At 58.6% G+C, this 136,360-nt stretch overlaps 5 protein-coding genes and 1 non-coding gene across 18 annotated transcripts; 2 read left to right on the top strand and 4 right to left on the bottom strand.

The window, feature by feature from the left end:
* Positions 1 to 1,760: 1,760 nt before the first annotated feature.
* Positions 1,761 to 41,350, bottom strand: NAP1L4 (nucleosome assembly protein 1 like 4). 5 transcript variants are annotated; one of them, XM_016131162.2, is made up of 17 exons: positions 41,246 to 41,350; positions 34,269 to 34,346; positions 28,180 to 28,210; positions 27,246 to 27,304; positions 25,270 to 25,369; positions 24,141 to 24,282; positions 23,810 to 23,896; positions 22,367 to 22,498; positions 19,357 to 19,428; positions 15,525 to 15,664; positions 14,112 to 14,257; positions 11,201 to 11,223; positions 10,716 to 10,835; positions 8,579 to 8,608; positions 8,127 to 8,183; positions 6,154 to 6,191; positions 1,761 to 2,923 (listed from the first exon to the last, which is right to left on the bottom strand). In XM_016131162.2, exons 2-16 carry the CDS (start codon positions 34,333 to 34,335, stop codon positions 6,186 to 6,188), a joined length of 1,212 nt encoding a protein of 403 aa, XP_015986648.2. In that variant the 5' UTR covers positions 34,336 to 34,346; positions 41,246 to 41,350; the 3' UTR covers positions 1,761 to 2,923; positions 6,154 to 6,185. The 5 variants fall into 5 exon arrangements, with proteins under 5 accessions (XP_015986648.2, XP_015986644.2, XP_036076489.1 ...); XM_016131158.2 differs by lacking the exon at positions 6,154 to 6,191; XM_036220596.1 differs by lacking the exon at positions 6,154 to 6,191 and having other exon boundaries at positions 34,203 to 34,346; positions 41,246 to 41,316.
* Positions 18,567 to 18,693, bottom strand: LOC118603311. Its single transcript, XR_004951185.1, has one exon. It is a non-coding gene; the product is annotated as a small nucleolar RNA SNORA54 (small nucleolar RNA).
* Positions 41,351 to 45,888: 4,538 nt separating the features above from the next.
* CARS1 (cysteinyl-tRNA synthetase 1) lies at positions 45,889 to 83,685 on the bottom strand. 2 transcript variants are annotated; one of them, XM_016131175.2, is made up of 23 exons: positions 83,597 to 83,685; positions 76,953 to 77,201; positions 73,947 to 74,038; positions 72,862 to 72,950; positions 72,286 to 72,382; positions 71,780 to 71,878; positions 70,693 to 70,842; positions 61,772 to 61,912; positions 61,553 to 61,641; positions 60,066 to 60,187; positions 55,704 to 55,816; positions 55,024 to 55,152; positions 54,610 to 54,739; positions 54,395 to 54,498; positions 53,993 to 54,090; positions 53,647 to 53,836; positions 52,582 to 52,650; positions 50,526 to 50,607; positions 50,027 to 50,107; positions 49,467 to 49,534; positions 48,977 to 49,036; positions 48,544 to 48,627; positions 45,889 to 47,961 (listed from the first exon to the last, which is right to left on the bottom strand). In XM_016131175.2, the coding sequence occupies exons 1-23, from the start codon at positions 83,619 to 83,621 to the stop codon at positions 47,827 to 47,829; spliced, it is 2,496 nt and encodes an 831-aa protein (XP_015986661.2). In that variant the 5' UTR covers positions 83,622 to 83,685; the 3' UTR covers positions 45,889 to 47,826. The 2 variants fall into 2 exon arrangements, with proteins under 2 accessions (XP_015986661.2, XP_036076881.1); XM_036220988.1 differs by lacking the exon at positions 76,953 to 77,201 and having other exon boundaries at positions 83,597 to 83,680.
* Positions 83,686 to 84,838: 1,153 nt separating this feature from the next.
* Positions 84,839 to 117,328, bottom strand: LOC107503231. Of its 3 annotated transcripts, none has more exons than XM_036220262.1 (11): positions 117,170 to 117,328; positions 97,155 to 97,239; positions 95,268 to 95,393; positions 94,546 to 94,663; positions 93,056 to 93,135; positions 91,256 to 91,336; positions 90,916 to 90,972; positions 90,347 to 90,372; positions 89,067 to 89,498; positions 86,691 to 86,739; positions 84,839 to 85,799 (listed from the first exon to the last, which is right to left on the bottom strand). In XM_036220262.1, exons 3-11 carry the CDS (start codon positions 95,320 to 95,322, stop codon positions 85,498 to 85,500), a joined length of 1,200 nt encoding a protein of 399 aa, XP_036076155.1. In that variant the 5' UTR covers positions 95,323 to 95,393; positions 97,155 to 97,239; positions 117,170 to 117,328; the 3' UTR covers positions 84,839 to 85,497. The 3 variants fall into 3 exon arrangements, with proteins under 3 accessions (XP_036076155.1, XP_015986697.2, XP_015986705.2); XM_016131211.2 differs by lacking the exon at positions 117,170 to 117,328 and adding an exon at positions 102,166 to 102,315; XM_016131219.2 differs by lacking the exon at positions 117,170 to 117,328 and adding an exon at positions 102,166 to 102,315 and having other exon boundaries at positions 94,546 to 94,660.
* A 211-nt stretch (positions 117,329 to 117,539) lies between these two features.
* LOC107503252 (patr class I histocompatibility antigen, A-108 alpha chain) lies at positions 117,540 to 120,948 on the top strand. Of its 5 annotated transcripts, XR_004950758.1 has the most exons (9): positions 117,540 to 117,697; positions 117,905 to 118,183; positions 118,384 to 118,659; positions 119,274 to 119,549; positions 119,672 to 119,782; positions 120,221 to 120,253; positions 120,397 to 120,498; positions 120,601 to 120,693; positions 120,786 to 120,948. XR_004950758.1 is itself a non-coding variant. In XM_036220263.1 (8 exons), the coding sequence occupies exons 1-7, from the start codon at positions 117,634 to 117,636 to the stop codon at positions 120,462 to 120,464; spliced, it is 1,107 nt and encodes a 368-aa protein (XP_036076156.1). In that variant the 5' UTR covers positions 117,540 to 117,633; the 3' UTR covers positions 120,465 to 120,498; positions 120,601 to 120,948. The 5 variants fall into 5 exon arrangements, 3 of the variants coding, with proteins under 3 accessions (XP_036076156.1, XP_036076158.1, XP_036076157.1); XM_036220263.1 differs by having other exon boundaries at positions 120,601 to 120,948; XM_036220265.1 differs by having other exon boundaries at positions 120,349 to 120,498; positions 120,601 to 120,948.
* Positions 120,949 to 130,441: 9,493 nt separating this feature from the next.
* Positions 130,442 to 133,924, top strand: LOC107509876 (HLA class I histocompatibility antigen, B alpha chain-like). Of its 2 annotated transcripts, XM_036220266.1 has the most exons (8): positions 130,443 to 130,663; positions 130,872 to 131,150; positions 131,351 to 131,626; positions 132,238 to 132,513; positions 132,638 to 132,748; positions 133,192 to 133,224; positions 133,375 to 133,422; positions 133,585 to 133,924. In XM_036220266.1, exons 1-8 carry the CDS (start codon positions 130,600 to 130,602, stop codon positions 133,587 to 133,589), a joined length of 1,092 nt encoding a protein of 363 aa, XP_036076159.1. In that variant the 5' UTR covers positions 130,443 to 130,599; the 3' UTR covers positions 133,590 to 133,924. The 2 variants fall into 2 exon arrangements, with proteins under 2 accessions (XP_036076160.1, XP_036076159.1); XM_036220267.1 differs by lacking the exon at positions 132,638 to 132,748 and having other exon boundaries at positions 130,442 to 130,663.
* The last annotated feature ends 2,436 nt before the right edge of the window (positions 133,925 to 136,360 follow it).

Raw genomic sequence — 136,360 nt, 5'->3', positions numbered from 1 at the left:
AGCATCTGAGCCACCTGGGGAGCCCCTGCCCGGGGAGGTGGGGCTCAGAAATGACAGCTGGGTCAGAGCCCGTCATCTGGCTTAGAGTGAGTCTGTGGGCTCAGTCCCGAGACAGGTGAGACCCGGGCCCTCAGGAGAGGCACCAGCACTGGCCCCACGGCTCGTCACGGAACAACGGGGGCCTGGGGAGTCACTCTAAGGATGGAGTGGAAGAGGGCGGCAGCCTGTAGGGACGCCGCCACGTGGAGTCCTGGGAACAGTGGCGTCTGGGCCTGGAGGGGACCCGAATCCAGGCTGGGGCTGGGCTGGTGAGGCCTGGCCCTTGACCCTGGCTTATGACAGGGAATCAGTGGGGGCAGAGGCAAAGGGACAGCCAGACCGGCACTGAGGGCGTCCTGTGGTGGCTGCAGTCTGGGCTCCATACACAGCCGGCTGGGGCTGGGCCAGGCCAGTGACCAGCCAGATCTGCTCCAAGTACCACCTTCCCTGCTGCCTCCTGGCTGGTCCCTCTGGGGAAACCTGGGCGCTGCGACTTTCCAGAGCAGTGGGAAGGACAGAGGAGCTCCTGTCCATCACATGGCCCGGGGTACGTCCCCAACAGCACACGGGTAACCTGGTTCTGGCGGCTACAAAGTCCACTGAGGGCAGGAAGTGACTCAGCATGTCCCCTGGCCCTGTCCGACTGCTGCGGGGCACTGTACACACACGGGGTGTGGACTCCTGTCACAGGGACGCACACCCGCTTTTCTGAAGCCCGACACTGCTGGGGGAGGGGACCTCATGACACGGAGCTGTGGACCTCGTCGCTGCCAAGGGCCGCAGAGCCTCTCGCTGACTCAGCGAGGCCCAGCAGCCTGCACGCACCTCAGCGGTGCTGGTGCTGTGTAGGTGGACACACGTCTGCCACCCACGGGCGACACGGCTGGGGCAGGATGGGCGGCCAGCCGGCAACGGGCTTCTCCTGAAGACTGTTCTCCAAGGGACCCTCGCACTGGCTGCTCCTAAGAGGTCATTTTGTGTACTCGTTCCTGACCTCTCGCCTATTCTGCGGAGGCTCACCCTGCACGCCAAGAGTGTCGAGGTCAACGGGGATGACCAGCACCCACCCGCCATGGTCCAGGCCCAGGGGCGCTGTGTGGGCGGGCCCCTCTCTGCAGCCTGTCTCTTCTTGGCCTCAGTGGCCCGGTGGGCGGGGCTGGAGGGACGCACAGCTTGCCTGCGCCCTCTGGGAACGGAGGACATCAAGGAGGCTCTGCCATGGTCTGGGGTGTGCCTCGCCCTTCCCAGGAGCCTGCTCCCACTTGGGGGCGGCCCTGGGGGGCAGGTCGCATGACGCCCCGAGCAAGCGCTTGTGCCGCGGGTACTTCCAGGAGCCAGCGGCAGAGAAGCACCTGCGAGAAGCCAGGAGAAGCGTGCCTTTCCCTCTGGGAACCCTCTGGGTTAACAAGGCCCACAAACCGAGGACTGGCCCTCTGGAGCAGGAGCACGCTCCTTCCTGAGGTGGCCGAGGGCTTGCCCGGGGTCCCCAAGCTCACCCTGACACAGTAATGTGGGCCCAGTGGGCAGGCTGTGTGCCGCCTCCTCCTAAAGGCTGGCTTAAAAACCTCAGGAACAAAGCAGAACACCGGAAGACAGAAATGCCGCCGTGTCCAGCCTAGGGCTCCCCAGAGACAGGCCGGGAGGGACAGGGGCGGACGGTGTGCCCACCCGCTCCTCCCACCGCGCTCTCCCACAATGAAAGACCACGCACAGCCCTGGACGCATGTTTCACAACTTTAATAGAATATTCTAACTATTCTGTACAAATTGAAAACACCGTATTCAGTTACAAATGTGTCATAAGTAAGGCTGAGCACTCTCCAGGCCCGGTCACAGTGTGGACCCGGCACCTACAGCGGCCAGGGACCGTGGTCACACTCGAAAACCCCACGCGCCCGCTAACGACAGGCTGCTCTGAACCCAGGGCTTTTAAGACAAGGCGCACGTGGGGGTGACAAACGGGGGCTGCGGAGCACGACGCGACCCTGACCGCGGAACGGGGGGCGGTGCCCCCTGGCCGGAGCCCTCGCCGCGGACGCGGGCGGACCCGCGCTCTGCCCACAGCCCGCCCGAAGCCGGGGGGGCGGGGGGGGGGGGTCCGCGCGGCCGCCGCGGCAGGAGTGCAGCTCCTCCCGCGCAGGCCTCGCTCCTAGAGGCCGCCACCCCCGTGCGGCCACGTCATCGGGTCTCCAGCCACGAACATGGTTTCAGAAACACCAAGGACAAGGGGCAGCACGCGTCCTAAGCCCTCACGGCACGAAAGAACAAATAAATACGAGGACGAACCAACCACACGAGCTCGCGCCTCGGCTGTGAGCCACGCCCCACCCCCGCCCCGAGGACAGAGAACGAGAGGACGCTGATGGCGGGACCCCGCGGGACCCCGCCGCACAGCTCGCCGAGACGGCGGATGCAGAGGCCCGGCTGGCGGGGGACGAAGCGCGTGGGTTTCTTCACAGGAAAGAAGTCAGTCTGATGGCGGGAGTGAGGTGACCGCTTCTAGATGCCCTGGAGCTGCGTCCCCAGGCCCCCGCCCTGGGCGACGAGTGACCCTCCACCCCACCCTGGGGTGGCCTCTGGGGCGCTCCCAAGAGCAGAGCCTGGGAAGTCCACTGAGCTGCATCCGAGGCCGTAGAGGGTGCTGGAATTAAACCTATTTCTGAAACGCGTTTAAGTTGCCACTGTACAGGTTAAGCAAAATAATAAGGTAAAAGGAAAAGTTAAAGTCAAAACCATGCACTGAAAACGAGTTAGCCGGAAGCGCGGTCAGCGGGCGTGCGACGCTGCTGCGGCCGGGCCGAGTCCGGACACGTCTGCGGCGGCGGCGGCGGCGGGCGCGCGCGTCTCACTGCTGCTTGCACTCGGAGGGCTGGCTGGGCTCCTTCTGTCAACGAGAGAGGGCAGGGCTGGAGGGGAACCGGGCACCTCGGCCGCCGCGGACCACCCCGACTCGCCACGCTCATGCCAACCGGAGAGCGGTCACTGCGAACACGCTTAGAGCAGCACCGAGAGACGCGCCGACGCCCCGGCACCGGCCCCACAGTACGGCTGCCCCTTCTGTCCCGAGACATCGCGGGAGACCCTCCCACGCGGATTCAGCAGGAGGGGCTCGGGGACTAACTGAACCGGCAGGAGACCCTGTGCCAAAGCTGGAAGGCGCCTCTGGGCCCTGGGGAACCCGCGGCGCTGCCCCCGTGAGAAAGCGCCCCATGCCACCCTCAGAGAGCTCAGCACCGGAGACGGGGAGGCTCCTGCCTCTTCCCCAGGGGCCAAAGAGCGCCAGCACAGCCATGGCCCAGAGGCCACCGCTAGGCTCCACGGACAAGCCCCAACCCTCCCAGAAGCCTCCATGTGGGAGTCCTGTCCTTCCAGAAAATGTACCAGGGAGGGCACCGCCGCACCGAGAAGCAGGTACGCTTCGATGTGACCTGACGTGCGTGTCTCACACCACCGTGACCACGCTCAGCACCCGACGCATGCCGTGTGGGGCCGACAGCAGCCTGAGCAAGGATGACAACTTCCCCTTGTGTCTGAACGAATGAACGGACTAGTCAGTAACTAGGACTTTTGGCTGCTAAGGTCACGCATCGTTCTCGCAACATAACCTGGCGCGTCTGTGGCACCAAGAGAAACCCGCGCCCTGCACCACGGGGTTCTGAAGGAGCCTCCGTGATAACAGGCCCGACACCGCCCACGGCACGAGTGGGGGCCGCGGCTCGTCCTTTGGAAGTGGCGTTTAAGAGATGAGAAGCCAAGGGTAAAGGGCTCAAGAAGAGAAAGTAAGAGCCTCGGACCCTTGTCCCAGATTTTTATTTGTTAACTGCGACAGAAAGAGCAGAAGGACAAGCCAAGACCCTCCGGGCTGGCCCTAGGTGTCTGGCCAGCACCGCCCAGAGCCAACAGCAGGCCACTCGGGAGGGGCGCCTGCCCTGGCACCTGTCACAAGCTCCTCTGCCACACTGCCAAAGGACCAACGCACCAACACAAGACACACCTGACCAGAAATCATAGCCAGAAAAGTTCAAAATCAAATGCTGTCCTTTCGAGGGCAGGTGTGGAGGTGGCCGACTCGTGGCCCAGGGAGTCAGATGCCAGTGTGGGACCCGCTGGGGAAGGGGAGCGGCCGCAGCGCCAGCGTCGCGGTGGCGGGCGGTGGGCGGCGCTGCGCTTCCCGCGTTTGCACCCAGAGGGGTCGGAGGACGCGGCTCGGGGGGTGACAGGGGGCGCGTCTGTGGGGCTGAGCGTGGGGGCCGGGGCGGCCGTGGGGCACGGCCGGGAGGGCCTCTCCACGCTGTGTCCTTAACACACGCACGCACAAACTACAGCCACGTAATGCTATGTGACGGCGTGGAGCTCAGGCCGTGCTGCCTGCATCGTGGCGTACGGCGTCAACCAGGAGAACGTCGTTTACTTGTCTGAAAACAAAATCATCACTGGGGGATAAGGACCGCGGAGATACTGGTCCTCTCTAGGAGACCAGGAGAAGGGGTGTCGGGGCGCCAATGGTTTCTGGCCTGTGACGCAGGACCAGACTGTACCCTGAGCATCCTCTGTTTAAGGTCACAAAGTTTAATGACAGCTCAGTCACTCGATGCTACCGATTACCTAGGGGGAGGAGGTGCCATTTCCAAGATACACACTAAGAGCCCAAACTGTGCCTGGCAGGGCCACGGGTTCTAACGACGACCACTGCCCTGAGAAGGGGTGAAGACAAGTCACCAAGCACACACTCAACTGGCACAGCCTCTGAGGGGCGCAGAGCCCCCCCTCCCCCGAGAGGCCCACCTGAGGGATGGCTTCCTCCACGGGAGAAGCCTGAGCCCCTCAGAGAGGCCGATAACCTCAACCCTCCAGGGGCCTAACGCTGCGCAGGCGCAGGCGTGGCGCTGTCCGTGGTCACGCTGAGCCCTCCTCCCCTCCCACGGGCGGAGGCTGGCCTGCTCGCGGCTGCCTCCCATGACAGGGAAGGATGCGGGGGGAGCGGGGCTTCAGTGACACGTCTTTAGACGTGTGGGCAGCAAGAGCTCAAAGATGCAGGGAAATGATCAGCCCGATCCCGGAAAGCACAGACGGTCAAGGGCGTCCGTGCGTTTCACCTGCCTGGGACGCTCCCTTCGGGCCACGTCCGCCCGCCAGTGTGCCAAGCCCGCACGAGGGAGACAGGAAGGCGACGCGGACGCGCTCAGGGCGGCTGCACTGAAGGAGCCCCAGGACCAGCGTGCCCTCCTGCGACGGGAAGGTCAAGTTCTCATGGGCACTTTACACACTGGTCGCCCGTCAGGCAACATGTGCAGCCCCGGCCATTTCCCAGGCGTGGACGTCACTGCCCACGTTTCTCATGGCTTCTCCTGCTCCCACCTTCCTCCCTTCCCCCACCACGCCCCACACGGTGCCACGAGAGAGAGAGAGACAGAGAGAGAGACAGGGCCCTACGACTGGAGCAGACAGAGCTGCGGCGACCCACACAGTAGGGGGCAGGCGGCTCCTGGGGCTTGCCTGTGCCACTGAAATCTACACTGGTTCTCTTCCTACGGGGCTGGAACTTTCCAGCGACGTCAGACAGCACTTCCTGACGCGCACTCCACACGGACACCGGCTGCTGGCACCCGAGCAGTGGGCGCCCTCGATCACCTACTGCCCTGCAGGTCGCCCCAGTTTGACATCGCCAGGCGTGCACCAAGAAAAAGCACAGCAGGCCGACCCCAATGGCCGTGGTGACGGGGTGGCAGTGGCAGCCCGTGCGCCATGGCCTCCGAGTACCGCTGGTTTACGTGTGCCACCCTGCGGGCGGGCGGCCGACCTCCCAGGGCCCTCTCGATCTGTCCTCTTCCTGGAGGGCAGTCCCGATGTCAAGAGAAACGCCACACCAGTTACACCTTCGCTGCTTAGTCAGCGAGAAACGCTGGGCTCGGCCAGCGGAGCCAAACACCGTTCCTGCGGGTCGGCTTTGAAAGTCGCCCAGCGGACACTGGCCGAGACCGCTGTCCAGAGCCCCGCGGCCGGCCGAGCGCACCGCGGCGGCCACTTCCGCTTTACCCACAGCCGCGGCCGGGCACGGTTACAAAGCACAGATCGGAAACCGGGAAGTAAGGAGTGAATGGAGTTCCACCTTACCTAGCAATGCATGAGTGGGTAACTGACAAAAATTACACCTAAACGGGGAAAAAATTGAAAGGAACTGTCAGCATGAAGGAAAACGAAAGGCACAAAATCATACAGGGGGAAGGAGCCCCTTTCTCATGACACGAAAGGGCTGCAAAGTACCGGCCTGGAGACGAGCCACCGGCACCCAGCCCCGCCCCGTACCTGCCCGTGCGTGTGCACTCACGTGACGTGTGCACTCACGTGACAAACCCCTCTAAAGAAGTGCACACAAAGGAGCAGAAGCGTCACATCGTGACCCCAGAGGGCGAGATTCAGGTCCTCACGCTTCACGCCAATAACCTACTCACGTTCAGTCATTTTTCACCTACCCCCAACTAAAGAAGAGACTTGGAAACCCTATGGAGGGTTAGAGCTGCCAACTCCCTACGCTCTGTCACATTATCTGTGACCCCTGGGTGGGAGCACTCCCCTAGAAAACAGACGTGAGACAGAGATGTGGCGAGGGAAGGGCACAGACCACAGAAGGGAACACGACACGGGAACGGGGTGCCTGCAGCCGGCGAGACACGCGGCACGGAGCCAGGGCGCCGGGGCCTGCAGGGGGCGCAGCACCCCGAGTCTCTGCTCAGGAACCCGGACGGTGAAGTGCGTGTCAGCACCCAAGGGCAGGGCGACAGCCAGCTCCACACCGGGGGATCGGGCGCGGCAGTGTAAGGTGGCATACTGCCTGGTTCTAACTAGCGGACACCTGCGACCTCCCCAGCCCTCCGGGTGTGACCACACAAGGCCGGGCCCCAGGTCTCGCGCCCCCCTCTCGGGCCCTGACCGCCATCACGCACAGAGCCAAGTGCGGTTGTGCGTTCCACAGTTACCCTGGGACGGACAGGCCGCCTCGAAAAAGACGAATCTTTCCGTGAGCTTATTCCCAGGGTGCATCTATGTGGCACGTTTAAAAATGTTTTAAACCCCCCTCCCAGCCTCCCCCAGAAGGAACGACTGTGGGCATGCGTTCACGGAAACCTGCGGCACTGATATATGAACTACAGAAGCAGGTCGCCAGGCTCACAGCTTAGTGGACAATCCACTGTAGGCAAAAGCGGGGAACGAACGAACACACACACACAGTCTAGTTAACCAGAGACACACATCATAAAACACCAGGCAATGTTAGTATCCTGACAGCCGGTGATGCACGTAATTCTAAGAGGCAGGTGAGTTACACGCTTCGTGCCAGCGAACAGGAGGAGATCCTCGCCCTGAGCCTCAGGGCTGCAGGAGAGCAGGGCGCGCTCAGAGCGTGTCAGATGGCACAGTCCGCGGTTTAAGCTCACCTGGGACCTTGAGTAAAACTCCAGACTAACAAGTACAATTAATGGGGTTGCCCACTCATTTTTATCAGTTTAAAAGCAAAGGTTCCTATTATTCTATTTATTTATTTTTTAATTTTTATTATTTTTTAAAGCTTATAGCACCTGGTATTCCTAGGTGGTCCTAGTTTATTTTAAATTGTGACATACATAGACATACATTCTGAGTATCCTCAGCCCAAGTATAACTGTAAATTATGTCTGCAATTCCAGTATTCTATTCATTAACACTGACGACACCCCCCACCCAAAGTCCCTTTCTTTGTATCCATTCCGAAAACAAAAACACAAAAGTTTGTGTCATTGGTTACATCAGTACCTTAAAAGAATTAGAAAATCTGGAAAATAAAACTTGCTCATGGAACAAGATCACGCAAACAAGACGGCTTGAGAAAGCGGGAAGAGCACTTCGCTGAACACTCACACTTAATATTCGAATCGTGCACGAAGTGTCTAAACAGTTCCTCGCTCGGGCATTTCTCTGAGGAGCGCCCGGTGTTCTAACTCGAGAATAACAACTGCACATTCACGGCGCCACTGCGTCAAAGTGGGGAGCGTGTGTTAAAAGCTCAGCGGCGTGGCACACACAGGTTGGAGTCGCCCCGAAAAACTAACCTTGGAGTTAACGTCGACGTCGTCCTCCTCTTCTCCCTCCTCGTCGCCTTCCAATTCCTGTAGTAAAGAGTGAGCGGGATTTAAATTCTTGTGGACTCACTGGCCATCAATTAAAACGATACTTCGATTTAGAAGCAAATCATCACTACCCATAACTGATTAAATCACTTTCGCTAAACAAAGTTATTTCTGGGTATCTTTTTGTCCTTTTAGACAAGCCTGAAATAAACGTAGTGCTGAAAGTAGATTGGGTTTGTTATATAAGTATTTTCTAAGATGTGTTTTCTTAAGCCAACTAATCGCGGGGTCAAAATCCAGACACGGCGGCGCTGGCTCTCTCCTGGGCCCGCACTGCAGCCGCAGGCCTCCAGGCGGCAGCGCGCTGCGCAAGCCCCGGCCGCCCGCCTGCCCGCCGCTCAGGGAAACGCTGCGGCCGGCGCGGCCTGTCTTACCTCCTCTTCTCCTTCTTCGCCTTCTTCAAACTGAAAAGAAGGAAAACACGTGCTCAGGTTTCTCGAGCATGATGGCGACCTGACCCAGACACAGTCCCTGTCAAGCAGCCCCACCGGTCAGGCCTCAGGACAGCAGGAACGCGGTGGGGATGCCGAGCAGAGGGCCGCGGCTGCCCCGGGCCAAGCTGTGGGGCGATCTGCTGCCAGACATCTCCGGGCACCACCACTGCGGGGCCACTGCTCATGAGCCTCGCCGTGAACAAGATGCAGGCGCCTGAAAACCCAGCAAAAGAAGGACTACGGACGGGGCGGAGGCAGCCGGGCCAGCCGCGAGGGCGTGCACTGCGAGCGCAGTTCCTTACGGATGGGAATCCGGTACCACCTGTACCACGTGCAAGGGGATCTTCCTAGAAACGTACTAGAACCCGGACGTGTGCACTTTAAGTAAGTCAGCACCGACGGTACAGGGAGACCTCCAACACCAGCTGGTCGTTACCGAACCGCTCCCATGTCCCAAGACGTCACTGGTCGGCTCTCACTCAAGTTCTGAATGTCAGACTGGGTTCAAAATCAGACCCAACGAGACCACCTTTATCACCGTCAGCTGCACAACACGAGGGACGTGACGATTCCTTAGGCTTTCTCTGACAAACGCCAGCCTCAGCGCGCCTCACACCTGCGGGCGGCTGCGGTTCCAGCGTGGAGCGCACGGCCCAGGGCACGAGCAAGACCCGGACAGTTTGAGCCGCGCCAGAACTCGGGTGCCCCGGCACCACGCCCGACCTCATACCACACTTACCGAGCAATCGCTCTGCCGGGCACTGCTCTAGGAGTCGCCCCCAGGACCCCCTTTACAGATGGGGCATAAGCACTAAGGGGGCACCCGGCCGCGGTCCGGCAGGCAGCTTTGAGCCCCGCTTCTCGGCAGCTGCACACGCCAGGAGCTGTGGAGAGCGAACCCCGCATGGGCGGCACGGAGAGCACGTGATTCTCCCAGCCGTGGCCCCCACGCATGTGTGAGGACAGGCGCGCGCGCAGGCGGCGTGTCCAGGTTTCCGGCCGACAGGCGCACGGCCGCAAGCACGTGGCCGGCAGCCTAGGGGCGAGCTCCGGCACACGCGCAGCGGCGCCATCTTCTCTGGCTACCTTTAATGAAACTGAACATTCGGTTCCTTGGTGGCAAGAGCCTCGTTTGAATCTTCACGGGTCACCTGCGGTCAGTCCTACCTCACCGGCCAGAGCAGAGGACAGTTCCAGCCTCACGGAAGGTCCCACCGCACAGCGCTGGTGTGGAACGCGCCGTGTAACCAGCGTTTCCTAAGACTGAAGTCTTAGCAGCTGCTCGTGAGCTCGGGTGCCCGGAGCCCCGCCCCTCCTGGCCCAGGATGGACCAACTGCGTCTCAGATGTCAACCAGTCCCCGGCCACATGGCCAGCACACGCTGTCCCAGTCCAGCCTCAGGCACAAGGAGAAGTGGTAGCAGAAGCCCATTCTTTGGGGTGCGAGGCAGCCCAAACCCACCAGCTCCTGCCGCCCTGCCCCACGCCCCAACGGACTCCCCAAAGGAAAAAACCTAGAAGCATCCAGGGGACCTAAGAGCAAGAGAACAAGTATCATCTCGCACACACTTCCAGGACACGCTACAAAATAAAACTTCGTCTCCACAAATCCAGAAGACCTGTGGCAACCTAAGGCTTGGTTACGAGGCAAACTGCTCAGGTGACAGTCACGGGACAGCCAGTGGCTGTGGCCGGGGCCACGGGCCCAGCTCTGACTGTGGAGCGCGGGCTCTGCTTCTCCGGGGCCGACACGCCCAGGCCTCTGCTGACGAGACTCCCTCGTGTGTAGTGGGTGTCAAGGTCACAGGCCTTGGGCGGAACACAGCGACTCCCGGGGTCTTTAGCGGACCCCCTGACATGAGTCAAAGGGCAGGGCTAACACGGGCCGCCTCAGACTCCCGCTTCTCCCGCTCCCGTGACCTCCCCTCTTCCCAGTCTACTGACCCCAAATGCCACGGCGCTACGCCCCATGTGTCAGGTTGGCGACGGACACAAACGCAGGCCTGGGGTGTTCCCGAGCTGCCGCTCAGGCCCCCCCACCCGCCAGAGGTAGCACCAGGGGCTCCCATGGCACCTACGTTGTCGTCGTCCTCTATGGCCTCCCCCGTGAAGTACAGCACAGCCCGTGGGACTATCCGCTCACGGAAGAAGTGTCCAATCTCGAAGTCGGAGGCTAAAGTGAATTCGGAATCTTCATCCTGAGAGGAAAACCTGCGCGTTAGCTCATTTCACGGGATGAGCAAACACGACGTCTGTGTCCCACGCCCTGCCCGCACTTTGGTGACTTGACGTAAAGCCCCCGATGCCAGCTCTGCTGGGCGAAAGCCGTTTACGAGCTTAAGTGGCTTTACAGGATCCGCGCCCCCCACCCCGTGACCTGGTGGGGGGCAGGAGTGCTGCAAAGCCCGCATGTGCGACGAGCTTCTGTCCCACCCCACAGAGCAGCGACACGAGTGCACCCCGGGTTTTCAAGGAGCAGGAATGAAAGCGAGCAGGTGAGCGCTTAGGACATGCGGGCTGGAACATCAACACGAGGGACTGCTGGCGAGGACGCGAGTCTTACCAGCGATTCTCCATCCCCGGACGCTAGGAAAAAACACAAAACGTCCGTGTTACACTGACAGCCGAAAAAGCTCACAGCCCACACAGACGGCTCCGCGGACAGACAGAACAGGGCGCCCCGCAGCTGGAGGTGCCCCCTGGTGGGCGCCGGCAGCACCGCACTCCCGGCCGAGGGCCGGTGCCCGAGCTTGCTCGCGGGCCGGGCTGGAGAACGCCGAACGCCGGCTTTCAGAAAAGCATTCACACGTTTCAAGTATTAACAGCCATGTCAGGTGGCCCAGACTGTGGCCACCGAGAGTATCTGTGCTAAGCAAAGATTTAACTAGTGTCCTGCCGAACCACCCATGACAAATGGTGGAGAAAGGGGACAATCTTTAGTCTGAGTCCTGAGTGTCACGGAGGCTCTGCGTCTCAGCGAGGGAAAAGCCGCGTCCCGGTCGGTCTGGGAGGGAGGGCAGGGCGCAGTGCCGAGACCCTCTTCCTGCGAAACGAGGAACGTCCTTGTGGGCAGGACGTCGCTCACCGACACGCGCCCACCGAGCGCCTCAGCTCTGCACTGGAAGCCGTGCTGCGGCTGGTCTCAGCACACACGTGAGCACACAGGACGTTGGCAAACTAGAGCCCGCCATGCAACCGGGCATGACAGCCAAGACAAGGCCTCGAATCCACGCTCAGCGAAGCTAATCAAAGGACTCCACTTCCCGTTCACAGCTCCGACTCTCATCAGAAAGGAGATGTCGACCCTGCTGGTCTCACCCCGCCTGTCGTCTTCCCGTGAGTCTCTGGCTTGCTGGCTCTTTCCCTATAGCGGGCGCAGCAAAGTGGCCAAGCTGTTCGCTGCAGAGCGCCAAGTGTTGGGGCGGGAAACACCCTCCACAGGGCGGTCGGTGGTCACCAGGCCCTGGCGCGTAAGCATCCTGCAGGCTGTTTGGGGACCCTGACCTGGGGGTCAGAGGTCAGCACATGGACCAGTCACTCGCTTTTGGGATCTGCTCTGGAGGCTAAGGACAAAGAGGGCGCCGGGCCAGCCTGCGAAGGTGCCTTTACTTCGAAACGCGTCCCACCGGTGTGGGTGTTTCCCTGACTACCCCACCACGGTCCCCACTGTCTATTCATTTTTCGAGCTTACCACTCGAAATCATAGCTGGTTACTTAAAAAAGATCCTCCCGGACAGGAAGCTGAAGGACCAAATGTGTGGCCGCTAGCATCCGACACACCAGCACACACCTGCTGTGTCCACGTTCGAACACAAACCGTAGAAAACAGCCTCTACGGTAAAGACGAGCAGGCTGATGGCGAGGGGCAGCTCGGTGAGTGAGGGCGCCAGGCTCAGAGACCAAGTCGAGAACCAAAGGCTCAGACTTGGGCGCGCGGCGGTCAGGCCAACCGCTCACCACACCTGTAGCGGGGCCAGCAGTCCTTGACCTCAACTTGGCTTTGGTCATGGGAAATAAAGAGCAAATATCCTTCCTCACACCCATGTCCAGACGCTGCCAACTGGTCTGGCCCTCACGCTCTCTCAGGATTACAAAATTAGACTGAGACTCCCAAGCAGCCGACTCTCAAAACAAGCTGCCCAACCTCTCCCGGCTCAAAGGTTCCATCTTTACTTTATGACTTACGGGGAAACAAAACACGACAAAACAAAATCGAAGCTTCCAAGCTACGATTCTACCCTAAGTCTTTCAAAAGTAGAAATCCAACTACTTATTTGTCACAAAGTATTAATTCTCAAACCCCTTGTGCTCCGTCAAACCATGCAGAACAACAAAACCAACCAATGAGAGAGGGAGGGAGGCAGGGCAGGTGGACCCAAGCTGTGCACGTGTAACCAGCCAGTGACAGGGGCCTGAGACGGGGTCTACAGCGCAGCAGACGCCGGAGGGACACGGACAGCGAGGCATGGCACGGACGGGCACAGGCCTTCGCTCCCGCTTTCTTACAGTGGAGCTACTACAGGGCCTGCCTCGGCTTCCCTTCCTGCTACGAGAACCCCACTCCTGACACCCGCATGCCCCCGGGAGCACCTGGCACAGCCCCTGACCCTTCGATGGCTGAGCTGGCCAGAGGCCTAGGACCGGACCTTTTGGGGGGAAGTCACTGACGTAAGTACAGGTTCCCCCGCTACCTGAAGGGAGCACGTCCCTCTAAAACCCTTGGCAACCGAAGGGCGGACTGCAAAGAGGCGACGACCATCGATCCAGATGGAAAAACTGAGTGTTCCCAGAACCAGACGAGAACCTACCAAACCATACCAAGTAACACTTAAAGTGACACTAACGGATGAGAAAAACAGGCACGTGACACACGCCACGCTCTCTGCACACCGCAACGGCATTTCCATGCCACCCGCTGCTGGGTGCTCACCAGGGGCCACTTCGCTGCGGGCAGAACCTACGGCAGCTTCGGCAGCTTTCAGAGTCGTCCTCTCTGCATGTAAACAGCACGAGCAGCGCGCGGTGGTTTTATCTCGTTCACCACGACCGAAACACGTATGGATGCCCAGCCTCACGCTGAGCTGACACGCCACGCTCTCCCTCAGGCCCTCCCGACACTTCGGGGCGCCCTGCTAAGGGACGCGCATGGTCAGATGCCTGCAGGCCCAGTCAGAGCCGCGGGGCGGGACACCGAGGTGTCAGTGTGGTCCCGGGCGGGAGCTCAGCAGGGCCGCTTGGGCGGCCGGGTGCTGCCGCCTCTGGAACAGCTCAGGCAAAACAAGTGCTGAACACTATTTCCACCTTCGCCTTTTTTTTTTTTTTTTTTTTTTTGCAAAATACTGAAAACCTTCAGGTTGCTTTCGGTTAGCCAAAACAGGTACTACGCAGGTCTGTTATAAAAGCGAGGTGGTATAACAGTTTTGGAAAGCGGGGATACCTACACGTGATCAACAGTCACAACCCAACCCACTCACCTTTCAACGGATTGAAAAAGTTGAAAAACGAATCGTTAGGAACTTGTTTGATAATTGTTCTGACGGTGCCGCGCCCCTTATGTTTCTGCTTTTTCTTGATCGTTTTGACAGTGACATTTTTTCCTTTCTTCCAGTCAATAGTGCACCTATAGGGCCAAGACAGCAGTCACGGATACACGCCTCATGAGGAAAACCACAACGAATGCACACAGCAAGCAAACCACAGCTCTAAGCCCAACCTGGACAACTGCATATAAACCCACCTGCAAGCGAGCACCACACACACGGCCGTGAGGCACGCCTGGAGGTCAGTGAAAGGGAAAGGGCCTGGCCTGCCACCACCCTGGGAGGGAGGTGTGGGCTCCAGCGTCAGGCTCCTGCATCCGCGATGGCATTATTTCCCCGAGACGTTCTGCAAGGATTCTGCCATGTTTTCTGGGACTCGCCCCAATCAGGGCTGGGCAAAGGAGCCTCAGGAGCCTGTCGCCTGCTGCCCCTGTACAGACCCCAGAGTACACGTGAAGTCACCCACTCGCGTCCCTGAATGCTCAAGGCAAACTAAGTGAGGGGCACAAGGTGCAACACGGAAACAGGCGACCGCCGCGAATACTGATGACCAGTGCGAAGCCCGCGGGCTCCAGGCGGTCCTCAGCGGGGGCGTCGAGCACGGCGTGCTTTTTAGCTTTTTAACTCTTTGAATCACCCTGGACCCACAGGTAACACCTGGCGGCATCTGAGCAGCAGCTGCTCTAGAACAGGCCTGGAAAGCCAGGTCTACTTCTCACGTGACAGCTGGCCTGGGAGATAGCACTTTCTAGGTTACTCCAGCTGTGTGAGTCCAGCAGGATTTTAATAAAGTTCTGAATTAATCGCATGGGGAGATTCACACGGACAAGTACTTGATGTACTTGTTTCCAGTGAATAAAAATAATCACTTTTAATTCAAGGATAAGACAGTCTCCTAAATCATTTCAAACCAAGAGCAATGAACCCAAACCACATTCGCTCTCGGCCGAAGCGCTCAACCACGAGCCAAAGGACAGCTACGCTGTCCCACCGATTCCCAAGCAGGCGACTGGCCAACACAGCCAGCCCGACTCGGTCCGGCAGCAAACGCCCCCGCTGAGGGCAGTGACCCCAGCTGCACCGGCGGTGTCTAGAGAACCCGACCCCCCACTGAAATGAGCGCGCCGGGCCACTGTCCCAAACCTGGCCCGCGTACCCACACGATCTGTTTCCCAGCACCGGACACCACATCCCCACCCAAACAACAGATTATTTCAATCTCTGTCTCCTGGGCTTTTAAGAAGATTAAAGACTTTCTGCTTTATTCCTAATTTCCATCTTACTCGAAAAGTTCTAAAATCATCTGGTTTCGTTTCAGAAAAAGAAGTTGAAATGGCATTTCCTTACCCGTCACAGTCAACTATTTCAGGACCTTCAAAGGAAAAGGGGTCGGCCTTATCTGGCTCTGACTTCATCTTGTACGTTTTCGTCAGGACTGAATTGGTGAAGTAGTCATTGGGTTCGAAGTGGAACTCTAATACAAAAGACTGAAAACGAAAAGTCAGGGTGAGCACACCTAGACTCCACAAACGCCCGCTGACACCGTGAGCCACACGGCGCCCACGGGGAACCAGCCCCTCCCTGAGCCGGAACGGTTATGGCTGCGTAACAAAGCTCCTCTACTGCAAAGACACTGGCACGAAGTTAGAACACAGATGACAGGCTGGGGGGATCCGCTGCTGTTTGGTTCACGGAACGGGGGGAGGGTCTGCAGGGAGAAGCTGGGCATCGGCAGCCCAGCCGCCCCCCCCTCTCTCTCGGGAAAGTGGCAAGACCCCACGTGGGGGGGGGGGGGGGACGACGGAAGCACTGACAGGGCCTCCCCGAGCCGCACCAAGGACAAGTTGGTCCCTCATTCACAAAGCACCCTACAACCCGAGGAGACACGAACGTAACGGAAGCGTGGACGAAGGGCGCGCGCGAAGCGGCGGTCACAAACACGATCGAATGGCCGACGGGAAAGGCAGTCGTGTTCACGAGTAATGACGATAACCGAAAGATAAGACGAAAAGCCCCCTTTTGGGGCAAAACGTACTAAGAACAAAAACTGCAGTACCGGCGAGTGCTTTGGGAGACCAGGAACGCTCATAGACGGGAAGCAGCTTTGTAAAGGCAAATTTCGGAATGTCAAAAAAATTTAACAAAAGACATTCTCTGACTCAGTAGCACTATTTTGAAAAGTCTGTCCTCCTTGAGGAAGACACCTGGACGGATGCGCTGACGTGTGCAGACAGCACCTCAGCTGAAGCTTCATAAAGGGAAAAAGAGAACCTTGGGGAAGTGAACCGCAGACAGTCTACGAAGGCCAAGGCTGGGTTCAGACCCCGCCTCTGCCTGTGACTCTGCCTGTGAGTGCTGTGTGACCTGCGGAGGGTACTCTCCACCTCTGTGCGTTCATGCCCTCATCTGCTAAATGGAAATGACGACCCCCTCTCCCCGAGCTGACCTGAGTAATCTGACAGCGCTCAGAACACGGCCAGGTTGCGGGCTGCGCTTGCCAAATGCTAGCTGTTTCTTTCCACTTTCATTACAATGGTATAGCCAGCAACTGGGGAAAAAATAAGTTAAAAAGACTAAAAACAAGCCACTTCCATAAAACAGGGGGGGAAAACTCTCCAAAGAAGGGGGGAGGAAGAGGAAGGCCATGAAGGAGGGAGGAAGTAGAGGCTTAGCAGACAGACACGGGTGATCAGAGGGTCAGGGAACCACCCAGGTTCGAGAAGGGACAGCAGTGGGACAGGGCCAGGAGGGACCACCAACCTTTCCAAGAGGAGTGTGGACTAGGACTAGAGAGGAAGGATGTTCAACGGACCCAAGTCACTGGCCTGGCAAGTCCAAGTTCAGCAAGGGAAGGAAGGCAGCCCCTGGGAATGGAATCTCCTCCCTTCATCTTGCCCCAGCCCCGGGGGTATAAAACCCAAACTGAAGACGGAAGGCAAGGGGGCTGCCGTCACCCCAGAACTGTCCGAGGCCAGGGCCGCGAGCGCGGGCGGGCAACCCGGGGTGGGGCTGGACTAGTGGACGGCACTGGCGCACCTGGTCCTTCCTCACGCCTTCTTTTGTTCACACAGAGGTCTGCAGCCTCCTCTTTCGCTCTCCATTTCCTTCCCCTACCATTTCTCCAAACCAAGTATGCTTGTTTCTTTTCTTCACGTTTTCCTATTTTCTTCTCCCCCTGGACCTCTGTCTAGTCAAGAGTATCCCCAACACAGCCGGGGATGAATTAAAGTGTTTGATGGAGCGGTAAGAAAGGGCGCGAGGAGGAGGTCCTCTCATTCGCCCCACCGGGAAGCGAGTGCGAGAGCAGATCTCTCTCCTGCCCAGCAACGCCAAGTCGGGGGCCACTGCCTCGGCCAGCGCTCATGCCGAGAAGGCCAGGAGGTCCCCACGCCATGGGTAACATGTCCGCGCGTAACCCTGGACAGAGGGAAGGAGATGTGATCACTGCCCGTGTTTCTCTCTGAAGCTGGGTGGTTGTTTTCCTTCACAGCTTTAATGCCTCAGACATTTCAGGGTAATTTTTAAAATGAAAAGACTGTGGGGGAGATCATGTTATAGTTATTTCTAGAGCTGGAGACTTCTCTAGTGTTTTTTACACCACCTGGCATTTCCTAATCTCCTACAGTAAGCACGTGACCTTTGCAGTGGGGGAAGCAACAAGGCAGACAGGAGATGGCTCGTGGTCCCCCACAGCGCGGGCTCTAAGCTTCTGTGAGGCCCCGGACGAGGCAGAAGCAAACACCTGACAGACAGGCTGGGAAAGAGAGAACACGGACCCAGAAAGTCACCCGACGGGTGTCCGGTAGGAGCAAAAGAAGAAAAGAGAGAAGTAATCCGAAAAGGAAGAATCAGTACACTGAGTTTAGATGAATCACAGGTGAGAAAGTTGTGTGAGGAAAAAACTCAAGAGTCTTAGAGCATCACATACTCCATCCAGCAAAGAGATTGACACAACTCACAGTCCACGCGGTCCCACTGCCACAGGCTGCCGCCAGGGGGCGCCATGGCAAGACCTCCGCACAAGTGAGGCTTCCTGGGAAGGGGCTAGAGGGAGGCACTGGGGTAACTGGGGTACTGCAGGAAAGATGAGGTTCCCCTCTGCTACCGGAGTGGCCTCTCAGCGTGTGAGTAGGCGTCCCTTTGGCTCGTGCCCTGACCCCGACCTGCAGAGGGACAGCTGAACGTCACCCCCAAGAGTGGAGCAGACGAGTGGAAGGAACAGACGCAGGTGTGCCCCCCCCCAGCCTCCAGCAAGTGTCGCCTGCAGAGTGAGGAAGAGGGAGACGCCATTCACGCTGGCCCTCGCTCGCTATCTGGGACTGGTGCTGAGGGCAAGAAAGAGGCCGATGCTAGGTCCCCGCCGAGACCCTAACCCACAGCCCCCAGGGAATGTGTCTCCAAGACCTGAAACTGAGAGTCACCGGCCAGCCAGTCAGTCATGTGTCATTGGAAGTGCTGTAGCACTGGAATGGAACCAGTTAGCCACGGCCAGACTAACAGGTCACGAACAGTGCTCCTGCAAGGACCCAGCTCAGGCAGGATGGCGTGCGCCACCCCGAGATCCCTTCGGAGAAAGCGGGGACTGGCTGAGGTCTAGTGCCTCTCACTAACTGTCAGGCAGGTCCCCCACCCTGACCCTGACTAGCATTGAATGACACTACGGCCAATATTTTGGAAAACATAAATTTTGTGACAAAGCCAAGATCAGGGAAGCATTTTTCAGTCTCCTCTATCTGTAGTGACTTTTCAGAAGTTTCTTTCATTAGAATCCTGGATTTCTTTAAAGCGCTGGTCATAAGTCCCTATCTGCCAGCCTCTCAGACCTGTTTTACACACATTAGGTCCTTGTAAACCCGGGAAACACTCAGGAAAACGATGGTATCACCCCATCTGACACAGAAAACGCACAAGCTCAGAAACGGGGCCAAGGACTCCAGCCCTGTGTCTAACGCCTGCACCTTCCACCACACGGCTTGTGGCCTGAGTTACCTGGCAGGTGGGCAGGGCCCAGGCGGGCCATGTGAGAGCTCTTCTACTCCTTGGGGTGGGGGTGGGGGGGTCTCGCTCAGGTCGCCCAGCACCCGAGAGTGGCGGGTGTGGATGTCTCGCCTGGACTCCAAGTTCTCTGAACCGCCACCCCCTCCCCACGCCAACAGGAGCTCAAACAAGCAGCACTCACCATCGGCTGTCCGGGCTCGGAAAATCTGACTTTAATATCCTGCAGGTGTTTCAAGATTGGCTCGTCATATTCCTAAACACAAGGAGAAAAAGGGAATTCCGAGTGAGCTACTGAGAAGCAACACACGCTCTGACGGCGGTCGCACGCACTTCCAGGTGCTGGGCGATGCGCCCCGCTGGAGCGCCGTCCTTGTCCAGGGCAGCTCCCCGGGGGTCACCCATCTGTTCACCGACCACCGGTCCTGGGGTGGCAGCAGTGAGGGGCCATCCTTCTGGGCCCTGGAGCACTGGTGACCGTCCATGCTGGCACAGAGGGCAGAGCCTCCGACGCCGGGGCACGAGCCCTGCTGGAGCTCACGGCACCACCCGGCGCCACTGTGCCAGGGATCGGAAATACCGTCACGTGAAGTGTCGGTCCTCGGCTTCTCTGAAGAGTCACGAGGAACACCTAGGTCGACTACCGACCCAGGGGCCAACGTCCCCCCTCACGGCACGTGGCGATAAACACCCCCCGCCCACATCACACAGTGCTCAGTCGCTCCTCGCGGGGAACTCACACGCGCAGGCGTGACTGAGCGCTGCGTGCTTTACGATGCCTGTCACTCCAGCAAGTCCAGGTGAGAAAACGTCAGAAAAGGAATGACACGACTTGAAACCTGGTGACCACAGACTAACGCGAGGCGCTTTTGTGTGTAAAACAGCTACTTCTCTGCCCCTGAAGTCGAGGGATTGAACAGTATTTCTCGATGTTCCACTGAGTTCTAGGAATTGAATCTGATCATCTCCAACTCTCCAATTTTAAATTCTTTTGATGTTACAGAACCCCAAAAATGACAAAGACATGTAGCAAGTTCCTAGAAGACAGTTTCAAAGAGGCCGCGTCAGCCGGAGACGCCAGACACTGAACCCTGGACCACATGTGGCCGAGCCCGTGCTCGGCCGACCCGCACGCGCTGAGCTCGGCACCGCCCGACAGGGCCCGCTGGGATGCTCTCCCAGCCCGCCGCCCTGGGATCTTCGCGCTTAGCCCCTCAGCCTAGCAGCGCCCGCTGGCCTCCCCCACGTTTACCAACACCCACTGCGTTCTCAGTGTCCTCGCTAGCCCTGTGCCGCGGGCCACCTTCCCATGGACCCAGCAGAGCGCAACGCCCGACACCAGAGACCCCTGACACTAGGCCCTGCCACAGGGACCGAGACCCACAGCTGCTAAGCCCCAAATTTTCAAGCCTCTGCTTGTGCATCCATCTTGGCCGCCCCCGAAGAGAGAACTGAGGCACCCAAAACCGAGCCCATCTTCGGGACTCGACATCTGACCAGAATGGAACCCGCCGTACGTCACCGACAGCGCGGCGCGCTACAGAACCGCCGACATGTCTCTGTCCAGCTTGAGACAGAAAGCGACGCGACGTCCTGTAGGTCGAAAACTGAAGCACTGCTGCCAATGAAGAGGCCCTGGGGAGAAGGGAAGGGACACCCGGTAAAGTGTGGCCAACGGCGCGACTGCCCTCAAACCCGAGGACATGCGACGGGAGCAGCCGTGGTGGCGGCCCCGGGTTCCTGACAAGCTGGCCCCGTGCCAGGAGCCTGCTCGTCCAAGCAAGCTGCCTTTTAGCACCCCAAAGGCCCCCCACCAGTCTGCCCTCATACACAGCACGCCCCGACCGACGGCACAGGCATCACCCGGAGCACATCACAACACAGACCCGCCGCTCCGAACCTGCGTGTCCCCAGGGTGGGCACGCTCACCTCGGTTTGAGAAAAACTAACCTACGAGCCTATCTACCTGCTCGCTGGCGTGGGCACCCTCCACCTTGGGGCACGCCAGCACCCGTGAGGAGCTTCTACCAGCACCTCCAACTCTCAGTGCCATGGGGGGGACAGCCGATGTTGCTATTTAGCTTTAAAAGCTGCTCAGGTGATTCTAACATCCAGTCTGGGCGAGAATCTGCCACATGTCAGTCAGTCAACTTTTCCAAAGGAATTTCTGGCTCAAGGCACATGATCCCGTCTTCTTAACCCCACCTGACCGTTCCCACAAAAAGGAAGCTCGGACAGGAAAACAGGCTCCCGTGAGCCGTGGGTTCGTGATGCTGCCCCCGCTGGGAAGGTGAGTGAGCAATGCCTCCCTCCCACCTGCTTACGTTTCAGGAAATGGAGAGGCAGCAGCAAGGCAGGAGCAGGCAGAGGCGGCATGGTGGCAAGATTCTGAGAACCGCTACTCATGTATTTCTAAAACTTGGGGGACAGCCATGCAGCCACAAGCATCCCCTTGAGTGAGCCGAAACGGGAAGCGCTGTGCGGGCTGTCAGAACACGTCTCGACGCATAGGGCCGTCCCTGTGGCCTCGATCCCACGAGAACCCGGACCGCAAGTCAGGCCCTGACTGATGTGTATCCTGGACACTTAACCACGACTCAGTCCAGAGCAAGTCAACTCTGCTTCATTTTCACTGATTCGCCATTTCGTTATAGAAAGTTTGACAGACCGAGAAAAAGAGCGAATGGTCATAACAAATTTTTAAAGTAAACTTCAAGGGAAGCAATTGTAGAATATCGGAAATTTGTTACATATTTATTTACACAACTAACGAGGCTGCACAGAGGCCTACTCACGTTTTAAGAATCAACCAATGGAGAAGTCTAAGTATGCGCAGTATGAGTGTGTGTATACATGCATACACACACACACTCCTCACACTCACCTGCCTGTTCGCAACAGAGTAACACTGAGCAGGCTCTCGAACTTGCGCATAGGCTTTCTGGGGGTGAGGCAACGGCCCTTTTACAGGAGGTAAACCGCCTTCGAGTTCTGACTCGGATTCCAGACCTTCCCGCCAACCGCTACTCAGGGGGCTGCGACAGTCGTAAACCCTCCCGGCGAGGTCGAGACCGCTCACCTGAGTGGCGGGGGCACAGAAAGTGCCTTTCTACCCACATGAAACTCCGCTGAACACCCAGGTCGGCGGCGCGGTTTTCAGACCGGCACCGGTCTACAGGGGGATGTGCGCTGACCTGGACCAACTCGCTCAGCATGTCCACGTTCCTGAAGATGGTGAACCAGAAGCCCGGGATGCCTTTGGGGTTTGGCTCTTCTGCCGGTGCTGCTTCTTTTTCTGCTATGACTACTTTATTTTTCATGTCTCCCTATGAAATAAATTAAAGATACAAAACAGAACACTTATCACAAAGCAAGAAATAAGGAAATGATCCAAAGGCTTAATGCAACATATAACTTCAGAACCTCACACAAACTGCTATTGCAATTTTAAATGTTTCTGAGGGACAAGGCACTCAAGGCATTCCACGCAGATGCAATTCTACGGTCTAATCTCACAAAAGGGGGGAGAGCTAAGGAGGTAGCCCAATGCCACCGAGTGCCGGCTCCATGAGGCGTCCAGCTGGGGACGATTACCTACCACCAGATGCAGCTCCAGTGTCTTCAGCAACAAGGGGCTGCCAACCTGTGTGCCAACTTTAAGGGGACAGCTCTACATGTGGGACAGACGCAATGTGAAGACCTCAGGGCCCCGGGGAGGGAGGTTAAACACAGCACGGCATAAAGCCATGGGAAAGTGTGAGTGCTCCGTCGCATGGGACCCTTAGGAGAAATGACCACGAGGGGCTTTCTAAAGGAGCAAAGGCAGCTTCTCCTTGAGCTGTAAGGACCTGACTCGCGACTCTACTGATCCACAGCCACAGCTCCAACCAGGCCAGGTTCTGTCTATTTTTCAAAGATCAAAAACATTTACCAACACTAAGAGATACTTTAAAAAAGTCCCTAAAGGTTAGTATTACAGGACAGAAGCTGCTTGTTTCCCAAACACAAAATCTGACTGATGAAATTAACCCTGTGGCATGCCGGGAGGTTCCATGGCACTGGAATGGGACCTGTCCCCAGGAAAAGGCTGTGACAGGTAATGAGCAGGGCACATCTCTAAAATGACCTTTAACTACCGCTCTAAAGAGGCAAGATGCACTAAGGCTACTTCTTCGACGCTGCTGGTCCTTGAGCGGCGTGGCATGGGGGCTTCCGATACGTCCTCTCCGCCATGACCCACCCCTTCCACGCTGACCACCGATGGGGGCCCTCCCCTCATGGGGGTGTCTTTTCTTTCTCTTGACTGAGATTGTTACCGATGTCTTAGTCTCTGCTCACCCAACCCCATCTTGCTACACTACCAGGAGCTGAGCGTGGAGCTTGTGTCTGGATCATCACACTGACAGGACCAGGTCAGATGACGAGCTTGCCAAATGCTTGAGAGTCCATCAGAGAAGTCTAAACACCCATCCAAAGGGGGACCTACCACCCACTGCAGCAGCTCTTTACTCTGTCAAGTTACATCAGTGACAAAAAAAATAAAAATAAAAAAGCAAACAAACAAAACACGGAAAGACATTTCCTATTTCCAACAGTTAAAACAGAACACAGATTCGCTCATCAGCAAAACAACTTACAGCCAATTTATCCTCCTCCTCATTCTCACTGTGCCATTCCGATTCTGCATCTGTCGGCTCAACATCACCAGTGACGAATTCCCTCCTCTAAGTAAGAACGAGACTGTTTTAGAGCCACATTAAGTTATTCAGAAAGCCAAGGGTTAATGTAACGAGCTTGCAAATAGCATCTATGAAAAGGCCGTGAAAACTGGATGCTTCTGTAACTTATTCTGAGGTTCTACGTTTTAGGGCTTAAAGAATAACATTCGACGATTCACTGGGTAGCTTTGGACGTGTCGCCTGCAGACAGGCTTGAGCCACGCTGACCAGGCATAGGGCCGAGCCCCACCTTGTCGAAGAGAGGCTGGTACAGCGCTGCGTACTTCCTCTCCAGGCCGTGGACCTCTTCGTAGAACTTGGCTTCTATGTGCGCACACTTCACCTGCAGCTGTTTCAATGCGTTGATTCTTCTTTTCACTGCTTTTGGTAAGCTGGAAGAGAGCGGAAAAAATAGCCACGTGCCTGCCTAATCAAGGTGGCATGCTTTTTGACTTTATTAACATAAATTTAAGTTAACGGAGAACATCCTCACTACGAAGAAGAGCTAACAGTCATTAAGGAAAGGGCAGCTGGCACTTGGCGTGCAGTCTGTCAACGTGGAACTGATCCTATTCCCACAAGGCCCCACCCCCAGCCCACGTTTCCTCAGTGGCTGTGCCCCGTCACCGTTCCTAAAGCCATCGACTCTCCCATTGCCGCCCAGGACCGCCACATGTACCAACTCCCGTCTGCAAAATCCTCATAAAACATGCCCTACGATGCCACCTGCCAGTAAACCCTCTATGTGGGCAAGGCAGACCCGCGTGTCCCATTGCCCACCATAACAGCCACGGAACACATCAAGCCCTTCGTGAGGGAACCATGTAGAAGGTGGACAACTCTTGGTTCTGAGACCAAGCCCTGCACTGACAGATGGAAGCCCAACAACAGCTCGTCCCTTCCAGAAGGAAGACAGCCGGGCCCTGAGGGACAGTCCCAGGGGGCCATTGTCGTCGCTCTTGCCGTGCAATGCAACCAGGACACAGACGTCTTCTGACAAAGCGACGGTTTTGATGTCGTGGGCTCACACACATGAGCCAGAGACAGGCTGCTCTCTCAGGTGACTAGGAGCCGCCAGGAAGAGCAGGCTTTCCGCCTCCGCCTGGCATGTCCTTCCCCCCGGCCCACAGGGTGATCGGCGAGGCCCTCGACAGCAGCACGCGCCGCCATTGGGCACTCCGCATGCTGCGTCCTCTCTGCAACCTGCGTCCCACTACCGGACTCGGAGCCCGAGCTCTCAGGTCTGCAGCCCCGGTGCCGGCTCTCAGCAGGCCGTCTGCGGAGCGGAAAACGCACCTACTCCTATCTGAAGGGGCCGGGAAGTCGGTCTTCTCCTTGGTTGCCCGCGGCGGCATGAGCCTCGCGCGCAGCATACTCACGTCTCGATGTAGCTGGAAGGCGTGTGGGAGACGCTGTCGAGCCGCTCCTGCAGCGCTGCCAGCACCTGGGGATTCTGCATCACCTGATCCGTGAGCTTTTCTGTTACGAGGCCAAAAAACACATTCTTAAAATATTTAGTATTTACTTTAAAGGCGACTGAGGCCAGGGGTGACCTGACGGTTCCTCGTGGGAAGTCAGCACTGACTCATGCCACGGCTCGCCATGGGGAGCTGACCCTCAGCGGTTCCGGGCGGCAAAGCCAGACTTCCATGAGTTCCTTAGCTTCACTGTCAGCTACCACGCCCCCTGCACAAACCCACCTCCCCCAGAGGGTGTGCCCTGACCACGCCCCCGCCCAAGTCACTTGCCACCTTTGCCATGCTGCAGCTCATGCTCATTTGTACTATTTCCCAATGAACGAACAGGACACCAGGAGGGAAGCGGACCTCCCCCCGCCTCCACTGTAAATGCAGTGGCCCGACCCCCACGCACCTGCACAGAAACCCAAGCTTAGCGCCCTGGCCGGACTCAACAGCTGACGTGGGCCAGCAGAATAAGATTTTAACTGCAAACAGCCACTAAGGTGAAGCACTGTGTTTAAATCACATACTACGTGTACACACAAGTGCACATCGCCTCTAACCCTGGCCACTGAACGGCCTAGAAACAATGACACCTGGCATCTACATTCTGGTTTTTAAATCTCTTTCCCCACTAACACAAAACGAAACAGGGTCCCTTGGATGAATGACTGATGCCAGGTCCGGGGCAAAGAAAGTTCAAGGGAAAATGGAACATCGCTGTGCCACAAAGCTGCTCAAAGAAAGCGCTCGAAACTGATTGGATTTGGTAGCAAAAGGACACAGAAGGCAGCTTCTGTGAAGGGACCCTCCCTGGTCAAATCTGCACACCGAAAAGAATGATGGTAACGGATAAAGTGATGCGCAGACTAGGCCAGGTGGCCCCAGTGACGCCAGAAGGGGAGGAGGGCGCGGTCCGCTGACAGGCCGTGCGCGGGGCGGGCAGAGGGAGGAAGCACCTCTGCAGCCAGCACTCGCCGCTGGCCCGGCACGGCCCGTCGCGCGGAAGCCGCCATGTGCACGCATCCTGGAGCACACGACAGCCACAGGGGGCCAGGCAGGGCACGGCCCAACAGGACCCTTCTGTGGAGAGATCTGGCAGACAGACAGTCTCAAGCAAGTCACAGATCTCAGCGCCCTGTCGCGGGTCTGACTGCATTTCCCACTGCACCAGGTCACCTACGTGGCCGTCTTGCCAAAATGCCCCGAATCGGAGGAGGAAAGCGGCAGACGACGCAGAGCGCGGGCACGCATGCACGGCTGGGCGGAGCCCGCGGGCGCGTCACTGCGGAAAGGGGGAGAAGGGGGAGAGGACTCCATGACACAGGGGACAGAACTGCACGCGACGCCGGACCGCCGGCCAGTCCTGGACCTGGGTGCGGGGCGAAGCTGTAGGAGAACGGCTGAGAAACGCGGGGAACGCGAGCACGACCGCACGTCAGCCAGCGGCGTCGCAGCAACGTTAAATTACTGGCTGCGGCGCTGGCGCCATGGTCATGAGAACTCAGCCTGGGCTTTAGGAAATTCACGCTAAACTGTTTTAGGGGCTTTTAGCCAGTACATCCACCACTTGCTTTCAAAGAGTTCAGGGGGGAGAAAAAGTATAGATTTAAAAAGGGAGGAAAAAACGGCATCTATGAATTTATGGACAAAAGACGACATCGGGGCTCTGCTTCAGAACGACTGGGAAGGACTGTGCTGTCCCCCCACTTCTGCAGTCCGAACTTCTATAATGAAAAATTGTAAAACGAAGCACTAATTTTCACTTTCAATTACTCTGACTTTTCCTAAAATCTGTGAGTAATCCTTTGCTTGTATTATAAAAGGTTCGAGAGCGGGAGCCCCACGCTCCGCACGCGCACGCCCCAGTCACCTCCCACGCCCACTGCACTGACCTGAAGTACTGGTGTTTTTAGCAGCTTCCAAGGAATCCGAAGGAACCCCATCTGAAAAACTAGAACAACGAGTTTAATAAAGTATTATTGTAAAGAAAGTGCCGAGGAGAAACACCACAAAGACATTCTTATTTATGGTATTAAGAGGTCTCCCAACAGTGACTTTGGATTTGGTCAGTAGCGCACTATGGACACACGTGTTACATATGAGATACTTGTTATTTAAAAAACTCTACCACTTAACACTTCCTACCCCACACACCACCCCACATAGCTCTTAATTTCCAACTCTAGCCAAAGCTGCTTAATTTTCATTTCTACAACTTCTTTCCTCAAAAAATCTGTTCTCCCTGTTCTCACACCAAACCCATTAACTACTCAACCAAAAAGCATGCCATGGTTTGGACAGCTGCTAAGGTGATCAACAAAAAGCCACCTTCCCAAGTTGTGACGGCGCAGTGCCCACAGTGACTCTAAGCTAGCTATACAACATCTCTAAAAGCAACTAAACTTGACAAAAATAGGTCTAACATTTTTTCAGAATGCTTGGACACACCTCCCTCACTCAAAATGAACCACATAAAACTCTATACATAACCAAATGTGACCTTCGGAATAATCCACAAAACAAGATCTTTCACTTGACCACAGGAGGCTACAGGCTGTTAGGACGGTGTTAAGTCAATCACGTGACTTCACTAGGGCGTGTTAAAGCCAGAAGAACAAAATGATAACTTCCCACAAAAGGTTTTAAGTATCAATATTCTGAGATACATTTCACATCAGAAGCAATTTCTTCATGGGCTCAAATACACAGGACCAAAAAAAAAAAAAAAAAGCCATCAGCTGGAGTTTCTACTGATGTTGATTAAAATGGCTTGGCACTTGCTCATCAACTAAAATTTAAACTCCAACAAAGTCCATTTTAGCTTACCTGTTATCTGCCATCTGAATGTTTTTATCTCCTACAAATTAAAGAAGAGTTGTAACAATTAACATTACTAACATTCACAAACAAAAAAATGCATCAAATGTACTCTTTTTACCAGTGATGTCTACAGGAATGAGGCTCTCCTAAGAGGGGCAAGAGGGGACTTCCTGGGGTGATGGGAACGTCCTGGATCTTGAACAGGGTATCGGTTACCTGGACGTAAATACTTGTCAAAACTCATCGAATTACAGTTAGGATCTGTACGTTTCAGTGTGTGCACAGGTTACTCATAAATATTTCAATTGTTGCTACTAAAATGACCAGATTTCAGAATAAGATTGATTCTAATTTGCTTTATCTCTGTAATAAGTTTTAGCAACAGGAATATATATTTATGCTAGACCAATTAATTTTAGAGCAATCCAAGGTATTTACTGGTGTTTATACTGTCTTTCAAACTCTAACTCGGAGGATGATTTTAAAATTCTATTATTTATTCTGTATGTTCTCTAACTTCTACACTGAAGATGTGGTGCATATGTAAAAACACGTAATACACTCCATACGATCCCACTTTTACAAGACACAGATTTAAAAAAGTTCATCTCTAGATCAGGTGACTGATGCCTGTAAATATTAACGGTGGGTTCTAACGCATTTGCTTCTTAAGAAGAACTGATATCTAAACGCGTAGAGTCCTTAAATGAAAACGAGGGCAGAGGTTTGACGATGAAGTTCCTTGACCTTAGATGCTGTAAATACACTTCACAGTCTCTCTGAAGGATTGTCCCAACCGGTCAATGTTTCACTTGGCGGTATCTGAGCAAAGTCCAAACCCCTCGATCACGATGCTTTAGGGTAAAACAAACAAAAAACCCCTCCGTATTTAAGAAAAACAGCTCCAAAGGGACCTGATCTGCAACTGTCTTGAATTTAACTCAATAGCATTTTTCTTAAGTTATTTGTTATTAAGTTAAAATTTAAAATACTATGTAAATGTTACACTAACTTTTTCAAAGAGCTAAATGACTTAAGGAAGCAGATGAGAACCATAAAGAAAACAAATGCGACAAATACTACAACGGCAGCCATACCTAAACCACCTTGCCAGTTTGTAATGCACAGTTAAGTCGGCGAAGAGTCTGAAAGCCCTTCAAGGATCCCCATCACCTTCTGCTGAGTCCGAAGTCACGCCACACAACACTCTGAGTTCCTACACTTTCCAGTTCTGTCTGCCTCGTCTCCTGTTCCCAGCTCACGCGCCTGTGCAGTTTGCAACATGCATACGGCTGCAGCCACGGCGCTCTCAAGCTTCTATTCCGCTTTGCCACGTTCCAAATGCAACACGTGAGACAGGTTGGTCTTCAAAATAACATCTGGTGACAACATTCTTAGACCTAATACACTTACCATTTGCCACTGGTTCGACACCGAGGGTTCCCCTCCTGTGTCTCTGATAACGTCCATGTTTATACGGATGTGAGTTTATATGACTCTCCGTTTATATGCCTTCCCATCCCCAAGTTATCCTTTGCTTATGACAGGAGAACTGCGAGAGCATGCTACCTACTGTCACGCTGGTTACCCCCTAACCCCAACTACAACGTGGCTACGTGATTAAAGCTCACTGTCTAACCAATGCATCCAGGAGCACCTCCCCGGACCAGCCATACGCACCCCAACTGCTGGGAGGAACCTGCTCTCTCCTGAGGCAGCTGTCACTCCTGGGCGAAAGGACAGACTCCGGATTTCATCCATCGGTTAACAACCAAGCCACACACCTAATCCCAGCACCTCCTAACTGGCAAAGCACCTATGTGACAAGCACTTGATTACATTTCACGCCCACGCCAACCCTACCAGGGAGGGAGCATCAACAGGGTATTAGGAGGGGACACTGAGGCTGGAAAAGGTGAAAGGCCTAAGCCAAGGCCACGTGTCTAGTAAGATGTGGACTTGGGTTTCTGTCAACCTACGGGTGGTAAACTGAGGAGGCCCAGTGCCCGGAGCTCGAGTTTACTTGGCAGCAGCAGGAGTGCATTTCAGGACCCGCAAACTGCAGCAACTGGCACATCCTCTAAGGTTAAGGACAGATCACCCTTGCAGGCAGAGTGCCAAAGGGGTCGATCCAATTAGGGGCCAAGCGGCAAGCTCACTGGTGGATGGGGGAGACCCTTGGTGGACATTCATTAGTCAGAGGATGTTTCAATCTCCTGTAAATCAAGCATTTCCAAGACACCAATCTCACAGTCTTTAAGTTTCAACTTTAAGGGCACACATGTGAGATTCTCTCACATCCTCCGTCCCGTTTTAAACAAAACCCTCTCACGTGCCCCCTCTAATCACGATCTCCTGCAGAAAGCATCGCTGATCGCACTTGCTGTAATGGGGAGCTTGCTCAGAGGCCTCATCAGAACAGAAGGATCGAGAAATGAGGCCTCTTAGCTGGTCCCTCTGCCATGGTAAGTTCTGTTTCCATGGTCAATGGAGCTTTAGGAAAACACCTCGAAAGGAAAAGAACTGCATTTTGAACGTGCGTCTGGGAGGAAGGCACTGGCCTGCGGGTCCGCAACAGAAATTTAACAGGGAGGATGACACCCAGGGACGGGTGTCCAATACAGCTACGGATACTTTTCAACCAGCTCCAGCTGCCTATACTTATAAGGTCACTAATGTCCCAGGTCCCTGGGCCTTGGCCTACTTCCGGTAATAGTTTGATATTATTTTTTCATCGTTTTGGTTCTCGTGTTAAGTCTCCCAATTTGTTAACATAAAAACAGCGTCCGGCCCCCAAGCAGGGAGTAAGTTCCTCCGTGCACGCAGCGAGGAGGTTCAGGGCGCAGTGCGTGTCCAGGAGCACTCCTGCCGGGCTGGCTGGCTGCGCCTGCTCACGTCCCAAAGCTGTGACAAAAGCACCGAAGGCAGGAGCCACAGACTTGGGAGATTCTGAACTGCTGGTTCAGGTTCTGCTGCTCTCACCCAAGGGACAAGGCTCAGGTGGGGGCATATCCCAATGACTGTCGATCTACTAGGGGGTATTTGTGGATGTCCACCCTAAACGGCATCCATCCCAACCTTTCTAAGCTGGCAGCAGAACCACCCAGACTAGGTGCACGGGGTTTGTCTGGTACCACCCTTCTGAGGACAGTGGCAAGGTCCCCAGCTCACATTTATTACAAGTGTTACTAACTCTGGAACAAATCCAATAAGTAAGGTTGGCAGAATCAGAAAAGCTTTGTCAGGTGGGAACCAAGGGGTACATCACAGCCAGAACTGAGGACAGCGAGGGGCCAGAGAAAGGACAGCTCCACTTGTAAGCAGCATGACCTGGTCAAGCGACACGGAATCGGGTAAAGCAGGAGGTATGCGGGCCTGAGATGGGCATCTTGGGAAAGCAGTCCACTACCGACGTCCTCTGCTTTAGTCCTTGGAAATTTTTAGCTCTAAGTCACTAGATGGGGTCAACGTCCACTCGGGTTTCGAGGTCTTTTTTATACGGCACACGTGAATCCAGGAATGTGTGTCCTGGAGCTTGATGGCACAGGGCTTAGTCAGGGATGCTTCCAAAGAGGTGTCTGGCAGAGAGGGTCTCCAGGCTGCAGTGAGATGTGATGCCACCCTCAGGGACATGCTGTGCAAAGGCTGCGCCACAGCAACGTGGCTGTTCTCAGTGGAACTAATTAGATCCCTGCAAAACTGGAACAAGCAGGTGCCCTTTATCAGCTACAGGTCAAACGAAGCCAGGGCAAAATGCATGATTTCAAAGGTGAGTGTTTACGAATCACGAATGGAGCACATCTAAGGTGGTGAAGAACCAGCGGCAGTACTTTTGGACAAAATATTTGGAGTTTCAACTAATTTGGCCATTGGATCTTTGTAATTCCACTTGAATTCTGGACCAGTCCTGAAGACGGGATGGTACAAGTGGGAATGGCCACAAGGCACAGACCTCTCCAAGTGCTTGGCCAGGGAAGTGGGTCTCCCAGTCACTATGGAGCTCCTGGGTGGCCCCACTATGTGGGAATCTTTCCTAAAAGGGTGTTAGCTACAAAAGAGCTAGTCATCTTTCCACACAGAAATGCTTCAGTCTGATGCAAAAACAGAAAAAGCATCATTAGAACATATTTACATTCATGAGGTAGGGCGATTACATGAAATCTGTATGCCAGACCCTGAATGGGCCATCGGGTAAATTAAAATGTCCCAGGTGGTACAAACAGGCTTCCCTGGGTTGAATTTCAGACAGTCTGGAGAAGGCAAGATAAGCACTTTTTGTGGCCTTGCTAATGTTTTCCCACTGGTACTGATGCATAAATGCTACCATTTTCTCAGTGGGCCAAAGGTTTAATTCATGTCCAGTGGTCAATAAAGGAAGTTTTAGATTGAATGGAAGGGCTGGCTGATTACTGGATCCAAGCCAGAGCCCTTTTCTTTGCGGTACCAAGCAAGAGCCTCTAGATTTCCGGTTCTGGGTTCTTCCTGGGGCCAGCTGTTGCTCGTCCCTGGTTAGTTCTCCCGGGTCCTCGCGAGGGGAGTAGCCTTTTGGACCATGACAGTTCTGGTCCATGGACCTCCTAAGAGTGGCGTTTCTTGCAGCGGTATCGGCAAGGTGCCTTCTTTTGGCTTTCAGAATTTCTGCAATAACAACATGGTCCTGTAAGGTGGATTTGCTTTTTGTCATCTCCATCTGTTGGAGTTGGAGAGTCAAAATCTTGGTTGTCTTTCTGATGGTGTCATCTTCTGGAATGCGAGCCGACTAATTGGCCAGGGTGGACACAGTTTCTTATTTTATACAAGTTCTTTTGACTAACAAGGTACAAGTCCTTGTTTAAGCCATTCATAAATTAAAGGCCACCTGGGCAGATTCCACATCTACAGAAACCTGGAATTTCCTTAACAACCACCTGGAGTCTGCTGCGATATCACGGAGAGACGCAGCAGGCTTCAGTGCAACTCTCATCCCAGCCCCGGGTTTGGGGTGCGACTCTCATCCTACCCTGGGCTTGGGGAGGCTCTAGGGTGGCTACGTGGAGCCTTGTGGCTATGTTGTGAGCTTGATCATATGAAAGGGCTGGTGGCTGGTTTAGTTTAAATCCTAGAGGTTATTGGGAGTTTTCCCAACTGGCAGCTCTAATCCAGTGTTGGGCTTAATCTCTCCAAGCATGTAGATTAACTGATAAGAGATGGGAGAGACCAGGCCAGTAAATCAGGGTTACTGTTTAATTTCTCAGCAAATCTATGGGATTCCCAGTTACCTCGGGAAAGTCCTTCCGTACAGCTCTAAGCTTGGCTTTTGTCCATGGGTGTAGGAAATCTGGGGTGGTTTGGCAGGATCCTCACAAGGACTAATTTTGAAAGAGACAGTTCTAATGAGCTTGGTTGGTGGTTTCAGTAAAAGGCAAAAAAGGAAGTTCAGATGGAGGGAGGAGTAGGTGGTGGCAGAGAGGAGGTGGCGCAGGAGAGATGTCGGCTTGCACCAAGAGCCCTCTGCTGGGTGTTTTTAAATCCATCTTTAGTTATTTGCTTTAGTCAATTTGGAAACAGAACTTTGTAAGGAAACAATTTTAGAATCCTGAACCTGTTTAGAAGGTTCCAGATATGAATGAAAATATCTATCTCATTTGAATTGTTTAATCTTGAGGAGATCTAAAGTTCTCCATAATGGCCACTGAAGTTCTATGTTATGCTTCGCAAGACTGGTTCATTTTCCTTACAAATGTGCGTGAGGAAAGACTGCAATTTTTTAACACATAACTGGCTGGGGTTTCTTAAGTGGGGGCACCCTCAGAACATTTAGATGACTGGGATCCCATTATTGAATTCAGAAGAGTACAGGTGACCCTTAAACAACACAGGATTTGAGGGCGCTGACCACCCACAAAATCGAAAACCCACATATAACTTAAGTTGGCACTCCATATACATGGAGTCTCAACTGTGGATAGAACAGATAGCTGGCCCTTGAACAGCCCAGGTGTGAATGGCGCTGTTCAAATCTGTGTTGTTCAGGGGTCACCTGTACTCACCAGAAGGACAAGCTGTCTCTTCCTAGATCTGGAATGAAGTTGGAGAGCTCGAGATCCAAGGGGCACCTCGCTCAATCCCAGGGGTCGTCGTTCTTTGGTGGTGGTTGCCTTCGGATCCCACTTCTGACACCATGTAATGTCAACCTAAAAAAGAGGAGGTAAACTGAGGGAGGCCTGAGTGCCCAGAACTCGAGTTTATTCAGGAGCAGCAGAACTACATTTCAGGACACACAAACTACAGCACCGGCACATCTGCTAAAGGTCAAGGACAGGTCGCCCTTATGGACAGAGTGCCAAAGGAGCCAATCCAATCAGGGGCCATGCGTCAAGTTCACTGGCTCATGGATGGGGAGAGATTCCTGGCAAACACTCGTTAGTCAGAGGATAAGTTTCAATCTCTTGTAAATCAAGCACTTCCAAGACATCAGTCTCACGGTCTTTAAGTTTCAATTTCTGAGGGCACACATGAGATCTTCCATCTTATATCCTTCGTTCCATTTTAGATTAAAATCCTCTCACGTTCCAAATCTAGATGCTTCTGACCTTTCCTTACCACCACCACCTGCTCAATTAAGGATTTCTATTGCTGCTGCTGGAACAGAAGACAATCAACAGCTCGGCCAGGGTAAGGAGGCTACAGCTTAGCAGCATTTCCAAGAAACTCACTGTTTAGAAATACTGTGAAAATACTCCTCCTATCCTGTTCATTATGTCATCCCAAGGCCTGAAACAGTGTCTGACACAATAAATATCTGTTGAATGAATAAAGAGCCTATTACAAGACACAGGCCAAAGAAGTTTGCCTTCCCATGCAATGACACCGCTCCAACTTAATAAATCCCACTGACACAATGATCCACTTAATTTCCATCTATGTGAAGGCATGTACTATTTAATTCTACTTTTGGTGACATGCCGGTAAAGCAGTTATGTTAAACTTGACACAAAGTTCTCTAAAAAAAAAAAAAAAAAGAAAAGAAAAAAGCTCAATCAAGGATACAAAGAAAAAAATGAAACAATGAGTTTAAGCAATGAGAATACAACAACAAATGCAGAACTCAAAGTTTAGGACAAAGGAGACACACAATAAATAACCTGTTTTTGATCTGGGTTTGAATCCTATCCCTATCATTTCCTAGGTATGTACTCTCAGTTTCAACATCCCTTAACTAGAAAGGTGCTTCCGGAGACGTGTTGTAAAGACAGACTTACACTGTAAAGTATCTAGTACATAACCTACTCTAGGTCTTTTTCCACTTTCCTAACTGCAATTTGCTTACTGATCAATGTAGTATCTATTGTCTGATGTGAACTTAACAAATTAAGTTCCTATAGCTAAGGAGAAAGAGTGATGACATATTATAAATAAGGCAGAGTTCATTTAGTCAGGTTTCATCAAAACAAATTATTTACTTTTGTTTAGCAATCCCTACTACAGCTAAAATAGAAAGTTATAAGGAACTTCCAAATTTGCAGGTTTGAGAACTACAACTCTCCATTTGTTTTAAATATTGATATGCTGAGTTTAATACCAATTTTATGAAAGCACATTCTCAAATCTCATCAGAAGGTTCTCCTACTTCTAAAAGGCAACTGGGTTAAAATATGAAAGGGACACCAGGAAAAAGAATGCCATAGTGCTGGTTCCCTCTCAGGGTCAAAAACTTTGATCCCACAATCCTAAATGTGGATTGGCATGCAAATTTCTATGATTACACAAATGAATGTCTTGTTTTCATTTACATAAGATACCCCCCAGTCCTGATTATGGATTAACTTATTTTTATCCCAAACAATAAAACCATTCTCATGGGAAAACTTAAGAAAATTTTTGTAGCAAATTACCTAACTCAACTTTAAATTCCTAATTTTAAACTGAAAACATTTAGTCTATAGCTAATCATACTGTTTCAAATGGGGCCACTCTTGAGAGAGAAGGTGGTATAAGCTGGGGAGTAGAGTTGCTCTTCACATAACCAAAACACTTGTACATTTATCATCTGTCTACGCAAGTCAAAGGACCTCAATGTCTTCTCAGTAGATAACTGCAGGGCTGATGCGAACTTAAACGTAATCAATGTCTCTGCAAGACTTGTCTATAATCATCACATTAGGGTGGTATTTAAACTCTGTAGGACAACCACTTGATTCACATAAAAGTCTGAAGGACAGAGAGCCCACCTTATTGAACTAAGATGGAGTCTGCTAAGTCCCGGGGTACAGGGCCAAATCCTCCAGGAGTATGGCACATGTTTGGCTTAGGACCACATCAGAAGGAACAAAGGAACCACCTATTGTAAGAAATAATCAGGATACCTCCCCTGGTCGGCAGATTCTTGATCCAGCCTACCACTATATTCCTTAGTATTAGAAGACAGTTGTGTTGGATTCAATACACCAGCAGGTAAGTGAAAACAAATCTGAAGTAACCGACCGAATGGCTTATATGTGTTTCAAAACTATTGGTAAATGTTCTTGCTAATTAATCAATGTAACCTTCACTTATAATGTCTCAGCAATTAAACGACAACAAAAAAAGTTTTCCGGTCCTGAACTCAAAAGGCAGTCTTAAAATTATGTTCAAACTGATTTTGATCATACGATCAATAATCTAACATATATTCCTTCTTTTGGCATTTAATAAAAACAGCTCAAAAATCAAATACAGGTTCACAGATCAACTAAGACTGGCGAATCATTGGTGTAGCTGGATTAGGTATGAGGGATCACTACTTTTCCATGTCTGAAATTCCTTCCTAGCTCGTTTTTAAAAAGAATGGATAAGCAATACACATTTGTCCTCCCACTGGAGAACAAGCAGGCAGGGACCTGTCTACCCGCTCGGTGCAGCTCTCCCTGTGTCCAGCATAGGAGCTGGCAGGAGACAGCGGCTGAGCACTCTCTGGCCCACTCACTCACTCACTGCGGTGGAGTGACAGTCTGCCTCTGTACTACCTGTCCACGGCATGGTTTCGGGGATCCCACGCACGCTGTAGCTAAGCAGTTTCTGAAGACACACAAGAAGTTAAGTTTACTTACAGGATCTAACTGTCCCAGATAAAACTGGACTGTCTTTTCAGAAACTTGCTAGAGACCGAGCTTTTGGTTTTCAGGAAGCAAGTAAAAAACGATTTCCTTTCCTTAACTAAAACTCTATTTTTACTCGAGGCGCAGTGGTTCTTTATTGCTATAGCTCCATTTTCCACTCCTGCAATTCATTAGTTTATGATGGAATCAGGTAAACATTTAAAGGTTTTTCTTAATCCAGAATTTAAAGATCTTGTCACCTTGGAGTATGGCTTTCCACCCTATTTAAAATGGCAACCCCCAAATCCCTATTCTATCTCCCTACTTTTCTTCTCAAAAGCACCTACCACCATCGGACTGTCTCCACTGTGGAAATGGATGAGGGAAAGGCCGTCCGTCCATCTGTTCAGGTGATAAGGGGCTCCTAGAACCAGCCCACAGTGTACACTCATGAGAAAATGAGCAAATGAACACATGCGAAGCACTGGACGCTACCGTGGGAAGTGGATTAACAAGTAACGCTCCGAATCAAATATAACTGCATCCTCACAACCTTTGCCCACAAATATTTAAAGTGTGAAGTTGATCATTCTACCACAAAACTATCAAGCAGAAATCACCTCATCTGTTTTCGAACAGGCTTTTCTGGATAACGAAGTACGTTAAAAAGTCCCGCGGACTCAGAATGGAAGTGCGCTCAGCGACAACAGCTGCCGACACACTGCTAAGAGGAAATTCCAGGCTGCGCAGCCGTCAAGATCAAAAGGTACAGATCACAAAGCGACCTTTTGTAGTTTTCTTGCTACAAAAATACACTTGCTCTCCCCTTACTAAATACTCAGGCAATTTAAAATTCAATGACAAACAAAGCAAAGCAGCCCTGCTTTCTCTGAAAAGTGCAGGGTAGAAAACCAAGGGCCATCAAATGAAAAACACAGAAATACATAATCACGAACTGCTTTAACAAAAATTTTTTAACAGTCAAATGTTACAAAATCAAAGTCTTCCCTACACATCAGTAAGGGTTTCCTAGTTCCTGGCTGCTGGTGGGCAAATGTCCCATTAGTTTAGGGAAGCGAGTATTTGCTCAACTAGGAGACAGCATGCCACAGTAAGCTAAAGCTGGACGAGTGATTTCCTGCAAAGACTCCACGTCAGCTTTCTACTTCTAAAATTACGCCAGTGGTAGAACAACCAAATTAAGTAATTTCAACCGTTTATTTGGATGCCTAAATACATTTCCCTCTGAAAACAAAACAAAACAAAACAAAAACAAAACAAAAGCAAGCACTCAAATAGCAACCTCAAGCCAAACTCCCCAGGCTCCTCTCCGCTGCCTCACTGCAGCCATCAGAGGGAGCACTGGCTCCAAGCTGTTGTTTTTCGCCTGTTTCATTCAGCTGATGGCACCTAGAACTTTGGGAATTTAAATCACCCTCCTGCCCACAGATACTATTATTCCTAAAGAAAATTCGGGTTCTCTGCTAAAATTTTTGGAAGTACAAGGGCTTATCAGAAGTTTTTAAACATTTGGAAAACGGACAACGAACAAGAAAAAAATAACTCTAAAAATAAGTAATTCTGAACTTTATTACAGCATTTAAACATGCACATTTAAGGCCACCTCCTCCTGCTGCTAGAAGACTGTCAACTGCTAAAAAGACAGAAAATGGCAAAGATTTCAGTCCTAACCCTGGCTGCTCAGAGAACTGGGGATGCAGGGAATTCACGTGCTCTCAACAGCAAGAGGCTGCTCAAAACCCTGACAAGTGAACTAACGGAAATAACACATCTGAGTTCTAGGTCCTTAACCTCTACAAAATGATGAACTACTGCATGCAGATAAAATCTGTAAACTCGAAATACCAGAAGAGTCTGGTAACCTGAACAGCTAATTTACAAAACTGCAATGCCTGTACATTTTCAGAAGACAACAATCTTAAAAGTATCCTCTTCAGAATTCAGTTTACTGAGGTTATTAAACCAAAAATGATAAAATTAGCTATTGCAAATAACTTAATTTCTCCAATCGTTATTTTATACCTGTTTCAAAAAATAATACAGAACTCACAAATGTGTTTGGATGTTATTTTATGACACAGAGGCACAGATAACTAGATACTTTAAATTAGTAACACTGGTCAACCAGGGGAGAAAAAAGATTGTAAGTGAAAGTGTAATGACAGGTATTTAGGATGGCACTACAGCGTTAAAATAATTATATAAAATTACACATAATTATTTTGAGAATAATTATTTTCATCATACCATGAAAAGAGAAAGGCCTTAAAATTCTGGTGAAAATGTCCCTAAGTAAACTTGGGAAGGTTACAATTCCTATACCTGTTTTATCTATAAAACAAGTCCCTTCTGTCACTATAATCCTTTAAAAAATTAAAGTTCTGCAGCTGTATTTTTATTGACCAAAAAAGATCTTATCTTCAATTCATTTTCTGGGGTTTCTTTTTCCCGCCAATTCTACCTTAGTAAGTGAACTACTGCCAGTAATTTTAAAAGTATCTCCCTCTTTAATCACTGGTTTGTTCTCTGGAATATGTCTCTACTCGACCACCACCTTCCTTTCTCTGAAGGTTTTACATTTGCATATTATTTATTCCACTAGCAGTTGGTAATTGCAGTCTGAAATAACTTCCAGATTCCACTACAGGAAGCATGCGGCATTCTGCAGATCCTGGGAATTTTGAGCTGGAAATGATCAACCTGTTCAAATACTCACAAACCAGACTTCGGTTAGGCTAGGTGCAATAATGAAAACATAAGTCTACATTAGAACGACTTTCATTCCCTCTAAGAAGCAGTGAAGCTGGGCAAAGTTAAAACCGCCTGCATTCTAATCCAAGCTGTCACACTGGACAAGCCATTATGTTGAACCTCCTAGGTCTTAAGTTTCCTGAGTAGTTAAACGGGAGAACAGCATCTATCTTACAAACTTATTAGAGTATAAAATGAATTAACACATGCAAAGAGATTAGAATGGTCCGTGGTGTGTGGTGACAGCCATGAGACATTTAGAGAGTTATTACTGCAGGAAGGCACTAACTTTAAAAACAAACATGCACGACTTCCTGACTTTCGGGTGCAACAACTCGGCATGTGGGCCTGGACCGCACAATTCCCACAGGCTGGTTCGTACGGAACAGGCGGGGACACGGCAGGCCGAGTGCCAGGGCCCGCCTAACGCGTCCTAAGGACTCCTTAGAGACGCGCGGGACATGCCGGCCCCGGTGGCAGGTTAGGGCACGAGCACCCTCGCGGAAACCTGACACGGCCTTAGAGGCCTAGGGTTCAGCGCTGGCCTCGGCACGCCCGGGCCGTCCAGACGCGGAGGGGCAGCCACACGCGGCTCAGCGGTCTGCCAAACGTTCGCCACCGGGACTGCTGTCGCCGTCCCTGAGCTCTGCCGTCCGTAATGCGAACGGGCGACTCAACTCTTCTCCCTCCCGGGAAGGTTTTGCTTCTGCCTCCCGCAGGACCGCGTCCAGGAGCGGAGCGGGCCCGCCGCCCGCCAAGCGGCCGGTGTGTGTTCGTTGGTTGGCGGCGGGGCACACGTCGTCCGCCTCGTTCTCGCCACACGGCCACGGCTCCCCGCCAGGCGAACACCACCCGCCGCGCCCCGGGAACCGAGCCGCCGCGGCCCGCGGTCCCACTCGCCCCAGGGAGCGCTCCGTTGCCGAAAACAAAGGCCCTTCGGCGGTCCCGCACTCACCGGCGGCCCGTTTGGGAGGCAGGGAGAGGACCGGGCCGTCGCCTTCACCTTCCCGGGACGCCGCGCGCGAACAAAGCGCCTCCTGACCTTCAGGGCCGCGGGTGGAGTGGGAGCACCCGCCGCCACCCGCCTCCCGCCGCCGGCCCGGCCTCCCGCGGGCCCGCCGCCGCCGCTCAGGGCCCCGCCCCTGCCGCCGCGGTCTCCCGAGATGGCGGCCCCGGCCTGTCCCCGGCCCCCGCGGCCTGTTCCCCGTCCCCCCGCCCAGCCCACAGCCCCAGCGCGCCGTTACCTGGCCAAGCCCTCGCGTCCGCACCTCACGCCTCCTGCAGCAGTGGCGGCGGCGGTGGGTTCGCTCGCTCCTGGGATTGCGCCCCCGTGGCCGCCAACAATACCGCCTCCCATTGGTCAAACCTTGTAGCCCCGCCCTCTTTGAGCAAGGCGGGCCGTGATTGGACTGGCTCGGCGCAAGTCAACTACCTTCGGCGCCTCAGGCGACGACCAATCAGAAGCTGCGCCGCGCTCAGACCCGGGGGCCGTATGCAAATAAGCGTGTGAGGTCCGCGGCGGCGCGCGCTCGCTGCGGGCGTTCCTTCCGCCTCTTTAAGGGGCGGGGGCGCGCAGAGGCCACGTGGTGGCCGCCGGTCGCCGGACTCCCATTCACCTGTACCCCGGCCCCGCCGTAGGACCCTGTGCCCACCCCCGCGCCCTCCTGGCCCCTCCAGTTCGGCTCCATCCCCAGTGGCCCACCGATCTCCGGCGCCCGCGTCGCCGCGCCTCCCTCCCTCCTCAAATCCGCGGGCACCACCTGCATCGAGGGCTTCACAAGTGGGATCCCCTCTCAACCCCGCATCTCGCACCCACCGGGTCTCTCCCTCAGTGTCGCCGGCTGGGCGGACCCCACGGGCCAGGAGGCCTTGAGGCCTGGAGCTGCGGGCTGGGGGGACGTCACAGTGTGTAGAAAACCATTAAGCTAAAAACAACTGGAGCAGGACGGCAGCTGGGAGTTTTCATTTCGCTCATTTTTTTCAGAACCCTTTGCGTGGGGCTGCTTTTGAAACAGTTTCTAATTTTTAGCAAGGTGTTCTTGTCCCATGGTGTTTAAGGAGGTTGGAGGGAGTTGTTAAGACATTTTCGGAGGTCCTGGTTGACAGGCTCTAAGGGACATACCCGTTGAGGTGGCCAGGCAAGCCCAGGCTCAGGTGCACCTGCTAGAGGCTGATTCCCACTTTCTTGGATTTCTGACTCTTTTGTAATGACCTGGCTGTTGGCCGGGGTGGGGCAGAGCTGGGAGGAGGAGGCACGCACTACGAAAGGAGGGGAGCACTGTCAAGTTGGGCGGTCTTTCTTCATCCAGTTTAACAAAGGCTCACATCCACCTGCGCCACTGGACACTGCCTCTGGCCCGTCTCAGATGTTTGGCGTTGGTGCAGGTGGCAGCCCCCGTGGGAGCTGCCCTCCCCCACTGGTAATGGGGAGGCTGCCTGGGTGGGCAGGCAGCTGGGCCTGGTTCTTGTGGGGACCTAATGAGGGTGGACCCCCTGTGGGGGTGCAGCCTTTCCCTGGGTCTCTTCAGTGAGTTGGGAAGGTGGGCGATGTCCACCCAGAGCCTCTCTATTTGGGATAGTGTTGGGAATGCCGTTTTAATTCCCCGTGGCTGCCACAGCAAAGTGCCACAACTGGGGACTTAGGAAACAGACATGGGTCCTCTCACGGTTCCGGAGGCTAGGAGGCAGAAATCGAGGTGCCAGCAGGGTTGGGCTCCCACCGAAAGCTCAGGGGAGGGTCCTTCCTCCCTCTTCCAGCTTCTGGGACTCCAAGTGTTCCTGAGCTCGTGGGCACCCCCCACCTCTGACCCCGTCTTCACGTGGCTGGTGTCCGTGTGCTCTCCTGTAAGGACACTCTAGTCACTGCATTAGCACACACCCTGTATGTAGCCTCATCTTTATTTGATTACAGATGCAAAGACCCCATTTCTAAACGTCAAGTGCACAGGTACCAGGAGTTAGGGTTGGACCTCTCTCTTGGGGGTAGCCCATAACCTACACTAAGGGAGCACCATGGCAGTCATCACGGCTGGAGGGTCATGCAACGGACAGTAGGGGTGAAAAGGCAGGTAATTCCGGAATTGAACTGCTGGGGTCAAATCCCTGCTCTGTACAACACTAGCTGGGCGGCCCTGGCCAGGAGTCTGTGCCTCCATGTCCCCATCTGTAAATTGGGGCACTTGTGGACTTGCTTAATAGGGCTGGGGGGAGAGTTAGAACCTGCACTGGTGAGGGGCGGGGACTGTCTGAGGACACAGATTAGAGTCTTAGAGCTGAAGCCCAGGACTGTCTTTTAGTCCCTGCCCGCCCCCCCCCCCCCAGGGTCTTCTTAGTCTGTTCCAGGAATGGCTCAGCCTGCATTGTGCCCCAGATGACATCTGGTCCCCCACAGGTCCTGGTGCTCATAATGACAGAGCAGCCACCACAGGCCTGCACGCTGAGCCCAGCGCCGCTCTGTGCTGCCATTCAAGGGGCCAGAAGGGCTAATTCCAGGGCCTGCTTGTGGCTCAGACACCACCTGGAGAAAGCAGGATCCACCCCGCCCCCCTGGCCCGTTCCCCTTTGGAGCTTTTGTGGGTTTCGAAGGCCTCTTTCTGGGGAGTCGTGGATAACACAGTCTTCCCCGTCTACATTCTCTCTTGTCGGCTCCCGCCTATCATTTGGTCCAGCTGGATGCTCACCTCCTCTAAGAGGCCTTCCTTGAACACCCTTCTGGTCACTGCTACTTCCCCAAACCTTATTTCCATCAAGGCACCATTGCCGCTTTCCTGAGGCACCTGCACTCGATGATGTGCCTGTCTCTCCCTGCCTTCTGCCCTGTCCCCACCACCAGGAGGAAGAGTACCAGACAGGCTTCTGGGCGGAAGTGGTGCTCCAGCTGATCCCTGAGAACCAGCAGGAACAGGCCAGCAGGGAGGGTCGGTGAGCACCACGTTTCTGGCTGGGAGCAGTGCAGAGGCTGGGAGGTGAGCAGCACAGTGCATTCCAGGACCTACAAATAGCTCAGGGTGGCTCATGTCCCTAAAGATAGCACCTGGGAGTCCTTTGGGCGGTGCCCCTGGCATGTTTGCTTGACAGAGATACTGGGGGTGTGGCGGGGGATGGCAGGCGATGCCTAGGGCAGGCTGCACTCTGGTGTCCTCACCTGCAAGTGGGAGTGACGGGCAGCACGCCAGGGTGCCACCCCAAGCACTCTGCCCAGGCCTGACACTCTCTCCGATATCCGGGCACTGGGTCTGATTCCCCGGCAGAAGCGGAATGGGAATCGCATGCGGCTGGCTGCGTGTGGGGCGGCTCCGTGGAACCTGCAACACGTCCTGTTCACGTCTCTTACGGAATTAGGTGCAATCCTTGTCTGCATGCGCCGTGACTGGGTTTTCTGTCTCCCATTTTAGTCATGAATGAGTTTATTTAAATGAAGATTAGGCAAGTCAAATGTGTTTTTCTGCTAAAGAGAACTAAGTATGAGAACGGGCGTTTCTGGGCTTCCCGGGCTGGCCATGACGAGGCAGTGCGGACCAGGGCCTTCGAGAACAGCGATGAGCTCTCCCCCAGGTCTGGGCGGCGCGTCGGAGACCGAGGGGTTTCCGGGCCACGCCCCCTCCGGAGGCTCCAGGGCAGGGTCCTGCCGCCTCGCCCAGCTCTGCAGCTGCAGAGGCCCCGGGCTCGTGCACACGCCGCTCGTCTCGGCCTCTGCCGTCACGGGGCCCGTGTCTGCGCCTCTCCTCCTCTCAGAGACACAGTCGCGTTGCAGTTAGGGCCCGCGCCGCGCCAGCGCGACCTCCTCGCACCTGACCGTCACATCTGCAGAGACTCTAGTTCCAAAGCGGGTCACGCCGTGGCGTTCCAGGTTGAAGTGAACTTAGGGGGCGCTACTGAACCCAGTGCGACGTCCGTCCTGGAAACCCCAGCACGACCCGTGCCTGCGGCCTGAAGCACCTGCGAATGGGCTCCGCTGGGCCAGGAGGTGCCGCTTCTCATGGGCTAAGGCCCTCGGTGCGCCCTGCCGCCCCCGCCCTGCGCCGCACGCTGTCACCGGCATGCTATTGAGTGTCAACACTCCCCACAGCTCCCAGTGCTCACAGTGACGTGGGCCGGGTGGGGCGGGTGGCAGCTTGTCTACAAGTCCTGCGATGATGCTGACTGCACCCAGGGCTGACAGGCACTGTGTGGGTCCCCAAGCCTCCTGGCCACCTCATGGGCTTTGTCTTCCCCAGCATGCGGCCCCACCAGGCCCTGAGCTTGTGCACACCTGTCGCGGGCCCTCTGCCTGGGGGGCAGCCTCCCTCCAGGGGCTGTCCTGCCCTTGTCCTCTGCTCGTTGGCCAGCCTCGGCCTTGGCAGCCACTTCCCGGAGACCAAGCTCAGGACGGGTGCCCTCTCCTCCCCACCTAGGCAGCTGTACCCCGCCTCAGTGACACTGAAGAATAGCACGGCCTTGGCCCAGCGGGGTTCTGCGCAGACCCTACGGCCCCCTCCTGAGAGGAGGAACCAGACATGTGGGGACAGCTCCCCACACCGTAGCCCCACAGCTCGGAACAGCCAGACCCCGACCAACCTGGCCCTGGAGGGGACCCTGCCCCTCGCCTCCCAGGGGCGCGGCTCACAGAATGACCCCCGGTGCTGGCAGGAGAGGGGGCACCGGGCCTCAGCACCCCAACGTCCCTCCACAGGGCACGGCGCAGGACTGTGACGCGTGGACACCTGCAGGGTGACGGACCTGCACGGCGGAGCGGACGGGTCCGCAGACCTCGCGCCCTCGGCTGGCGTCCGGAGACGGCCCCAACCCGGGGCGTCCCCACCTCTCTGCGACGGGGCTCGGCCTCAACCTTGCACTAGCAGTTTTCCGCACGATTCGATGTTTAAATAACGAGCCTGTGACACCTGTATCATGAGAACACCAAAGGTTTTTCTTGGGCGGGAAGTGGGCAGACAGGCGGGCGGACCTGGCTCTTACAGCCGGAAAGCGGCTTCACGCACACAACAGACCCCGCACGGGGGGCCGACGCAACACGAGGGCACTCCCAACGCACCCTGTTCCGGAAGGTTCTGCCGCAGCTCATGAGGGTGCAGGCGGCGGGGTGGTGCTCCTCACCAGGGTGCCCAAGGTCGGGGGGTGGGGGCGGGAGGTCCCAACAAGGGACCCTCCAGCCCCTGGGGCGGAGGCCGCCCTTGGGCTCACCCCATCCTCGGCAGCGTCGGGCAGGGCCCCGTTGTAAGGAATATTTGATCACGAAGCTTCAAACGGAAAAGCAGAGCAGAAAACCCGCGGGACAGCTGCCCGCCGCTGGCGCGACACGGGCCTTCCGCGGGGCGGGCGCCGCGCGCAGCGGAGGGCACGGAGCCGCGGGCCCCCTGCGCCTGGTCCCTGACCAGGGACGTCTGTGCACGCAGTGGCCACGGTCGCACTGAGGAAAGGAGCAGAGGTCCCTTAGCATCGCCCCGCACTCGGTCCCCACGCAGACTCCCCCACATCTTCGTGGCCAGTCCGTACAAACCAGCCGAGGCTCCTGCTCGAGATGCGGTGGTTTCGAGCAAGTCAGGTCTGTCCCCTCTACCTGCCCCGCCTCTCGGCAGCACTCCTGCAAGATGCCAGCTCGGGCGAGGACTGCCGTTCTCAGCCACTACGTCTGCCGTGACTTATCACGTAGCAGCAGACAACTGACAGGAAGAAGTCTGTTTTGCTTTGTTTTAGGTTTTTTCTTTCTTACTGGTTTAAATCTTTCTGTATGTGAAGCATGTATGAGGCTCAGAAGTCAGGCATGTCGCTGCCCAGAGCCCGTCCTCACTGCCTCAAAGCCACCGTGTCCCACGCATGACTGGGGGTGCCCCCGAGCGGCGCCAGGGGCCCCGCTGACAGGCCGGTCCTGGTCCGCGCCACGCACAATGCCGTGGTGAGCAGCATGTGCACGTGCCACGTCACACTGTGCAGCTGTCTTTCGGACGGTGTCCTACGAGAGCGGCAAAGGGACAGAGGACAAGCGCACCTACAACGGGGTCGGGCTGCTTTGCGCCGCCGTCACCGAAGCCCGAGGACTGCCTGGCACTGATGACTTCGTCTCGTGTCCTGACGGAGCGGAGCCGACGCCGGGCGTGGTGGGCGTCAAGCAGGTGCTGGCTGGGCTGGCACGGCCTTGGTCACGGGTGGGTAAGCTTGCCACCATCCAGGAGCCGATTCCGTCTCAGCCCCGGTGAGCGGGAATGCGAGCAGGGTGGCGAGGCCCGCTCCCCACATGAGGCCTGGTGGCACTCGGCTGCCCTGCGGTGTTGAGACCTCCCCCCATCTCGACTGTCAGCCGTGCATTTCCTGGGCTCGTTGGCGTGGTCCGCGGTGCTGGGCGGCGGCCAGGCCCATCTGCTGAGCCAGCCTCTGCCTCCGCCCTGCCGAGTGGGGGCTGCTGCGGGGCTGCGAGCCTGTTTACTCATCAGAACCGGAGGGGCCGACTGTGCGGCCTTTGTGTGGGGCGTCAGCGCGTTCGGCCAGTTTGAGCCTGTCTTTTTTTTACTCAAACAGCTCCCAATGCGCCCACACACCAGAGATTAGCCGATAGCAATCTGCATGCGGGAGAGATTCCAGGGCTGGCTGAGGCAGCGCAACTGACCGAGCGCCTAAGTGGTGACCTGCTGAGCCAGCGGCCGGCCGGCCGCCACCATGCCGCGCGTGTGGCGATGGCAGAGAGGGTGCTGGCCTCACGGTGGGGAAGGCTTTATTACTGGCGTCTCAAAGTGGGGATGGCGTGGGCCCCACGAACAAATTCTTAATCGAGGACCGAGGGCCACTGTAAACATGATCAGGGTGGGGTCGCTGTCACGGCCGCCCGGCCCGCTCACTTGGAGCCCGCGTTCTGTGCCACCTGGAGGTACTCCCTGTGCAGCTTCTCCTGGGCGTCGAACAGCTTCTTCAGCTTCTTGGCTTGCCCCTTGCTCAGCTCCTTGCCTTCCGTGTCGTGCGTGGGCAGGCCCTGAAACGCCGAGAGCACAGACGGTCACTGAGCGGCCCGCCCTCTGTCCCGGGGCTGGCGGAGCTGGGCTTCCTGGCCAGACACGCCCACCCGCCTGGGCGCCTTCTCCCCGTGGAGCTCTGGGCCCAGCGCACCCATGTCAGCCGCCGAGACGTGGCCAGTGTGGGGCGTGAGGGACATTGCTCCCCTCGGGGCCGGCAGGGCTCGGTTCTGACGTGACTGGCTCAGGAGCATGTAGTGAACACAGACGAGAGCCAGGACGGAAAGCCCCCGGGCCCGGAGGGGAACGAATGGCCAGGATGAAGGGCCCAGGGGAGTGGACACAGCGAGGCCATGGCACTTCTGGCCAGCTGTGCGGGAGACCCGGCCAATTCATAGTTGTGCCCACCTCAGCCCAGCCCACGACTCCCAGTGCCAGAGGCCGCTTGGCCGCAGCGGGCAGGGAGGCAGCCCTCGACCTAAAATAGGAGCCAGGCGACCCCCCTCCCTTTGAGCAGAAACTGCTCCCCCAAGGCTGAGAATTCCCGCCATCCCAGTTCAATGAGCCTGACAGAGTTCTGAAAGAAAAAAGGAGATCCTTACGTTTTCATCAAACTTGGAATACTTGTCACTTTCGGACAAGAACATCTCACTGGGTGGGATCTTCATCTTGGCCAGCTTGGCTGCCTGGAACAGACACACGGTCACTGCCCCGAGCACACGCGCTGCTCACCCGGTGCGTGTCCGCTCCCGCCCCAGCCCTCGGACGCAGCTGCTGCGGGAGACGGCAGGGGGCGGAGGCCCAGGGCAGGGAAGGTGGTGACTCAGAACCGGGCCGGTGCCCGCTGTGGGCAGTCACAGCGCCACCAAGTCTAGGAGAGCGGCCCGTCACAGTGCGGCCCCCTCGGCGCTTCTCTTGCCAAGGGACTGTCGGCCTCCCCGCGGGCACCGCTGGGGGACGGGGGCAGATGGGGTGCCGGCTGGGCCCCAGGGGCGAGTGTCTGCCCGGGAAAGCCCCGGCCCCAACAGGCATCACCTCCAGCTCTTGCTTCTTCCTGGCGGCCTCTGCCTTTTTCCTCCTCTTCTCCTCCTCCACCTGCGGGGACAGGGCATAGCCCATGAGCAGGCCCCTCTCGGGTGGGCGCTGGCACAAGGCCCCTGCTGCCCCACTGCACTGCGGCCCGGCCCTGTGCCGGACTGTGACCCGCCCGCCCCACCGAGGGAGGCGAGCTGGTGTGAGGAGGGCCTGGGCAGTGCCCTGGGCCGGCGCGCGTCCGTGAGGGCCCAGCCTGCCCTGGACGGACGCCACACGGGCGCACGCGTGAAGTACAGCGTGCGAGGAAGCGACGCGTGTGACCGGCCAGCGTGGGCAGGGGCTCTGCTGGGCGGGTGACCGGGAACAGCATCGTGAAGGCCAGTGGTGCGTGGGAGTGGAGGGCAGAGGTAAAAGGTGAAGTATGCAAACTCGGTGGTTTTCACGTTTTTGATAAATGTCAAGGTCAAGTCCTTTCGGTTCTCTCACCGACCTTTTTCTTTTCTTCTCTCTCTTTCAACAGGGTGTCCCTGTCCACCAGCTTGACCACGGTCGGCAGTCCTGAAAGGCAAGTGGCCGTGAGGGGAGCGAGGCCTGGCGTCCATCCTCCCTGCCGGCCCTGTCCCCCCGACTCCCCTGGCAGCCCACCAGGCCCCTCAACCTGCAGAGGCACCCAAGGGTCCCCTGGAGAAAAGCAGGGTGGGGTCCCTTCCTTATCGCTGATGACAGAAAGCGCAGAAGTCATGAAATGAGACAGGTCAGGTCGTCTGAGTCTTTAAAACCTAGCAGTTTTGTGTCGCGTCCCCCATGAAGTCCAAACGCAAGCTGGGAAAGCCACTGACAACCATGTGACACAGGTTGTCTCAGAAGCGACAGGTCATGAGAAAGGGCAGCCAGAGACGCACCAGAAACACGGGCAATGGGCAGCCAGGCCGCGGGGGTGGCTGCCCCAACGCCTTTCAAACAGGAAGGGGTGGTGAGGACACCGGATGCGACACCGCGAGGCCCCGCCCCCACCCCGGCACGCCGAGGCCGCGGCCGAGCGGACCCCACCTTCGTGGTCCTCCAGCCGCACCCCGAGCTCGGGCAGGACGTCGTCGCGCAGGGCATCACTGAGCTGCAGGACCTCGGGGACTGGGGCAAAGGGACAGGGTCAGTCCGATCCTCTGCGGGAAGCAGGGAAGTCTGGGACCACCACCCAGGCCTGGGCTCTCCCCGTGGACAGCTCCGGGCACTCGGGGCCCGGCTCAGAGGCAGGTGGGGTTGGAACTGCACCTGGGCCTGGTCCCGGCATTCTGAGTGTGGGGAAGTCAGGGCCACCACCACCATGCGGGTGGCAGGTCCACAAGACTAGGCTCCTCGACCAAAGTAAGGCTCACCATGTTCTGTAGCCCAGGACCCAGGGACCCAAGGCCACTTGCTGTGGGTCCTGCAAGGGCCCCCCACAACCCCCAGCGGCCACCGGCGAGAGCCAAAACTGGCCAGAGCGAAGGGCATGGCTGTCTGGGACAGAGCGGGCCAACCCCCACGGCCACTGGGCCACCGGCCTCACCTTGCTTCTCCCGGGCGATCTTCCGCACCCCGTGCCTGAACTCCGACAGCACCTGGAGGTACGGCATGACCGTGGACTCGAGCTGCGGGAGAGGGCTTCGTTCACCGAGAGACTAGGACAGACTTTGCGCCCACGCCACACGGAGCGGGTGACGCCCGGACTAGGGACACGCTCACCTCACACCTGGTCCCCTCCAGGCGAGTGACCCTGTGGAGTCGGAGGCGCCCAGCACAGGTGACGCTGGCCAGAGGGACAGACGGCTTCCCTCCCGCCCGTCCAGTGGGACACGCCCTGCCGCGGACACAACACCTGCCCGCCCGCTCATGCGCCGCCCTCGGGGAGGCCTGACGCCTGGTCCACACTGGGGCCGGTGCCTCAGGGGGCCAGTTGTGCAAGCCAGCCCCCACACGCACGTGCACGCCTGCCCTACGGTGAGCCACCTGCAGTCACACAGGGTGGACACGGAACACGGCGGCTGCTGGAGACGGGACACTGTGGCAGGTGGAACCCACGCGGGAGAAACGACTTCGTGAGAAGTGCCCTTCTTACAACCGGCATGCTCTCCCAGCAGCTTTTTCTGCAAGGTCCCTCCTGCCTCCCCGGTCATTCGGCAGCTTGACAACCCAAACGACAGTGGTTAGCGCAGAGGCGGCCTGGGCTGACGCGCCCTGGGTGTGGCCCAGGCCTCAGCCGGCCCCTGGCTGTGGTGAGTGCCCTGCAGGGGAGGGGTTGGACTGCTGGGGTTTGGGGCTTCCTCTGCACCCACGCAGTGAGACGGCAGGTATGCAGGGAGGGACGGAGCCTCGCGTCACCGCCGGCCTCGGCCAGCGTACCCTTGGGCGGGGTCCCCAGCAGCCCGGCCGACCACCCAGCACGCCGTGGGCCATCAGTACCGAGGTGGTTCAAAATGTGGGAGCTGCCGCCCCTGCTCCTGCAACAGCTGGGGTTTAGAAGGTAACCGTGAACTTCAAATGGTGTGACTTGCGCGTCTGCCCTTTGGCCCTGCAGCCTCTCCTACGGCGCTTCCTGTGGCTGCCCGCTCCAGTGAGCTGGGGCGAAGGGCCCACTGAGGTCGCTGGGGACGTGTCTACCACCTTCTGAAGGCCCCACAACACAGCCACGGCATTTAAAATGGAAAGTATTTCTTAAAAGTTCAAAGGCAGACTATCTTTAACCTACAATCACTTGTACAAGAAAATAAATCAGCTACGTGGCTTTTCCTTCTACAAAGCACCAAAAAAAGGTCACATACAGCCAAATCTAGATGTCACAACGACAACTAATCTCAGGCTGGCAAAAGCCACCGGCGACGTGGGCGTGGACTCTGGCAGAACTCCCGACAACACAAAACTGCTTTCTCCCTGGAAGTCGGTTCTCGGGGAGACCGCCGTGAGCGCCGCCTGCAGGCGGTACCGGCTGCTACCAGGAGCCTGGATTCCAAAAGGCTTTGCCTTCTCACGCTGCGTTTGACTCCTGCTCTCAGGTAAGTCACGATTGCTGCACTTAAATGTCTGCATGTACCTTCTAACCACACAATTACAGAGCGCCCCTGGCAGGGAGAAGCGTGCAAGTTCGCTTGAGATGAATCTGAATGTGCACTTGTCACAGGTCATAGCTGTCACGCAGCGGAAACTGTACATCTGCCACATGCTGACCGTGCGAGCGATGCCAACAGTCGCCGACCCACCAGCCAGCTCAGCCCACGCGTGCCACGTGGCTGCGGCCCACCCGAGGGCTCGATCTGTCCCATCTAGTGGTCTCCCAGGACTGGGCTCAGACCACACAGCTGCACAGGTGCCCCCCAACTAGTGGTCACCAAGGAAGGCCGTTGTGGCCCTGGCTGACCTTCCACACAGGGGCCAGGTAGAGATGCAACCCAGGGTAGGTGAGACCTATTGCCCATCTACAAATGACTGCAAGTTTGGCCCAGAAGGAAGACGGGACAGGGAGGAAAGACTGCAGGCAGGAAGGGCCCTGGAGGCGGGCACCGTCTCTGGGCACGGTGACCCAAGGCGGCCCGCGGGAAGGCTCCCGGCCCCAGGCGGGCTCTACTCACGTCCAGGCTGGTTCCCGGTCCTCCCACCGGGAAGCCCAGGGAGCTCTCCTCTTCTATGGCCCCGAAGATCTAGGAGAAAAGGTGTGCAAGGTGAAGAGGCCCCAAGCGATGACAGCCTGCAATGGGGCCCACGACGCATGCAGCTGCACGTAGCGGGAGGCGGCCGCGAGGGCAGCCCGGCCGGGGGGCAGATCCCACATGCGCGTAGGGGGAAGAGGCCGTGGGGCAGATCCCGCATGCGCGTGGAGGGAAGAGGCCGTGAGGGCGGCCCGCCGGGTGGCAGATCCCGCATGCGCATGGGGGGAGGTGGCTGTGTGGGCAGCCCGGCCGGGGGGCAGATCCCGCATGCGCGTGGGGGGGGAGGCGGCCATGGGGCAGATCCCGCATACGCGTGGAGGGAAGAGGCTGCGAGGGCGGCCTGGCCGGGGGGGCAGATCCCGCATACGCGTGGAGGGAAGAGGCTGCGAGGGCGGCCTGGCCGGGGGGGCAGATCCCGCATGCGCGTAGGGGGAAGAGGCCGTGAGGGCGGCCCGCCGGGTGGCAGATCCCGCATGCACGTGGAGGGAAGAGGCCGTGAGGGCGGCCCGCCGGGTGGCAGATCCCGCATGCGCGTGGTGGGAGGCAGCCGTGTAGGCGGCCCGGCCGGGGGGCAGATCCCGCATGCGCATAGGGGAAGGTAGCTATGTGGGCGGCCCAGCCGGGGGGCAGACGGGCCGGAGGGCCGGAGCCCCGGAGCCCTGGCCGCGGTGCTCCATCGTCCTGCTCAGGCCGAGTCCTGGCCCTGGCTGTCCTCTGGGCCTCTCTCGCCCAAGGCCACTTATGATGGGGAACCGGGAGGGTGGCATGTCACCCCGGGGTCCCACATGCAGCAAGACCCGGAACTGGCCCACACTAAGGTGGACTCCATGTCAAACCTCAAAACGGGAGGGAAACTGAGGCACAGAGGCATGATCGCTCCACGCGAGGACGGTGCACGCGCCTCACGTCTGCCGCCCAGAGCACGGCAGGGACTGAGGGGGACAGGGCGCGCCACGCACGGCACTCCGCCCCGCGGGCGCGGCGCACCTTCAGCATGTGCGTGAGGTACAGGGCGACGCTCTCCAGCAGCGTCCGGCTGGGCGTCCGCCTGGCGGCCTTGCGGGCGGCCATGTAGAGGTTGCACTGGCTGACCAGCGCCCGCATCTCCTCCAGGACGGTGCGCGTGTCGACGTTATCGCACAGGGCTTCGTGAACCGCCGCCTTCTTGTCGTAGAAGCTGAGCGGGAAGCGGAATGGACGGGCACGTCAGCGGCCTGACGCACCTCGGGGCCTCTCCGTGCGGCCCAGAGCCAGAGCCCCGTGCGCCGGTGCCACCGGCCTCGTCATCGGAGGGGGTGACGCAGGCCTGCACACCCGGAGAAGGGCACCTCACCTCTCATTCAGCTCTGCTTCTTCCTTCTCCCACTTTTCAAACTGGCCGGTGACGTCGACAGGAGCGCGGAGGACGTCTTTCACGTTTAGGAAAAACTCCTATGGTCAGAGCGCCCGGATGAGCAGCATCGCGACAGCGGTCCCGCGGGAGAGCCAGCTGCAAACGCGCCCTTCCGTGCCAGGCAGCACCCGCAAAGCTCAGTGCGCCGGCCCCGCCCAAGCCTGGGGGCGGGGCGTGGGGGCGCCCCATGCTAGCGCCGCCGCGACCCGCCGGGCTGAGAGCTGCTTCCCCACGCACGTGACTGCTCCCGCCTCCGTCCCACTCTGGATCAGGGAGAACCGGAAGCAGGCCGGGGGGTCCAGCTCGGTGACCAGCGGCGCCCTGGGGAGGACGGGCACTTACGTTCATGAACTTCTCAAACTGCAGCGCGGACTCCATGGTGTTGCTGGAGTAGTCCAGCGTGTCCTTCCACGAGTGCATGAGGAAGGCCAGGCGCAGCTGCCGCGCTGTGGGCACAAGAGCACCAGTCCCCTGAGGTCCCGAGGTCCCCGAGGTCCCTGGGCCGCCCCCGCGCGACCGGGGAGAGCTGTGCTGGCCCGCGGGGCAGCCACGCTCACCTGAGTGCTTCTTCAAGGCATCCTTGATGGTGATGAAGTTCTTGAGCGACTTGGACATCTTGCAGCCTGAGATCGTCAGGTGGCCCGTGTGCAGGAAGTAGCGGACCCAGCAGTCGTTCTCAAAGTAGGCCTGGTGGAGAGATGGGCAGGGCGGCGGCGCTGAGCCCCTGCGCCTGTGCGGAGGGCCTGCCCGGGTCTGCGGGCCAGGAGGGCACGGCCGGGTGGCGCCCAGGCCCATCCACGGCCGCAGCCAGACTGTGAATGTGGCGAATCAGACTTGATGAGCAGGGTTCGCGTTCCCACTGACAGAACCTGCCGTGGGCCAGGGCTTACTCAGTGACCCCTCGCTGATGGCCCCCCGACTGCCCTTGCTGCGGTGGGGGTGCCAGGCCCGGCCGCCTAGAGCAAGCCTACCTCTGACTGCGCCAGCTCGTTGTCATGGTGGGGGAAGCGCAGGTCGAAGCCGCCCCCGTGGATGTCCATCGAGGCTCCCAGGAGGGCGCTTGCCATGGCGGAGCACTCGATGTGCCAACCCGGACGGCCCTGGCAACCAGACGACACGCTGGCCGGCCGCCCGACCCCCCCCCCCCCCCCCCGCACGTGCCCCACGCTCACAACCCGCGAAACCCCTGAGCTCTACGGGAGCAGGAGTGAGGTCCTGCCCCTGGGCACTGCGGGGAGCCCACTCTGCAGCGCCCCCTCTGGCTTCACAGAGGCTGAGGCTGTGCTGAGGCCTGTGTCATTCCCAGAACTCCCCAGCCCTCAACCAGGGGCAGACGCCAACCCCCCGCCTCAGCTCCAGCCCATCAGAACTGCTGTCACAGGGACTGGGGGATTGGGGGGCAGTGTCATCTGGGAGCGTGTCATGCTCGGAGCCGCAGTCCATCGGGACGAGGGGCCTCCAAGGTGCGCCAGCAACCCCAAGCCCCAGTCAGGGCTGGGCAGATGGAGGCCCCAGAGGGAGGCACCTGCCGGAGGCCCGCGAGGCCCAGCGGCGTCAGTCCCCAGGACGGGGCAGTCCTGCGGTGCTCTGGTGAGGCACTTTGCCCATGACCAGCCCCCGCTACCCCGCCCCGCCCTTCCGGGGAGCTCACCCTTCCCCATGGGCATGGCCAGGATGGCTCCCCCGGCTTGGAGGCTTTCCACAGGGCGAAGTCGCTGGGGGACCGCTTCTCACTCAAGCGGTCCGCGGAGATGCTCAGGTCGCCTGCGGACATGAGGGAGGGGTCACTCGGCGCGACCAGGTGGTCGACCCTGCTCAAGGTCGCTCCCGGCACCGGCACCGCCTTCCGACGGAGCTCTGCTTATCAGCGTGGTCGAGCCCGCCCTCCAGCTCACTGCCCGGAGTTTGCGGCCGCCGCAGTGCCAACGTTTACAAAGCGCTAGTCACAGGCTCAGAAGTCACCGACGCGCGAGCCGTCAGCCGGGGGCCTGGCCCGCGCCTGCATTCCCTCCCGCCCCCCTCTGTGGTAAGTGGCGGCACTGCGGCCTGGGGTATGAAGCAATGTTTGGTGGCAGCGTGGGGGCCCCGGCTTGCGCAGCGGCGTCTCCTGGCAGCAGCCCACAGGGCTCTCAGCTGTGGTTCCGGGCGGTAGCAGGATGAGTTGAGCCTGCCGCGTGCGGCTTCTTAGGCTGGAGGTGGCGAATCGGGACACTCACTGTTCCTCCCTGTTCGTCATGGGAGGTAAGGGGACGGTGGCCACAGAGCAGCCTCTGAATGCACAAAGCAAAAGGGAGAGACCCAGCTTCCCCAGGGAGCAGTCAAGGCCGGTCGCCGGGGGCCGGGGCCGAGCCAGCCTGCACCTTGCCGGAGCGACAGGAAGTGACCTTTTCCCCTTAAGGAGACGCATGGTCATCGCAGGAGAGTCCCAGACCACAGGCGGGACCCGTGGAGCACAGCAGTGCTGTGAAAATGAAAACCTGCCAGCACGGCCCATCCCTGTGGCCCGGGTGGTGACCGGTGGTGACCGGTGGTGACCGGTGGACGGGGTGCAGCACGGAGGGCCCAGAGGCCCCTTCCCTGGCCCGTGCTCCAAGTGCTGCCGCCTCCTGGGCGCTGTCACCCCTCATGGAAGACTCCAGAATGGGAAGGACATTCGTAATGCCGAGCGTTGCAGACGTGACAAGACCTCACGAACACCACTGTCCAGGCATCGGGCACGGACGCCGCCCGAGGGCAGCCGGGAGGGAAGGCCACCTTCAGGATCCCAAACGCGTCCCACGTGCAGAACGCCTGCACGGCACGGAAGAGGGCTGGGAAAAGCGCCGCAGTCGCAAACGCGGGGGTGACCACAGCTCGCGTCCCGTTGCGCTGGTTTGCACGCTGGCGGTCTACCACATCGATGCAAACGAAACCAGGCACATCGGACGAATAGGCCAAATTCTATTCCAGCTTCCCAGGTTCTCACTGCCTTCGAGCGTGTTACCGCATCGTCGGAAATTACTCAAAACCATAATTTGGTATGGTGCTTTGACATTCTTTTAGCCGCCCTTTATGCGACAGAAAATGTGTTCAGGTTTTTAATTTTTTGTTATGAACATAGTTACTCATGAACATATGTGGCTTTTCTGAAAAATTTTGTAACGAAAACGACCTCGCTCGCTCTCACGCCCTCCCCTATTCTTCACCAACGTCGTTATTTGGTAATAACTGTTACTTGCTCCAGATTCTTGAAGAAAGGGAAGGAAATCGCATGATCCTCTCCCCTCCCGGTCCCTCCTGGCGGCACTTCTCGTCTCCCTCCTGGAGGCAACCAGTATGTGGCCGAGCGTCAGGAGCATTTGTCACTGTCGCCCGTGGCGCCCTGTCCCACTTGGCGGAGTGAGCAGGCTGCCGCGGGGGCCCGGGCCCCCACCGGCACACGCCGCCGCTGTCGGAGCCCCAGCATTTAGATGGGAGGCGGCGCGCCCCAGGTCTCGCAGTGACGGGCCACGTGGCCCAGCGCGACCACTCGGTGGGAGTGGAGGTGCCCCTAACGGGAGGGCACGTCCCTCGTGCTCCCTGTGCTGTTGGATGCTACTCCTCTTGTCCCTGGAACTGACCCCGATGCTGAAGCCCGTCTGCAGGAAAGCGGGCCCGGCACAGGCGCCGGTCGACGAGAACCGTCAGCTGGGTCGGACGGCGCGCTCGTCACACGGCGTCTGTGTGCTCTCGTGGTTCTGGAAGGTTCCTGGGCCCCGTGACCTTCAGAGGCGGGGCGCGCGCCTGTGCTCTCCTGCGCCCGCGTCCCCAACGCAGCGTAGGCGTCCCGTCTGCCCGGCCCGTCTCCACGGCACGCTGCTACGTTCCGCTTCCTCCTGACCCACCCGCAGCCGCTCTGCCCACTCCTCGGTCTTGCTAGAGGCTTCCACTCTTAGCCTTTGTGAAGAACAGGCCGTCCACCTCTAGGGGCATTTCCACCTCATTTCTCTGCTTTTACCTTTCCCTCCCTTCGGTCTGCCGTCGTCCTTGGCCAGCCTCTGCATCTATCGCTGGCCTCACTTATTTCGAACCCTTCTGCTCTGCGACTTCACGCACTTAAAACCACAAAGCTCCTTTAACCGGCACGTCAGCTGCGTCCCCCGAGTGTTGCCACGTGGCGCGGAAACCTCCCGTTACCTCCCCCTGGTCCTCCGTTCCTGCAGGCCACCGAGGAGCGTGATTTCACACCGGTCTGTAGATTTTAAACGTCCCCGGTGTCGATACCAAGTCATTCACCGTGGCCACAGGATGCAGTCCCCATGCGAAGCCACCCTTTGGGATTCGCAGGGACTCCTCTCCGGGGCCTGCTGTGTGGTCCTGCGTGAGCGTAAGGGAGCAGACGCTCCTCATTCCTGGGTGTGAAGTTCTGATCCGTTAGACTGGCCGCCGATGTGCGTTTCTGTCCTGTCACATCCTGGCGAGTCGTGGCAGATCCACACACTTGCGGAAGTGCACGAACCCGCTTCCAGGTGTGGCCGTGTCTACTTCGTACACTTTGGGGATGCGGAGGCCATGCCGTCTGGTCCCACGTCTGGGACCAGCCCTCCTGGGGACAGGAGTTAGCACCACGGAGTCACCTCCCTTACTGATGACTGTCTTCAGCCTCGAATGCCGCGGGGTCTCCTAGCAACACCATTCAACCAAAGGTCTAGCTTCTCTTAATGTTTCTGTGTCGCCTTGCTTTGTTTTTGGTTCTGGTATTTCTTTAGAACAGAGTCCTAGAGATGAAATTACTTGATCAAAAAGCATAAACATTTTTACGGCCAAACAGCCTTCCCGAAACCCTGGAGGGTAAGCGCGGCGCGCAGCCCGGCCGTGAGCGAGCGTGGGCTCTGTGGTTCGTCCCCAGGTTGTCAGGGACTGAGAATGGAGACGACACTGTGAAAGACAAATGCAACTTGGTCCAGAAGGAGCCTGCATCTACGTTTAGAATATTTAGATCAAGACAAGCACAGGGAAAAAAACGAAAATAGAAAAAGCTAAAAAATACAATGACAACAAAAAGATGGGCGTGGGGCCTGCTGTCACACACGTGCCCCGCGCTGGGACGAGGAAGCAGCCGCCTCGGGCTGCTGCCTGGCACTGCACGGACGGCCTGCTCACGCCCTCACCCGCACACCTGGGGGCCTGAGCGGCGAGGCCCGGCCCAGGTCCCCAGCTGGCTTTTCCTGAGCACCTTTTAAAATGACAGCTCAGAGTTGAGCCCAGGAAAAATCTGTGACCTCCTCAACCACCTTTGAAGTAATAGGTGCTCATCGCCCCGCTCTGATCTCCCGCTCTCTGGTGACCAGAAACGGAGGACAATGAACCTGGTGGCTACTTGCTTCGTGTGATTCTGCTGTGCCTTCGCCAAAATGGCCCCGTGTTTTCCGTCCCCCAAAGTGGGAGCTCGGGTGGCGAGGGCGCGACCTGCCGCCGCGGCCAGGTAGCTTATGCCCCATCAGGCCCCAACCTCACCTCAGCGCAGCAGCTCCCGGCGCCCCACCGCCACCCTGGCCTGAACACCCTCGAACCCCGAGGTTTGTACTGCTCCCCAGTACGGCACTGAGCATGCAGATGACCCTGAACGTGGGTCAGAGGCGCTGGCTTCACACCCAGTCGGAAATCCAGGTGCAGTGCTCGACTCCCCCAAAACCTAGCAACCAATAAATGGCCTATTGCCGATCGGAAGCCTGGCCGATCGCATGAACAGCCGAGCGACGCACGTTTGTCTGGTCTGGTGTTCATGCTGCGCTCGCACAATAAAGTGAGCCAGGGAAAACTAAACGTCATGAAGAAAACCATAGGGAAAAGAAAACGCTCGTTTACTGAAAACATCCTGTGCAAGTGGACATGCGGGGTGTAAACCTATCGTTCAGGGTCGGCCGTCCTTACAGTTCACTGATTAAAAAATTATGCATTTCCCGGGCTTGGTGTAGAAAACTCCTCGAGGCCCTTCAGGTGAAAAGGTGCCGCCCCCACGCCATCCCCACCCCACCTTCAGCCCCCTCCTCACCTTCTCCCTCCTGCAGGGCTTTCTGATCCCCCACGGCCTCGGGCACCAGCTTCCCGTACGAGTGTCTCTCACTGGACGCAAACTTCACTGTGTCAAAGTACACGGACCCGTTGGAAGCGTAGCTGGGAAACGGAACAGAAACGGGGTGCATGTGGCAGACCCGCCGGCGGCCGGAGCCGCCCCGGAAGGCGCGCCGGGCGGCAGGCCACGTCCGCTCAGTCTCTGCCCCGGGCCACCGTCCCCGGCACTACGCTGTGGGGACTGGACGCCATGGTGCTGGTGGGCTGGGCAGGGACGCGGCAGGGGCCGAGTCCTCACTCTCGGGCAGCCTGTCTCTCTGCACACGACCCTCAGCCGCGAGTCCTGCAGCCATGCGGCTCCTGCCTCTGTGACAGCACAGTCCTGGGCCGTGCCCCCAACTTTCTGTCTACATTATACCCACCTACGTGGCCCAGCCAAGGTTCTCTGCCTCCCAGAAGCCCGGAATGATCTGTCTCCTGTCACCTTGCAGTGACCATGAAAAAGGGGGCAACCATGCTGCCCCGGGCCCCTCACTTGGCTGGGGGGTGCGGCTCCCAGCGGCCTCGCCGCCCCTGGCGAGGGGGCACAGCGAGCAGGGGCCGCCTGCGGGCAGCCGCCCGGCTGCCATCTGCTCCCACATGCCGGCTGTTTCCCTAAGTGCCGACGTCGGAGCCTCGCCAAATGATTCCTGCAGTCGGAAGGTGCCACGATGGGAAACGCAGGGCGGGGGCGGCGTGCTGGAATCCCCCCAAGGAGAGAGCACGGGACACCGGCAGCCCTGCCTCGGGGCGGGGGGGGGCACATGAGGACCAGCGCCCTCAAGGTGCCAATGCCACCAAAGACCTGGCAGGGCCCACGCGCACCCGCGGCTGCTTTGGTGGCCTGAACTGTGGGCTTCCCAGTGGATGGCGGGCTAGGAGCTCCCCACACCTGTCGCCCTTGCCACGGTCCCCAGGGCAGGCCACGGCCAAGCAGGAGTGGCCCCAGGTCCCAGGCTGGGCCCCAAGTGATGTGAGCAAGGCTGCTGGGGGCTCGGGGCGGGCAGGGTGCGGCCAGCACGACCCCCCTGCTCTTCCTCCCTGCCCTGGACTGACGTGACAAGGCTGGGGCTCGGCTGTGCTCCCCATGTGTGCAGAGCAGTCCTCACCCCCCGTGCCCTGGGATGCGACTACACGCGAGTCTCTAAGGGGGCTGTTGGGGGGGACCCCGTCCAGCACACGCTGACCTTGTAAGGAGAGGGGACCAGAGCTCAAACCGTGCTCCATGCCATGCGAGGAGGGGCAGGGAGAAGGCGGCCGTCTGCCTGCCGGACCCTCGCTCAGGCCTCTGGCTGCGGAGCCATGACCGGCACGCTGCGCTGCCCCGGGCATTGGCGGCCCTGCTCCTGGGCCCCGAGCGAGGCGGGCGGCCGCTCTCCCGGGGGCCTCTCCGGGAATGCTGCGCGGCCTACGGGGGGCTGCGCTCACCCGTAGCCGTTGTCCACGATCTTCTGGACGAAGCTCACGATCTCTGGCACGTACTCGCTGACCCGGGTCAAGACGTCCGGAGGGAGGACCTGCGGGCGACAGCAGCGAGGCCTGGGCCCTTCCCCTGTGGACGTGGGCCTGGGGCGCACGCCCGGGGACAGCGGCAGCCCCTGGCGCCCCCACGACCCGGGACGCACGGGCGGGCGGTTGGACACTCACGTTCAGGGCTGCCATGTCTCTGTGGAATTCCGCTTCCCAGAACTGGGGCAGTTTGGAGAAAATGGAATTGTCGGTCACCTCACTGCCCAGCGTGGCGTCCAGCCACTCAGAGAGCAAATCCTTCGCTTCCTCCAGCAGCACCTGCGGGAGAGCGATGGAGTTCCCCCGTCACGCCCCGCTCCTCCGGACCCCGGCAGCGGGTTGCTCTGCGCCACCCAGGCCTCGAGTCGGAGGCGCCCGAGGCCGTGACGAGTGGCCCTCTCCGGGAGCCCCATGCTCCCGTGTGTGGCTCAGCACGGGGCCCACACGGGCTCGAAGGTGGCAGGCTTGGCGGCGCAGTGTGTCCAGAGCCCCGACTGTCACACGTGGAGGGGCGGGCAGGGGTGCTCAGGACTCACGACAGGAGGTGGCAGGTGGTTGGGAGACGGGCAGAGCCCCCGCCCTGGAGGGAAGCCTCGAGGCCCGCGTCACCCTCTGAAGAGACCGCCCCACGTCCCACCCGCGACAGAGCGACGTCCGTAGAGCTGTGCGCCGTCACCGTGGCACTGCGGTGGGGGGCAGGAACGTCTGTCGGTGACACGCCCAAGCCCCGGGGCGGGGGCCCCGCCGTTCTGCCTCGGGGTGACCTAGTGCTCCCGGCAGCTGAACTCCAGTGGGGACGCGGACGCGGGGACTGGCAGGCCGTCTGCGGTCCGCGAGTAGGGGGAGGAGCGCGGGAAGGGGAGAGGACGCACAGTGGGGCGAGGACGCACAGTGGGGCGGCACCCCTGGCCCTCAGGGGCGCAGACGGCATCTCCCCGAAGGTGTCCGCATTTCTGGCCCTCAGGATGGCCACAGATTTTGCCCAGGAATGAGACCCTAATCTAAAGCCCGAGGGGAGGGGCGCCCCTGAGCGGGGTCCGGTCTGCGGACATTACGGACACAGACCAGGGCCCCGGACGCAGAGTGGCAGGTGCTCCGAGCCTGAAGGAGAAGGAAAGGGGTGTGAGGCAGCAGCCGGGCCGAAGACACTGTCAGGTGAGAAGAGAAAACCAACGGGACTTCTAGAAACGCAACGCACCAAAATGGATTAAAAACACGCGACGGCAGAGCTCGCGCGTGCGGAGACGGGGCTCAGGGAGCCGCCCGAGCGCAGCGGAGGCACAGAGGGCGCCCCGGCACACGGCGGGGGACGCAGGACGGGAAGGGAGGTGTGACCCGCGTCTAACAGGGCCACGGGCGGAGGGGAGGGGACAGAGGAGACGTGACCCTGGACAATGCGTCTGAGATGCCTCCAGAGCCGATGCAACCTGTCGCCGCGGAAGCGTGGAAAGGGGCCGCCGGGCAGGTAAGCGCAGGCCCCTTCCGCTGCCTCAGCGAAACGGCAGAAAACAGAACATTCTTACAAGGAGCCACACGGAAAACACATTTGCCTACAGAAGGACGCCAGACTTTCCAGCAACGTGGAGGGGGAACGACACCCCAAGGCGCTCCGAGGAAGGGCTGCCGTGGGCTGGACGTGCCCTCCCTCCGCACGCACTCGGGTCACTCTCTGATCTGGGCGGTCCCGGCGACATCAGAACCTGGTCTAGTCACGAGTGCAGTGCACAAAGTGTGGCCCGATGGCGTGCCGCACGAGCCCCCCAGGAGCGAGTTCCCAGCCCGGCCACAGCCCTGGCCACCAGACCCTGGGGGAACCAGCAGCCTGCACTGCAGCACGTGGCACGGGCACGGCCGGGCTCCAGACTGGACGGTGCCGTCCCACAGGAGGCAGAAACGCCCCAGACGGGAGCGCCTGAGGGCCAAGCGGCTCAGCCTAACTGAGGGAAAACTCACATCTCGGTGGCCGGGCTCTTAAAATGACAGACGTCTCAGACCGCCCTGAAAATACAGCATGAGAATCAGGGCTTCGTTCACGTCCAGGTGCAGCTCGGGGCAGGGACGGCGAAGGGACTGCGCACGGCGCCGACCCCGGGGCGGGCACGAGGGCCGCAGGGTGCGGAGCTGGTGACGGAGACGCAGCGAGGACGACGACAGAGCCGGGGAGAAGCACCACGCGTGTGACGCGGAGAGCCAGGACAGAGAAGCACGATCGGGGGACAGACGCCAGCCCGGCAGGTAAGAGGACCCGGCTCCCCACTGAAGACCAAACGGGGTCCCAGCCGCACGCTGAGGGCGGGAGGCGCTCGTGGATCGCCGAGGCCGCAGAAACGGAGGGGAGGGCGGCTCCCTGCGCGTCCTCGTCCTCACGCAGGGGGGAGGGCCGGCGGCGGTGCCGGAGGGACGGGCGCAGCGCGGGGAGGGTCTGACTGAGGCGCTCGCGCTGCCTGCCCAGGGGGCCGCACAGCGTCACCCGAGGACGCTGGGCTTGGATCACTTGTAAGTGTGAACTGCAAACTCTACAGCACCCGCCCCAAAAGGTGAAAACGAAGCGTAACTGATGTGCTAAGAAGAGGAGAGACGGCAGAGCACACAAAGCACTCAGGTAAAACCGTGGAAGTCAGGAAAAGGGCGGAAGACGGGAACAGGGGCGGAGAGCAAGGGCGACAGGCAGGGAAGGCAGCGGGCGCGCGGGCCTGAGCCCGGCTGTGCGGGGAGGCGCGCGGGGGCAGGACGGGCTGTGCGCGGCCCGCAAGGAGCCCGCTCTCAGCGGGGAGGCGCGCGCACGGGAGTGCGTGGGCGGAGGAGAAGGCGGCGTGCCGACACCGGTCAGGAGAAAGCAGGCGTCACTGCCCTGACTTCAAGCGGAGCGATGTCCAGGTTGTCAGGGATGCAGCGCGACGTGATGACGAGGGGTCCGTGCGCCAAGAAGACGTAGCAGCCCTCGCCACGCGCGTACCTCCCAACGGGCACCAAACCCCTCGAGGCAAAAACAGAGCCGCACGGAGGACGCAGGACGGAAGACTCCGCTGCCGCCGCTGGGGCTTTCGGCGCCCCTCCCTCAGCAACGGGCAGACCCCGCAGGCGGAAGCCCCAGGGACACAGAACTCAGCAGCTCCATCAATAAGCTGGATGTGACGGACATCTGTGGACTGCTCCAGCCAACGACACGCAGAATGCACATTCTTCCCAAGCCCACGCAGACACGCAGCAAGACAGAGCACGAGCCGGGCCCTAAAACACACCTGGACCAATTTAGAAGAACAGAAACCACACAGCGTCTGCTACCAGACCAAGTGGACTCAAGCTAGAAATCCGTAACAGAGCGGCAGCTGGAAAATCCCCCAATACGTGGAGGCTAAGCAACACACTTCTAAATAACACACGGGTCGGACAGCTCAAGAAACGTTTTTTAAATATTTAGAACTAAATGAAAATGAAAACGCAACTTACCAAAATCTGTGGGGTGCAGCGAAAGCAGCGCTTAGGGAAAATTTATAGCATCGACGCACATGTCAGGAGAGGAAACGAAGACGGGACCTCGTTACAGAGCCCGTGGGGAGCACCGGGATGGTAACGGAGTACCGGAAAACCCTAGAGCCCGAGGTTTGACAACCCAGATTAACGGACCAGTTCCTTGAAAGACACAGCTGCCAAAACTCACACGATGATACCACCCAAGAAGCCTACACCTGTTATAGAAGTATAATCAGTAATTAATAACTTTCCAAAACAGAAAGCGCACTGGCAAATCTACCAAACTTTTAAGGAAGAAATTATCATTTCTACAGCCACTTACATTGAATAGCAGCGGAGAACACTTTCTAAATCACCCCATGAGGACAGCGTCACCCTAACGCCAACAACACCAGACAAAGACGTTGCAAGTAGGGAAAAATACGGACCAACATCTTTCATGAACAGAGATGCAAGAACCCTTAACAAAATGTTAGCAAACCGAATTCACCAAAGTATCGGAAGAATCACACACCACGACCTTGTGGGATTTATCACAGGTACACAAGGCTTGTTCAACATTATAAAATCAATTAAGGTCAATCATTTTAACAGACAAAAAAAAAAATTAACATGATTGTATCAATACACGTGAAAAAAAGCATTTGACACAAACCAACACACCCATTCACGATAAAAACTCTCAGTAAACCTGGACCAGATGGGAACTTCCTCGCGCTGATAATGGACATCTATAAACCCTAGAGCAGACATCACGGCTCAAGGTGAGAAACTAGGTTTCCCACTCGGATCAAGTGCAAGGCTAGGTGCCCCCGGCACGCCTCCTTTCTGGCAGCACACGGGGAGCCCTCGCTTATACAGTGAGGCAAGAGAAAGAAATACAGGTGTACTGATCAGGGAAAGAGACGTAACACTACAGGCCAACGAATGAGCGGAGTTTGAAATAAAAAAACAACACCGTTCACATTAGCACTCCCAAAATGAAATACCTAAGAATAAAGCCAACGAATCAGGTACAAGAGCTATGGGAGGAAAACTGCAGCACTCTGATGAAATAAAAAAGCAAATGCTCACGGAAGGGGAGACGCGATACCGTGAGATGTCAGTCCTCCCCGACGCGGTCTGCAGGGTCAATGCCATCCCCGTCAAAGCCCCAGCGCGGGAGCAGCGGACTGGCGCTAGTTTTCATGGGAGGCGGCGAAGACCCAGCAGAGCCCGCACGGCAGTGCAGGGGGAGGAGCACAGCCGGAGGCCCGACCGCACCGGGCTCCGAGGCGGGCCTGGCCCGAGCAGCCCGACAGTGCGGCCTCATGGGCGAGCAGGGAGCAAATGGATGGGGCGGCCTCAGCCGCCGGACGGACCCACAAACACCGGCGACTGACCTGGGACAGAGGGGCAAGGGCAACACAAGGGAACAGAGACGTCGCCGGGACAACTGGGCATCCACACGCGAAGAAACGCGTCTGGACGAGGCCTTACACACGTCGCAAAAGCTGACTCAAAATGCACCCCAGACCCAAATGCGAAATGCAAAGCTCCAAGCCTGGAAAAGAACACAGGAGAAGATTGAGGTGGCCTTGGGCCTGGCCACTGTTTTTAGATACAACGCCAAAGGCACGAGCCGTGAAGAAAAGAACTGATCAGCTGGACTTCGATGAGATTAAAAACCCGCCTTTCCGGCAGTGACGCTCTCCTCCCGAGAACACGCCTCTCGCCGAGGATCTCCTCCATCCCTCTCGGGGAGCGGAGACCAGGAAACACAAGAAGCCGCGCCTGGTGCAGGCCCCCGACGCCTACTTCACGGACGCAGAGCGCCCGGCACGCCGGGAAGTCGCCGCCGTCTTCTGCCAGGCGCGAACGGCAGTGCTGTGTCAGCCGCTCCACGCGCTCTGCCAACCGACGGGCGCGGGAGCGAGGCTTCCAGAAGGTGCTCCCTCAGGAGGAAGCAGCGCCGAAAGCACCGGGAATGGAGACGAGTGAGGGGCCAGCCCGATAAACACATTTTGGATACAAAAAAAAAAAAAAGGCTGGGAAGAAAAAGAATAAAATTAAAAACTCCTGCTCTGGGAAGGTTATCAAGAGATGATAAGACAAGCCACAGATGGGGAGAAAATGTTTGCAAAAGACACATCTGAGAAAAGACTTATCTCAAAGCACACAAAGAACTCTCAAAACTCAAAAATAAAACAAACACTGGGCCAAAGACCTTACCAGCCGCCTCCCCAAGATACACGGACGGCAAATAAATATGGCAGAGGCTCCGCGTTCTGCGGCATCAGGATGACGCGTGTGACCGCGAGCCACCCCACACACCTGTCAGAGCGGCCACGGCCCAGGGCGCGGCAGCCCCGAGCGCCGGCAGGACGGGGACCAGCACGAATGTCACTCGCCCCGGTGGCAACGCACAACGGTGCAGACACTTGGGAAGACAGTTGGGTGGGTTCTCGCAGAACTCAACGCACTCTTGCCGCACAATCCAGCAATCACGCTCCTTGGGATTTACCCCGAGGGGCTGAAGCCTGATGTCCACACAAAACCTGCACATCAATGTTTACAGCAGCATTCGCCAGAAATGCCAAATCTGGAATCAACCAGGAGGTCCTCCGGCAGGTGACAGGTAAACTGTGGTCCGTCCAGACGCTGGGACATTATTCGGTGGTAAAGAGAAATACGCTATCGAGCCGTGAAAAGCCATGGAAGAGAGTAAATGCGTGTTAAGTGAAAACGCCGCCCTGAGGCGGCCACGGACTGTGTGACTCCAACGGCGTGACCTCTGGGAGAGGGAGAACGATGGCGGCACGAAAGGCCAGGGGCCGCCGGGGCTGGGCCGGAGGGAGAGCGCGGGGCCGCCATGACGATGTCGCACGTTTGCCCGCAGGCTGCACGGCCCCCGACGGGGCCCTCACGGGGACCGAGGGCTCCAGGTGACGCCAACGCGTCGGGGGGGGGGGGGTGTCCTGCCACTCCTCCGTGCCGGCCTCTCAGCCGACAGCGAACCTGCTCTAAACACAGGCTTCGAGAAAGAATCGCTCCAACCGAAGACAGAGAGGCTCAACACAGCCGCAGTCGGAGCCACGACGGGTCTCAGACACGACATCTAAAAGCCCCGCGGTGCCTCGCACGGCCCGACAGCTGAGAATTCAAAACACGCCCGGAGGACAAAACGAGACGAGGCCTCTCACCTCGCGAACCCCAGGGGCAGTCGTCAGAGACCCCACGCAGACCCGACATGCGGGGCCCCTGCAGAGCTGAGCGGCGGAGGGCTTTCCGTATTTGCGGGGAGGGGACCCCCACTTCTAGGGGGATGAAGACTTAAAAGTGAACTGCACAACTTTAAAGTCTTTAAAAGAAAACGTTGGAGAATATCTGTGTTTTAGAGAAGATTTCTTGAGACCCCCAAAATGCTAAGTATGACAGGAAGATACTTAGGAAGATAATTAAGGCCTTCTGCTATTAAAAGGAAATGGACTGAAAAGCCACCAACTGGAAGAAAGTGTTTACAACACATTTAAATGACAAAAGATTAGTGACCAAGACACAGAGGACAGTTACGAACCAGTCAGAAGACAAACAGCCGTGGAAAACGGCAGAAGACGGACAGACGGGCAGGCGGGCAGTCTCCTGAGCGGCAGGAGATGCACACTCACGCTCAGGAACGGCCGTGCACAGTGCACGTGCCACGGGCAGGGAGGAAGGAGAGTGACGACGGCAAGCGCTGGTGTGCATGCCACCGAGGGGACACGGGAAACGTGCCGGCGGGTAACCCACGCCGACCTCGGGGCACTGGCCCTGCGGCCGCCCCTGGGGAACACCCTGCTGCCAGCGCTGGCCTTGGCGGCGTCCGGAAGGAAACAGGCCCTGGGCTGGGGGGCTGGGACTCCTGCCCCGCGGCCGCACAGCTCATGAGGAATGTTACCTGCCGCCTGCCGGGACCCGAGAGCTGCAGTCCGTGCCAGGGGCAGGTGCCCATGTGACAGCGCCCAGCGGAACCTGGGCGCCGAGGCTCCGATGGGCTCCGCGGCAGAAGCGCTCCCCACCCGCGGCTGCCTTTTTCCTGTGTCCCCTCGTGGGCGGGAGGGAGCTGCAGACGCGGCCCGAGCCCTCCCCCGGCAGTGTCCTGGGCCGAGCCCAAGACGCAAGGACAGCCCCACTCCGAGTCCCACGCCCTTCCAGAGGATGCTGACCGTCTGGGTGGTGACGGGGCCACGGTGGCCACCCAGACACACACCCCACAGCCCTGTGGCTCCGCCCTGGCGTGTGGCCTCAGGAAATTCCCTCGCCTGTGACCTTAGACACTGAAACGACCCTCCTGGCCGGCAAAAGCAAACTGGGACGGCCAGGCCCCAGCCCACAGGAGGACGGCTGGCGGGAAACTGGAGCATGGCACGTGCTGGCGAGGACGAGGGCGCGTGGGGCGGAGCCCTGGGCCGCTGTGGAGACGGCGCTGCGGCCGGCGTTACAGTCGGGCTGCCGGGCGGGGGGGTCTCGGCTTTCACACCAGGGGCTAACAGGAGGTGAGGCAGACAGACGGGTGTGCCCACGCTCCCGGCAGCCGCATCCACAACGGCCCACAGGTGGAGACGGCCCGAGCCCAGCGGCGGACGATGGACGCACACGTGGTCCAGCCACACGACGAGACACCGTGCAACCGGAGGAGGAAAATCCCAGAAGGGGCTGCAACCTGAGGGCACTGTGCTGAGGTGACCCGGACGCGGGACACCTACCGTGCGACCCCGCTCACGAGCCAGACCAGGGACTGGGGCGGTGGCAGGGGGGTGGGGGGGCCGGGGTGAGTGTTCAGTCTGGGAAGATGATTTTCTGGAGGTGGACGGTGGCGACGGCCCTGACTTCGTTAAAATGTACACTTGTAACGCGGGAAGGGACAGAGAGCTGGAGGGAGGACAGCGGCCTCGTGGCCCCGTCTCAGAAGCACAGCTGAGAACATGCTCGCCCTGACTGGCACCTGACGCTTTCACGAAGCCCAGAACGAGCACCCCAGCCCCCTGCCAAGCGAGGACACAGAGGAGCAAAACCGTGGGGAGCCTGGTGTGCCCTCCCCCACCCCCATTGCCAGCCCCGGCCACTCTCTGCGGAATCGGCATTTCCGGGCTCTGGGCGGGCGACCAGCAGGGGCCGCTGGCGTCAAGGCGAAGGGCTGTCATGAGCAGCGGCCGGTAGGGGGAGGCCCAGGGCTGGCTTTATTGCCAGTGCCCAGCGCAGTCACCCCTGCCCGAAGACGGCCTTTCCACGGACACAGAAAAGGGGGTCAGCGGAGGCCCCAGTTCAGGGGCCCCGGGCCCCACCGCTCACCTCAGCTTTACCCTCGCACGCCTTCCCCCAGGTTCTGAAGCTGCGAAACACCAAGTCCCCTGGGTGGCCGTGGAATGATGCTGAGAAGGTAGCCCAACCCCCAGGTTGCCTCTTGCTCATCTGAGGGAGGTGGCGGGGCTCCCCAGGTCTCACTGCAGGAAGTGGGGCGGGTGGCACTGACCCGGCCACCGTCACACCGCAGCGGCCAGAGTGGCCGGGCAGGGCGCTGTGCACCGAGGCGCAGGGCCGGCGGGACGGGGCGGGCTGGGCCTCACCTGCGCGCGGCTGTCCACGTCCTCTGCGGGGAGGCCCGACCGCACGGCCTCCTCCAGCACCCCCGCCGTGCGCTGCACCGCCTGCTGGACGCGCTCCCGCATCTGCCTCCTGTCGGGATCCGAGGTCTCGCTCAGCTTCGCAGACAGGAGCTGCAACCGGCAGAGGGCAGAGCTGTGACCCGCGGAGCCGAGTCCCGGGCCGCGCGGGCGACCCAGAAGAGACCAGTTCTCCGCACTGCCCGGGGCCGGGAAGAAGCCTGTGTCCTTGAGAGTGTCACACTAACGTCTTCCCAAGTGGCAAGGTGGCCGCTCCGAGACTGACGCGCCAGCCAGCCAGTCCCGACTGCGAGACCGGGGCCGGGCGCCCGCCCCCTCCGCCTCACGCCTCCCTGACGCTAATGGGTGAAAGCAGTTCCCTGAGGCTCTGCCAGGGACCGCACGGGCGCCACGTAGGGACTTCGGGAGGCACCACCAGCCCCCTGGACCACGAACGGCTGAGTGGGCCTCCCCTGGCTGGCCTCGAAGGATGGTGAGCTCTAGCCTCGTTCCACTTTTGTTTTCAGAGATAAAATGCTATAAACACACCAGTAACTATTACTGCAATTACTAAAGACAATTTATTCTAACCTTGCTGTATAATACACTAATTTATAATACTGATTATTCAAAATGAGAATATTAAATTAGAAAGAATCGATTTCTTCAAACAATTCTGAAAATTCTCAGCACTACCAACTGAAGCGGAGCGGCACGGCTTCTGCCTCTCGGTCAGAGTGCTCGATCTGGCCGCAACCCCAGCGCGGAAGACTCAACGGTAACTCCAGGAGCCTTCTACGGGTCAGCGCAGGCTAGCGGCACGGTCACACGTGCTGCCGCGTTCCTGCCGGCGGCAGGAATGGCCACCTGCTCCACACCTCTGTCCAGGTGAGTCTGTCCTGCCAACCGTCCCACAGGCCAGCACCCCACATCGATCGAGGTCGGGACCCTGACGGCACTGGCTCTGGCACTGTGCACGAGGACAGCCACTACTCTGGGGCCAGTGACATGCGAACGGCTGAGGGCCGAGGCCGGGAATCGGGGGGCCCACCTGCAGGGCGGCGTGGACATCGTCCAGGAGCTGTGCCGCGGGGGGCTGCTTCTCCCGGTACCGCTCGAACAGGCAGTTCTGCCGGGCCCTCGTGATGATCTGGGGAGAGACAGAGAAGGCGGGGGCACACTCACCATCCGCGTCCACCCCCACATGGCCGCGGGGCCCCGCCGTGCGCCCCCACGCCGGGAATGCAGCGATGCGACCTGTCTGATGCGGAGGAGAGAAGCGGGCCCCCCACTTCCCATGTGGTGCGTGCGCCTGCGGGCCCCTCCGTGACACGCTGCGGGGGACGTGTCATCAGCTGAGTCCCCGAACACACGGCTTTCGATCAGCAGCTAAACACGTGACGCTCATTTACATGATGCTACTCGGCGAGGGCGCTCGGGTCACGTTCACTAGGTCAGGACCCGCGCCGGCTCAGGCCGAGCCCGCCGCATGCACCTGTCCGAAGTCGCTCCCCGCACGGCACGCATTGCGCCTCGACCTCAGTGTCCACCCTCTACCTTGTCGTCGATGTCCGTGATGTTCATGCAGTAAAAGACATCGAACTTGAAGTAGTCCCTCAGCACTCTCCTCAGGATGTCGAAGGAGATGTAGGACCTGCAGCGACGAGAGGACAGGCCGCTCCCGCACGCCGTCCGGCACTGCCACTAAGCGCGCGCGGGGAGGGGCGTCGGGGCGCTCCCCCAAAGCCAGTGGCTCACACACGCCACGCCCCGGTGGGCCCGGGCCTCAGGCCTGAGTGTCAGGGACGCTCAGCACCCGGGTCCTCCCGCTGAACCTGCAGCTGAGGAAAACGTTAGGTGCACAGAGAAGATGTCCTGGCGTGGCCGGGACGCTAGCCGTGGCCACGGGCACCTTCCCTGTGGCCGTCAGCTTTCTCTGGCTTTTCTACGGGGAGCGAAAGGCCTGCTTACGGAGAGAAAGGTTCTATCTTAAAGACAGACCTAGGACCGGGAAAGTTCAGGGCGGACCTTCCCTGTACATCCCAGGCCCCTGGTGGCATGTCGGAGACCTCTGCGGGCCTGAGAGGCTCCCTGTGGGCCCCGCTCGACCGGACGCCCAGTGGCGGGCCCTACCTGGCATGGCCCATGTGAGACGCGTCGTAGACCGTCGGCCCGCAGCAGTACCACGTGACTCTTCTCCCGTTTTGAGGGATAAACACGTCCTTTGTTAGAAACGAAGGAATGAAGGTCATGAGAAATGCCACGGCGTGATGCGCGGTCACCACACCAGCAACGACCGGCTCACTGACACCAGCCTGTGTCACCAAAATTCAGCTGGGACATTTTTGTTTGAAAAAAGTCACAAAGTCTGGTGGGGCGGGAGGTGGGGAGCCCAGTCGCACTGTCCACGGCGACTTTCCTGGACCAGGGTGTGGCTGGCCGGGCCTCTCCCTGCCCGGGGCCCGCTCGTTCCCGGGGCAGATGGCAGATGAAACCAGGGCTTTGACAGCAGCGGATCACCTTCACTGCACACCTACTGCGTGCCAGGCCTGCGCCTTGTGCTCAGAGGATGACAGCTGCTCCTGGAAGCCACCTGGGAGGCGGACGGTGCCGTTTCCCGTTCACAGGTAAGGACAGTGGCTCTGAGCCTTGCCCAGGGTCTGCCCGCCCGGAGGAGCCAGCCCGGCTTAGAGACCGGGAGGCCCAATCGACAGCCTCGGGCTGACTCAGGTCCACGGTCACCAAGGTCCTCAAGGGGGCCTGCGTGCTAAGCGTGTGCTCGCTGACGGAAACGCCACCGACCCACTGCCACAGCCCTCTCCCGAGTCCCGGGGCCGCCGGCCAGGCCGAGCGGCACAAGCCCAGCACACCCGGCTCGGTCGGGGGCCGGCCCTGCCTCCTCCTCGGAACCTGCGCGGCTCCACGCGGCTCTGCGCACGTCCTCGCTTTGCCTGGTTTGCCTGCCGCACGCCGTGACGCCTGCTGTCACCCCACACGCGCTCCGAGAGCACGCTGCCCGGCTCCGCGTGACCACCGTCCACGCGGTGAGCGTGCGGATGCAGCCCTGCCCGGGCCATGCAGAGCACGCGGTCGGGAGCTGCGGGGTCCCGCGCCTGGACTCGTGGACCGCCAGGGCCGGCGTGAGGCAGGCGACAGTCTGTGCCTCGGCAGAGCCCCGGCCCTTTCCGCCCCCACCCCGCCGCGTGAGCCCTCCTTACCTTGTTCCGGGTGAGGCTGTTGTACAGGCGCAGCTGGCTGGGCTCGGACCCGGCCGGGGGACACCACTGGGGCTGCGCCCGCCGGCCCCTACCTGCAGGGGGGAGAGCAGCTGGGTCACGGTCGGAACGACCTGAGTCTCACGACGGACGCGCCATTGTCAGGGGAACGTGCCGTGTGCAGCGTCCTGGCTGCCGGCACCACCCACGCCCGTCGCCACTGCTCTTCTCCGGCTGTCCTCGCGCTGAGCCACCGCGAACCCCACGACCCTCCCAGACCCCCAGGGCGGGGCCGCCGGCCATCCTGCCCCTCCCTGCCCTTCACGCTTGCCTCTCCCGCTCACGGCCTGCAGTGCCGGGCACGGCTCGGGGACAGGAGGAGGCACGGGCCCTGCACACAGGCAGTCACACCGCCGGACTGCGACTCAGGATATAACTTGGGTGCCCTGCCCTCCCCCAGGAGGACGGCCCTCAGTGGAGGCCAGGGCTGGTGGAAGCCTGGCCAGGACAGGAGCAGCTGCGGCTCACGGCCACAGTCCGTGGGGACGGCTGCCAGCCCTCAGCATGTACGTGGCTCCCTGGCGCGAGGCTGGCGCAGACGCCGTGGCTCGGAGTTCCTGGCGGTTCTGACCCCCAGGAGACGGCCCGGCCTCCCTGCGCGGGGGCCTGCGCCTCTCCAGGCAGCCCCGCTCTCCTCTCTGCTCCTGCCACCGCCGTCCCCTCCTGAGTGGAGTCCGGAGCCAGGCTGTCCAGCCACTGCGCCCCCTCGAGTCTGCTGCTCCGTGGGCCCCAGGCCCACGCTTCCAGCCTGGCGCAGGGCGGTCCACGTGCAGTCTGCGCTCAAGGCCAGGAGTAACCGCCAGGTGCTTACTCACAGCCCACGGGCACCTGGTGACATCAACCGCCTCCAGTGGCCCCCAGTCCTCACCCACGGTCCAGCTCTGAGCCGTGCTCCACCCTGCACAGCAACCGCCCCAGGCCGGGCCCGCGGGGCAGCCTCAGTACCCGACTCCCCTCCTACCGGCCAGGCGGTCCGCGGCCCACCCAGCTGCCCTCGCCCCGTCCACTCTCTCCGCCTCTGCGTTTGCGAAGGGCTCTCTCGCCCGCTGACGGCCTGCTGGTGGGGACACCCTGCCCGGGCCTCCCTCACATCCCACTGCAGAAGGCGGCTTCCACGGGGGTCACGGAGCAGTCAGTCCTGGGCTCAGCCATTGGCTGGAGGTCACACTAGCCACACAGAGGACGCACAAAAGTGCCAGGCAAAGGAGAGGGAGGAAGAAGGCGGCTGTGTGCGTACGTGTGCGTGCGTGTGCACGCGCGTGTGCATGTGTGCATGGCGTGTGCATGTGCGCGTGTGAATGTGTGCATGGTGTGTGCATGTGCGCACGCATGGGCATGTGCACGTGTGAATGTGTGCACGGTGTGTGCATGTGCACACACATGTTCATGTGTGAACGTGTGCATAGCATGTGTGCACACGAGTGTGCATGCATGGGCATGTGCGCGTGTGAATGTGTGCACGGCGTGTGCGCACACGAGTGTGCATGCATGGGCATGTGCGCGTGTGAATGTGTGCACGGCGTGTGCGCACGCGTGCAGTTGGGGGGAAGACGGGCGGCGGAAGCTCCTGCGCGTGCAGGCGCCAGTGCACTCACACGCGGGCACGGAAAAGCCTGGATCCCTGCGGAGGCGTCACGTGCTCACTGCCGCCAGGTGCGAGTCTCGTGGGTTTGTCTGCACGCGGCAGACGCCCTTGGCGGGCCCTGGCCATGAATCAACGTGGCTCAGTCACCTGCTCTGTGGCTCCAAGGCGCTCCTCCCTCCCTGAGACCCGGGAGCTCCCGAGACGCAGGCAGTGCTGCCATCTGGGGTGACTGGGGACCGGCCGGAGCTGCCTGCACACGGATGCGAGCCAGAGGACCACCGCCACCTGCCCCGCCAATAGCAGGAGGGCTCGGGGGCCATGGACGGAAGGCTCATCTGAGAAGACCCAAGACGGCTGGCAAGGGGACACGGCTGAGTCACGCTCGGCTTTCTAGCTCCCCACAGGGCTGCTACTGCCACAGCGCCGGCGGCAGGTCCGAGGAAACCTGGCACACGCCGAGGGGAAAGTGGGCGCCGTGACACAGGAGACCCAACTTAACAGGAACGAGCTGTCGTCAGCGAGCCCCGACACCAGGGCCAGCCCCGACGGCCCGTGCAGCAAGGCCTCACTCCCCAGCAGGGCTCCTGCTGCTGCTCGAACCCGTGTCCCCACCGCACTCTACCCAGGCCCCCAGGAGGCTGCCAGGCCCAGCAGGGACTCCCGGAGGCAGCGGGCGGCCGCCCCTCCCGTGAAGGGCGTGAGTGCCCAAAGCCACAGGGACGGCCAAGCTGCTCAAGGGTGTCGGGCGATTAAGGAACAGAGGCCCCTCAGCTTCTTCAGAGGAGAGAGGACCCCACGGGAACCGAGCCCCGAGACGCTCCAGAAGCACCCCCGGAACGAGTGGGGTCACGCTGCTGCGGACATGCCGGCGCCAACGGCTGCAGCCCCACGACCGACTTCATCCCAAAGCCGACAAGCAGCACCGCTGATTCTCGGCAAGGCCGCTGGTGATGGCTGCGTTAGGGTTTAACCCGCCACACCTGGGGACACACAGCCTGTGAGCTTATGGAAAGAATAAGGAAAAAGAACCATGGCAAACCTGAGCCAGGCAAGGAGCCCGCTGAGAACACCCGGCCTGGACCCCAGATGGCACACGCTCACGGTGGCTCTGCGCCGGCCGGGCAGCACCTGAGGACCCACGGGGCGCTGTCCACCAGAGCCAACTGCTGGACACGCTCTACCCTAACCTCCACTCGGGGAGCGCTGGCCGGCCACCAGGCCGCCTGCTCGCACGTGGGGACAGGAGCCAACGCCGTGCATGGGGCACCACAGCTAACTAGCGCCATGTGCCCGCGGGGCCCTGACCGTGGTGGCCGCCGCCGCCAGGAGAGGTTCTAATGCTGGGAGCCCGCTCTGCTACTCACTTGCTTGGAGCCCAGCGGGCTCGCCTCTGCCGCGGGGGCCGCCCAGGACGGCTTCTACGTGCCGGAACCACCGAGCCACGTGGAAGAGCCGCGCGTCCGTGGGAGGGGCCGAGAGCCGCCTGAACACGTCCACGTCCGCCTGGGACAGGGAGAAGCCCTGGACGTAGCTACGCGTGCTCAGGTGCTCGTTCAGGGCCTGCACCCTGGCGGCCTCGTCACTAATGCTCAGGATGGACCTGTAGTCGGGAGCTGCAAAGACAGAGGCACACGGCGTCAGTCGGGGGCAGGAAGACACGGGGTCGGGTGTCAAGCCCTTCCTGGGGACGAAACGTCCCGACGGCAGCTCCGCAGACTGGCACGCCGCAGGGCGGTGGGGCGCGGCTGCCACGCGCTTTCAGGCGCGTGGGGAAACCTGGACGCAGGTGATGGCCGCACAACGCCGCGAATGCACCAAGAGCCACCGGGCTGTCCCTCTTACAGGCTACTTCTGTACCACACGAATCTCGGCTCGATTCCAGGAGATGCCAACTCCCCCGACCCCCGCCCGCAGCCAGGTGCCGGCGGCTCCCGGCGGGTGACGGCTGCAAGCTGCCAGACCCGCGGACTCGGCGCAGGCCCCTGCCGAGAGGCGGCCGGGCGCTGGCGCGGCTGCGGTCACCCCGCAGCCTGCCTGGCAAAGCGCAGCCGGCTGGGCCGACCGTTCCAGCCGCACCTGCCGACGGGCCCTGCCCCTTCCTCACGCGGCTGCCGCACAGCTGGCAAGGGTGCGTGTCCCCTGCACCCGGGAGTCAGGCCGCTGGTCTGAGACGGAACTGCCAGGGAGGGCGGCGGGCAGGACCCAAGCCCCGAGCTCCCGCGTGGCTGGACATGCCGCAGCCCAGGCGCACACCCCCGGGGCCCGCTCTTCACCGCCAGCAGACCACGCTCGCCGACGTCCAGCGGGGCTTGTCTCTGGTGTGGGGGGCGCGGGCCCGGGCGCTGCCCCCAGGCCCAGTGGGAGGGGCACGGACTCCGTGCCCCCAGCAGGGTGCTGTGGCGAGCCGGGGGTGCCAGGCCCCCAGTGTGGGGAGGAGCAGGCCCCAAGCCCACGGCCCTGAGCCATATCTAGGCTGTGATCACCCCGCTGGTTTACGTGGATGGAACCGTGGACGGAGGAGCACCGCTATGCGCCCCCACGCCGGGCCCTCGCAGCCGGGAGAGCACTGTGGGCGGGGAGACCCGGGCCCGGCCCCTCGCTCCCCCAGGCGCAGCCCCTCTTGCTGGGCCCTGGGCACGCCTGACACCTGAGCCCTCTGGAGCGCGCTGCCTGACCAGGAGACCACTGGGTCACTGTGCTGGACCCACAGCCGGACAGCTCCAACAGGGAGGAGACACGGCCCCACGTGGCCATGCTGCCACCCCTGACGCCCCTCCTCCCCATCTGCTACCTGCCTGGCACAGGAGCAGGAACGCCACCAGCCAAGCCCGCTCCACTCCTGGAAACGGACGGCAAAGCCCCGCGGGGCCACCGCGGCACAAGCGCCCTCCTGTGCCGTCCGCGTCCGGGCCCCGCCAACCGCCGGCTTCCTGGCCCAGCGGCACCAGCAAGGCTGAGCTGGGACCGGCCAACAGGACGCAAGCTTGCGGCATTTCCCAAGCTGTGCAACACGAACCACCCTGTGCTCTGAGGCCCTCAGGCCACCTGTGGTGTGGCAGTGACTCCCTGGGGCCTGGACCCCGACCTCTACCCCCACAGCGAGGCGTGGGTGCCATGGGGAAGTAGTCCTTGAGCTCTTGAAGGCAGTCCACAGGGGCCTGCTGCTGCCCGCCCCCCTGCAATCAGGAGGCTCTGATCCAAAGGCCCCAGAGAACCCCGCCTTCCCCTGAGACAGCGGGGAAAGGCCAGGGGGGCTGCACCCCCGCTCGCCCGTGGGGAGGCCCCCCTGGTGACCCCTGCCTCCCAACCACCAGCGTGGAGACGGCCAGGACGAGCTCTCCTCCTGCTGCAGGTGCGACCCAGGAGGGCCCGGCTCCGCGTGCATGCTACCCCCGGGGGCCCTGCTTCGCCTGGCCACGGCCTCCGCCAGCTCGGGCCTCCGCCTGCCGGCCACGCTCCTTCTCGTGGGACAGAGAACCTAGGAGAGCGGCCCAGCCGGAGGTGGACAGAGCCGGAGGTGGCCGACGGGTGGGGACGCCTTCCGGCAGCTGTTCTCCCAACGCTGACCTCCACGCGCCCTCTCGCTGGCTCTTGGTGTCCCCCCTGTGCAACTCCCTGGGCCAGGACCCCAGGACCAGAGGAGAGGACAGGCTGGGGGGGAGGTGGGGACAAAGCAGGAGGGGCGGCACCATTCCGAAACAGCAGAGGGTCGTGACTTCCCAGACCCCAACCCCAGGCCCTGACTGGTAGTGGAGCGGACAGAGGGGGACCTCTCTGGTGGGCAGGGGAACCCCCGGCCGTGGCCTTCCGGGGACAGTGCCCTGCAGAGGCTTTTGCTTCTCTCTTTGCTCGGCACCTCTTACGTTTTCCACAATGAGCACGCTACTTTTATAACGAGAAAAAATGCCAAATGTCCTAAGCAACACGGCTTCAGAGCGCTGATGAGGCAGCTGGGGGGAGGGGAGGGGAGGGGAGGGGGCGGCTCCTCACCACACGTGCCCCGCGCCCCCCTGCGCCAGGCAGGGCGCGAGCATCAGCCAACGCTGGCGGCTGCCCGTGCCCGCCGGAGGCTGGCGGCGGTCCTGACCTCACTCCTGAGCTTGCTGTCATCACGTCGCGTGTGCCCCGAGGGCTTCACCTGGCACAGTCGCAACCACCCACGGCTGGGCGGGGCCTGGGAGCCTGAGTGGCAGCCGCTGGGGTCACTGCAGCCCGTCCTCAGGGTGTCATAACGAACAAAAACAGGTCAGCTTTCAAGCGGCCGTGGGTTTGGGCCGGACTGCGGTCTGGCTGCCGGCCTGCGATGCCAAGGGCAGAGAGCCCGGCACGCGGGGACGCGTCTGCCGTGGTCACCCTAGCGCCGGCGCAGAGCGAGTCCTGCTCCTGTCCACTGGCGGAAACGTCCACACGGCCAGCCAACCACAGTTCTGTCCAGAAACACGGCACTGGAGAGACCCCTTCTGATGGCCAGGACGTCCCAGACGGGGACCGTGACCCCGGTTTAGAAAGCAGAGGAGCTGGCAAAATGTTCGCTGCAGTCACATCAGGAGCCAGGGAACCGGTCGGCACGGGCGTCCGCGGGTGGCCCCCCTCCCTCGCCGCTCCGCCTTCAACCGCCTGCATCTGCCTCCTTCCCGCCTTCCTGCTCCCCGCCCTAGGGACCCCCCTTTCTGCAAATGCTCCTCCGGCTTCCCTGGCCCCGCCCCCTGGGTCCCCTGCCTGCGTGTTTCCCAGGGGATGCCCAGCCTGCCCAGGTGGCTCTCTGACAGGAGACTAGAGAAGGCTCCGGGGCACAGCCCCTCCCATGGGAATCTCGACGGGGGAGACAGGTGTGTGCACCCCTGCTCACCCCACCTGGGGCTGTGCCGCCCCTCGGGGAACCCGGGGCCTCCGCCCAACGCCCTCTCTAGCCCCCACCTCTCTCCCGAGCACCGGACCCTGACGTCCAGCTATCACCTGTCCACGGGGTGTCCCCAGGCGTCATGTCTCACCCCCAAACCTGGGCACCAGTCCCAGGGAATGGACGGACGGTCCCCCTCCCATACTGGGCCTGAAGCTGGGCACTCCGTGTCTTACTCCCCCATGGAACCCACTGCCAACCGTAGTCCTCCCAGGCCTGCCCGCTTCTCTCATGCCGGCCGCTGCCCCCAGCCCAGGCCACCAGCAGCTTGGGTCCTTCCTGGTCCCTGCCTCAGTCGACTGTCCTCCCGCCCATCTCGCCTGGGAGACACTGGCGCGCAAGGACCCAGCTGAGGCTCCAGCAGACGGGGGAGCCACAGAGGGACCGAGCCTGGGCTCTGACCCGCCTGGTGGGACTCAGCCCACCCAGCAGCACGCGCCCTGGGGAGTGAGCGAGCAGAGAGGTACCGCCTGTGTGAGCCGAGGCTCTGGGGTTCTCCGTCCCGGCCATCGGCCCACCCTGACACGAACGCGTCGCCACTCGAGACAGCTGGACCTTTATCGCGGGTGCAGGCGCGGGGCCTGGCAGCGTTTCACAAAGCGGGCGCTCACGCACGTGTTTACGCAAACCATTCAGAACTGCTCGGTGGCACCTCCCCACCGAGAGCGCGTGCGGGGCTTCCGCACGGTGTTTCTGTCCTCGGCGCCTCTCGCGGACCTGTGGCTAGCGGGCAAGCGGCACCGCTGCCATGGGGGGGGTGCGGTATGGACCCGGGAGACGGCTTCATCTGCACCCCAAGGGCCCCAACTCGTACAGCGCTTACAAAAGTTAATCCTGGGAAACACAGAAGCACGAGTTCACAGACGAACAAACGTTTGTAGTCTATGAACATACACACACTTCGCTTTCCTTTGAGAAACGCGGCAAAGCCTATTAGCGTCACCGTCTCGTCTGCCCTGACACGCTGGGCTTGGGGCCCCCGCTGTCACTCTGAACAGAACCGTCAGAGGCGGCCTGGCGTAGTGCTGGGACCCCTGCCACATCCAGCTGCCCAGATGGGAGCCTGACTCCGCCTCCGGCTGGCAGTGTGACCGCGGGCGAGTCGCCTGGCTTCTCTGAACCTCGGGAGCCGCCTGTGCAGGACGGTAAGGCAGCAGCGGACGCAACGGGATGCTCCGAGCAGCACCGGCCGTAAGATGCAGAGCGGGCCTGGGCCAGGCGCTGAGGAAACGCCAGCTGTGTCACCGTGGGGAAGACCCTCCAAGCGGCGCCGCATGGAGAATGAGCCCGGGAGTGGCGCCGTGTAACAACTTAGCCCGCGAGTCTGCCCTCACGGGGGGCCACCCCACCATCCTGGGCCCCGCCTGGTGCCCCAGTCTGCAGGGCAAGGCCTCGGGACAGGCTGCGTGCGCCTTCCAGCAGCAAAGGAGAAGCTGTACACCCAACACCGTCATCACAGCGGCCAAACACACGTTCTGAGTCACCTTTGGGAAAATGACCCAAACCAGGGCGGCTGTTCTACATGAGCGCCTCCCTGAAAAGCCTGGGGAGACGCTCGCTTTTGATGAGTCCAAGCCTGGGAATAAAGAGCATTCAGACACTTGAAACCGAGACTATCTAGAACCTGGACGTTGGTTCCAGGATGCCTTCTGCCACCTCCCATTGTCTTCGAGGAGAAGCCCAGGGACAAGGTGTGTGTGGGTGGCGGGAGGGGGTCACAGTAACAGAAGAGCAGAAGAGCACATCGGCACCCTCAGGTCTGGCAGATGGGACCCTCAGGTCTAGGACCAGGAAACCCTGTCAGCTGCCCTGACATCCTGAGGGCTTAATCTCAACCCAGGCGTCGATCTCCAAACAGGCCTATTCTTATCGAGCCTCCAAAAAACTCAAGTTCTGAAGTAATTAAAAGAAACAAAAAACAAAAACATGTTACCCTGTGCCAGGCGCCCTAAGTCCTCCTTTACACCCACTGCCCTTAGCAACCACACATCTTCAGGGACGGGGCATTACCCCACCGGCGCGTGAGGAAGGGGCCGAGCTGGGACCCCCGCCCGGCCTGGCCAGCTCCGGAGTCGGAGTCGTGGCTGTGGCCCCAGGGAGCCCGGGCGGACTTCTGAGAGGCGCCTGGCTCTGGGGCGGGTGGAGGCGGTGCTGGAATCCAGGCGCACCTGTCAGCGGCATGCGCGAGCCTGGAAGCCGGGTACCAGTGTGGGCCAGCAGCCCTGTCATCTGGGCGCCTCCTGCCTCCCCACCTCAGAAGCCAGGGGACCACAGGGCACCCAGGGAGCCTGGTACAGCCTGGACTGCGGGCACCTCGGAAGAGCTGGCATCTAGTTTTCGCCAGCCAAGCGAAAGGAAACTACACCAGGAGTTTTCCCCGAGGCAAGTGTGCTCCAGGCTCCGAACGGGCGGGCAGTCCCGCCCTGCCTAGCGCCGGCAATCCTGTTTGAGGGATGGTGGGAAAATTCTCTTCAGAGGTCAACCTTGAGACGCCCTTGTCTACCATCCAGGGACACGACGGGCCCGTGGGCCGAGCCGGGAGCTGCTCCCGGCACTTCCCGGAGGCAGTAAAGTGGGGCACTGACGCCGCGGCCGGTGAGCCGGCGCGGATGAAAGCCTTCGTAAAAGCGCCGGGCCCTTTCAAGTGTGTGTCGCCACCCCCGGCTTCCCCCGCCCCACGTTCCCAAGTGCCGACCCGGGGCGTCCTCCACCCGCCCCCGGGGTTGCCGCCCGGCCCGGCGAAAACCGAAACCACCTCGGGCTCCGCCCGTCCCAGAGTCTCGCTGGGGCTGCAGGGGCCGAGCCCGGCTGCGCGACGCGCAGGGCCACCTCCCGTGCCGGGGCTCGACCCGAGGAGGGGCTGAGGCCGGCCGGGCGGGCGTCTCGGCGGGGCCCGGGTGGGCTTCTGGTCCGCAGGGTGCGGGGAACGCAGCCCAGCCCGCTGGGGTCCCGGGGTCTCCCCTCCGCCCCTCAAGTCCAGGGTCGCGCTCGCGCCTCGGCCGGCCCGGGGACCCGCCCCTCAGACGCGGGGTCGCCCCTGCCCGCCCCAGGGGCTCGGCCCTCACAGGCGCGGGGTCATCCCCGGCCAGCCCCGTCGCGCGTACTCACCCTGCTCTCCGGAGGAACCTGCCATCCTGAAGAAGCCCAGACAAGCACCCGCAGCGACGACTTCCCTCAATCTGATGCAACAGCGGCCCCGGAAGTCCCGCCCCGCGCTCGGCTAGTCCTACGGCACACGTGCGGTCGCTAGGCAACAGCCGCAGGCTCCGACGCCGTCGGCCCGCGGCATGCTGGGAGTTGTAGTTCCTACTTGGCTGCCGACCGCGCCCTGGTGCCTCCCCAGGACCACGTTCCCTGTTGGCCCGGGAGAAGGGGCCCGAGACGACAACCCGCACGGGGCTTGGGGCGGAGGTCGCAGACCCCCCCCCCGAGGGGGGACAGACATTAAAGACGATTCATCCCAGGGATGGCTGTTTACGTGGGCGTTGCACCGATTGGTGTGTGGGCAAGCCACAGCCAGGAGGTCAGAGAGGGCCCCCCGGGGCAGGTGTGTGCTGGTCTGAACGGAGGAATAGTTCCAAGGAGGCTTAGAGGAAGGGACCTGGGATGGATGGGGAGTACATTCTAGGCAGAGGGGACTGTCTTGCGAATGACCGCAGCAGAAAGCTAGGGGAGAAATTCAGCAGCCCCGGCAAGAGATGGGGCTTGAGGCGCAGGCTGGGGCGTGTGCTTCTGGAAGAGTCTTGTAAACGAAGTCGAGCAGCAGGCATGACCAGATTCGTGCTTCGGACTATCATCCCAAGTGCTGAGTGGAGGCGGAATGGGCTCAGGAGAGGCAGATGGAAAGCAAAACTTGAGAGGAAGCCGTGCCAGTGGTCTACAGAGGAAACGGTGGCCTGGACGAGAGGGGTGTGCAGACAGACCCAAAGGAGGCAGTAAACCGGGATGCGAGGGTAAAGGAGCTGGTGGGACTAGGGGTGACACCCAAGTTCCTGGCCCGAGACCAGGTGGTTGTGGAATGTACTTTACTGCTGACCTGGAAACTGAAGATCTTGGCGCTGGATGGAAGTAAGCAGGCCGACTTTTATTTCCTGATGTTTGGGGTGAGTGAGAAGGGGACGGGGTGGACCTCACGTTCTGAGCTGAGCGGTGGATGGACCATGCTGTCATTCCCAGGGACAGAGGCCCGGAAGGGGTACCACAGACCAGGCGATTCGCTTCTCCAGACCCCGTGCCCCCACAAAGCACACCCTTGGGGCCCATGCCTTCCTGCCCCTGTGCGTGATGTCACCCCCCATGCGCAGAGGACATCGCGCCCAAGGTGGTACACACAACAGGCATGAGAGAAAACACTATTGAAAATACAAATTTTATTAGGTAAAGAAAACTATAAAAACATGTAGTTACATCATACAGTCTTTTACTAAAAAGAACATCCTTGACAAAAATATTTACCCATTTGAAGCACTTAAAAAAGGTCAGTCACCATTGGGTACTCTGGTTTAAGAAAGTGGGGTCTAGTCTCAGTCTAGTCTTACCCTCAGACAGAGGACCCAAGGAGTGGCCTGATTCTGTCGTCAGATATAACTAGCTCTATGAGCTCAGAGTGGCTGGCCGGTGGCCAGCCGTGAATGTCCTCATACGTACTGATGGCACTTGCGGTCCATGCCACACCCCGAAGGTCATGGGGGAATCGCAGCAACTCGGAGGTCAAGGAGTTGGTGGGAGCAGAAAGACAAGCAGCACCCGTCCTGGCCTTCGCGCCTTCCGAGAGCTTCCGAGGAACATGAGCCCACCCGGCACAAGGAGCAGCCCCCACAGGCTCACGCCCCCCGGAACCCTGGCCGAGAAGCGTGCTCTTGCCCGCACGCGAAACCGACCTCCTCAATGGAATCTTTACACAGACTCTGTTTTGATAGGGGCTCAGCCCCACCTGAGATTCAGAAACTGCAACGAAATCAAAACTGCCATGTAGATACTACTTTAGTTACAATCTCATGCCGAAAAGTTTAATTTGGGGCCTCGGCACTCTTAACTAAGATCTTCTCAGCAAGCAACCTATTTACGATATTTTGCAAATGCGTCTGCCGCTCCATCTTACGGAGGGCAGCCAGGAGCCTGAACACGGACGCCTCCCTCCCCCGCTTGTCCTTCCACCGGCGGAGCATCTGATGTCGCTGTTCCATCAAGTTGCCTGGATTTTCATGTTCGCACATCTCGATGTCATTTTCTTTAAGTCCGACCAACCTCACAAACATCTTCCAGTCTTTTTCGGGAATGCTATGTTCGAATTCATAAAAGATCCTAGTGTCTGGAAACAACGAACAAACAGGAAGGAAGATCGTCTTTACATTTCTGGAAGGCGCGGGCAGCATCTGCTGTAACCGGTCCCGCCTCCCTCGAGGGCTGGGCACCGGCCGGCAGCACACGACGGCCCAGAAGGAGGGAGGCCCTGTGCCACCCCAGCACACCCCGAAGGAGGGACGGGGCCCAGGGCCCCGGAGACAGAGGGCAGCCAAGCGGCTCTCCGCATGCCTCTTGCTCCTTCGTTACTGGAGCCAGTGAACCTGGCAGAAGGGACCAAGGATCCCGGGAAAGTCGGAAGCTCGGTGGGGATGGAGAGCCTGTTGACGCTGGCCTTGCCCTCTACACCCCGCTACACCCCAAGAGGCTGTCAGGAGGGCAGGGCTAAGAAGGCTGACGCCAGGGGTCAAGTCTTCTGAGACCTGGGGTGAGTTCTGTAACCTCTTTGCGCTTTTGTCTTATTTAAAATCTGTAAAGTGGGTGGTCTCACAGAGCTGTTAGAGAGGATGAGATTATAAAAAGCACGTGGCATGTAGCAAGTGCTTAATAAAATCCTTACTCTTACCACTAAAATTCTGGTGTCGCAGCCAACAGGAGCCTACCAATCTAGAGCTACTGGCCACTCACGTCTTTTCCTTAACAACACAAACACGTTATAAAATAAACACGACACTCAGTCTTTCTTCACGAACCCCACAAAACGTAGTTGACAAGTGCCTGTTTCCCCTGATGTCGTTAGTGAGTGTGAAAAAGCGACTCTCGGGCTACAGAATTCCCGCAGGGTCGTGGAGGAAATGCTCCTCCTGAGAAACGAAGGCACGAGACCTTAACATTCACACCACGCAAGCAAGGTCTACCCCTCAACAGTCGCTGCAGATGAGGCGGTCAGCTGACTCACCGTCATCGGAGGAGGATGGGTCCCTCACACCAAACATGCGTTTATATTCCTGCGGAGAAGAAAACAAAATTGTTCCAGCAGAAATCTGTGTGACCTCGCAGAGAAACACCCCCGAGACAGACGTCACCTGGGTTCTCGTGGGGGGTCGGCGGCCTCCCCGAACATGAGTAGACCCGTGAGGCAGACACCGGGTGGTCCATGGGGAGGTCGCTCCGTCCCCCCATGGACAGCAAGGAGCTCACGGCCCCCTGTTCTCTGGGTCACGCCCCCAGGACACGGCCTGAGGACAACACTGTGGCTGCCTCTGCTCCAGGTGGCAGGAATCCTGGCCTCAGCTGCTGAGCATGCCCCCCGACTCTTTCCCAGGTCTGGGTCCCTGCTCCCCGCTCCCCACTGGGGGTGGGGGGGGGGACAGGTAACAGTTGAACAATGTCACCTGAGGGTGACAGTACTAAGGGAGAGGACACCTGTCCATAGAATTCACCGCGAGAACACATTAACGACCGAAATGCGGTTTCCTAGGCCGGGGACACGCGAGCGCACACGGGAGGCCAGGCAGGCGCGGCGGACGGCCCACGTGCAGGGGCCGCTGCGAGGGACGGCTCCCAGCGCGCGGCTGTCCCCAGCAGGAGGCGCGGGGCTGGACCGGCGCGGGGCTGGACCGCGATCCCGGCTCTGCCTCTTGCCGCTGCTGGCCCGCCTCGTGGGTCGTCCTGTCTGCCTTGGGGCTGCTCGGCCGCAGCCGAGGGGTAAGAACGGGTGAGAAGGACTGTGCGCTCACCACGCAGCCTGTGCGCGTCCCCAGGGACCCAGCACACCGCCTGACCCCAGAGCCTCCCGCTGACAGGGACGGGGGTCCTAATTTCTGCGTCTGAGTCACCTCAGACCCCCTGGAAACTCTGACACGAGTCACAGACCGTCTCCCTGAAATGACGGCCAAGGGCGCACGACACGGAGGGCGCAGCCTGCGGAGTCTGAACCCACAGGTCCGCGCTGGGTGCTGTGGGAGACGCCCGCAGTCCTGGCAGGACGCCTGGTGCTTGGAGCAACGGGGTCACGCTACAGGGAGAGCTAACATGCCTCACCTGTTCTGGGACTTCTCGCTCTAGGCACAAGGATAAGAAGAGGGAGTAGCTGATAACACAAGCGGTAGCCTTGAGGCTGAATTTGGGAGTTGGCTGTAATCTGTAACTACTGATCTGATTGTAACTAGTGATAATAACAAAGCCAGCTTTGTGAGAGGAAGAATGACAAGCCAGGGAGACGGGTGGGGGAGCTGGCTCTGCCATTCTTCCCCTCTCTCTTGCCGTGTTAGTTAATGCATTTCCAGACTCTTCTTCCTAACCATCTCTGCAACAGCTGGGGGCCTCGGGGCCAGGACCTTTGGCCCACGGGCTGCATGACCTCCTCCCAGCACCTCGCCCCTCAAGCCCTGACCTGTGTCCTGCCTTTAAGGTCCAGAAACAGGGGATCCCCGTCATCGCCCAAACACTGGCGCGGGGCCCCTCTGGGATGCTGCACACCCTGTCCCTTCTTCCTGAAGGGCCCTCGTCCCCAGGCCTTTAGTGGACATTGGCCCATCTTGCCAAACCACCGCCTTGGGACAGCCCCCGCCCTGCAGCCCCAGGACGGAGAACAGGGCTGCCTCTCTCCTCCTGACACAGCTGGGCGCCACGCCTTCCACCCTGCCTCCCCGTAGGTCCTGCCGGGGGATGTGTGCGCGCTCGCTTCCCCACCCCCAGAGCCCTGTGTTCTCCAGAGGCCACGCCTGGCATGCTGGCACGCGGGGTGGGGGTGCTTTGGCCGGAGGGCCTCAGACCTCGGGAGCTCAGGCGGCCGCGGGCTCCGGCAGCAGCGGGCCGGGCCTCCTTGGTGCAGCCGCCTCCCTGCCTCGCCCGCGCGAGGACCCCCTCCAAGTCTCGGGGCCCCCCACGTCACAGTCCCCTCGGACAACAGGCTGGCTCTGTCCTTACGCAAAGCGGAAACTTGGACGCGTACTTGACACAGGGAGAGGGCCACGTGAGCACGAAGACAGAGATGGGGTGATGCTTCCACAGACCAAGGAACCCTCGGTCAGCAGAAACCCCCGCAGGCTGGGTGCGGTGGGTTGGGGCCGGGAGGAGCCGGTCAGGTCCCTCCGGGCCTCGGAGGGACCTGCCCCGCCCACACCTCGACCTTGCACTTGCAGCCCCCGGAAGGGAGGACAGATTCCGGATGTGCAGGGCGCAGTGCTTCCCCGCAGTCCCCGCCCTCGGGAGACGCATCGGAACGTACGAGGGCAAGCGCGCCAGCACCAGACTGAGCCCCGCACCCGGGAGGCCCTCCGCCAACGCCAACGCAGGCGGCACCATCACCCAGGCCCCGTGTGCCGCTCACCTGCTCCAGATCCGCGAGGGAGGCGGACGCTGCGGCTGGGGCCGCGGGCCCCCGGGCAAGGGGAAGACGGGCCACTGGCTTCCACTGCTTGGCAAGGGGATTATAGGGCCGGGAGGAAGGCACCCCCGTCCTCGTCCCGTCTTCGTCCTCCTCCACCTCCTCCTTCTCCTCGGAACCCTCGGCCACGGCCCAGCCCCGATGGGCAATGAGATCATAGATCAGTATGTTCCCTTCTGCCTCCTCCTCCTCTGGGGCTGCCTGACCTTCGGCCACCAGCACCTGCCGCTCGATGCCGTTTTCCAGGTCCTCTGAGGGCTCTGGGCACGTGCCGGCCGCAGGCGCCAAGGCCGAGGCCCGCTCCGCCAGCAGCACTGAGGCCTTCACGCCGGGGGTGCCCCTCTCAGGGTCCAGGGTTCGCAGTATCTTGCTGGGCTAAAAAACAAAGTCGGTTATTTCTTTGGGTGACAGGGAGAGGCATCACAGCCCTTCCCCAAGCCACTTAAGAGAGAAAGAAATGCCGAGCTGTCTGCTAGGTGAGCCGGGGCCATGTGACACTGGAGAGGAGATGCCACAGGGTGGGGTCCCAGCTCGGCCGAGTGCTCGGGGGTCCCAAGATGAGTCTGTTATGGGTTGAAGGGACACCCCCAAAGACGTGTCCACACCCTAGCCCTGGGACCTGGGACCTCATCTGGAGGGCACATCAGATGAGCGTGGCCCTAAATCCAACGACCAGGGTCCTTCTAAGGGGAGAGAGGCAGAGACAAGAGGCCGGAGGCCGGACGCGGACACGAGGGAGGGTGGAAGCAGACACTGGAGTGAGGCATCCATAAGCCGAGGAGCTCCGGGGACGGCAGCAGAAGAGGGTGGGAGGGGGACAGAAAGGACCGTCCCCTAGGGCCTTGGAGGGAGCCGACCCGCTGACGCCTGGATCTGGGACTCTGGCCTCCAGAACGGGGAGACGAGAGGAGACGACAAGTGCCTATCGTCTTCCGCCCTCCCCCGGTCCCCGAGCGTGACCGTTCCTCCGGCTGCCCCGCAAGCCGCACACAGCCCTCGGCCCCCCGAGCCTCGGACGCCCGCTCAGCGGCCCAGGCCCGCGGCGCTCACGTCGTCTTGCAGCACAGACATTCGGGGGCTCCGGGAAGCGGGGTGCAGGCAGCCCTGCGCAGCTGGGCTGCGCGTGCCAGTGGGGTGCTTGGGCTGCGTCGAACCCACCCCGGGCGTCTCCCCGCCGCCAGGGCCCGAAGCCACCCCCGGTCACAGCCCAGGGTGACACTTACGTGGCAGCCTTGCTCACTCGAGTTTTCTGAAAATCAGAGAGAAGAGAAATGAAAGTACAGTCCTGCGCCCCAGCACGACGCTCGGCGAGCGAGCGTGCGCCGGGGGCCCCCGAGGCCACGCCGCAGCCGGGGAGCTCCTGCCACCGAGGGGCAGTGCATGTCACAGGGCGAGTGCCGCACCACGCACGGCCCGCACGGCTTGGGCACGCGGTGAATGGTTCGCTGGCTTGGGGGGCTGCCGTGCTACCCTTTCTCCCGTCGTGGGGTGCGCCCTTCCCACCCCTGACACCCCCGGCGTCCACCGCCACCCTCGAGGGCACCGTCCCCCCCCACGCTGGACCCAGATCCCTGCGTCGTGCTCAGTCGCGGGCGTGCGGGCCGGGAGCCCGGGGGTGTGGGCGCGTGTGCCCCCTGCGTGTGTTCCCACGACGACGGAATGGCCTAGCCACCCACGTTTCCCGACGTGTCCCCGCCGTCAAGCGGTGCACGGCTACGATCAACGCTAACCGCACGGCGACCTGCGCGAGGCAGAGTAAGGGCCTGATTCACCACAGAGGGAGTGTCCTTACCTTTCAAGAAAGCGACAAACGGCTCGGAAATCTGGGAAATCTGGAAAATCGGCTTACCTGGGAACACAAGGGAGGCGGGAGTCCACGGGGTGCTCCACCCCCACCGCCCCCGAAGCAGCACCCCTCCGGGGTGAAGCCCTGTCTGGGCAGGGGGCACGCGGCGCATGGCTCCCTGTCCCGGAGCCTCGCTGCAGGCACGGAGAGGCCCCCCAGTCACAGAGTGAGCCCGGCTGCATTCCACACGCCTCGTCAGGACCCCCCAGCTCCCGGTCCCCATCTCGGAGCTCCCGATGGGGCTGCGAGGGCATTTTTCCGCAGGGACGCTCAGACTCTAACTTACGTTTCTTACAGGCGATGACGGTGACGGTGATGACGAAAATGCCCAGGACCAGAAGGACCCACCAGTACACGTTTGGGTTTCCTGGAAGGAGACAAACAGAGAAGGTTCGGCCCGGCTAATAAGCGCGTGCCCCTCGCCCGAGCGACTTGCTGCGAAGGACCAGTGTGAAGTCCTGGCGTCCCAGGTGGGGGCTCCTTCTGGTGCGGGCAGTCACAGCGGTGGGACTTACTCTTGGGCCAGGGGGAGGAGGGGGACACAGCTTGTCCTGACTGGTGGGAGAGGCCAGGTCACAGTGGCCCGACGAACGGGGCAGGGTCCCCCCTGGGAGACAACTATTGCGACCACTCAGGGGTCTTGGTGACATCACAGCACCGACAGGAGCCACAGACACAGAGACGTGGAGGAGGGGCGGGCCCATCAGAGCTGTGGCAGCCCCGCGAGGGACCAAGTGACTTTCACACGATGCCACCATGCCACTCAAAGGCTGTTCTCTCTTCTCTAGTTTTTTTCTTTTTTTTTTTTTGGTATTAAAATATAACTAAAGCATCTCTGTGGTTTTGAATCAATTGTGTGTGTGTGTGTGTGTAAACTGACAAGTTACTTCTGAACAGTAAATTGACGCCTCAAAGCCCCAGCGATATAGAGGAAGGACGAGGGGTCCGATGCCAGGGCCTGTGAGCAGCCCCCGTCCACGGACAGACAGACAGAACGGCCCAGACTGGCACAGGCCCCTGGTTTACGATCGTGTGACACTTGAGAGCATGGGAAGGGACCGTCTTTTCTAAACACGATCTTGGGTCATCTGTACATGTGCGCAGAAAAAAAAACACACTGAACCGTGACTGCCTGCCCACACCACGAAAATATCCTTTCCAGGCTCATTGCAAAAGGAAGTGAGAAAGGCAAAACCATCGAGCTTCGGGCAGACCACGGGAGTTATCGCCTCGGGATGAGCTAAGCGCCAACCACGCAGCAAAGTGATGACAGCCTGGACGGCATTAACATGAAAAACCTGGGTCCGGCAAGACACCCCATGAGCTTAGTAAAATGATACGTCTCCTATGAGGGGACAGGGACATCGCCGGCACAGAGGGCCTGTTCCCTGAGTTTATAAATGATCATCAAACACAAGAAGAAAAAGCCCTGATGTAAATATAAAGCCCAACACAAAAACGAGCGACGGTCTCGCAGACTTAGCACAAGAGAGCCGAAGGCATCGCTTCTCCTGGCACGGGCCTACCTCAGTCCCCCACGCCACGCCCGGGTGCCCCGTGAGGGCGGGGCCCCGGCACAGCGTCGGGGCTGACGTGACAACAGGACGGAGGACACGAGAATGGTCTGAACCGAAGGACAGACCCGAAGGACAGACCCGCAGGCCTCCTGGACGCCGGCCGCTCCTCCCCACCTGCCGCGCTCTGGCACGTGAGACACGATGGCACCAGCGAGCTCCCTGGTCGGCCCGAGGGGGCCGAGCCGGGCCCCCGCAGGGCTCCGACTTGGGGAGCAAGGACAGGGAAGCCCAAGCTAGTCCCCAAGGATTTTGTTTGTGTACTCAAGACAAGGGAGGGTCTCTGAACTACAGCCCACGGGCCAAATCTGGCCCACTGACTCGTTTTGTAAATAAAACTTTATTGGCGCACACACGCGCACCTCCGTTTACCTGCTGTCTCCAGCGTCCCTTACTACAGCGGCCACGCCGCCTATCCCCAGGGTGGAACGTACAGCCCGCAAAGCCTTAACCACTCCCCTGTGTGGAAAGGTTTGCTGACCCAGATTTAGGAGGTGGGATCGGCTTCTTACCTGACCCTGGGTTCTTCGTTTCTGTGGCACAAATGGTATCCCTCGTGGCGTTGCATGCTTGAAGGACGGCACCTTTACACCTGAAAGGGAGGGGACCCTGAGCGCTGCTCCTCCCTGCCCGGGCCCAGCTAAGGGGCCGGGAGTAGGGGTGGGGCGGTGTCAGGCCCTGGGGGACCTGTGCCTGGAGTGTCCCCGGCTATCTGGCCCAAATCCATTCAACGGGAGTGAAGCTCAGGGATTCTCTGTGACACTTGGGAAAGAGCCTCCCCATGCCCACCCCCCGGTCCTGGATAAAGCCGTGCGTGGTATGAGGACTGGACCTGCTGTGGCCCTTTCTCTGCCAAGGGAGCAGTCAGCCCGAAGAGGAAGCCCAGAGAGGAGCACAGGCAAGCGAGTCTGGAGCAGCCGGAGCCCTGATCAAACCAGACCCGAAGGCAGCCCTGACTTTGGCCCTGTCAGTTATGCGAGCCGGCAACTCAGTGTGGACTGGTCGTTATTTAAGAAGATAGACACGGTGTTCCTCACAAGCGAGCTGTTTTGTAAGCGGCTTTACCACTGTCATGTCTCCCGCAAAGGGCCCCCCGGAACGTCAGCAGGAAACCCTGTTGGGGAGCAGGGTCTGGCAGATGTCACCGCGTCAAGGTAGAGTCACGCCGCGTTAGGGCAGGCCTTACTCGGGGACCGCGTCCTTACGAGAGAGGAATCGGTACGCAGACAGAGAGGAGAAGGCCACGTGGAGACAGCCCGAGAAGACGATAGACATGAAGGCAGAGGCAGAGGGTGGCGCGGTGTGCCTACAAGCCGAGGGGCGCCCGCCACCGCCGAAAGCCGGGAGAGGCAGGGAGGGCTCGCCCCAGAGCCCGCGGAGGGAGCACGGCCCTGCCGACAGCTTGCTTTTGCACTTCTGGCTTCCGGACTGTGAAAGAATGCATTTGTTGCTTTTGAAAGCCACCCGCTGTAGTGCTTTGTCACTGTGACGGTGGTCATTTGGCTGTCCCAGAGCACAGGACCGCTATTCTCTCTGCCAAGAGCCCCGTCCCTCTGGAACTTTCTATGCCTGTCTCCCTCTCTCCCTCGTCATTCTCTGCTTGAGATCTGTCTGAAACAGCCCCCTCCCTGCCCTCCATCCCTCATGGATTCGCTATGCGTGTGTCGATGACCTGTCTCCGGCAGGGCTGGGGACCGGGCGTGCAATGCCCCTGGCAGGCCACAGAGGGCTCCCAGCTGGCCACTGCACGCCCACGCATCCAGGGACCCTGTGAGGCAGATTCAAGGCCGGCTGCCAGGTGGAGGCATCCAGGTGCTTTACTTGATTTAACCTCTAGGGGGCAGCTGGGATGACAAGCCCCAGCGTACAGATGGGGAAACTGAGGAGTGAGGGGCAGGCAGCTCCGTAACTGACCCAACGCCAACACTAATGTGCACTGGCTGGAGGTGTGGGGCCCGCGCCCCCCCCCCGTCCGGTCCGCCCGGGCCCCCGAGGCCAGCACCTGGAGCACCGGTAGCAGTTCTCTCTGCATAACTCGGAGTCGCAGTAGAAGGCTCCCTGCCTGCACTGGCACTGCTGGTCACTCTCCGGGGAGCACGGAGTCACCACCTCCTCATCTGCTAAAGAGAGAGAGGGCGAGGCTCAATCATCAGTGCGGGCGGGAGACAGGGAGGCCTCTGCCCCCTCCGACACTAAACTCCAGAGACTGAGTCACAAGGGGTGAGTCAGGCCCCACCCTCCGTTCTAGCACGTAGGGGCGAGATGACTAGGGAGGACGATGACGTCACAAGGCCGTACTTATGCAAGAGCAAATAAGAACCGGGAGCTTTAAGACAGAGCCGTCTCCCTCACAGCCCTGCCGTATTTCTCTGCATGCTCGGACTCTCCTTAAGTGTAGTTTGTTCACGTAAACATTTTACACGTTCTTTGCTGGATTCATTCCAAAGGATCTTACTTTTTGTCTGGGTATCCTTTTCCCCTAAAGTTACATCTTAAAACACTTTGTTGCCAATATACAGAAGTTGAGAGAAACTTTTGTATACGATTCTTGCCCGTGGCTACTCTGAGCTCCTGAGAACCGTAGACAATTCTTTGACCATATTCGTGTATCATCTCGGTGAGGAAGACGCCCTGTGGAGGCTCCTCTGGCAGAGTGGTCCCCCGGGGTCATAACTGCCAGGTGGGAGGGGGCGCGTGTTAGAAGGCTCAGGGCCGGTCACTCACCCTCCCGGCACTGGGAACAGGGCAGGCAATCGGTCTCCATGTTGCGGTGAGCCATGAAGGTGCCATGCTCACACAAGTGGCACTCTGTGATGTGGTTACTGTCGCACTCTCTGCTCACGTAGTGGCCTGTGAGAGGGGTGGGACACAGAGGTGAGGTAGAGGTCCAGCGTGGCCCCGAGGCCTCTGTCGAGGGGGTCCCTCAGCGCTGGGTGGCCAGGCCCCTGCAGCGCCCCAACTCTCACCTCCTCCCTCCTTGGACTGACCCCTGGCTCCATGCGACCCAGGAACCAGGGACATAAATCACCCTCGGCTTCAATCGATACCCCACAGCCCAGGGGACAGCCAAGAGGACTGTGCGCCCGCCGCCAGCCCAGCCCAGCCGCAGAGCAGCGCGGACGCCAGAGGCAGCGGCGCCCGACGCAGTCCCGAGCGCTTCCGGTCCAGTGGTCACCACGCACGGCGACTATGCCTGAGCCGAGTCACACTCTCCCCACAGAGGCCCTGAGCACGCACGCTCCGTGGCACTCGGCACACGCGCCGAGATCACGCCGCCTCACGTCGGACCAGCCGCGCCTCATCCACCCCTCGACGTGGCGTGGGCCTCGGCGTGCGGATGTGGATGCGTGAGTGCACGCGCGGGGTGCGGGGGTGTGCGGGGGGCGGGGTGAGTGGTCCCCGAGCACGTGCGTGGGGTGCGGGGGGTGCGGGGAGGGGACGGGGTGAGTGGTCCCCAAGCCAGAAGCCTTGTGGCTCTGCAGGGTGGTGGAGGAGGGGCGCCCGGGGGGGCGTGGCCAGGGCGCTGGGTGGGGCTGTGTTTGGCCCCCTCGGCCCCTTTCCCGGCCCCTTCCCGTGCGGCGGCCCACGCTGATCTAATTCTACACAAACGCGCTCTTCCAGGCTGGAGCGAATCTGACCTGTTTTCAATGTGAACGTGAAATATAAAAGCCTTGGAGTTATTTCTAACCAGAACGCGTCTCTAATCCTGACATAACAGACACGTGTCCCTAAATCGGATTTATCAGATGAGGTTTGGCTAACGACTGTTTGAGAACGACGTGAACATCACACGCAGGAACGCTGTCTGCTGGGGTTTGACGTTTTCAGCGATCGAGAATGACTACATTTTGTCCGCGGAAACAGCACTACTAAAAACAGAACGCTGTCAACAGAACGATGTCATTCGTCCCCGAAGACCATCGCTATAAGAGAGCGATACGAAAGTTGTGACTAAAAGCGAGATTCTTCGTGGCAAGCTTTGGGGTTGACGACTGCCATCCGCGAGCTATCTCGGGCTCGATGCTAGCAAGTGTTCTCGGGGCAAACGGAGAAGGGGTTCTGAGAGACCCTTGTCCCTGAAGCAGTTTCGCGGACAACGTGTGCATGCCTGTCTGTGTGTGTAAGTGGGGTGCAGCGCTGGGGGCAGTGGGCCTCTGCCCAGGTTCCGCAGAAGGCCCAGGGCCTGGCGGTGACTGACCGTGAGACGGCGTGGCTGAGGGTTGGGCAGAGCCAGCCCTGGGAGCCTGTGGCCTCCCATCTGCTGTATAGGGTGAGCACAGGGCTTCTTCAGGATGGAGAAGCCTCTAGGGCTTTGCCGGGCAGGAGGCCGGTGACAGCTGCACCCCAGGGGCTTCCCTTCTTTGCATGTCGACCACCGTCCTCCTGACAACAGGGGCAGTGGGAGCGTCCAGCCCGGGCATGCACCCCGACTTCCGTCCTCCAAGCCCTGCTGAACACACCTCACCCACCTCAAAACAAGCACACAAACCCCTCTGTTCACAAGAGCGCCCCCTAGGCAGAGGCAGAGGTAGGGTGGCTGGGTGCCTGGCACCTGCAGCTCTGCCCGAAGTACATGTGCCCGAAGGCTCTCGAAGAAGTCCTGACACTCACCAGCTGGGCAGAGGTCACAGCAGACGCCGAGGCTATTCTCAAACTTGTCCAGGCCACACCGGGTCGCACTAGTTGTGATGGTCACCTTCAATTAGAAAGGGAGACTGATTATTTTAGCAATTATATTCTCTTTTTTTATAGCTTTAATTAAATAATTGGTTTTATGACTAAACAAAAAAAAAAGAAAGGGAGGCTGAATTCATCAAGATGGGGTCTGCCCCCGACGGATCCATGCCTGTCCTCCACACAGACACGTGTGAGCAGAGAGGGACGGCCACCTGCCACCAGGGAGCACTGCTTCCCGCTGGGGCAGCGCACACCGGTGACTTTTTCTTATAATCGCCATGTCTGCGGACTTGTGCTGTGGAGCAGGTATTGTCTGGGGGCCGCGGAGGGCTGGCTTTAGTTTCTGAACGCGCGTGGTGCGGCTGGCTCTCCGCCCTGGGCGTCTGACCCGTCTGCGGTCGCAGCGAGGTCCCGGGGAGCAGGCCCCTGTGCAGCTCAGCACGCATTCTGTTCTGCACGCGGCTAACTCCCCCAGCAGGTGCAGGTATCCGTCTTTTCCCGGCCCAGGCGCTCAGGCCTGAATTCTCTCTCATCTGACTGAGAGAATGCCACCATCCACGCCCCCCCCCCGCCCTATCCCACCGAGACGAGGCCAGGTACTGACCTTCCAGCCCTCTCCACCCATCGGACTCTGTAAATTCTGTATCATTTCCTATAGGCTGAGCTCCTAAAAACGCCACGTGGCTAGATTTTTCTAATTCAACCTGATAATTCATGAACGAGCTTAACCTATTCGTGTGTAGGGGTTTCTGCTCGGTTTAGACTTATTTCCACCCTCTTGCTTTGTGTTCTTGATATCATGCTTCCGCTTTGATTTTATTCCCCATTTTTTATAAAAGGCTTTTACTTAGTCTGTTGCCCCCTCCCCCAGAAACTTTTACTTCCTTCACTGCAGAACCAAATAGGTTCTATTTTTTACTTTTTACTTGATAGGTTGCACATTAAGTTGGTGAAAATGAAGCAAGAAGTAACAGAAAAAGGTATTTAGATACGTTTCAAGAAAAAAAAAATCCAGTTTGGAAACACTACAGTAGAAACTGTTTCAGGTAAGTGTCAACATCAGTAACTGAAAGTAAAAACAAAAACGGAACATTGATGTAGTTTCAAAGCAACCTGCCACAAGGCACTTAATGATTACACCAGGAAAAAAAACAACTTTACGGTGAAGAAGCCTGGCAGATGCCACCAGAACGAAGTCATCAATGTCATCATTGCCACGAATTACAGGTCTCTTGACAAGGCGTGGTTAAAATGACACATTGCTTTTGTGGTACTTGTGCCAAAAATCCTAGCTGGGATTGATTCGCAAGAAACCAGCAAACAAACAAAATGGAGAAACATTCTACTGAACTATTGTCTGGAACTCTTCAACAGTATTAAGGCTGTAGGAAAAAGGAAAGAGCGAGCGAGCCCCCAACGGCACTTGAGGGCACCAGAGGGAAGCTGGCCAAACACGCGGCAGTCTGTAGACCAGACAACAGTGTCGCCTGGATGGTCCCCCCCACCCCAATTCCGATGCCTGAACAGCAGGTACCTAAGATGTTGCGCTCTGTGGGATCTGGGTGACAGCCACAGGAAGTCAGTGTGCCAAGTTGGTGTGCCAGTTTATTTTTGGTTTTTGAAAGGTGTCACTCTAAACAGGTGGCACCCACCCTGAGTCTTCCAGGGGCGAGGCTCTCCTGATTTCACTGCCGTGAGCCACACAGACTTGGCGGCCTCCCATCTCTCAACAGCAGGCACCTCCAGGCTCTGCTGCCACCTGGGCCAAATGTGCTGCTCTGCCATCGTCACCTGGGGACCAACCTGTCCCTCTCTGGTGCCTTCAGCCCTCGAGCCGTGCTGCCGGGGATCGGGCCACGGGTCCTCACTGTGGACCTCAGCTATCCTGCCAGCCCCTGGGTAGTGGTAGTGGGACGAGCAGCTGAAGAAGCTAAGGCTGGTGGTATCGTGCCTGTGGCTGGGGCCCCGCGTCCCTGACCCAGAACCAGAGGGCTGGGACGAGGGGCTCAATCCCCCGCCATGCTAAGGCCACACGCCTTAGTGATCACCGCGCTCGAGAAGCAGGGCCGCTCCGATGGAACAGCTTCCCGCTGCTCCACCCGCCTCCGAACGCACCACGCGGCTGAGCAGCCATCACGGCCTATATATGGGGTCGGTTGGGAATCTGCTTTCTGGTCAAGAAGGCTCATGGCCTGAAAGGCAGAGCCAGAAGCAACAGAGCTGGTTCGCCATGTGGCCCTGGCCCCCGGAGCCCAGCAAGGAGCGGGAGGCAGAAGCACGTGACCTCGCAAGTTTCCCCCCCCCCCAATTAGGCTAAACTTCACATCACATAAAAGTAACCTCTTTGAAAGCATAAAATACAGCAGCATTTAGTACATTCGCACTGTTGGACCATTTGGGTAACTTTTAAGTCTTAAGCTATTTCAAAACAAAACTTAAAAAACCCAAAACCTTTTAAAGGAGGGAAAAAAGAAGAACCTCAGACAGAGGAATGCAGCTCTCCTCAGGAACACAATGGATGTTGTCCCCTCCACTGTGAGCCTCCTGTCACTCAGGGCCTCGCCCCCCCATGTCAAGGCCATTGGTCCTCAGCCCCGCCCAGCCACCTCTGAACACCTCCTCTAGCACTCACTCTGCCCAGTTCCTCTCCTGCTTCCGGTTCTCCTGCTTCCGGTTCTCCTGCGAAAGGAAGCCACTCTGCTCCTTCCTCCTTCCTCACCCCGAAGGAGTCTGGGAGGCCCAGAGGGCCTTTCAGCACAGCTGTTGGCACCCCTCAGGGTGTGCCCTGCCCTCCGGCACCCCCTGACCTCCCAGGCCCAGGATGAGGCAAAATGTAAGCCCCAACCCCAAAACAACAAAAATCCCCTTCAGCAATCAACATAAATACTATTTAATGCGATATTTAAAAAAAGAGAGAGAGAGAGAAAGAAACCAAATCAGCAAACTGGGATTTGCTGGCTTTTGTGAATAAAGTTTTATTGGGACCGGGCTGGGGAACTAGGGTGTGCAGACAGGGGGCAGTGCCAGGCCAAGCGCCGGGCCCTCTTCTGTCTTTACTTATAATGTTCCCATTTTTTCATCACGTGTTTTTTTGCACGAATTTTTTATTTTTAAAAAATACTGCACCAAATATTGTTTATCTTGTTTCCTGAGTTTTTATGATGCCCCTGTAAATTCTGCACCTGAAGTGAGTACCCAACGCACCTCCTGGGGCGCATCCCTTGGGTTCCCCTATTACCTGCCCACTGCCCACCTCCCACCGGCAATGGCTCCGCCCCACGGGGCTCACCCAGCTGGGGGTCTCCTCCGGGCCCCTGCAGTCCCCACCCCCTCTGCTCTCCCCTTGGTTTTGTCCGCCAGCCCCTCAGGCAGAAAGATCCCTTCCAGCCCCTTCCCTTCTGTCCTAGGAAACCCCTAAAGAATCACCACTAGGCAACCAATACAGGGTGGGACTCACCCACTGGCAGATGTGGACCCCCAAAAGGCCTCAGTGAGGACGCACTGGGGAACCTGAAGGCAGCCCAGGACCTCGGTGGGTGTGAACATGCCATCAACCTGAAGTGCACAGCCCGCGTCCCTGGGCAAGGCCTCAGAGTGGAGGGGCCTGGGAGGGAGGAGTCAGGGGTGGTGGGGGGAGGGGCAGCCCTACCGGCCTATACCCTGAAGGGGCTCCTGAGAATCCTGGGGCCAGAGGCTGCTCGGCAACAACGCCGAGGACAGAGGCGTCTGCTCCGTGCCCCCCCACGTTTCGCCCACCGGTGGGCTAAATCCAGAGGGTGCACACAGGAAGCACCCCCTGGCCCTGAAGCTTCAGGATATAGAACAGGAAGGAAGGTCCCCTGAAGACACACTGTCCCACGCGTCCTGCCGCACACCCAAGCTTCATGGAACCAGAGGGTCTCTGGCTAAGGGGCCTCCCCGGCATGGCCCACGGAGGACGGCGTCGGGACAAGCAGGGTCAAGGACAGCTAGCTAGCTCTCATGCTGATCCTGAGGAAGCACAACCCACGCAGCATTGTTCATCCCTGCGCTACAGACGGAAAACCCAAAAGCTGATGACATTTCTCAGGAAGAGGTTTCAAAATGAAAGAGCAAGTAGACGGAACTCCGCGAGGCCTGGGGTGTGGAAGTTTAAACTTCCCAGACACACGTCCTACTCAGGTGCTAAATCCGCTGGCTGCTTTCAAAACCAAATATATCACACACTGTGACAATGTTTCCAGAAACGATTGCATTCGAACAAATGTTAGCGATGTTCAGAAAGTAGAGAAACTGTGTGAATGAAGCCATTTCTGCGCGAAGGCTAGAGAGCAGGAAAGCACTGAACTGATTGCTAGACCCAGCCTCGGTTAACCGCTCGCACCCACCGCCTCCGCGCGCGGCGTCGCGGTTCCGGGCGCCCGGGGTCGGCGGTTGCTGCGCCCCCGCATCCCCGCCGGGTCCCCCAGGGCCGCGCCGCCCACAGCCCCCGGGTCAACACAAACCTGGCGGCGCCGCAGGCCCCGCGGCCTCGACCCGCCACGCCTTGAGCTGCCGAGGTTGGCGCCCCCGACTGGGAAAAGTCTCTAGCTCCCCTCGAAACACTGAGGGGGCCACCTCGGGCCTACCCCGCGCCAGCGCGTCCTCCGCCAGGGCGCCCGCAGGCAGGGGTAGGCGCCGAGGCCAGGCCGGCGGCCCCCCGCGCACCGGGCCGGACCCGGCGATCCCGGGCGGCCCTCGGCGCGGCAGGGTCGGGTGGGCGGCGGTGAGGGTGCGCCCGGGCACCCGCGGGGCTCGCAGCCAGACCCCTTGGCTGTGCCCGGTGGGGGTGCATCCCCGGCCGGCCGGGCCCGGCCCGCTCCCCGCGCATCCGGCCTCCGGAAATCCCCGCGCTGCCCAGCCGAGCGGGCCCGGCGCGCCGGCCTCCCCGCGCGCGGACCCCCGCCCCGCGGCCTGGCCCACTCACCCAGGCCGGGAGCAGCAGCAGCAGCGGCGGCAGCCACCCCGGCGGCATGGCTAGGGGAACGAGTGAATGAACGGCGGCGACGAGCGGCTGTGGACGGAGAACCAACCGCCCCGCGCGAAATGACGCCGCGCGGCACGGCGCCGCCCCTCCGGGAGCGGACAGGCCCCGCCCTCGCCCGCGGATTGGCGGACGGCTCCGATGGTGTGAGCGGGGCTCTGATTTCCTTAACTCTCGAAAGCGACCTTTACCCTGCATCCTGAGTCCTCCCTGACCTCATCTTCACTAATTTCATCTGATAATTAGGTCTTGTTTCCACGTGAGACCACAGTCCGAGGTCCCGGGGGTGAGGACCTCATCTTATGAATTGGGGGGGCAGGGACAAATTCATCCCATGACACGAGGTGTCTGGTCCAGAGTCATCTAACGGACGCGGCTACCCCAGCACAGGCAAGCACGAGCCCGGGGCGAGCACCTGCTCTCCGGTCACGCGCTCCGCCCGCCCGAGCTCCCCCCAGCTCTCTGCGAGCCCTTCCCGGCCCCCCACGCCTCCCGGTGTGGCGGGTTAAACGGCCCAGTAGCTGGACGTCTGTGCAGTTGCTGGGGAGTGAGAAGGAGGCCGCCTGCAGAGAAGAAAGGGATGTGTGAGGAGGGCCTGGCCTGGGTGTGGCCGGAGCCGGCAGTCCAGCCACGTGCTGCTTCTAGAGCCTTCTAGAGCGTGCATCTGTCGCCTGAGCGGGAAGGGAGGAGTTCCACTGCGGCAGGATGATGCTGGGCTCCCCAGGACTGTGTCGTGAGGGTGCCCCTGGGGCCTGGCATGGCAAACCCATTGCGCATCCCACTCGAGATCCAAAAGAACCCAAAGCAGGATCTCAGGGAGACCTACCTGCACCTCGTGTTCACAGCAGTTAAAAGATGGAGGAACCCACGTGTCCCTGGACGGATGGCGGACACAGGAATTCTCGTCCATCTGTGCAGTGGAATATTGCGCAGCCTCGAAAAGGGAGGCTGTTCTGACACCTGCTACAGCACAGGTGTACCTTGAGGACATTATCCTGAGTGAAATGAGATGGTCACAGAAAGACAAATCCTATATATATGAGTCCGCGTCTGTGAGAATCTAGAACCGTCAGTCACAGAGGCGGAAATTAGGATGGTGGTGGCGGGGGGTATGGGGACAGAGTGTTAGTTTGGGAAGACAAAAAATTCTGGAGATGATAGTGGTGATGGTTGTACACAGATGTATTTAATGTCACTCGAGTGTGCGTTTAAAAATGGTTAAGATGGGAAAGTCTCGTGTCTATTTCACCATGATAAACGAAAAATCATGACAACATTCACACAGACCTGAAGCAGCCCAGTGTCCCGCCCCTACCGGTTACCACCCAAGTGACAGGGACGAAACGCGAAACCCACGCTTCGCCTGTCTCGGTCTCTTCAGAAGTCGCTCTGGCTGGCTGGCCACTCAGCCGTTTTTGTCTTTCTTCAGCATGCGTGGCGGTGCACCACGGAGTGCTTCCTCCGAAAGTGACAAGAGCAGCTTTGACTCAGTGCCGAGTCTTTCAGGAACGGACTCTGTGTTTGCCACTTACGCTTCCCGAAGCTTCAGAACACAGGGTGACACCGAAGGGTGCCTGATCCCAGCCTCCAGGCTCGCCACCCCATTGTGCAAACCAATCACGTCCCCTGTGCCGGTCCTACCGGTGGCTCGCCCTCTCCTTCCCTCCCTTAAAATCCATCAGAAACGCTTCTCTCCACCTGCGTCAGAGGCCAACACCTGCCAGAACGATTAGGCACCTGAATTGGAAAGGAAGAAGGAAAACCACCTGTTTGCAGATGACATCACCTCGTAGGTAGAAAACCCTAAAGAGGTCATTAAAGAAACAAGCGAGCCACAGCCACCCCGTTGGAATGAATGAATGCACGAACTGAGGACGGGAGCCAGATGGCGGTGCCTCTCCCATCAGGCCCTGCCCGCACCCTGGCCTCCAGGCAGGCCTCGCGAGGGCGGGGGCGGCGCTGTCACACTCAGAAGTGAACCTTTAGGCACAGCCCGCTTGGGACACGGCCAGCTCCGGCTGCTCTCTGGCTGTGGTGGCACTGCGGGTGTCTTTGGGGACTGCACCGGGGCTCGAGGGCCTGTCGCCGGGACTCACCGAGGACCACTCTGTGCCGGCGCCAGCCATGCCCTCTACGCGTGCCACTGCCTTTAACAAATCAAACACGACTTTAAGGACAGAAAGCGTGGCTCATCCTGGAGAAATCGCTGCCCGCTCGTCAGGACCCTGAGGTCGATCAAGGTCGACCAGGAGGGCACACCAGGGCTGGGCATTGAAGGCATCTGGACCAAGGGGACCGCAGAAGGTCCCACATGGAACTCGATCTAGGTTGGAGGCCGCTGGCGAGCCTCAATGGGGAAGGCTGGATCCTCAGAAATAAAAAGGAAAATGTAGATCAGCCGCAGAAATGTGGGAGGGGAGGCCACCAGGCGCGTCCCTGACTTTGATCAGGGCAGAGCATGACGAATGGCCGAGCAGAGAAGTCCCGCTGCTTGGAGGCTGGCTTCTCAAACTGGATACATACAGAGCGATTCTGAGCGTCACCTGGAGTCAGTCTTCCTGGCCTTGAATGCAAGGTCTGTGCAACCATGGCAACCGTATGCCGCTCCGTGCAAAGCCACTTAGGCGTCTCAGCGTCTGTGCGTCAGGCTGTGCAGACCGCCCTTCACTACAGGCAGAATTCAGACTGAGTTTTCAGATTTAACAAAACGATTTTCCCAACTCTTGAAAAAAAAAAATCTCTATAAAGAAAAAAGATCTTTAAAATTTCACTTTATCATCATCCGGTAGAGGAATTTGGATTCGGTTGGTTTTGAGAGTTTTCTGACAAGTCTTGGTCAGAAAAGTTGTCTTGGTGCATTGGGTTAGAGGCACTTAAGACAGTAAAACAACACACCCTAGATGCAAAATTCTAACCAATAAAAATAGCTTTAAAAAATGAGAACGTACATCCACAGAGACACTTGTGTACATCAGTCAAAAAGCGGAACCCAAATGCTGCCCCCCACCCCCCCAAGAAACGGACAGACACAACACGGAGGGCTGGACAGCGACACGCTGAGACATGGCTGGGCCTGAGGAACCAGACGCACGGGCCGCCTGGCGTGTGGCTCCGTTCATGCGGCACAGCCACGAGAGGCGAAGCCATCGGCGCGGGGCTAGACTGGCGTCTCCCAGGGCCATTAACAGTCAGGCCCGCGGTGCGACGGGCCTGACTGTAATGGGGACTGGGGGGTCTTTGGCGGGGGGCGGGAACTAGTTCGTGACGAGGGGGGCATAACTTGTGAATGTCCTAAAAGTCTCCGAATCATTTACTTTACGGTGCTTAAAATGGTGACTTTCATCCACCTCAATACAAAATTAATGAAAAGATCCATTCAGCCGAGTCTCAAATTTTCGATCCACGCCCATTTCCACGATCCTCTTGGACTCTACCTGGGACCCTGCCATGGGGTCTTGCTTGGCCCTCTCCAATTTTCTGGGTCTTCGGGGCGGGGGCAGAGGATGGGAAGGGTTCCTGGTCACTGGGGCTCTGTGGCCCTCTTAGCTGGCCCCGGCCGCGAATGTGGATGTGGGGTCTTTGGCAGCCCCTCCCAGGGACCACCACTCGGTGTGTCCCGTAGGTGGACAGCTCCGCTGGGCTGCACGAAGGTCCTTTCCAGAACAGGGAGGCGTCGTCCGCGTGGAACGTTTGCTCTGGTGAGTCCTTTTCCCCCGCACGCAACAGACTCGCCATTCGCGTTCACTGGACGGAATGAATGACGGCGCTTCGATTGCTTAAACCCCCCGGAACCAGCAGGCGAGTCGACACTGGAGGCAGGTCCAGCCTCTCTCTTCATGTCACAAACAACCTTTCCGCTCCGGTCGCGGTGCTGAGACGGATACGTTGCCGTGTCTGGCCTTCGGTCCAGGTCATCGCAAGTGTCCCGCGCGTGATCGGATCCTTTCGAAGCTTCGATAGTCTGGCCGCCCTCGGTGGAGCGGACCCTTTAATGGCTTCTGTCGCTCGCTCTCATTCCTCACCGGTCGTAGCCGAGGCAGACGGGAACACACACCGCTGACGCCCTGCCCCCGTGGTCCCCGATCTCTTTTAACTTCGTTTCCAGGCCAGTCACTCCACGTGGCCTCCTACTGACGACACTGGTGGTGGATTCTGGAGGCGAAGGGGCCGCGACGGACCAAACAGCACCGCGGACCGCGCAGGGGGAGCCGGGCGCCGAGGGGCGCGTGGGGCGGCCGCCGCGCGACGAGGCCGCCCACTCACGGCAGGCTTTTATTAAACTTTTTTTTTTTTAAGTTGAAAGGGTGCATTCTAAAATAATAGTGAAAAAAGCAGCAAACATGCAAACGTGATCGAGCACCGTGTGCCGCACGCGCTGGGCTCTTGCACGCGGGCGCGCCGGGCTCGTGCGGGCACCGGCACGGCCACACGCGCGTGAGCGGCGCCGTGCACACTGACGGCATGGCAGTGTGACCTCACAGGGGACGGTGTCCCAGCGTCACCCCAGGGCCGCTGCCGGGCGCACGGCTCACTGTTCACGAGAAGGTCGCTCCCTGCGCAGGACTGGGAATGGCAGCTCTAAGGGGGCCGCAGAGGGACGACAGGAGAGGCGTCACCGGCGTCTGGCTGAGGGGAGAGCAAGGCCCAGGCCCGGCCAGCCCCGCCCCCCCGCCCCCCCCCCCGCCCCGCCCCCAGCCGCCCGAGTGCAGAGGCTGGGGGCCGCAGGGCTCGCGTCAGCCACTGGGTCAAGTAGGAGTCACGTGTGACACTTGCGGCCCAAGGTACTCGAGAAGGGGGCCCGGCCCCCAGACTCTCCTCTCTGCTTGCTCGGATGCCCACATCGCCATGTGGTGCAGAGGGGCCTGGACCGCTCACCCGCGGGCGCCCGCTCACGCGTCATCACGGCGGAGCTTCGCCTCATCTGACCAAGAAACCTGGTCCGGCGAATGCGATGCCTGCGTCCCAGTTCTGGCCTCTGCGAAATAAGGGCGACAATACTTTGCCACCGACGGCGGAGGGAGCATCACAGGTTAGAGGGCCGGCTCAGCGCACAGTGCCTACGATACTGACGAAGGTGTGTAATGAAGCGTGCCCCCCGCACCGCCGTCTGGCCCCATTTGTCCCCTGCTTTATCCAAACCAAACACGTTATTCATTTTCTTACAGAAATGAATGCATCGTAGAATAGAGACAACATTCACTTTAAAAAATCATGAAAGCTTACATTTTAAATGAGGCCAACGCCATTACTCCACTGCTCTTACTGCATGCAGAGCAGAGGGTGGCAGCGGCCTTCTGGCAAGCTGGCCTTGACCCTACGGAAGCCTGGACGCCAGTGTATGGTAAATCCCTACTTCACAGTATACACAGGTGGCCATATGCATGAAATGCACAATGCGAAACCATGAAACTGCCCAGCTCAATGTGAAAATGTAGGGTGACATATTTGGGACTTGGGGGATAGACTTCTTATATAAGATGCAAAACCCATAACTCGAAAGGTTAAAAAAATTGGTGGGTTGGATTCATTAAGGTCAAGACTTCCTTCTCAAGAAATACGCAAGAGAGAAAGTTACACGGAAGACAATTTGTGAAGGATCTGAAATGACAAGAGATTTCTACTGAAGTTTAAAAAGTGAAAGGCAAGAGGAAACCCTAGGGGAAAAAAAAAAAGCAGACAGAGGCCCCTGGGAAGACGGCAGACTGGGTAAAAGCGGGGTTCGTCTCCTCCCAAGTCCGCACTGAAATACAACCAAATTATAAAATAATCAATGTGGAGAATCAGCTGATCACAACACCTACATATGATAATATAAGATACAAGAGCCACATCGGAGCCAGGAGGAGGGGCAAAGTCATAAATCAGGCTGGCCTCGCTCCTGCGGGGGCTGGACAATCACCGGGAGGGAGAGCAAGGCTGCAGAGGATACCCCGAAAAAGAGGGGAGTCCTGGTCTCATCTGGGGGCGTCCCAGCCCAGGGAGGAGGAGATTCTGATAACTCTGACTGTAGAAACCAGAGGGGATTTGCCGTCCAGGGGAGACAGGAGACCGAATCCCTAGACGTCCCTTGGAACGACCCCTTGGAATGACCCGCGCTCAGGCTTTCTGCCCTGCGGACACTCACCCGGGACTCTACAGGGTCATCTACAGACAACACATCTTGACTGTGCAGACCCCTCCCACAGGGACGTTAGGAAGCTGGTCAGAGGGGCTCAGCCCACGCCGTCCACCCCGCAGATCGCCGGGCATTTGCTGCCGATCGGCTGCCAAGCCCGGCTCCGATTCGGGGCCCAGCGTTCACAGAGGGCAGCCAGCGCCGTGGGCCGCATTTCAGAGACGGGGTCAGGCAGATCACTGCTGCCGGCGCAAACGTGGCTGGATATCGGGCTCCAGCGGGCCAGTCTCAGACAGCAGCTGGTTGTGCTGCAGTCTGAGACTTGCCCCGCCCGACGCACAAACTGCCCCTGGTGGCCACTGTCAGCGAACTGCCACAGCCCAGCCGCTCCTCGCCCCTGAACTCCCATGCCACACCGGCTCCAGGCTCTGGCTGGCACAGGGCGGGCACCGCGCGGACATCAGCGCAGGCGACCTCTGCTGCCTGCAAGAGCTGCAGCGTCGCGTCCGGGGAGCACAGGGGTCTGTGGGAACGGCCCTGATGGCAGCTGGCCTCACCGTGCCCTGCGTCTACAGCGGGAACGCCCAGCAGAGGAGGTGCGGCCAGACCGAGGCTGTGTTTGCCCAACAGCCCTCGTCTCCCCGAGATCCGCCTCGCCGACCACGACGTGCCTGCAGCCCACTGATAAGAAGCCGCCCGGGCCCTGCTTGGCTCTGGGGTTGGGCTGTCAGCACAGACCACAGACCTTGGCCAACGTGGTGAGCGTGTTTCAGGGAAAACAGTTGTGAGCAGACCGCGGCTGCCTGGACGAGCTGCAATATCTCCTGAGGGGATTGCAGGGCTCTGTGTCGGCCCGACGGCCCTGGACTCCCTGAGCTCCTGCCCCATCCAGTACACAAAGTGCCCACTGCACAGTGACAGGCAGCTGCCCCTGCCCCGGAGGGCACACTCAGGCCCAAGGTGGGCAGCAGCCGACATTGCAATGAGTGGAAACGTGTCCGGGGGCCACAGACAGCGCTGGCACGTAAACTGACTCTGAAATGGCAGGGGGAAATTTACTCGATGGATCCAGGACACTCCCCGGGTCCCTGCGCCACCCAACACACATATCGCCCAGAGGCTCATCCAGGTTCAGAGCCTTATAGACAACGGACAGATGCTGTCACGCCTTGAGGAGCACCGGACCCTCTGCTAAACTGTCTAGGTCGGGGCCAGGGGATGACTGACCGCTGCCTACAGCGCTGTCTCTTAGCTATAGATTCAGCACAGGCAACAACCATCAGTGGATCACTTTGCAGTGCTCACCAGGGAGCCCTGGGCAATCCAAACCAGAGGCTGACCTTGGCCTCTGCGGGAGCCCCTCCCGAGGGGCCGCAAAACCAGCGCCTCTGGAGGCTGGCACTGGACCACAATGGACCGACTCCTGACTGGTCCCGTTAGTGATACACACAAGGGATGGTCGCAACCAGTACACAGCCTGCTGGGAAAATCCCACTCAGTGGGGTCAGACCCACACAGCATCTCTGACCCTGTGGGCACAGCCGATTCCCACAGTCACCCCGAGGGTTAATGCCACTCACTGATCTCTAACAACAATAAAAGCTTGGCAACACACAACCCACACAAAGGTCACGTCCAGAGTCCCCAGCTTTAGGGATCGGGGAGAGTGCGCCACTGGGCCACACAGGACACCTTCCCCATTAGGCCAGCTGGTCAAGGCTGAGACATGAAACAAATATTCCTGACACAGACATGAACACAGAGAGGCTAACAAAATGAGAAAAAAAAAAGAAACATGCCACCAATGAAACAACAGGTCAAAACTCCAGAAAATAAGCTAAATGAAATAGAGGCAAGCAACCTACCAGACACAGAGTTCAGAACACCAGTTACAAGATGCTCAATGAACTTATGGGAAGAATGCATGAGCACAATGAGAACCTCAACAGCATAAAAAAGGACACGGAAACCAAAAATCGAACCAGACAGAAATGTACAATAACTAAAATGAAGAATACACTAGAAGGATTCAACAGAAGATCAAATCGGTGACTCGGAAGAACGGGAAGCAGAACACACCCAATCAGAACAATGAAAAGAAAAAAGAATTAAAAAAAATAAGGAGCGTTTAAGAGACCTCTGGGACAACATGAAGCGTACAAATATCCAGAATATAGGAGTACCGGAAGAGGAAGAGAGAGAACAAGGGATTAAGACACTATTTGAAGAAATAATGACAGAAAACTTCCCTAACCTGGCAAAGGAATTAGACATACAAGGTTAGGAAGCACAGACCCACACCAAGACACATCATAATTAAAATGCCAAAGTTCAAAGACAAGGAAGAATCTTAAAAGAAGCAAGAGAAAGGGAACTACTTACAAGGGTGCCCCCAGAAGAATGTCTGCTCACTTTCCAATGGAAACTTTGCAAGGCAGAAGGGAACGGCAAGAAACATTCAGTTATGAAAAACAAGAATCTACAACCACGTATACACTACCCAGCAAAGCTTTCGATTAAAATGGAAGGTGAGGTAAAGAGCTTCCCAGACAGGAAAAAGCTTAAGGAAGTCATCTCCAACAAGCCAGCATTAAAGAATGTTAAAGGGTTTTCTCTAAAAAGAGAAGGGATAAAAAAGAAAATAGAAATGACAAATACGAATAATAAAATGACAGCAACAATGTACCTATCAATAATCACTGTAAAAGTAAACAGATGAGAGGCTCCAATCAAAAGACACAGGGCAACCGAGTGGATAAGAAACAAGACCCATGCACATGCTGTCTACAAGAGACCCACTTCAGATCAAATGACACTCACAGACTGAGAGCAAAGGGACGGAAAAAGGTATTTCACGCAAACAGAAATGAAAAAAAAGCCGGGGTAGCAATACTTATATTAGATAAAATAGACTTTAAAACAAAGGCTGTAATAAGAGACAAAAAAGAGCATTACATAATGATAAAGGTACCGATAACTCAAGAGGACATAACCCTAGGAAACATATATGCACCCAACATGGGAGCACCTACATACATAAAGCAATTATTGACTGACATAAAAGGTGAGATCAATAATAATGCAATCGTAGTAGGAGACTTTAACACCCCATTGACACCAATGGACAGATCTTCCAGGCAAAGAATCAACAAGGAAATAATGGGCCTAAAAGATATACTAGAACAGATGGACTTAATAGCTATTTTCAGAGCATTTAACCCCAAAGCAAAATTACATTCTTCTTAAGTGCACAGGGAGCATTTTCAAGGACAGATCATATGTTAGGACACAAAATAAGTCTCGATAAATTTAAGAAGATTGAAATCATATCAACTGTCTTTTCTGATGACAATCGTATGAAACTAGATATCAACTACAAGAAAAAAACTGGAAAATATCCAAACTCATGGGGGCTAAATGGCATGCTAGTAAACAACAAGTGGGTTATTAATGAGATCAAGCCAGAAATCAAAAGATACCTAGAGATAAACGAAAATGAAAACACAACGACTCAAAATTTATGGGACACAGCAAAAGCAGTCCTAAGGGGGAAATTCATAGCAATACAGGCCTAACTCAAGAAACGAGAAAAACTCAAATAAATAATATAGCCTTACGATTAAAAAAAACTAGAAAAAAGAACAGCAAACAAAGCCCAAAGTGAATAGAAGGAAATAATAAAGACGAGAGCAGAAATAAATGAGATAGAGACTAGAAAAATGATACAAACGATTAATAATACCAAGAGCTGGTTCTTAAAAGGATAAAGTAAATTGACAGACCCTTAGCCAGACTCATCAAGGAAAAAAGAGAGAAGACTCAAATCAATAAAATCAGAAATAAAAGAGGAGAAATAACCACGGACTCCACGGAAATACAATGGAGCATAAGAAAATACTATGAGCAATTATACGCCAACGAATGGGACAATCTGGAAGAAATGGACACATTCCTAGAAACACACAATCTCCCAAGACTGAGTCAAGAAGAAACAGAAAATCTGAACCAACTGATGATCACCAATGAAATTGAATCAGTCATCAAAAACCTTCCAAAAAACAAAAGTCCTGGACCAGATGGTTTCATAGGCAAATTTTACCAAACATTCAAAGGACAATTATCACCTATTCTACTCAAAGTATTCCAAAAAATTCAAGAAGAGAGAAAGCTCCCTAACTCCTTTTAAGAGGCCACCATTACCTTGATTCCAAAACCAAGCAAAGACGTTTCAAAAAAAAAACAACCACCGTAGGCCAATATCTCTTATGAATATTCACGCAAAAATCCTCCACAAAATATAAGCAAACCGAATTCAGCAATACATTAAAAATATCATACACCATGATCAAGTTGGATTTATTCCTGGGATGCAGGGTTGGTTCGATATCCACAAATCAATTAATGTGATACACCACACAAATAAATCGAAAGATAAAAACCATATGATCACATCGATAGATGCAGAAAAAAAGGTTCGACAAAATCCGGCATCCATTTATGATAAAACCTCTCTGCAAAGTGGGAAGAAAGGGAACATAGCTCAACATAAAAAAGGCCATATATGAAAAACCTACGGCTAACATCATACTTAATGGGGAAAGGCTAAAAGCATTTTCCTTAAGATTAGGTACAAGACAAAGATGCCCATTTTCACTGCTCCCCTTCATTGTATCGGAAGTCTTCGCCACAGCAATAAGACAAGAGAAATAAAAGGCATCCTAATTGGAAAGGAAGAAGCCAAACTCTCATTATTTGCTGATGATATGATACTATACAGAGAGAACCCTAAAGATTCCACCAATAAACTGTTAGAACTCATCAATTAATTCAGTAAAGTAGCAGGTTGCAAAATAAATATTCAGAGGTCAGTGGCATTTTTATACACCAATGATGAATTTTCAGATAGAGAAATTAAGAAAACAATCCCATTTACAATTACACTAAAATACTTGTGAATCAAATTAACCAAGAAAGTAAAAGACTTGTTTTTAGAAAATTATGTCATTGAAAAAAGATATTGAAAAAGATACAAATAAATAGGAACATATATCACATTCATGGGTTGGAAGAATCAACATTGTTAAAATGGCCATACTACCTAAAGCACTCTATAGATTCAAGGCAATCACTATCAAAATACCAATGGCATTTTTCAGAGAGCTAGAATAATAATCCTAAAATTTATATGGCGCCATATAAAACCCCGAATAGCCACGGCAATCTTGAGAAAGAACAAAGTTGGAGATGTCACACCATCTGATACCAAACTATACTACAAGTCTACAGTAAACAAAACGGTATGGCACTGGCATAGACACAGATACATTGAGCAATGGAACCGAATAGAGAGACCAGAAATAAATCCATGTCTATACAGTACTTAATATATGACAAAGGAGGTAAGAATATACAATGGGGTAAAGAGAGTCTCTCCAATAAATGGTGTTCGGAAAATTGCACAGATACATGCAAAAAAAAAAAAAAGAAGAAGAAGAAGAAGAAGCTGGAATGCCTGGAACGCCTTTTTACACCGTATCCAAGGATAGACTCAAAATGGATTAAAGACTTAAATGTAAGACCGGAACCATAAAACTTCTAGGAGAAAACACAGGCAGTAAACTCTGATACTACTAACAGGAATTTCTTTTTAGGTATATCTCCTTGGGCAAGGGAAACAAAAGAAAAAATAAACAGGGCTACATCAAGCTAAATGTTTTGTAGAGCAAAGGAAACCATTCACAAAACAACAGATAACCGACTATTTGGCAGAAGATATGTGCTAATGATACATGTGATAAGACGTTAATATCTAAAATATAAACAGAGCTATACAACTCAACAAGAAAAAAACAAACAATCTAATTAAAAAATGGGCAGAAGACCTGAACAGATACTTCTCCAAAGAGGAAATACAGGTGGCTAATAGACATATGAAAAGATGCCCAAGGTCGCTAATCATCAGAGAAATGCACATTAAACCACAATGAGATATCACCTCACACCCCTCAGAATGGCCATCAACAATAAATCAAAAAACCACCAGTGTTGGAGAGGATGCGGAGAAGAGGGAACCCTCCTACACTGTTGCTGGGATGGCAAATTGGTACGGCCGCGATGGAAAACGGTCTGGAGCTTCCTCGAAAAATTAACAATGGATCTACCTTTTGAGCCGCCCTCAGTGTTCTTCCTCAAGCCTGCCCAGGTCCCAGGCAGCAGGTCACGGTGTCATCAACAGAAGGTGGCTCTTGGGCTGGAACGCAGTGGGGCGATCTCCCCTCAGCTGCGTTTGGAGAGCACTGTGTACTGTGATCAGAGACCCCACAGGGAGTCATCCAGCTCTCTCTCCCCATACCCCTCCTTTGCCTCCCAACCAGCAAATCAGATGTCACTACCTCCCATCTCCTTAGGGAGAAGCTGAAGTAGCTTCCTCCTCTGTGAACACTTACGGCCTTTTTCAGAGGCTCAGGACTGAAGGAAAAAGTAATTTGTCCTGGTTTTAACAAAGGCTCGGAATCTAGGGGTTCCTTCCTAATGCTGAAAATTGGGGGCTTATTTTTCATTGTCATGCATCTCAGTAATTCTGAAGTGACAGGCGGGTTTGTTTAGACAGAGGAGGAGTGGGTTCCTTGCTAACGGCGCTCACGGCACTCCCCGTACCACATTGTGCCAAAGGGTGACAACTGCCGGGCCCCTAAATGTCACTTCGTGAGCCCATGCTTTCCAGCACTGCCAGGCTCCCCAGCTTCTTCTGGGGAACCACGAGGTTCATTCTTAGATCCCAAATGCAAGACTCACAAAGCAGAAAACACTGCAAAAAGCTCCAGGGTAAGATACCCTCTAAGTCAACGGTCTGCGACCTTTTTGGGACCAGGGACGGGTGCTCCTATGAGAATCTAGTGCCTGACGATCTGCGGTGGGCTGAGGCGGTGGTGCTGGCGCTGGGGAGCGGCTGCAGGTACAGATGAAGCTTTGCTCACTCGCACGACCGCCGCGCACCTCCTGCTGTGCGGCCCAGTTCCTATCAGGCCACAGACCTGCACCGGTTCATGGCCTGCAGGTTGGGGACCCCTGCTTTAAGGAACCGAAAGGCCAACCAGCCTGTCACTTTGCTTTCTCTTGACTGACCCTTGGAGATGGTGGGCCTGCAAGATCTGGGACCCCGTATACCACAGTGCCTCTGGGTGAGGCTCTGGACAGCATGCCAGCAATTTGGAGGTCTGGGGACACTGGTGAGATGCCCCCAGAATTCTACACAAAGACAGTCAGGAGAGGACAGAATAAAGGTTATTGTGAAAGCCAACGACCCGGAGCCCATGTCCTGCACGCTTTCCTGGAGTGTGGCATCAGGATACACTCCAGCAAAGCAAAGGAGCAGATCAGAAAGAGGGAGGCGGTGGGCGGAGCCCAGGAAGGCAGGGAAAGGAGGGTGAATACTGGCTGCTGGGAACAGACCTGAGAGAGAGGAGTCGAGAGTGAGGAGTCCAGCTGGGAACCCGGGGACACGGGCTCCATGACGGATGACGGACAGAGAGGGTGACGCAGAGCTCGGAGAAAGTGAAGCTTGGGAAAGGCAAGTGATGCATTAAAACAGGGAACGGCAATCAGAAAATTCTAGAGAGCAGAAAAGAAAATTACGTGAAATAGAATTTGTGCAAATATAAAATAACCTGAAAATTAATACGATCTTATGGACCTGGGAGAGACTCACAAAGCAGAAAGGAAAGAGCCACGTGGCTGCATTGGGAATGGCGTCGGGGCTGGTGCTGGTGCGGAGTTGGAGGGCTTCGGGGGTGGGGGGGTAGCCCTGGAACGTGCTTTCCCGTGATCAGCTGTGCCCGGGAGGAGGAGCAGGCGCAGCCCCTTGGTGTCAGCGCCATGGGGGCCTGACCCGCAGGGCAGAGCTGGCAGACCAGTACTCGCCCGGCCTGCACCGCATCCGCTGGGGGGCCCCGGGCTCTGCGGGGAAATCGAGTCTGCGGAGGCGGCCACCGCCAGCTGGGAAAGGACAAGACACCTTTTCCTAATAGGCCGCCTTTATCGTCCCCTCCCACGCGGTGGAAGTCTCAGTCAGCGGCGCTTAAGTCGTAGCTCAGTCAATCCCAGTGCCGGTCCCAGGAGGCGCTGGCCGATGCGGGGCGGGCGGGGCGGGGCGGGGCGGCTCGCTGGGCAGCGCGGGGCGGGCAGGGCGGGGCGGCGCGCGGGGCGGGGCGACGGGGAGGGCGGGGCGGTGCGGGGGAGCAACGGGGAGGGCGGGGCGGGGCGGCGCGGGGCGGCTCGCTGGGCAGCGCGGGGCGGGCAGGGCGGGGCGGCGCGCGGGGCGGGGCGACGGGGAGGGCGGGGCGGTGCGGGACGGCGCGGGGCGGGGCGGGCGGGGCGGGGCGGGGCGGCTCGCTGGGCAGCGCGGGGCGGGCAGGGCGGGGCGGCGCGGAGCGGGGCGGCGCGGAGCGGGGCGGCGCGGGGCTGCGCGGTCAGGCGAAGACGGTCCCTGTCACAGCTAGGGTCGGGTCCTCCTGTAAGCATAGTCCTGACGCGGCCCCCGCTCTCACTCCCATCGGTTTCCGTTTCTAGAGAAGCGGGTCAGTGTAATGACCGATTACACGGTGCGCCCCGCCCCGTCCGGATGCAGATGCTCCTCACGCTCGGACGATGCCGGCCCTGGGGCTGGGAACGCGCCCCCTCCCCGCAACCGTCAAAAAGTCATTGGCGCGGCCTCTCTGCGCGCCGCCGCGGGCCGGGTGGAGCTCGGTCCCCGTCGAGAGGAAGGACGGCTCCGGCCGCCGCCTCGCCCGCCGCGCCCTCGCCCCAGGCCGGGCGGCCACCCTGGGGCCTTACCGGGACGTCCCGCGCAGGGGTGGCCGCGTGGACCCGCTGACTGCGCAGATGCCGAGCGCGCGGCCCGCCTGGGGTGGGCAGAGTCCCGGCGGAGACCCGCTCACGGTCGGGGTGCCGGGGTGCCGGGGAGCGGGGGTGCGGGGCGCAGCCGAGTCTCCCCCGACTCCAGACCGAGCCGCAGACCGCGCCGGCCCGGCTCCTCCCCGCGCCGGACCGTCGTGCGCGCGGATCTCGTGCGCGCGGATCGTCGTGCGCGCGGATCTTCGTATCTTGTTTTTTCCGGAGCGCCGAGAAACGGAAACTCACTTCACAACCCTCTGGTCGCTTCTTGTTCCCGTTTGTTACCCAGGACGGGGCCCCAGTTCTCACTCGCACTGGTCTCCAGTTTCTAGAAAAGCCTGTTTTTAAAGTCTCCCCGGCGCCGTCCGGACGCAGATTCTCCCCAGACTCCGAGGACGCTGTTTATGGGGCCCCGACCCCTCCTGCTGCTGCTCTCGGGGGCCCTGGCCCTGACCGAGACCTGGGCGGGTGAGTGCGGGGTCGGGAGGGAACGGCCTCTGCGGGGCAGGAGCGAGGGGACCGCCCGGGGGGACGCAGGCCCCGGGCAAGGCGCGTCCCCACCGCCCAGGCCCGGAACCCGCGTCCCGCCCTGACCGTCCTCGAGGCTCTTGCGACCGGGGACCGGGACCGGCGCCGGGAGGAGGGCTGGCGAGTCTCCCCGCTTTGCGCCCCTAGGTTTGCACTCTCTGAGGTATTTCTACACCGCCTGGTCGCGGCCCGGGCACGGGGAGCCCCGCTTCGTCACCGTCGGCTACGTGGACGACACGCAGTTCTCGCGGTTCGACAGCGACGCCGCGAGTCGCAGGGCGGAGCCGCGGGCGCCGTGGATGGAGCAGGTGGCGCAGGAGGATCCGCAGTACTGGGACCAGGAGACTCAGAGATCACGTGACTCAGCACAGACTATGCGAGTGAACCTGAGAACCCTGCGCCGCTACTACAACCAGAGCGAGGCCGGTGAGCGACGGGCCCGGGTCCCGGTCACGACCCCCGTCCCCACGGACAGGCCAGGGTCGCCCCGAGAGTCCGGGCCCGGGCTTCGCCCCGAGGCTGAGGGACCCGATGGGGGGAGGCGGCGGGGACTTCCCCGGGTTTTGCTTTCACTTTGGTTTCAATCACTGGGCGGAGCTGACTCGGGGCGACGCGGGGCGGGACAGGGTCTCACACCCTCCAGGACATGTACGGCTGCGACATGGGGCCGGACGGGCGCCTCCTCCGCGGGTACCATCAGTTCGCCTACGACGGCGCCGATTACCTCGCGCTGAACGAGGACCTGCACTCCTGGACCGCGGCCAACGCGGCGGCTCAGATCACCCGGCGCAAGTGGGAGGAGGTTGGGGCCGCGGAGAGCTACAGGGCCTACCTGGAGGGGGAGTGCGTGGAGTGGCTCCTCAAACACCTGGAGATGGGCAAGGAGACGCTGCAGCGCGCAGGTGCGAGGGGCCGGGGATGGGGGTCTCCCTCTCCCTCGGGCCGGGGCTCCTCCGAGGATGGAGGAAAGTGGGACCAGAGCCCCCGCCTCCTGCGGGCCGGGAAAAGGAGTCCGTGTGGGTTTTCACATCCGGTACCAGAGGGGGCTCGCCCAGAGGGCCCACCTTCCCTCAGGGACACGGAGGGGTGCTGTCTCTCAGGGGACGGAGGGGGAGAGCATCTGGGGAATAACTGGTCAGCGAGCGGTTCCCTTTGACTGTGGCAGCTGCTCTGAGGACTCTGGGGACTTTTTCCTCTCAGGCCACGTTCGCTGCCCCACACGCAGTGGGCCTGAGGTCTAAACGCATCTCGTCTGAGTCATTTGGCCTCCACCCAGGTCAGGAACAGGAATTCCTTCTCTCCCCTTCAGAGACCTATCTCTGACCCCAGCTTGTCTCGGCCGAATTCTTGAACTTTCTAAAGACTAGGAGACACCTATGTCCAGTCTGGTGTCTGGGTTTTGTGCTCCCTTCCCCCACCCGGTGTGTCCTGTCCATTCTGAGCATGGTCGCAGAGCACTGGTGCAGTGTCCCATGAGGGCTGTAAAATTCCTCAATTTTCTGACCCTTCTCCTCAGACCCTCCAAAGGCACACGTGACCCACCACCCCATCTCTGACAATGCGGTCACCCTGCGGTGCTGGGCCTTGGGCTTCTACCCTGAGGAGATCACCCTGACCTGGCAGCGTGACGGGGAGGAACAGACACAGGACATGGAGCTCGTGGAGACCAGGCCCGCAGGGGACGGGACCTTCCAGAAGTGGGCGGCAGTGGCGGTGCCTTCTGGAGAGGAGCAGAGATACACGTGCCACGTGCAGCACGAGGGGCTGCCGCAGCCCCTCACCCTGAGATGGGGTGAGGAGGGGGCCGCGGGCACAGGGCCTCTTCTCAGGGGAAGCGGGAGCCCCCGGAGGACTTCGGCGGGGTCGGGGCTGAGGCCGCAGGGTCAGGGTCCTCACCGTCTGTCCCCTTCCCAGAGCCACCTCCTCCGGCCACCATCCCCATTGTGGCGATCATTGCTGCCCTGGTCCTCCTTGGGGCCATTGGAGCTGTGTTTGGAGCTGCGATGTGGAGGAGGAAGCGCTCAGGTAGGGAAGGGGAGGGGTCCGAGTTCTCTTGTCCCACTGTCGGGCTTCAAGCCCCAGGTAGAGTGTGTCCTGCCTCGTTAATGGGAAGTACCACCCGCACACGCGTTCTTTCCCAGCTGGGGCCCCATCTGCTCACACTTACTCTGTATTAGTGCACGTGTAAACACGAAGGACAGATTCATTACCTTGACGATCCTGGTGATGGGGACCCGACTCCTGGCCGTCACAGGATAAAGGGGAAGGTCCCTGCTGAGGACCGACCTCCAGGAGGGTGGTTGGTCCAGTCCCCACACATGTACTTTCCTTAGGTTTCCTCATCGTGCCCTGGGTCTGAATTCACAGTTCTGGAAACTTCCCTGGGTTCTTGGACTAGGGGGTTTATTTAGCACCTCATTGCCCCCCTTCCCTGGCTTCTCACAAGATGTTTCCTTCCCACAGGTGGAATAGGAGGGATCTACATTCAGGCTGCAAGTGAGTATGGTGGGGGGGGATCCCCGAGACCCTTGGCATAGTGTCATTGGGAGCCTATGGGGGGAGCTCGCCCACTCCCGTGGTTCCTCCGTTAGCCACATCTCCAGTGAGCTCTGACCACGTGCTGCTTTGTCCTACCCCAGACAGTGGTAGTGCCCAGGGCTCTGATGTGTCTCCCGGGGCTTCTAAAGTGAGCCCCCGGGTGGCCTAACTGGTGAGGAGCTGTGGAAGAAGCCACAGGCCGGGTAATGTGCATTCTCTGGGATATTTTGAGCATGTGGTGGAGTGCTGAGAACATCACCACCTACAGCGACTAACCTGAATTTGTTCGTGATTATTTTCTGTAGCATGAGACAGCTCCCGCTTCGTGGCCTGAAGAACCTGTGATTTCCCTTCCTGCAAAGGGCACCGGAACGTGTCTGCGTCCCTATCAGCATAATGTGAGGGGTGGGGCGACCCCGCCCCCTGCCCACTGAACTCCCCTCCCCCACTCTCACCCGCCTCTTCCCTCATCCGTCTCCTGTTCCCGCAGAGGCTGTGCCGTTCCCGTCCCTGCCTTTACTGCGTGTTGCCCTGAGCTGTAACTTCTTACCGCATGATGGAAATAAGAATGTAAATATGAATTTGTTTTTCACTTCTAGCTGTGAAGGGTTTGTACATTATTGAAGTTGATAAGTAAAGGAGACAATGCTGTATTTGAGAGAGGAAATAAATGGGATCACTGGGAACGTTTCAGAACCTGTGTTTGCTGTGCTGAGTTTGCTGCAGGCGGGGAGCGGAGAGGCTGTGAGGACCGCGCGGGGATGGGGTCTGAGCCCAGTCTGTGCTCAGTGCACTGCGGCGGCGCGTCCGCTCCCGCCCCCTTTTATATGAACTTTCAGTACGGTCACTCGCTGGCGCCCCCAGTGGAGGGAGCTCTCAGCTGGCGCCGCTCCAGCCCCCGGGCCGAGCACGCCGCCACCAGCAGGCCGGTCCCCGACACACACCGCAGATGTCACTGGGCTCCCACCTCAGCTCAGGGGACCGACCGCCAGCCCCGCGTCTGTCCCTCCCTCCCGCCTCAGCGCGCAGCAGTTCGCGGCCCTAGGAACGGCTCTGGGGTGGGCGAGGGGCGGGCGAGGGCTCGCGGAGGACACGGTTCTTCCAGGCGCTTCCAGGGGCTTGAGACCCTGCCTTCCAGAGGGCGAACGGCACACAGGGCAGGCCCAGCGACGACAGGGGGCTGTAGCCCTTCGTCCACCATGTTCCCAGCAACCCTGTCACCCCCGCCGCAGGAATTCCGCCCTCCTGTGTGTGAGCTTCACTCCGCCCAGACCCTTGGAGCTCTGCCCAGCAGGCACTTAGTGGGAAATGCCCCCGAAAGACTACGTTATCCCCAGACCGTGTTTTTCTATAAAGGCAGAGTCACCCCAAACCGCAAACAAGTACACGGTCCTTTGTCCCGTAGCCTGTAGAGGGCCTCTGCAGCCGCCAAGGCAGGCCAGGCCGGAAGTTCCCAGATTCCCAGGGTGCGGGCTTCCACCCCATGAACACCCCTGCACCCTCCGCCCCCTCGCTTCAGTGGGCCCCATTACTTTACTACTCCGATGCCCCTGGGAAACACGGGGCACATTTTCCGGAGGGCCGGGAAGGGCCATAGGAGTGGGGGGTGGGGTGGAAGGCACAGCTCCGGACACCCACATCATTCTAGAATGAACACAGCGCCCACATGCCGAACAGCTGGCCGAGGGACCCAGGCGCGATGTGGTTCCCCTACCCCCAGGCGCTGTCGCTGACACCCTTGCGATTGGCCCGCTTCTCCAGTAAGGACGGTACAGGCTTTTACACTTTGTTTTGCTGTTCAGGATGGTTATCGTAGAGATTCCAGGCTGTGTGTATGGGCTTGAGCAGCGGAGGTGTGCGGGAGCGGGGAGGCGGGAGGTGCGGCGCCTGGGTGGACCAGTGGGCTCTGCGGGAGCCCAGGGATTAGCATCCCGAGCAGCCCATCCTGGTATCAAGATGCAGAACACCATCGCCTGGAGGGGCCCCGCACTCAGCGCTCGGGGTCTCCTCAGGGGTGTCCAGAGCCAGACTGGTAGCGCTGCCCTTGGGGGCACAGCCCGGTCGTGGGAGTGCCAAGGCGGGCACAAAGGTTGGAACGAGAACACCTGCCCGAGCCCCATCCCGTGCAGGGCTTTGGGGGCCGGGGCCGAGGCGCCCTCCTGGGCCCCCTCGCATGGGCGCCAGCTGCCCACCTCTTTATGCTCGTCCCCTGCATCCTTCACTTGCTGGACGGCTGGGCACCGTCCCCTCTGACGCAGTGAGCGCTCCACGGCTAGCTGCCCCAGCCCCTCCTACAGGGCCACCCTGGGCTGTCCCAGCAAAGCAGGCCACTCGCTCTGGCCCTGGTGGCTGCAGTGGAACTAAAGCAAGGGCCAAGCTGGGGGCAGCAGGGCCAGAAGTGGGGGAGTCCACCCAGCTCCCGTGGCTTCCTGCAGTGTCCTCAGCTGGCTCATTCATGGAACTGCCCCTGCTGGCACTGAGTCTCTCCCCAGGAACATCCCCTGCCCCCCATTCCAGAAGTCTCCCAAGAAAAAACCACGCAAAGTCTGTGCCATTTATTTCGAGGAATGGAGCATAGACACGTCCCTAAACAAGACCATGGACACGAAAACTGGAAAATGAGGCGATCGGCTCAGAGGCCACGACATAGTTTAAGGCTCCATGTGTGCCTATATGTGCAGGAGTTCACACACACGTGCACACACGTGCACACACGCGTGGCACCTGACACAGGAGCGGAGGCCCAACGTCAGATGCAGCTTGCGGCTGCCTCAAGTATTGCAATTGCATTTATTAAACAGTATAGAACAGGAAGAGCACGTGTCATTCTGAGCCAAGTGGCCAGCTTGGGCCTCCCCGCATGTGCCCTGTGTCAGCCCAGCGAGCCACCATCGAGCACACGCGGCCACACCGCCTTGGCACGATTGGATGTGACGGCGGGCTGTGGGAGGTGCGGCAGGTGCATAAATACCCTGAGTTCCCGTCCAAACGGCATGACCACACTCCCAGAGGTCCGTCGGAGAAGCCCAGTGTCACACCAGCCCCCTCCAGGGTGCCGCTGGCTGGGTCTCAGGACGGCGCAGTCTGCGCATCAGGACCAAGGAAGCCCTGGGGACCCCCCAGTCCGCTCCTTGACCCCCTGCCCATCCAGCCCTGGAGAGTAGTTGTCCGATTGTATCCTCCTTCCCCCGCGGCAGCCAGAGGTAGGGGAGCCATTGACACCCGCGGGGCTCTCTGGGGCCCTGGTGAATGTGGGGGCCTCACACAGCATCTCCACTCTGTCTTCAGGCAGCACTGAGTTACTTGTGGGGACTTCGGAGTCTGGGTTTTGGTCTTGGATTTGTAACAATGAGCAGGACACTGAGCTCGTAGGTGGCTAAAAATGCAAGGGACTGTCTTGAGTGGGTGACCAGCACAGGGGCCCGCAGGAGGGCGGGGGCCTGCGGAGCCCAAGGCGGGCACAGTTTGCAGAGGGCACTGAGGCACCCAGTGGGGCCAGCTCTGGTCCTGGCTCTGCCCTGACCGCCGCCTCGGCTGGCCTCAGTCGAGGCACATCGCGGCCTACTCGGGCCTCAGTTTCCCGATCGTGAATGGAACCCTCCAGAGCCCAGGGCTCTTCCAGCTCAGGGCCCTCAGCTCCCATTGGGTCACAGAACAGCTGGTGGCAAAAGCTCAGGCATCAAAAGGTTTGCTGGAGCTGGTAGGGCCGCCTCCTGACCTTCAAGCTGGCCTGAGCCTGGACGGGAGGCTACACCCAGCCCTGCACCATGCTCAGCGAGGAGAGTGTCCCCACCCCCCGAACCACACTCACCGTGCTTGCTGCTCTGTCGCTGGTTCCTGTGAAGGCAGACAGGAGACCGTGGTCAGTGGCTGAGTGCTGGGAGACCCTCCTCTGCGACACGACGGCTCTGGAAGCGGTGGCCCCCATCCACAGCCGAGGTATGCCTCTGCGCTTGAGCAGGGACTCCCCTAGGCGACACGGGAGGCCCCTGCAGAGTCACCGACCGCCCCCCCCCCCAGCCTCGGAGGCCGGCAGCGCAGTGGCCACTGAACCGTGCTCACTCCCAGGCCTGTGTTCTCCCTTTCGGCTGCTCTGTGCGATAGGACCTGCCCCGCAGCCCAGGTTGTCACTCGGTCCCGTGCGGTGGCTCTAACTCAATGCTACGTACCGTTAGAGAAGCGACGGAACACATCTCGGAGGCTTTTGTCATTTCTTTTCTTACAGAAGCAGTAAATGATGAAGCAGATAAAAGAGACACCTAAGATCACAGGCCAGAGGACTTCGTGCCTTAAAACTGGGAAAAACAGCAAATACCTCTGTAAGAATAAAATGGACTTTACATTCAGCGGCCTCGTGATAAAGAGCCACGCAGGAGACCCAGCAATTCCACGGGGACTGAATCCAAAGGAAACGCAAGCACTGTGTGCAGGGGCGTCTACACCGCAGCGGCCAAGCTGTAAAAGTGACCTAAGTGTCCACAGGTGACTGGAGAGAGGTCGTGGTGGTGTGTGCACACACACACAGGAATAGTACTCGGCCACGAAAAAGAAGGAAATCCCGCCATTTGCGGGAACACGGATGGACCTAGAAGGCGTTATGCCAAGTGAGGAAAGTCAGACGAAGACAAGTGGCGTCATCCTATGCAGAATCTCAAAACGAAGCGACCTCTGAAGGAGGAATCAGGTTGGTGGTTCTTTTCTACTATACCTACGTATAACGATAGAGGCCACCTAAACCTCTTGTGGGGATCACGTCACAATACCTGTAAGTCATCATGCTGTTCGCCCCACATCTACACAGCACCGGATGCCAACCACATCATGACCAAACCAGGGGCTCGGGAGAGGGCAGAATAGACCAGCGAGCACGGCATCTGCACTCGCTGGCCCAGAGGACACTGCCAACCAGTGAGCGGGTGCCTTTCATCCTGGCCTGGTCTTTCCTGGGGCGGGGCCCCAGGATGCGCTGGGGCGGGGAGGAGGGGCTGCCCCAGGTGGGGACGCCTGAGGGTAGGTAGGACCAACACCCTCCCCCCTGGGTGCTGCACCAGCGGCAGGTCTCAGATGGGCCCGAAGGACTCATTCGACCTTGAGGGTGTGTGCCGAAGTGAAGTTCTGAGCCCACCGAGTGGTGTCCAGGCTGCGTCTTGGGTACAGGCCCTTCAGGAGGCGGACAGCTGGGTACCACAGTCGGCAGGGCGGGCAGAGCCTGGCCATGGCTCTGGGGACCGACGAGGCCTGCCTTGCTCTGTGTTAGCACCGCAGGTCCCAAGGTGAACCATGAACATGGGTGTCTTGGCCTCTGGCCCTGGTTTCTGATACAGGGCTCCCAAATCCATCCCAATTTCATCAGCGACAGGAGAGTCCTCTGTCCTAAAGAGATGACTCTGGCTGGGCTCTTGGGTAGGGGCTGATGACCAGAAAGATCAGGCCATGATTTGAGGCTTAGAACTTTCAGCCCGACCGCCCATCCTCTGGGGAGGGGAGCAGGGCTGGGGCGGAGTAGTAAGTGGTCGTGCGAATGTGACGGAGCCACCGTACCGATGCCAGAAGTACGGGGTTCGGAGGCGTCCAGGCTGCCTGATGATCCGTGTGCCGGGAGGCTGGCGTGCCCCAGCTCCTGGGGACACCAGCTCCTGGATGCGGGACCCTCTGGACCTCACTCCACGTATCTTCATCTGGCCGGTCACCTGTGACCCTTACGTTACATTTCCGAACATACCAGTGGACACAGGTGAGTGTGTTCCTGAGTTCTGTGAGCTGTTTCGGCAAATAACTGCATTCAAGGAGGGGGTGGTTGGAATCTCCAATTTGTAGCCACGTCAGAGAGAAGCTGTGGGTAATCTGGGGATCCTTGATTTACAGCTGGCGTCAGAAGCACGGGATAATCTCGAGGTGTTGTGGAAAAATCCGAAAACAAATCCAGTGAAAAACCAAGCAGTGACTCGGAGAGAAGGAGAACTCAACTCTGTCACACGCGGTCCCAGAGGAGCTAACACTGTGAAAGTCTGGGACAAGAGCACAGTCACAACCTTCCTCATACACAGGGTTTTACATGAGCGGACTGGTTGATTCGAGCTCAGATCCTTACAAATTGGCGGGAGTTGCTGCGGTTAGGGCGGGAGTTATCATGGGTCACCGGCAGCTGCAGAGTGTCACCAATTGTACAGATACAAAGTGCCACAAGACGTGAGGGCTGCTAGGGGTACAAACAGTGACATGGACAGGTCGAGCACAGTGCAAGCGAGCTCTGCCCTGCAACAAGAATATTTACAGAAGCAGAATAAAAAAGCCGATTAGTTTTTAATGAGAATTTCTTACATTTCCTCTTCAGTGGCGCCGGTCCCTTAACCTGTGCTTTCTGTGGTAGGTGAGTTTAGTTTTAGAATGAGACTTTTTTCCACAGTGGGTGTATTATTTTGAATTCCCACTAACAGTGCATGACGGTTCCGATTTCTCTACACTCGCCAACACTTGGGTGTCCTTACGATTTTTTTAATGTAGTTGCCAACTAATAGGGATAGTTGGTATCTCATAGTGGTTTTGATTTCCATTTCCCTAACGATTATGTGATTTGCAAATATTTCCTTCTTTTGACTAAGTCTCTTCTGGGTATTTTTAGTTTTCTTGCCTGGGCCTTCGATATCATATCAAAGAAACCGCTGCCAAATCCAATGTCATGAAGCTTTTCCTCTGTTTTCTTCTAGATGTTTTATCATTTTAGTTCTTACGGTTAGGTCTGTGATTTGCTTTGAGTTAATTTTTCTGTCTGGAGTAAGGTAACGGTCCAACTCATGCTTCGCATGTGGATGTACAGTTTCCCCGAAACTTTGTTTGGAAAAAATTGTCCTTACTATAGAATCATCCTGCCTCAAAGGTGTGTTAGTTTAAAATGTGTTTTTAAGTCCTTTAACAGATGAGTGACTAACAAAATGTAGCACATTCCCACATACGTGTCTAACTACTATTCCTCCATGAAAAGGAATGGAACCCTGACACGTGCTACGACAAGTGTGGATCTTACAAACACGACACTGAGCGAAAAGAGTCAGACACAGAGGCCCCGCGCCACATGATCCCGTTTGCATGAAACGTCCAGAAGAGGAAAATGTGCGGACAGAGAGCGGATCCCTGTCCGCCCGGGGCTGAGGGACGGCAGCGAGGGGAACTGTCGTCCCGTGGGCACAGAGATCCCTTTCGGGGCAGTGGTGACGTTTCAGAGGTCGACAGAGTTGGTGGTCACTAAACGGGTCACTTTGAAACGGTGACTTTTACATTGTATAAATTTCATCTCGATAAAATCGCATATTCAGAAACCGGCGCTTACCCGGAGCGGGCGGGCCGCACACCGTGTCAGCGGTAGAGTTGCATCTCTGCAGGACCACGCTCCCTTCGGGACACCTGCAGGGGCGGAGACGTCACCCTCAGTGTCCTTCCTCAGGCTGCTGCCCAGGTCCCCGGCAGCGGGTCGCCGACAGAAGGTGGCTCTCGGGGTGGCACGCAGTGGGGCGATCTCCCCCAGCTGCGTTTGGGGAGCACTCTGTGCTGTGATCAGAGACCCCACGAGGTGCCTCAGGTTATCGGGGAGCTGTCCATCTCTCACGCCCCTCTCACCTGCCCCCCAAGCAGCTCAGATGTCACCACCCTCCGTCTCCTTAGGGAGAAGCTGAAGTAGCTTCCTCCTCCGTGAACACTCACGGCCTTTTTCATAGGTCCGGGACCGAAAGAAAAAGGCATTTGTCCTGGTTTTAACAAAGGCTAGGAATCTAGGGGTTCCTTCCTGATGCTGACAATAGGGGGCTTTTTCTTCATTGTCATGCATCTCAGTAATTCTGAAGTGACAGGCGGGTTTGTTTAGACAGAGGAGGAGTGGGTTCCTTGCTAACGGCGCTCACGGCACTCCCCGTACCACATTGTGCCAAAGGGTGACAACTGCCGGGCCCCTAAATGTCACTTCATGAGCCCATGCTTTCCAGCACTGCCAGGCTCCCCAGCTTCTTCTGGGGAACCACGAGGTTCATTCTTAGATCCCAAATGCAAGACTCACAAAGCAGAAAACACTGCAAAAAGCTCCAGGGTAAGATACCCTCTAAGTCAACAGTCTGCGACCTTTTTGGGACCAGGGACGGGTGCTCCTATGAGAATCTAGTGCCTGACGATCTGCGGTGGGCTGAGGCGGTGGTGCTGGCGCTGGGGAGCAGCTGCAGGTACAGATGAAGCTTTGCTCACTCGCCCGCCCGCCGCTCACCTCCTGCTGTGCGGCCCAGTTCCTATCAGGCCACAGACCTGCACCGGTCCATGGCCTGCAGGTTGGGGACCCCTGCTGTAAGGAACCGAAAGGCCAACCAGCCTGTCACTTTGCTTTCTCTTGACTGACCCTTGGAGACGGTGGGCCTGCAAGATCTAGGACCCTGTATACCGCAGTGCCTTTGGGTGAGGCTCTGGACAGCATGCCAGCAATTTGGAGGTCTGGGGACACTGGTGAGATGCCCCCAGAATTCTGCACAAAGACAGTCGGTAGACGAGTTGAGAGAATAAAGGTTTTCGTAAAAGCCAACGACCCGGAGCCCATGTCCTGCACGCTTTCCTGGAGTGTGGCATCGGGATACACTCCAGCAAAGCAAAGGAGCAGATCAGAAAGAGGGAGGCGGTGGGCGGAGCCCAGGAAGGCAGGGAAAGGAGGGTGAATACTGGCTGCTGGGAACAGACCTGAGAGAGAGGAGTCGAGAGTGAGGAGTCCAGCTGGGAACCCGGGGACACGGGCTCCATGACGGATGACGGACAGAGAGGGTGATGCAGAGCTCGGAGAAAGTGAGGCTCGGAAAAGGCAAGTGACGCAATAAAACAGGGAAAGGCAATCAGAAAATTCTAGAGAGCAGAAAAGAAAATTATGGGAAATGGAATTTGTTCAAATATAGAACCACCCGAAAACTAATACGTTTCTATGCAGCTGGGAGAGACTCACGAAGCAGAAAGGAAAGAGCCACGTGGCTGCATTGGGAATGGCGTCGGGGCTGGTGCTGGTGCGGAGTTGGAGGGCTTCGGGGGTGGGGGGGTAGCCCTGGAACGTGCTTTCCCGTGATCAGCTGTGCCCGGGAGGAGGAGCAGGCGCAGCCCCTTGGTGTCAGCGCCATGGGGGCCTGACCCGCAGCGCAGAGCTTGCAGCAGACGCTGGCAGACCAGTACTCGCCCGGCCTGCACCGCATCCGCTGGGGGGCGCCTGGCTCTGCGGGGAAATCGAGTCTGCGGAGGCGGCCACCGCCAGCTGGGAAAGGACAAGAAACCTTTTCCTAATAGGCCGCCTTTGTCGTCCCCTCCCACGCGGTGGAAGTTTCAGTCAGCGGCGCTTAAGTCGTAGCTCAGTTAATCCCAGTGCCGGTCCCAGGAGGCGCTGGCCGATGCGGCGCGCTCTCCGGGCCGCGGAGTGGGGCGGGGTCGGGGCGGCGCGGTCAGGCGAAGACGGTCCCTGTCACAGCTAGTGTCGGGTCCTCCTGTAAGCATAGTCCTGAGGCGGCCCCCGCTCTCACTCCCATCGGTTTCCGTTTCTAGAGAAGCGGGTCAGTGTAATGACCGGTTACAGGTCCGCCCTGCCGCGCCCGGATGCAGATGCTCCTCACGCTCGGACGATGCCGGCCCTGGGGCTGGGAACGCGCGCCCTCCCCGCAACCGTCAAAAAGTCATTGGCGCGGCCTCTCTGCGCGCGGCCGCGGGCCGGGTGGAGCTCGGTCCCCGTCGAGAGGAAGGACGGCTCCGGCCGCCGCCTCGCCCGCCGCGCCCTCGCCCCAGGCCGGGCGGCCACCTTGGGGCCTTACCGGGACGTCCCGCGCAGGGGTGGCCGCGGGGACCCGCTGACTGCGCAGATGCCGAGCGCGCGGCCCGCCTGCGGGGGGCAGAGTCCCCGCGGAGACCCGCTCACGGTCGGGGTGCCGGGGTGCGGGGCGCAGCCGAATATCCCCCGACTCCAGACCGAGCTGCAGCCCGAGTCCGTCCGCCGCGGCCCCCCCGCCCGCGCCGGCCCGGCTCCGCCCCGCGCCGGATCGTCGTGCGCGCGGATCGTCGTGCGCGCGGATCTCGTGCGCGCGGATCGTCGTGCGCGCGGATCTTCGTATCTTGTTGTTTCCGGAGCGCCGAGAAATTGAAACTCACTTCACAACCCTCTGGTCGCTTCCTGTTCCCGTTTGTTACCCAGGACGGGGCCCCAGTTCTCACTCGCACTGGCCTCCAGTTTCTAGAAAAGCCTGTTTTTAAAGTCTCCCCGGCGCCGTCCGGACGCAGATTCTCCCCAGACTCCGAGGACGCTGTTTATGGGGCCCCGAACCCTCCTGCTGCTGCTCTCGGGGGCCCTGGCCCTGACCGAGACCTGGGCGGGTGAGTGCGGGGTCGGGAGGGAACGGCCTCTCGGGGGGCAGGAGCGAGGGGACCGCCTGGGGGGACGCAGGCCCCGGGCAAGGCGCGTCCCCACCGCCCAGGCCCGGAACCCGCGTCCCGCCCTGACTGTCCTCGAGGCTCTTGCGACCGGGGACCGGGACCCGCGCCGGGAGGAGGGCTGGCGAGTCTCCCCGCTTTGCGCCCCTAGGTTTGCACTCTCTGAGGTATTTCTACACCGCCTGGTCGCGGCCCGGGCACGGGGAGCCCCGCTTCGTCACCGTTGGCTACGTGGACGACACGCAGATCTCGCGGTTCGACAGCGACGCCGCGAGTCCCAGGGCGGAGCCGCGGGCGCCGTGGATGGAGCAGGTGGCGCAGGAGGATCCGCGGTACTGGGACCGGCAGACGGAGGTATTAAGTGACGCAGCACTGACTATGCGAGTGAACCTGAGAACCCTGCGCCGCTACTACAACCAGAGCGAGGCCGGTGAGCGACGGGCCCGGGTCCCGGTCACGAACCCCGTCCCCACGGACAGGCCGCGGTCGCCTGAGAGTCCAGGCCTGGGCTTCGCCCAGAGACTAAGGGACCCGATGGGCAGAAGCGGCGGGGACTCCCCCGGGTGTTGCTTTCACTTTGGGTTCAGTCACTGGGCGGAGCTGACGCGGGGTGACGCGAGGCGGGGACAGGGTCTCACACCCTCCAGGGCATGTACGGCTGCGACGTGGGGCCGGACGGGCGCCTCCTCCGCGGGTACCATCAGTACGCCTACGACGGCGCCGATTACATCGCGCTGAACGAGGACCTGCGCTCCTGGACCGCGGCCGACGTGGCGGCCCAGATCACGCGGCGCAAGTGGGAGGAGGCCGGTGACACGGAGCGCTGGAGGGCCTACCTGGAGGGGGAGTGCGTGGAGTGGCTCCTCAAACACCTGGACCTGGGCAAGGAGACGCTGCAGCGCGCAGGTGCGAGGGCCCGCGGGGCCTCCCCTCTCCCTCGGGGGCCGGGGCTCCTCCGAGGATGGAGGAAAGTGGGACCCGAGCCCCCGCCTCCCCTGGGTCTGGAAAATGAGTCTGTGTGGGTTTTCAGATCCGGTAGCAGAGGGCGGCTCGCCCAGAGGGCCCAACTTCCCTCATGGACAATGAGGGGTGCTGTCTCTCAGGGGACGGAGGGGAAGAGCATCTGGGGAATAACTGGTCAGCGAGCGGTTCCCTTTGACTGTGGCAGCTGCTCTGAGGACTCTGGGGACTTTTTCTCTCAGGCCACGTTCGCTGCCCCACACGCAGTGGGCCTGAGGTCTGACCCCAGCTCTTCTGAGTCATTTGGCCCCCACCCGGGTCAGGACCAGGAATCCCTTCTCTCCCCTTCAGAGACCTATCTCTGACCCTGGCGTGTCTCGGCCGAATTCTGGAACTTTCTAAAGACTAGGAGACACCTATGTCCAGTCTGGTGTCTGGGTTTTGTGCTCCCTTCCCCCACCCCATTTGTCATAAGCATTCTCAGCATGGTCACAGAGCACTGGTGGAGTGTCCCATGAGGGATGAAAGTTCCTGAATTTTCTGACCCTTTTCCTCAGACCCTCCAAAGGCACACGTGACCCACCACCCCATCTCTGACAATGCGGTCACCCTGCGGTGCTGGGCCCTGGGCTTCTACCCCGAGGAGATCACCCTGACCTGGCAGCGTGACGGGGAGGACCAGACCCAGGACATGGAGCTCGTGGAGACCAGGCCCGCAGGGGACGGGACCTTCCAGAAGTGGGCGGCAGTGGCGGTGCCTTCTGGAGAGGAGCAGAGATACACGTGCCACGTGCAGCACGAGGGGCTGCCGCAGCCCCTCACCCTGAGATGGGGTGAGGAGGGGGCCGCGGGCACAGGGCCTCTTCTCAGGGGAAGCGGGAGCCCCTGGAGGACTTTGGCAGGGTCGGGGCAGAGGCCCCAGGGAGTCAGGGTCCTCACCGTCTGTTCCCTTCCTAGAGCCTCCTCCTTCGGCCACCATCCCCATCTTGGCGATCATTGCTGCCCTGGTCGTCCTTGTGGTCACTGGAGCTGTGGTGGGAACTGTGATGTGGAGGAGGAAGCGCTCAGGTAGGGAAGGGGTGGGGTCTCAATTTTCTTGTCCCACTGTGGGGTTTCAAGCCCAAGGTAGAGTGTGACCTGCCTCATTAATGGGAAGTACCATCCGCACACGCATTCATTCCCAGCCTGGGGCCCCATCTGCTCACACTTACTCTGTATTAATGCACGTGTAAACATGAAGGACAGATTGATCACCTCGCAGATTCTTGAAGGGGACCTGACTTCCAGCTGTCACAGGATAAAGGGGAAGGTCCCTGCTGAGGACAGACCTCCAGGAGGGTGGTTGGTCCGGTTCCCCCTCATGTACATTCCTTAGGTTTCCTCATTGTGCTCTGGGTCTGAATTCACAGTTCTGGAAACTTCCCTGGGGTCCAGGACTAGGGAGTTCCTTTAGCACCTCATGGCCCCCACCCCTCTTCCCTGGCTTCTCACAAGATGTTTTCTTCCCACAGGTGGAAAAGGAGGGATCTACGTTCAGGCTGCAAGTGAGTATGGTGGGGGAGGGGTGATCCCTGAGACCCTTGGGATAGTGTCATTTGGAGCCCATGGGGGGAGCTCACCCCCCACCCCCATGATTCCTCCTTTAGCCACATCTCCTATGAGCTCTGACCACATCCTGTTTTGTCCCACCCCAGACAGTGACAGTGCCCAGGGCTCTGATGTGTCTCTCACGGCTTCTAAAGGTGAGACCCTGGGAGGCCTAAAGTGGCGAGGGCCTGAGGGAGAAGGGACAGGGCTGGGTAATGTGCATTCTTTGGGATATTTGGAGCATGTGGTGGAGTGTCGAGAATGTCACCACGTACAGCGACTAACCTGAATTTGTTTGTGATTATTTTTTTCTGTAGCGTGAGACAGCTGCCTTCTGGGGGAACGAGCGACGCAAGATTTGTTCGTGCTCCCGCTTTGTGACTTGAGAACCTCTGATTTCCCTTTCTGCGAAGGGCGTGTCTGAACGTGTCTGCGTTCCTGTCAGCGTCATGTGAGGAGGTGGGGTGACCGGCCGCCCCCGCCCACCAAACTCCCCTTCCCCACACTGACCTGCGTCTCCTCCCTCATCCGATCTCCTGTTCCCGCAGAGGCTGTGCTGTTCCCCTCCCTGCCTTTACTGCGTGTTGCACTGAGCTGCAACTTCTTCCCGCCTTATGTAAATAAGAATATGAATATGAATTTGTTTTTTCAGTTCTAGCTGTGAAGGGTTTGTACATTATTGAAGGAGATAAGTAAAGGAGACAATGCTATATTTGAGAGAGGAAACAAATGGAATCACTGGGAACTTTTCAGAATCTGTGTGTTTGCTGTGCTGAGTTTGCTGCAGGCGGGGACCGGAGGGGCTGTGAGGACCGCGTGTGGATGGGATCTGTGCCCAGTCAGTGCTCAGTGCACTGTGGACTTTGACATGGTCACTCTTCAGCTGGGTTCTTGTTCATTGTTCTTGCCCCTTCAATAAGACCTCGTGGCACCGGGACCTCTGATCACAGGGACGCAACCATCACCCAGGGCTTGTCCTATCAGTGTGGGCTTCATGCGGCGGGGTCAGCCTCGGCTCAGGCCTGGGTCTGAGATCCAGCTCTTAAGGAGAAAGGGCACCATCGCAGGTCGCCCGGGTGAGGGCGGGGGTGTGTGGTGTGGGGGGGGGCATTTCGAAGAGCAGGGAAATAAACTTCCATTTCAAGGGCAGTTCTTTTCATTGTAGGTACCTGAGGCCAAGTGTTATTTTCAAATTGAATACTAAATTAACATCATTCAAATGCAAACAGAAGTAAAGGCAACGACTTTGAAAAAGATTTAAACATCAAGACTGATTTCTTTCCAAACTATATAGTCAGGGGAATCGCTCCCCTTTTGAGCAAATATTCAGATTTAATAAGATTGTTTCAGGTCCTAGTACTGATCCCTTAAGTACTCAGTTCACTAAAGAATCCCATTTCGATTTACATGGTATTTGAAACTTCTTTTAACTGGCTTCTAAAGCTTTGCGAATGAATCCCCAGGGAGACAGCTCACTGGTGGCCCGAGGATGAGGGCAAGGGGACACTTGTGGGGTGACGAGTGTGTCCACTCTCCTGATGGTGGTTTTACTGGTGTAGGCATATGTCAAAACACTGAACTGTACACTTAAAAAATTGCAGCTTGTTGTATGTCAATTGTGCCTCAATAAAGCTGTTTAAATGTCTCCCTGCCCCTTTAAAAAATCATGAGCACGGCCTCTCTGCGCGTTGGCGTGGAACGCAGTGGAGCTCGTCCCCGTCGAGAGGAAGGACGGCTCTGGCCGCCACCTCGCCCGCGGCCCCCTCTGCCCAAGCCGGGAGGCCACCATAGGCCTTACCGGAGACGTCCCGCGCAGGGGTGGCCGCGGGGACCCGGTGGCCGTGGAGTTGCCGAGCGCGCGGCCCGCATGGGGTGGCGAGCGTCCCCGCAGAGGGTGGCGCTGGCGGAACGCTCCTCTTCACGGGGAGCCGATGGGGGACCGCCCAGTTTGGCAAGCGTACTGCTTACTGACGGGAAAATAGCTGCCCGCTGGCTTACGAAATTTGCAGCTGAGCACCGCCACCCCGGCCTCGCGCCACCTCCGAATTTCACTTCCCGTTTCCAGGCGCTGGAGGAGGGGCGGGCAGGGCAGGGTGTCGCGGACTGCGCGCTCACCGCGCACCCCATGTTCCCTCCCGGAGAGCCCCGTCTCCGCACCTGGCCTCGCGGCGCCGGTAAAGGACAGAGCTCCCCGCTCGCCACGCCCGCTGCAGCCCCCGGGCCGAGCACGCCGCCACCAGCCGGCCGGTCCCTGACACACACCGCAGATGTCACTGGGCTCCCACCTCAGCTCAGGGGACCGGCCGCCAGCCCCGCGTCTGTCCCTCCCTCTCGCCTCAGCGCGCAGCAGTTCGCGGCCCTAGGAACGGCTCTGGGGTGGGCGAGGGGCGGGCGAGGGCTGGCGGAGGACACGGTTCTCCCAGATGCTTCCAGGGGCTTGAGACCCTGCCTTCCAGAGGGCGAACAGCACACAGCGCAGGCCCAGCGACGACAGGGGGCTGTAGCCCTTCGTCCACCATGTTCCCAGCAACCCTGTCACCCCCGCCGCAGGAATTCCGCCCTCCTGGCTGTGCGCTTCACCCGCGCCCAGACCCTCGGAGCTCTGGGGCAGGGACTCACTTAGATGACAAATGCTCCAAAAGACTGAGTCAGCCCAAAACCACATTTTCCTGCCTGGAAAAAAGGTCACCTTCTTTTTCATTCGGTATGTTTTGGACTCCTGCACCTGGCCAACGCAGGCCAGGCCAGAAGTTCCCGGATTCCCAGGGTGCAGGCTTCCATCTCATGAACACCGGGGCACCCTCCGCCCCCTCGCTTCAGTGAGCCCTGTCACTTTCCTACCCCGATGCCCCTGGGAAACACGGGGCACATTTTCCGGAGGGCTGGGAAGGGCCATAGGAGTGGGGGGCGGGGGGGGGGGGAAGGCACAGCTCTGGACACCCACATCATTCTAGAATGAACACAGCGCCCACATGCCCAACAGCTGGCCGAGGGACCCAGGCGCAATGTGGGTTCCCTACCACCAGGCGCTGTGGCTACACCCTTCCGGTTGCCCCGCTTGTCTGGTCGGTCCGGAAGATACAGGCTTTTACA

Source organism: Rousettus aegyptiacus, unplaced genomic scaffold (assembly GCF_014176215.1).
Source record: "Rousettus aegyptiacus isolate mRouAeg1 unplaced genomic scaffold, mRouAeg1.p scaffold_m13_p_5, whole genome shotgun sequence".
Lineage (NCBI taxonomy): Eukaryota > Metazoa > Chordata > Mammalia > Chiroptera > Pteropodidae > Rousettus > Rousettus aegyptiacus.
This window is presented reverse-complemented; position numbering and strand designations above follow the sequence as displayed.

Bases quoted from the DNA above. Each gene is read 5' to 3' on its own strand.
- LOC107509876 (XM_036220266.1), top strand. From the start codon at position 130,600: ATGGGGCCCCGAACCCTCCTGCTGCTGCTCTCGGGGGCCCTGGCCCTG. The intron at 130,664-130,871 runs GTGAGTGCGGGG...TTGCGCCCCTAG, and splicing joins CCTGACCGAGACCTGGGCGG to GTTTGCACTCTCTGAGGTAT. The intron at 133,225-133,374 runs GTGAGTATGGTG...GTCCCACCCCAG, and splicing joins GATCTACGTTCAGGCTGCAA to ACAGTGACAGTGCCCAGGGC.
- CARS1 (XM_016131175.2), bottom strand. From the start codon at position 83,621: ATGGCAGGTTCCTCCGGAGAGCAGG. The intron at 72,951-73,946 runs GTAAGGAGGGCT...TTTCTAACAAAG, and splicing joins ACAGCCTCACCCGGAACAAG to GACGTGTTTATCCCTCAAAA. The intron at 70,843-71,779 runs GTGGGCCCCCCG...TGCCGGTTGCAG, and splicing joins ATGTCCACGCCGCCCTGCAG to CTCCTGTCTGCGAAGCTGAG.
- LOC107503252 (XM_036220265.1), top strand. From the start codon at position 117,634: ATGGGGCCCCGACCCCTCCTGCTGCTGCTCTCGGGGGCCCTGGCCCTG. The intron at 117,698-117,904 runs GTGAGTGCGGGG...TTGCGCCCCTAG, and splicing joins CCTGACCGAGACCTGGGCGG to GTTTGCACTCTCTGAGGTAT. The intron at 120,254-120,348 runs GTGAGTATGGTG...TTCCTCCGTTAG, and splicing joins GATCTACATTCAGGCTGCAA to CCACATCTCCAGTGAGCTCT.
- LOC107503231 (XM_016131211.2), bottom strand. From the start codon at position 102,213: ATGCCGCCGGGGTGGCTGCCGCCGCTGCTGCTGCTGCTCCCGGCCTGG. The intron at 93,136-94,545 runs GTGCTGGCCTCG...CCTCCCTTTCAG, and splicing joins AACTGCTACCGGTGCTCCAG to GTGTAAAGGTGCCGTCCTTC. The intron at 86,740-89,066 runs GTGAGCGGCACA...TCTTCTCCGCAG, and splicing joins CCCTCGCGGATCTGGAGCAG to GAATATAAACGCATGTTTGG.
- NAP1L4 (XM_016131158.2), bottom strand. From the start codon at position 34,335: ATGGTGTCAGAAGTGGGATCCGAAGGCAACCACCACCAAAGAACGACG. The intron at 28,211-34,268 runs GTGCCCCTTGGA...TTTAATTTGTAG, and splicing joins GACCCCTGGGATTGAGCGAG to GAGATAAAAACATTCAGATG. The intron at 25,370-27,245 runs GTCAGTGCAGTG...GCCTCGTAACAG, and splicing joins TAAAAACACCAGTACTTCAG to AAAAGCTCACGGATCAGGTG.